The 144,179-nt window shown below is 39.8% G+C and overlaps 7 protein-coding genes across 16 annotated transcripts; 1 reads left to right on the top strand and 6 right to left on the bottom strand.

The window, feature by feature from the left end:
• Window positions 1-220: 220 nt before the first annotated feature.
• On the bottom strand, window positions 221-3,786 carry LOC306909004 (perforin-1-like). The gene is made up of 5 exons (XM_079482338.1): window positions 3,725-3,786; window positions 2,999-3,560; window positions 1,716-1,854; window positions 1,420-1,634; window positions 221-1,339 (listed from the first exon to the last, which is right to left on the bottom strand). The coding sequence occupies exons 2-5, from the start codon at window positions 3,526-3,528 to the stop codon at window positions 427-429; spliced, it is 1,797 nt and encodes a 598-aa protein (XP_079338464.1). The 5' UTR covers window positions 3,529-3,560; window positions 3,725-3,786; the 3' UTR covers window positions 221-426.
• Window positions 3,787-12,643: 8,857 nt separating this feature from the next.
• LOC306908780 (E3 ubiquitin-protein ligase TRIM50-like) lies at window positions 12,644-19,253 on the bottom strand (the record flags this gene model as incomplete). Its single annotated transcript, XM_079481967.1, has 6 exons — window positions 12,644-13,203; window positions 16,777-16,907; window positions 17,076-17,098; window positions 17,905-18,135; window positions 18,348-18,443; window positions 18,846-19,253. The coding sequence occupies 6 exons, from the start codon at window positions 19,251-19,253 to the stop codon at window positions 12,644-12,646; spliced, it is 1,449 nt and encodes a 482-aa protein (XP_079338093.1).
• A 2,792-nt stretch (window positions 19,254-22,045) lies between these two features.
• Window positions 22,046-53,106, bottom strand: atp1b3b (ATPase Na+/K+ transporting subunit beta 3b). Its single transcript, XM_079480866.1, has 7 exons — window positions 52,807-53,106; window positions 36,223-36,351; window positions 31,929-32,027; window positions 31,306-31,493; window positions 29,241-29,291; window positions 25,825-25,911; window positions 22,046-23,039 (listed from the first exon to the last, which is right to left on the bottom strand). Exons 1-7 carry the CDS (start codon window positions 52,910-52,912, stop codon window positions 22,872-22,874), a joined length of 828 nt encoding a protein of 275 aa, XP_079336992.1. The 5' UTR covers window positions 52,913-53,106; the 3' UTR covers window positions 22,046-22,871.
• Window positions 53,107-53,952: 846 nt separating this feature from the next.
• On the bottom strand, window positions 53,953-83,739 carry tfdp2 (transcription factor Dp-2). Of its 6 annotated transcripts, none has more exons than XM_079481677.1 (14): window positions 83,470-83,739; window positions 75,335-75,412; window positions 72,460-72,520; window positions 67,754-67,842; window positions 64,871-65,001; window positions 63,880-63,927; window positions 63,740-63,772; window positions 60,132-60,294; window positions 58,395-58,541; window positions 57,432-57,500; window positions 56,707-56,858; window positions 56,205-56,371; window positions 55,299-55,341; window positions 53,953-55,095 (listed from the first exon to the last, which is right to left on the bottom strand). In XM_079481677.1, the coding sequence occupies exons 2-14, from the start codon at window positions 75,347-75,349 to the stop codon at window positions 54,984-54,986; spliced, it is 1,230 nt and encodes a 409-aa protein (XP_079337803.1). In that variant the 5' UTR covers window positions 75,350-75,412; window positions 83,470-83,739; the 3' UTR covers window positions 53,953-54,983. The 6 variants fall into 6 exon arrangements, with proteins under 6 accessions (XP_079337803.1, XP_079337805.1, XP_079337806.1 ...); XM_079481679.1 differs by having other exon boundaries at window positions 58,395-58,538; window positions 83,470-83,613; XM_079481680.1 differs by having other exon boundaries at window positions 58,395-58,538; window positions 82,682-83,585.
• A 3,687-nt stretch (window positions 83,740-87,426) lies between these two features.
• On the bottom strand, window positions 87,427-101,253 carry rffl (ring finger and FYVE-like domain containing E3 ubiquitin protein ligase). 4 transcript variants are annotated; one of them, XM_079481254.1, is made up of 8 exons: window positions 100,750-101,253; window positions 100,043-100,115; window positions 95,791-95,979; window positions 94,790-95,173; window positions 91,678-91,749; window positions 89,639-89,849; window positions 89,269-89,292; window positions 87,427-89,183 (listed from the first exon to the last, which is right to left on the bottom strand). In XM_079481254.1, exons 3-8 carry the CDS (start codon window positions 95,965-95,967, stop codon window positions 89,002-89,004), a joined length of 1,050 nt encoding a protein of 349 aa, XP_079337380.1. In that variant the 5' UTR covers window positions 95,968-95,979; window positions 100,043-100,115; window positions 100,750-101,253; the 3' UTR covers window positions 87,427-89,001. The 4 variants fall into 4 exon arrangements, with proteins under 4 accessions (XP_079337380.1, XP_079337381.1, XP_079337382.1 ...); XM_079481255.1 differs by having other exon boundaries at window positions 95,791-95,976; window positions 100,750-100,933; XM_079481256.1 differs by lacking the exon at window positions 91,678-91,749 and having other exon boundaries at window positions 100,750-101,206.
• A 696-nt stretch (window positions 101,254-101,949) lies between these two features.
• On the bottom strand, window positions 101,950-111,097 carry eif4h (eukaryotic translation initiation factor 4h). Of its 2 annotated transcripts, XM_079481869.1 has the most exons (9): window positions 111,037-111,097; window positions 110,726-110,895; window positions 107,722-107,909; window positions 107,580-107,644; window positions 106,646-106,739; window positions 105,351-105,422; window positions 104,599-104,799; window positions 104,214-104,329; window positions 101,950-103,350 (listed from the first exon to the last, which is right to left on the bottom strand). In XM_079481869.1, the coding sequence occupies exons 2-9, from the start codon at window positions 110,788-110,790 to the stop codon at window positions 103,345-103,347; spliced, it is 807 nt and encodes a 268-aa protein (XP_079337995.1). In that variant the 5' UTR covers window positions 110,791-110,895; window positions 111,037-111,097; the 3' UTR covers window positions 101,950-103,344. The 2 variants fall into 2 exon arrangements, with proteins under 2 accessions (XP_079337995.1, XP_079337994.1); XM_079481868.1 differs by lacking the exon at window positions 111,037-111,097 and having other exon boundaries at window positions 101,986-103,350; window positions 105,333-105,422; window positions 110,726-110,847.
• Window positions 111,098-116,686: 5,589 nt separating this feature from the next.
• LOC306908316 (uncharacterized protein C11orf87 homolog) lies at window positions 116,687-118,515 on the top strand (the record flags this gene model as incomplete). Its single annotated transcript, XM_079481076.1, has 1 exon — window positions 116,687-118,515. The coding sequence occupies one exon, from the start codon at window positions 116,687-116,689 to the stop codon at window positions 117,134-117,136; it is 450 nt and encodes a 149-aa protein (XP_079337202.1). The 3' UTR covers window positions 117,137-118,515.
• Between the last annotated feature and the right edge of the window lie 25,664 nt (window positions 118,516-144,179).

Genomic DNA, 144,179 nt, shown 5'->3' on the forward strand with positions numbered 1-144,179 from the left:
TGTACTGCAAAGAAAATGATTCAAGCATACTTGACAATAAAGCCAATTTAACACCTTTACAAAAAGACATGTTAAGTATTTTATATAAAGTTACTTGAATTATTGAAAAAAATGTAATACGGAAAGTAATTTTATATAAAATTATCTTCAAACATTAAAATAACAGTTGCTGTCAGACGTTTCCTCCCTATTAACAAACAAGAATGACGCACAATTATTTGCATTGCTGTTTTTGTTCTTTTATTAACTGCAAAGCAATGGCATGAATATAATGGTAAAAAACATTCATTTGATTATAACTTAAGCCCACATGTTTTATAGAAGTGTAAGGAAACACAGAATAAACAAGTTAATTATTGCTTATTAGAAGATGCAAATGCTGATGCAATACATATAAATGCTTTTTTTATTCCCCATGGACGTGCATTATTTCAGGTTTTCATACTTTTTGTGCTTTTCTCCTGGGCCTTCAAAAATCGGGGTAACATTCCTAAGAGGATGACCGATCAAAAGAAGGCGCTCATCCAACAGCACCCCCATTTTCAGAAGCATATCTTTAGGAATAGGCTGTGCGTGTCGTGACACGTACATCTTCTCCAAAGATGAGGACATTGGAGAGCCAGCATAATCAGAACATGAGGTGCCAGTTAAACCAGGAGCACACTTTACTTCGCTGCTGAAGTACAGCACACCATGGTTAAGTGAACAGAAGGTAGGTTTTTTGCCAGCTTCAGGCGTTAGCGAACACGTCCCCAGTAGATCATCGTCCCACCCGCCGTCCTCATCCCATACCTCTAGTTTCAGGTTACGGACTGTAGACAAAATTTGCTCTCCAAGACGAAAGGAATGTTTCCAAGTAGGAGAGTTATTATGCGAAATCACTCGTGTTTTCCCTAGAGTTCTTTTGTCATTTTTAAGAATCACATAGCCATCAGTCTTGCTCCAATGATCTCCATATAGATCTGATGCCCTATCCACAACCACAGTTACCTGAGCAAATCCACGCTGTGCAGGGCAACACTTCGGTGTCACCGCTGGGTTGTTATGGCAGCTGCAAGAACAGGGTTCCTTTGAGTTTCTTGCGATTCCGATTGTGCACTTGGTAGAGCATTTCTTCAAAAGGGCCCTCTGAAGTATGTAGTCACTGATGGCCCTGCTTAACTGTTTTTGCTTTGGGTTTCGGGACGGCAGCAATTGATGAAGGGGCGCCAATGAATAGGAAATAATGTCTGGTTTTTCTGGTAGAGACGAGAGCCACTGTTTGTAAGCGCCGGGGTCGTTACGAGATGAGAAGAGAAAAGAAGGGTCTACGGTTTGACCACCGGCGATCGTCATTAACCTTTTTGAAAGAAAAAGGAAGAGATTACTTTTTATTATGACCTACTGTATTGCATTTCAAATTGCTGACAAAGCACAAACCTGTCACTAAATTCATGAGCGAAAGTGTGGTGGTTGAGCTTTTTGTCTGTCATCTTTTTACACTGACGGACTCCACCTGTTACACTAACCGGCCCCATACTTACAGAAGCCTCCACACCCAGACACGTGTTGACGTCGTCTGCAGTAATGTCCTGTAGACTAGCCTTGCATTCTATCACACTGGTAACGGATTGTACAGCTCCGCCCAGTTTGACCTACGGAGAAAAGTGACATACAGTTTGACAAATGCAAAAATAATGTCCGGGGTCTTTCGATGGATTGCTTTTTTGTGCTACCTTTGTAATATAATGAGTGCCAAACTTTTCAACAAGCGACCAGTAGTTTGTTTTGGTTTCCTCATTATACATCTCTGGAAGGCTCGAAAATTCATGACTTAATTCTTGATGAACAGCAGAGTTGACGGCGGTGCCATAGCTGTGGATCATAGTGTATAGTGGTAAAGACTCAAAACACACATACAGTCAGTATATGAATGGTTTGTCTGCTAATTATTATTATTATTATACAGTATATTATTATATTGTATTATATACTGTACATATATTGGAACCGAGTGCTCATATGTTTCAATACAGTCAATAAAAAGCAGCAATTCCTTATGTATTATATATATATATATATTAAAATATATTAAATTATTTAACATAATATAGAGTAAAATACATGGAAAAATATAGCCACAGAAATAAAATATTTAATCAGCATTTCTAGATGTAGTATCTTTGTTGAATTTCAACAAAATCAAACCTCACGTGCAGCGATTTGAAAGATGGACAGCATGACAAAACACATGAAAACTGTATTAAAAGTCAAGGTTATGACATACAATAATTTAGGAAATTAGGAGATTTTTCCTAAACACATCTAGAAATGTTACTGTTGTTTTGCTTAAAAGTGATTATGAACTGTTTTCTTTGCAGTATTTGATGTCTGAAAAAATACAGAGCATATTTTCTGTTATTTTGACCTGTTTCTCGAGTTTTCATTTTCTGCAAATAAATGCAAACAGATAAAATATTTTTATTTCAAATTCGGGAGAAATATTATTAGTAGGCTTGTTCACTGAATAGCACAAAAATGATCACTTTACCTAAACACGTACCCATAAATAAGTACATTTAGAAAAAAGATTTGTAAATAATATTTTCCATATATATTTTGTGTAAGAGATGTTTTAAAATGGCATCTCTACAATAGAATTAGTCCCCGCCTCCATTCAGTCTCACCAGTTAATAATATATGATCTATTTGGTAAACTGTGCAATGTGACAAGTTACAAGATGTTTGTGTTTTCAAACTTTAAAAAACATAGTTATATATTAACTGTTTTCTGCGTAGACTGTGTACTGTGTATAATGTGAATGTCATGCGTTATGTGTATAGGGAGTACATATCTCTTTCATTTTGTACATCGTTTCTATATCTTTTACTGGCAATACATGATTACCTTGTTATATTAGTGTAGTGACACATAAATGTAGGCCTGTTCAATTTGTTTTTGACAGTTGCCAGAATCATGACATGCATCACATAGCCAATTACAAAAATGTTGTCCTACCGGTAGTAGTCACAGGACACTGACTGTTTAATGAAGCTGAACTTGTCCTTCTTGGTCTTCGCCATGGAATACTCAGCAAGTTTGGAGTTTGTGCCTGTCACCATCACCGATGCTTTCTTCGAAAAGTCACCTACTGACAGGCCAGCCTTCCAGTCGTTCTCTACAGCAGAAGAGCTAGAACTCACAAGGGACTCACTGGACTCATAAATAGAGCTGGACAATGACATATCGCACCTCTGGATGGCCCGCCAGTTAACCACCGCCATTGGAAGCTTCTGCTTTTTGCCCTGCATGAACGGGTTTTCGCACAGTAAACACGTGTTGTTCTCGCGCTCCCATTTGCTCATGTCAATGGCATAAGTCCCAAGACGTTGCATTTTAGTAATGTCAAAGCCTTCCCCACCCAAGTCAGACCCTGGTACAAAATCTGCATCTTGACATTCGGTTGCTTTGGCCAGAAAGCATGCTGGGCTGGTCAAAGAAGGAAGGGACAGTAGAAGACAGACGCACAGGGGGACTGCGGGGATCATTGTGAGTTTGGAATTGTGGTAGAACTATTCAACTGTGATAAACAGAAATATAAGAAAAGACAAGAAACAAAGTTACTGTTACTTTGCCGAATTAACAGCACTTTGGCACCATGAAATACTCAAAAAAGGTTTTTAATGCTTTGATAGGTCACATATTCACGATGTAATGAATTGAAGATTTTAATTTTTTACTTACCTGGAAGAGATTTTCAGAATGTCTATTACAACGTAAGAGCCTCGTGAATGCAGCATGCAGATAGAGAGATGTTGTGTGCTGTGTCCCTATTTATAGGTACCGTACATGTCCAACCAATGCAACAGATAAACAAACATTGACACTATAGAAATCTTTGATGCATTTTGTGTGAACAAAAGGTGTTAAAGGCAAAAAGGTGTGATCAGCTCTAACACACATTAAAAGATGTTGTGTCAAACAAAACAAGGTTAAAATGTTCATACTTTATGCAAAGCGCTTTCATAAACATAACAGTTTTGTCTTTGTTATTGTTTAATCTTTTAATATTTTGCTAAATAAATGGTTCTCATTGAAAAAATTCAATTGCAAAAACAACACAGTTTTATCAAAAACAAATCCTGTTTATGTGTGCACCCCAATTGGCACCCCTATGAATTCATGTGAGCATAATATTTTTGAAGGACACCTTGGTGACTGGAAATTGTTCAACCACTTCCTGTTTCATAGGATTATAAATATGAGCTTACACATAGGCCAAACTCTAGGTAAAGTTTACGATAGATGAACTGTGACATGCAACAAAATGTTGTTGAGCAAGGGTGCCAATATTAATGGAGGGCACTGGTGCGATAATGAGTCATTATTAGACAGGTCTTTCGAAAAATATGATATCTGGTATGGACAAGAGTCACTGTTTGTAAGCAGTGGTGTCATAGCAAGATGAGAATAGAAAAAACGACTACTTGGCAGAATAACTATCAATTCGTCTGCATCGTAAAAACGCTGTCAAAAACATTGTAAGATATGTGTGTTTTAATGTAAGTGGATTTAAGATTTTTTTCAGTTACTGTAAAACACTTTTAAAATGCTCTCTCAATAAAGATCAACAAATGTATTAGGAGGAAGAATATTTGTGCATATTCAACATTTTGAAACACAGAAATGACAAAGATGATGCCAATCTGACAGATCATAGACCGCGGAACTGGGGGGGCCAGGGGGGCCACGGCCCGGGCAACTTTTTTACTCTGACAAACTATCTGATATGAATAAAAGCCTAAGTTGTATGCATGTTTTTACGAGCCAAACAATACTAGTCACCACACAGCTTCACTCACTCTCACCAACTGCTGCGATAAAAAAAACTCACACTGACTGCTGCATTTTGATTTGAAATTAGTGTGCATTGTTTATCAACTACGACGTTACGTCGACGTAGTTACTAGGTCTGTCATGTGAGAGCATCATCGCGAGCTAACAGCGGGCACCTGTTTAACCGCTGGCGGCATTACCAGGCTGCGACAATGAAGGGACAGAAGTCAATGTCAGATTTTTAACAAATAAACTGGCAAAACAAAATGAGCAAACTACTCCAGCTTCCACTGTCGCCTCAACAACAGACCCGGAGCGTCCATCTCCACCACAGACTCAGACGAGCCCGCTAGCTGCTCTCCTCCGGCTTCAAGCCAAGCTACCGACAGCCACTGTACAAGTGAGTGCTGCGGGGGATCTCACAAAACCCTGCTGTTCTTATGAAGACCAAAAAGGTACAGGGGACTGGGTCTTCACAACAAGCAAGATCAGTTCAATATCAGTGGTTCAAAGATTTTAACTGGCTGACATTTTGTGACACGAGCGGAAAACTTTACTTGTTTTGTGGGTGTGAGTGTGTGTCTGTGCGGCTCTGCACATCAATCTGATAATAATGTCTTGACTTGTGATGATAATGACTATGATGTTGATTTAGATTCAAGGCAGCAAGATGAGTTGTGGTTGTGGACTGGATGTACTTTATGTGTTTGCTATAGTTTCATCTGTGCGTTTATGTGTAAATAGGCCTGGCCTGTTGTGTGTGAATGTAAGTGGGATCAGAGGGGTTAATCTGAGGAAACATGTGTGCGTGTTCATCATGTGTGTACAGTAGATGTGACTGTGTGGTGTCGGAATAAAATAAAGTGCTCCGCAACGTTATTTAATATATCAGTAATATTGTCTGTTTCAATGCATTTGCGCTCCACCCCCTCCGCGTGACTTGAAATTATGGCCCCCCCCTTGTTCAGATGCGTTCCGCGGTCCATGTGACAGATAGATGTGTTTGTTAAAAAGGTGTCAATATTCTGAACAAACTAGTTTACAATCAAGGGTTTACATAGCAGTAGCTATTAAAAGCATTGCAGAAAATGTAATTATGTGTTTCATATTTTACATATTCTCTATAATAATCTAAGAGCCCCATGAATGCAACATGGAGAAAAAAGATTTTTATGGTTAACGTATGTGTGAAGAATAACTGTGTGAAAATGTAAAAGTGTGTGAAAGGCTCCACGGTGTGAAAAATACACCCTGATGTGATAAATGTGGTGTCAAATAAAACAAGGACTGAAATTTTATACTCAACAAAGCAAAGACATCTACAGAATTATATGCTGATTGTAATGAGTTAAGAAATTCATTCATGAAAAACATTTAATTCACACTAAACATAACTTATTTTCTATTTGTTGTGTTTTTTTAAATCTTTGAATAACCTTGGCAGGTGACGTGGATAATTAGTTAACCTAATAGTTTAACTAAAGAGTGTTACCAAAGAGTGTAACTAAAGAATTTAACTTAAGAGTTTTACTAAGAGTTTAACTGAACAGTTCAAATAAGTAATGTCTTGTTCAGAGCAGAGATGTCTGCCTCCTTGTGGGTCAGGCTGGTGCTGCCCTGCACACCATGGCGGTTTTGCAGGCGTACCAAGCTGACCTGCTGGATGATGTTAGCGCAGACGGGGTGATTGATGAGGCAGTGTTTCGGAACTACGCCGGGCCACAGATTTGTCTCTCCGTGCGACCAAGCAGTTCTATGGCTTCTTTGGTCCCCACGGAGAGACACCTGTGCTCACGGGCATCAAGGACAGGGACCGGGCGTTCCTCCTTGATGCCCTAATCTCACCTTCCAGACTCTTTGGTGAAGCAGTTAGCACCGTTGTCACCAGGTTTCGGGAGGAGAAGCACCATGAGGAGGCGTTCCCCCGCAGTGCTCAAACTTCTGGAGTGTCGGCCACCCACTCCGGACCAGTTCCCCAGTCCCCTGATATTTGAGTGCCCAGGACTGAGGGGGTGTGACCTTAATTAAAGGCTCCTCTCCGGCACCCTCACAGGGCCACTTTGCAATCTCTGCCGCTTCCAGCGTTTCGGGGATTAGTAGCCTAAAAAAAAGCTAAATATTCGTTCGTCTCCGGCCACGAATCAGGACGCCGAATGTCTGGCATCCTCCCAACTAGACAAAGTGTCGATGTGATACCCCTTTCAGAGAAGCTTGCAGCGTGCAAACTATTGCCAGGTATCTCTCCATGGGTAGAAAGGACTGTATGGATTCAATTTGCATATCCACTTCCGTGCAACCGCAGCGAGCACATCTGTTGATACAAGAATTACAAGCTCTGCTGGGGCCATAGAACGTGTTCCCCTATCAGACAGAATGTCAGGCTACTACAGCCGGTAATTTCTAGTTCCCAAGAAGGATGGGGGGTTGCAATTTTAAACATTTGCGGATTGAACCGCTTACCTAAAGACACGCAAGTTCAATGTTGACAAGATGATTGTGTCTCATGATTGTATCATGACTGGTTTGTGACAATCGATCTCAAGACGGATACTTTCACATAGAGATCTTGCCACAACACCGGAAATTCCTGAGGTTCGTTTTTGGGGGCAAAACGTACCAGTATCGGGTGAAGCCTTGTCACCTCGCACAAACACAAAGTGCATGGATGCAGCTCTGGCTCCTCTGCGAGTCTAGGGCATCCGCATTTTGACTTACATAGACAACTGGCTGATTTTAGTCTCGGGAGCTAGCACTTCGACATCGTGATGTCGTCCTTGTTCATCTCGAAGCTCTCGGGTTGAGACTCAACGTCAAAAAGAGCGCTCTTTCCCCTATGCAGAATACAACGTATCTGGGGTTTTATGAGACTCAATCGCAATGCAAGCACAACTGTCACCTGCTTGTGTCGAATCCATCCAGGGTACCCTGAGGAGCATCAGGTTAGGCCAGAAAGTGACAAATCATCACTATCAAAGAATTCTAGGTCTTATGGCGACAGTTTCTACAGTAATACCTTTGGGACTCCTCCATATGAGACCATTTCAGTTGTGACTCAGAGCCACAGGGTTTCATCCAAGGGCCAACCCCCAGAGGCATATAATGATGAGGCGCCTGGGGCTTCGCACCCTTTCTATGTGGTTCAGACCTCGGTTTCTGACGGTCCCACTCTCAATCTGTGTTGTTGTCGTGAGATGCTAATGAGAGAGGCATCCCTCACTGGTTGGGGTGGGTGGACCTCTTTTCTACACAGGAGACAGCACAATGTCCCCTATACTTCTCTCTGAGTCATCCAGCTCCCCTGGGTCTGGACGCAATGGTCCATACGTGGCCCAGACTGCGTCTTTAAATAGCTCTGCTACCGGGAATCCTAGCGAAGGTCCGTCAACGGGGGTCTAGCCTCTTATTGACAGCTCCCCGTTGGCCAACCAGAATCTGTTTTTTGGACCTAGTATCCCTCCTCGACGAGACGCCATGGGTGATCCCAGAAAGGGAGGGATCTACTGTCTCAAGCACAAGGGGCGATACCTCACCCCTGTCCAGAGCTTTTGAATCTCTATGCCTGGTCCACTGAAGGACCAGCTGAGTAGTAGAGTAGTAGAGACTATTCTAAGTGTTAGGGCTCCCTCCACTAGAAGGAGCTTAGATGGAGCGTTTTTGACAGATGGTGCATGGTACACCATGCAGACCCAATTCACTGCCAGATTGTTTCAGGGTTGGAATTTCTGCAAGATAAACTGTCCTCAGGGACAAGCCCCGGTACTCTCAGGGCTTATGTGGCCATCATTTCGGCTTGCCATGCCCTGATTGATGGGGTTTCTGTTGGAAAACACCCTTTAGTCGCCTGTTTTATTCGTGGAGCGAGGCAGCTAATGCCTCCTTCTAGACAGACTGTTCCTTCATGGGACTTAGCATTAGTGCTCGAGGGTCTGGTTAGCGCCCCTTTTGAACCTATGGGGTCAGCACCTATCAGGCTTCTGACCTTTGAAATGTTTTTTCTAATGGCAATCACCTCTCTTAAGACAATTGTAGCTTTGCAGGCACTCTTGACCTCGCCGTCCTGTTTAATTTTTGCCCCTGGGGTGGTCAAAGCTATTCTGCATCCTCACCCAAGTTACCTGCTTAAAGTTCAATTCTCCACCGTGCATCCAGTTGTTCTTGCCATTCACGACGTCGGAGCAGTAATGATTACACTTACTGTGTCCAGTACGTGCTCTTCAGAATTACGTCCACCACACCAGCCAGTGTGAAAATCGGAGCAGCTTTTCATATGTTATGGAAGCCGCAACAAAGGGGCGGCTGCCACCAGGCAAACAATGTCAAATTGGGTGAGGAATGCTATTGCTCTGGCCTATGAGGCCCGCGGTCAAGCTTCACCTCTAGGAGTCAGAGCTCATTCAACAAGGGGGGTTTCATCTTCTATGGCCTTAGCAAGAGGTGTCCTCTTGCAGCAAGTGTGTGATGTGGTGGGCTGGTCCTCTCGGCACACATTTGTCCGATTTTATAGTCTGGATGTCTATGCTACTCCAGGCTCACGCCTCCTGGAGTCTACATCCCAGAGTCACATCTGATGCCTCCTCTTGGCTTGTGCACACATACCACACAACTTTGGGGGTACAGACAACTCCAGAGCGGCGGCGTTGGTATTCTAGTTCCCATTGCGTTTGTAACGCAGCATCAAGAGTAGTTTTGATAGAGAACGTCTCGGGTTACTTGGCTGTAACCCTGTTCTCTGAAAAAGCGGGAACGACATGCTGCGCCTCAATGCCGCACTGTAGGCGTGCCGGACATCCTTTCAGACAAAGTTGGAACCTGAAGACGTGTTCGCACCATGCGTATTTATAACCTGTAGGTGCTGGTGTAATTAGCCATGTCACCTGCCGAGGTTATTTAAAGCAAAAAAATTTGCCGTGTTTGACACACGTGCTTCACAACCAGTCAAACAAAGACTGTTCTACCAAAGTGTTTGAAACGCAGCATCCCGTTCCCGCTTTTTCTGGTAACTTTTGAGTATTGGAACCGGACTTTGATGGTTATTGATGATGTAGAGAACATATTGAGGAAACTAACTCCACCACTTTAATCAAAAGGAGGTGCTACCACGCCCATATGTAAGCTTTTGGTCACACTAAATAGTCAACTGTTACCTGTGGCAGCTAGTGTTTACTTGATTTGTGAATTAATGGAACCCATAAGAACTCCAATGATCTTTCCTTCCCCAGGCCCATCATAAATGTAATGTTTTAGCATCACAGGGCATTAACACCAGCAGAATACCCTATACTCCTCTCTGTGGTTTTTAGCCTTGTAAATATCCTCAAGGTGAAACATGTCTTTGCATTGGCCTGATGTCAAAAACATGTGACAGTGTGCAGACCTTCATTGTTGTTTCGGATTCCTGCCTCCGCTCGCTATGTCATAATCACGTCCCTACTAGAGCAAGCTCCTGGTTCGTAAACGCGGCGTGAATTTTCGCCAAAGTTCAGATTTTTCAACTCGCGCGAACTATGGGAAGCCAAATAATCCAAAAGTTGGATGAGACAACGGGTATTACAGAGCTCGCGCCGCGCTGACATGTCATCTGCGTGATTCAATCGCCCAGCCAGCCGACTCCTCGTCAGCGCACACGTTATTTAAACAGCGCAAACCGTACACTCAAATGTACAATAAAGAAACCCCTCATTCCTTAAAAACATTTACATTTCTTTACATTTACACATTATTATCTTTAATAGTGTACAAGTAAACGGTAGTGTTTTGCATCGATACTTTGAAGAACTGCACATATGTATAGACTCTATACTATAGAGGCTAAGGAAAGACCTGTACAAAGCAGAAACTTCAATGACTTCCAAAACCGTAGTCTTGAGGAGCACGCCAACCTCCTGAAAATTATATAGGACAGTTTACATGTTCAGGTAATTTATTTTATTATTGTAGTACGTTTTGCGCCTAGCCATTTTACCTCTACTATTTATGTTAATAAAAGTTTATGGGTAAAATGTAAATGAGTGGCGCAAAATGAACATTGTATATGTTTTAATTGGTCAGTGCAGCGGATTGGTTGGTGCCACGCTGCCCATCGGTTGGCGATAGGAAATTGAATCGCGCAGATGACATGTCAGCGCGGCACGAGCTCTGTAATACCCTGCTGTCTCATCCCACTATTGGATTGTTTGGCTTCCCTTACTAACGCTCAATTTGCGCGAATCACACCACAAGTAGGTATAGGTCTATCACCAGGGAGTCAGTCAAGAGAGAGTGAGTACACAGGTCCACTTGCACTGGTACACTGGTCCATGGCACTTAGTTCTCAGCTTTGTAGGTTTTTGGGGGAATGGAACAGTAGATATGCAAATCTACAGGGACCGCAAGGATGGTGTACTGGTTGGTCTGAGTAAAAATGCCAGGGCCCTTTTTTTGTCTCAGTCCAGCTCTGTCGTAGCCACAGCTTGAAGAACGTCTGTTTATGCAAATCAATGGAGAGACGTGTATAACAAATTTTCTGTCAAGAATTTATGAGTTTTAAAGTGTCCCTCTCTATTAAATAATAAAGGACTATAACATAACTATTTTAAACAACTCTATGTCTACCTGCTAAAACATCACCACCTTGTGGTAACTAGAGTGAGAGATGTCACAAACCTTCCACAGTAAACTAAAAATATGTGTGATATTGCTCCGAACGCTTCAGATTTAGTCTTTAAGGAATATTTAAACTGAAAAGCAATATTTGATTGAAAAACACCTGAAAACGGCTGGATGACATGGCGTTGAAACCATAGTATTTGGGTGGGGTGGGACAGGACCCAACCACTTTTTAAGGCAAGTGATATTGGACCCATTCACTTTTACTGTCTCTTATTTAGCGCACATCTCATACACTTTGTCAGTCAAATCCATTTCACTTGAAAAATGCCTAATTAATGAAACTCCTTTCCGTGTTTAAGCTACAGCATTGACTTCCACACTGCTGCTTCCTAAAATCCATTCCACTTGATTAATTTGGAGTCCATATAAATTTAACTCCAAGGAAAACAAAGTAATGTTGTACAGTATACATTATACAATTATAATAGAGTGTTATTATTATATTTATTAAAATTATTAAATGGATGCAAACTAATTGGGAAAATAATGATCTCCCTACTAGCCTACCCCTAACCTTACCATATACTTTATAATTAAACGCCATTTATTTATTTATATATATTGTATGTGATGTGAAATGTGGAATCCGGCAAAAAGAAGAATCAAACTTGCGTTGTTAAATTACATGTCGTGCGTCTTTCTCACTACACCACTGAAGATACTGGTAAAGTGGTATTGTTTATGCGTTTTTTGTGCTTCCGACGCCTATAGTGGAGGAAAAGCATTTTAAAACTCGGAACGAAAACGTATAAGATGAGCCATGAATTGGCATACCCAAAAAAACTTGTGCTTACAGACCTGTATTTAAAGGTCCAGTGTATGAAATTTAGCAATATCCAGCGGTCAGGTTGCGAATTGCAACCAACAGCTTACTCCACCCCCTCACTTTCGAATCACAACGGTGGCAGACATAGGACTAAGATGTCGTCATGTTTTCGCTTGGAGATACGTATTTACAAATGCGCTCTTGTGGAGCAGTTTGTCCGTTTAGGGCTACTGTAGAAACAACATGGAGAATTCCATGTAAGTGGACCCGCGGTGTATGTAGATAGAAACAGCTCATTCTAAGATAATAAAAACATAACGCTTCATTATGTAAGGTCTTTATTTTTAAATTATAGTTAAATTACACACTGGACCTTTAAGAACATAACTTGAAAGGACTTTAAGTGGAAAACTTTATCTGTGAGTGAGTGATTGTGGCAGGGTGAGGGGCAGCTTGTTGGCTCCACGCTCATGCCAGCACACATCAAACAGCGGGAACACTTTGCCCTGCAGCTCAGCTTGATACGAGTATATAAATCCAAGCTCATCCTCGCTGTCCGCATTATAGAAAGTGATCTGTCCGCTCTCGTAGTCCAGAAAAACTCCTAAACGCTGCAGGTGGGTGTTGAGGGGCAGCACTACCCGTGGAGTGGTGAAAGCCTCGTACAAGCGGCCTCCCCTCAGGCCCATCATCCACACTCCGTTCTCTGGGCTTTTGAAGACTTTGCCTTTACGTGACGCATTTCCTTTGATCAGTCCGATCCGCCATTTGGGTTTGGCGCCCACCTGGATTTCCCAGTAGTGTTTGCCGGAGGAGAAGCCCCGAGAGGCGAGCACGCAGTAGCTGTAGCTGAAACGCTCAGGGTTATTGGGCAGGCGATTGAGGAGGACGCCACACTCAACCTTGGTGCTGTCTTTACTGAGATGCAGCATGGGGTGGGCTGTCAAGGGGTCGAACTTCAAGTGCTCTGGAGCTATAGGAACAGACTATATATGAATACAGGATAAATATATAATAATGGTTATGCAGTGCTTAACAAATTTATGGGACCAGCACGGCTGACGTAAACTTAATAGTATTGGTGATTAACAAATCATTTTTGATGTCCAGTGTATACAATTTAGCGGCATCTAGGGTTGAGGTTGCAAATTGCAATCAAATCCTCACTCCACAGCTCACACCTCCCCTTTGAAGCACAACGGTGGCTGACACAGGACTAAGATGTCCTCATGTTTTTGCTTTATTGCCGAAGGAGATAACTTATATACGAATACGCTCTGTAGAGCAGTTTGTCTGTTTAGGGCTACTGTAAAAACAACATGTAAGGGACCCCGCAGTTTATGTAGATAGAAATAACTCATTCTAAGGTAATAAAAACATAACACTTCATTATGTAAGCTCTGTATACACCTCTGAGGACATAGTTATGTATATTATATTGCATTTTTGTTGTTAGATCCTCCAAAAAATGACACATCGGACCTTTAAATTGCTTGGTATTAAATGTCAGTGTGTTGAACTGATGCACTTGCATTATTATTCAGTCGTCCAGTTTCTTATTCTAGGTCCTGAGACAAACGATATTTGTCATTGCGATCTGGGAACACCCAACATATGGTGAAAATGTAGGCCTACATATTACAGTTTTTGATACGAGACCAGCTTTGCCACTATTTTCAGAAATGATAGACAAGAGGATATAGAATAATTATTTAATGAAAAACCAATTTTGGCAAAAAGATGACTTTCAATCTTTTTTTATATTCTTGAAAACATCCCGACAGATCAGATCACATTTAGTAAAGTCACTTTTTTGAAAAGCACTAGTTAATATACAATGCTATTGTGTTGGTTTTCTGAACCAAAATAACAGAGTGAATATACACTCACCTAAAGGATTATTAGGAACACCTGTTCAATTTCTCATTAATGCAATTATCTAATCAACCAATCACATGGCAGTTGCTTCAATGCATATAGGGGTGTGGTCCTGGTCAAGACAATCTCCTGAACTCCAAACTGAATGTCAGAATGGGAAAGAAAGGGTGAATCAAGCCATTTTGAGCGTGGCATGGTTGTTAGTGCCAGACGGGCCGGTCTGAGTATTTCACAATCTGCTCAGTTACTGGGATTTTCACGCAGAACCATTTCTAGGGTTTACAAAGAATGGTGTGAAAAGGGAAAAACATCCAGTGGCAGTCCTGTGGGCGAAAATGCCTTGTTGATGCTAGAGGTCAGAGGAGAATGGGCCGACTGATTCAAGCTGATAGAAGAGCAACTTTGTCCACTCGTTACAACCGAGGTATGCAGCAAAGCATTTGTGAAGCCACAACATGCACAAGCTTGAGGTGGATGGGCTACAACAGCAGAAGAACCCACCGGGTACCACTCATCTCCACTACAAATAGGAAAAAGAGGCTACAATTTGCACGAGCTCACCAAAATTGGACAGTTGAAGACTGGAAAAATGTTGCCTGGTCTGATGAGTCTCGATTTCTGTTGAGACATTCAGATGGTAGAGTTAGAATTTGGCGTTAACAGAATGAGAACATAGATCCATCATGCCTTGTTACCACTGTGCAGGCTGGTGGTGGTGTAATGGTGTGGGGGATGTTTTCTTGGCACACTTTAGGCCCCTTAGTGCCAATTGGGCATCGTTTAAATGCCACGGCCTACCTGAGCATTGTTTCTGACCATGTCCATCCCTTTCTGACCTCCACGTACCCATCAACTGATGGCTACTTCCAGCAGGATAATGCAGCATGTCACAAAGCTCGAATCATTTCAAATTGGTTTCTTGAACATGACAATGCGTTCACTGTAATAAAATGGCCCCCACAGTCACCAGATCTCAACCCAATAGAGCATCTTTGGGATGTGGTGGAACGGGAGCTTCGTGCCCTGGTTGTGCATCCCACAAATCTCCATCAACTGCAAGATGCTATCCTATCTATATCGGCCAACATTTCTAAAGAATGCTTTCAGCACCTTGTTGAATCAATGCCACATAGATTTAAGGTAGTTCTGAAGGGGAAAGGGGGTCAAACACCGTATTAGTATGGTGTTCCTAATAATCCTTTAGGTGAGTGTATAGTGTCTGTTACCCCTTGTGTTTATTATATATGACTCCTGACATTGTAAATTCTGTACACATCCAGGATATGATGTGTATACTGAAGGTCTGTTTGCCCTTCTATCAATAAATATTAAAATGGTTTCATTCTTTATTTTGCTTATTTCTTTGTGTGTACAAGAAACATCGATTGGCCTGCCAAGTGAAATGAAACTCCATTCTAAATATTTTATATAGCATTCTCCTCAGGCAATAGTTCAGTGGAAGCACTTTTAGTCTACCATTTAGATTGAATTAAACGCTTCCCACTGATGTAGCTGTCACAGCAGCATGTACTCTACAGCCACCCTGCAAACACATGAGCTTTTCTCCAAACCTCACTGTGCTTAAAGCCACAATATGGAAGAATTATGTTGTGAAATATCCAAAAATCACTTGCACAGTCTGATATATTTTACGCAGTTGTGTACTTACATTATCCGAAACATTGCCAAGACTGTGCAAATCCAGAGAAATTCCTTTTAAAAACAATGGCCCGTCCCTTGTCTCCTTTGTATTTGTTGCATACCAGTGACTTAATATCCGCTGCTCTGCACTACCCTCAGTTTACGGTTGCAGAAACTATGGCTATGTTGGAGAAACTACAGTATCTAGGTTCATCTCGCTCCAAATCGTGATCCGCTGACAGCATGGCCCCATGCGGCGCTCTCAGTCCATGCATGTTTATAGGACTATACAGCATCTGTATAACCCCCGTGTACAGCATACTGTATGTAGCGTTACACGTTTCTTGCAAGCGAATTCATTATGATGACATAAAATAAAATTCATTCATTACCTTGTCGGATGGTGAAAACGACATGTCCCATAATTCCACTCTCCTACATAACGTCATTTAGCTTTTTGTTGTTGTTTTGAAAGTGTGCCATCTAGCAGTCCAAATTTACATATTGTGGCTTTAAGCTCAACAACTACATTTGCACATTTCGTCGCTTTCCTTCTGAAACCTCGAATGTGCAAATTCACTTTTTTTCAGGAAATGGAAAAAACATTTCAATTATTTTTTAATTATCACATGTTGCCAAAGTTGACAAGCACGTTTCAATGCTTTTATTGTTTAGTTATTTGCAAAGCTCAGTGACAAACATAAAGAGTGAGTTACTAATAATAATGATTTATGACAAAAATAAACATCACGAAATATGGAAATATGACGTTTCAGAATGACAGAAGCGATATACCGTACATTTTACCACAGAATAGTACTGCTTTTAAGGTCTGGTTAATGTTAAAGATAATATGAGTTAGCGATGGTATTACCTTACATAACCATATATTAATATTGCTATATTGCTCATTGTTTTAGTTCAAATTAGCTAATATATTTATTTACTAATGTTGTATTTATATATTCAATCTAATTGTAACAAACATACTCAGCACAGTGTTATCAGTATGTAAGAAAAGTTTTACCGGGCAGGACTCTCCTGTGAAGTCTTTTCCACACATACATTTTAATATCATTGTGGCTGAATCCAGGATTAAATTGGATGGAGCTGTATATTTTCTCATCTCGTTGCTCTCTCTGCTGGCCTTCACGCAATCTGCACAGCAATAGAAACTGATAAAGCCAAATCCAATAAAATCAGACATTTCGTTGTCGGAAAATGATTTCGCACACTGCATTTAACTCTAACAACACGAAATCAAGAACAGTCAACATCCACTTTATATTCATTTAAATAGAGATCTTTCAAAAAATTGTTTCTTACTTTGGAGCAATGGATCCATATTTCTGTAAGGAAATAAACTTCAATTGAGGCAAAGATTCTGCTATGTTTAATACAATGCAACTATTATTATTTTAAAAACATTACTTACTAAGTACATACAGCCGTGGACAAATTAAGAGACCCTTTCAAAATAATTTTCTTTGTTTCTGAATTGACTATGAAATGATCATTTTTGTTTCATACTGTGAGCAATATTTCTCCCAAATTTAAAATACAAATTTTGTTTCTGTTTACATTTGAGGTACTTGCAGGAAATTAAAACTGGAGAAACAGGTGAAAATAACAGAAAAGATGCTTTGTATTTTTTCAGACCTCAAACACTGCAAAGAAAACAAGTTCACTTTTAAGCAATTTATACAACAGCAACATTTCTACATGTAAACAATTTTTTACATGTTAACCTGGATCTGTTTTTCAGTTTTCATGTGTGTTGTCATGTTGTCTGTCTTTGACAAAATGCTGTTTGATGACTATGTCACTCCTGGGGTTTGATTTTGTGGAAACTCAACAGACTGGACTGGAATGGACACTAGAAATGCTAAATAAAACACAATTTTTTTTTTGCGTCTTTGACAAACTTTTATATACAATATGCATGACTATGTAACTTATCTTTTTTTAAGGTTTTGCCTTCCATTGTTTTCACAAAAGGTTGTACGTTTTAAACTATTTTCTTGGAAATTATATATATATACATTTTGAAACCTTTTTTGTGTAAAGATTATAGGTAAAGTATGTGTCTACAGACATTGATTTGTAAATATAACTCAACCCTGAGAAACAGTGGCTGTAGTAAAGTCTGACTCACAGCGATGAACTCCAGATGGCTATCATTGCTCAGAGCATCCAGTGTGGCCTCAGCAGACTGGACCTTGACCAGCAGTTGTGTCATGTGTTCAGCCTGTCTCTGGATGGAGGAGATAAGAGTGGAGGCTGCGTTTTCCACCTTCTCCATGAAACCTGCCTCCTCCAGCTCCAAACAGCGGCGTAGCTCTCCAAACTCCTTCCGCACCACCCACTTCAACACATCTGATTCATTCTACACAATGACAATGGCTTTTATAATGTCATGTGGTTAAAGGTACAAATCTTATGGGAAGTTGAATCCTAACCACCACAACAGACTTATATATGCATACTTTGTATAAAACGATCCAGAACACATGAAAAGTGACTTTAACGGTTTTAAAGATAAATAACAAGAATAGTTTAAATCAGGATGCATGTCGAGGTTCAACGGTGACGACTCACAGTGATGCGAGATTTATTAAAGTCCATTTTACAGATCTGCTCCTCAAGCTTCCTCCTCTGAGTCTGAAACTCTGTCATCAAACATGAGATGTCCTCCTGACAAAAAATAACCACAGTATAGTATAGCTAGTATACTTTATGGCATTTGTAATAAAACTATAGTAGTCAAAAATGTAGCCATAGGTAAAAAACTATACAAATGGTAATCCATCCATGAAAAACAGGATTACTTTTACTGTAATAAACCATCATTCATTTAAAAATCTGGCTTGATGAAATGCCAATACCATTTCTGCGAATTCAATCAAATGTGACTGAAGACTGATCCTATAGAAATATAACAAGCTTTTGATTTATTTCAGATTTTTCCAGTCAAGTCCCAAAAGTTACATTCCCAAAACTACATTGTTGTTCAGCAATAGTGTTGAGATTTCTATACTTTACAGCGCTTTAGTATAAACGACACTATATTTATGTGAGTTGCACCTCTATTCTCACCTTCATCCTGCTGTAAACGCTGTTAATCGGCGTGACCTTGTGCGCCCGGTGCGCCCCGATACTCCCGCATAGCCCGCAGATGAGCGCCCGGTCCTCCTCGCAGTAAAGACTGAGCGGATTGTTGTGTTGAGCGCAGATCTCCGACGGGCTCTTATCGGGCGCGTTCAGGGCCCGGACGGCGTCTACGATACGAGCCAGCGCTACGTTGGGCGGAGGACAGTCTGCGTCCACTGCGCAGCGGCACACGGGACACTGCAGCTGCCCGAGCGGATTCACGCTTATGGCGCGCACGCACCCGCGGCAGTACGAGTGACCGCACTGGAGGATCAGAGGCTCGGTAAAGACCTCCAGACACACGGGGCAACGAAGCTGATCTTCCAGAGACTCCGCACTCCAGCGCCGGTCCATGTACGCAGAAGAAAAAAGCCTAGTTCATTTCTAAACACTATAAAGTATAGAATCATTTAATGTAAAAGTTGATCAAATACACAAAAACAACAAACTTATAAAAAAGTTGATCAAATACATACAAAAAATAATAGTAGTTTCTATTTTGAATTTAAACACAAAATGATTTTTCTGATTAAAGTGACTTTATGATATAATATTTAATGATATAAAAGCTCAATGCCTCAATCTGTGTTTGTAACAAAAATATTAACACTGTAAAAAACTGTTGGTTCAAATAAAATAAGTGTCCTGGTTGTCTTCAAATTTGAGTTAATTCAACTTAATTCATTGAGTTAACTAATACTTATAAGTTGAACTAACTTGTTACCATTTACAAAAAACGATAGTTTAAAGATCTAAGCATAAATGTTACCTTCTGAAGATTCTTGTCGTTCAATTCAGTTAATAATGATCTTACAACTCAATGGCTTGTCGTTGTAACAATGCGAGTGTTTGTTCTTGGCACAGAAGTTTTACCTGTGAAACAGGTGTGTCCGAATTCACTCGGTTTGACTCTGTGTTCAGAGTATTTTATAACTAGCCACAGTTTTCCATTTGAAAAAAAAAAACATTACAGAAATTATAATGTACTTAATAGTTGAAATGCCAATTGTATTGGTTTTAATGGAAACTATAAGGGTGTCTGATGGTTTCTACTGGTAATGTGTTGACTTCTATTAGTGGGATGACTTCTATTGGCCAATGGGAGCCAGTGGAACACCAAAAAGTCCCAAAGGAATTTTGTATTGGTAAACAGCTAATGGTTCATAATGGTACTTTCATCAGCTTTATTGTAAAACCTCACAAAATAGATGAATGCAGCGGCGGACACAGCTTTGAAAAACATCTCCATGGCTTCATGTAGCAGGTCTGAGATCAGTTATCAGAGGTCACCTTCAGTGAAAAAGTTTGTTTATCAACACACTCTCTAAAGGCACTTGATCAGGCCACTTCTCTCTCACAAGGTCTGACCTCAGGCGTTAATGCTTCTGTTATCAAGAGCAGATGAGATAACAGTCCACGTGAAAGCAAATCAAAAGTCACAAGAATCTCTGAATGATATCACGTGTTGCTTGTTTGCACCTTGTTGAGTGTGATGTGGTTTCTCTCGCTAATAGGCTCTTGGTAAAAACACAAAAGTGTGTTACTGTTGGTTCGTGCTGTCAGTTATACAAACATATATGAATCTTTCATTATTATTACTCTACTGAACTAGACGTTGAGTCAAATGAATAGGTTTGTAAGTCTTGATTCATAAACATGGTCTTGGTCTGAATGGTTCTTGGTCAGTTCACGGTTTCGTTGTTCAACCTCCAGCATGTTTTGGTGATTTATCCAAGAATACATTTTAAATGAGACAAGTGAAGACAAGGTGAAAATCTGAATCCAATTTTTGTCTTTAAAATGAAAATCCTGTTCCTCTTGCAGTAGTGACCTAAACAGATTTCCAACACTTCAAAAATGAAGCGGGGATCAACCAAACAAAACCGATTAAATTGTCAATATAGCCTTTATTTCTTGTAAGCATCTTGCTTTCTATATTAAAATTCATTCTCTGATATGCTGTAATTTGTCTCCTTGCCAAAAAACGTCTTATTTTGTTCTCTTTGTAAATAGTTGTTTCCTTATTTGGTACCATACACCTCACATTTTGATGGGTCAATCTAACCTCAGGGGGTATTAAAAGCAAATACGCTCTCTAGACTTCATTTTCGGCTGGGGTTTAGCCTGAAAAGCATTTTAACAATCCAAAAGTCCCGGTCATTTAGACTAGATCCACTAGAGGGCAATACCAGCACGACTTTCTGTCAGTAGGCCTATAACATGACCTAGTAATGCACAATGCAGTCAAAACAAATTACTAAAAACTATACAGTGTTACATTGCTATTATGTAATGTTTGATTACACGTAATTTATGATCAATTCTAGTTCATAAATGTGACCCTGGATCACAAAGCCAGTCTTAAGTAGCACGGGAAGATTTTTAGTAAAAGCCAAAAATACATTGTGTGGGTCAAAATGATAGATTTTTCTTTTATGCCAAAAATCATTATGATATTAAGTAAAGATCATGTTCCATAAAGATATTTTGTAAATTTTCAACCCAAAAATATATAAAAACTTTATTTTTGTGAGTGGATGGCCTGCTACAGTGCCTCAGATTAACAACTTCAAAGGCGATTTTCTCAATATTTAGATTTTTTGCTCCCTTTATTTCCAGAGTTTTACACTCTTGTATCTCCACCAGATATTGTCCCATCTTAACATCCCATATATCAATAAAAAGCTTAACAAGCTTTCAGTTGATGTAAAAATCTCAATTTCGAAAAATTGACCCATAAGACTGGTTTTGTTGTCCGAGTCACAAATGTAAAAAAATGTGGTCCTCTGGCGCCATCTAGCGGCATGCAGTTTGACAACCACTTCCAAATACAGTAGTTGCAATAATGTGCAAACAAATTGCATTACAACAAATATTTTGTTGTATAGAATTATCATTAATATGGTAAAATATTTGTATTGTTACAGCAGATTTTAGTCATAAAGTGTCGTTTGAATATTGTTTTCTATATTTCCATTTCTGTGGTCACTCAACAAAAAACAATTGAGATGCAGTTGTTCTTGTGAGAATACACAAATAATCGCTTAGCATTGTAAACTAAAATGTAACAATTGAATTCAATGTACATGTTAACAGTCTCCTGCTAATCTGACGGGTATAAAGGAAGCACACTCCACAAAACGAAGCTGTGTTTAAAACCACTTTTATTTCAAGATTTTTCAACTCATACAGAGCGTAAGGCATCTGCACAAATAACAGTTTCTGCAGAGGTTTAAAAAATCACTTCCTTCAGATGGTCGACAGGCTTCAAACAAGGATCAATATAGATGTTTTTGGTGTTTTCCCTTTCCCCCTCCTTAAACTTTTCAATAATCTTAAATTACAACTATTATATAATTTCATTCTCTTGCTCACTCTTGATTTCTTACAGCAGTCAGACGCAGTGAGAGCAACGACAGAGAAAGAGTGTTTAAATCCATTAAATATGTACATAGAGGCTTCACGTCACACGCACATACACACGGCAGGCTATACTATACTATGAGGGGGAGCAGACCACATCCACATGATGGGCTGATGCATCTATTTACAGGTCCCTATACTTACTACACGATGACACTCTTGTTCTCTCTTAAGGGTAGACGTCAGTTTAGAATTGATGTACAGTATGTGTGTATGTGTTGTCTTATCCGTTCGGTTTTTATTTTCAGTAGGTGAGCTAGGCGTTTATGATAACAAATGAATAACCTTCAGACACACTTCTCCAGCACTGACCCCATCCAAAGCACAGGACAAATGAGTGTTTTTATGCATCGGACTTCACTGTAATCCTGCACGAGGTTTAACCATAACCTTGGATTAGCATTTGTGCTGTGCTTAATGCATTAGGGCCGGAACGAACTTCAGGATGGATTTATGGGTACGGGGCTGTGACAGGTAAACGTGTGATGAGAAGGGGCGGGGCTTGAGAGAGAGGAACTGACATCGTGCGTCTCCGGTGAATGATCCACACTACTTGGACACGTTCACCCGGAAGGTGACGCGGCCTAAGAACTTGTCACGGTCATCGTTGTTACGGAGGTCCGAGCCTTCCACCTTGCACTCGATGATGAGCTCAGAGTTATAATCTTCCTCAGCCAGCAGCAGCTTCACGGCTACAACCGGCTGGACATATTCTGGCTGCAGAGAAAACAAAAACAGAATGGTTATGGTTAAAAAAAAAGAGATTAAACTACCTATGGTCAGTAATAATAATAATAATATGAAATGCCTGCATATTATTTGTGTATGTCCAAATATAATGTTTTTATGTACTGTAACAGTTTACTTTTAGAAGAAACATTATGAGATCGTATGTTGGTTATACCAGTATATTATTCAGTGTTTAAGTACTTTTTATTATAACTATAATTAACATTTTTACAAATTTTAATTATGAAAATATTTAACATAAACCAAATTACACTTTTATGCCTGGTTTCACAGACAAAATGAAGGTTTGCGCTATCCTAACTGAAAATAAATTGCCCTGACATCTCAAAATATGTCATTGCCATTGTTTTGTCTCAAGATGCTTACCAGTAATGTTTTCATGTAGGCAATTTAATAAAAGCAACTGAAATATTTGTATTTAACCAAGGCGTAGTCCTGGATTAAGATTAATCTCATCTGTAAAGCAGCCTTGCTTAAAGTCCCAGTGAAATCAAAATAGTTTTCAATAGAAACATTGCAGAGTTTCTTGTAAATAGTTTATCAATGTGGCCCTTCTCTTTTTACAATTTTGTGTTCCCTCATAATCTTTAGTTAAATCTGAAAATGCACTTCCTTCCTGTAATTACCATCCATCACAAATGACGTATGTAAGACGTCTTGGGCGGAGCATCCGTTCACTCCTCCCCTTCAACTGTCAATCTTCTGCCATTTCCATTTTAAAAAATGGATTGTTCCACTTGATGCCACAAGATCCAACAGGTGGATGACATCAAAGTACTGCGAGAGCGATTCGAAAAACCATAAAAAGTTTCCATAGCTTTTTCGCCACTATGTGGCCTGTTTGTGTAGCTGCAATAGCTCTGGCCACCATTTTGACGGGGCATTACTGTCTGAAAAATTCTCGCGCTGTGATTGATCGTGCACACTTAGGAAGGTTCATTGGGATCTATTGTTATATTCCAGCACGTCATTGCGTCTCGCAATAGCGTCACTCTATCACGTGCAGTCTGAAGGGTTCTTTAGAGTTATGTACACGTAATCTGCGTCAACATAAATAATGTTTCAATTATTTATCTTGGTTAATTTGTTGAGATTACGATTTTAAGATTTTAGTCAGTGTTTCTAGGGACCACAAGAAGACGAAATGATGTAGGTTCATTTACAAATAAACCATAAATGTGTCCTATGGTGTGACAGCAAAATTAAAGTGTTAATAATATATTTTTTTAGATTTTTAATATTAATATTTATAATATAAAATGGAATGGAATAAGAGTGATTTATCTTCAATGTTAGTTTTTTCTTTCTAAATTGTTGATGTCACACAATAGGAAACATTTGCATATAAGTTTATAAACTTCCAATTAAGATATATAAAAACAAGCATTAAATTAAGCCAAAACAATTCAAATAAAAAGATTGCCTTTAGGGTTTTACACCCGTCTAATTTTTATTTTTCAGAGAAAGATCTATTCAATTTGTATTAATTTAGAGCTGGGCAAGTTAACGTGTTATTATAGCGCATTAATTAATTAGCGCAGACAATTATTGTATCGTGCATTAACGTAGTATTTTTTAAGTATTATTTAAGTAAGTCCATTGCTCACTGGCTCTGAAACGTACAGACAAACCATAGGTCACAGAAGGGGTGGGATATTGATCGGTACTGGCTTGGGATGGGCGTCACCACACATCTCAACCAATAAGAGCGCTCGGGGTTGGCCTAAGACTTCCGAATGTCGCACATGTCATGAACCAGGAACACCAGAACTGAATGGAAAGGCCCCAAACTCTTACATGGAAATTTAGTTTTAAATCTCATCCAGACGGCAGAGTTGATGGAACAAACCACTCCATTTCATCTCTCCTCCTTCAGCCAGGTGCTTATCTATATCAGTTCCCCTCGCCCCGCAAAGAAGTAATATGCGCGGATGTAAGAGGCTTATTTAATGCTATTGATGAAAAAGCGGAAGGAAATCAATAGCCTGCAGAATACAAACATTTCCCCGGCAGCAAAACAGCAACGATAACGAATTGTGTTTCGTGTTTTGTTTGCAGTGTAAGGCTAAAAACATGTTTAAACATGCATGCCTAGAAAGTCACACAAAATTACGTCAAAATTCCCATATTAGCAAGGGTCTATGTAAAAGTAGTCACAGTATATCTGTGTAGCGTGCTCTTAAAGAGGCAGCAGCATAAAAAAGTAGCATACAATTATTTAGTTGTCAAAAATGTGTTTTAAATACGGTACACTTTACTGTTGAAAGAGAGTTTATGTATATGTAATAAAATCAATCATGATTAAAATAATACTTTTTCTAAATCAAACTAGATAAAGATAATGCCCTGGCAGTGGGAGATAGCTTTGGTGTTGTAGGCTTTATAATTTGATTACATTCATGTTTAGGTTGTTGTAAAAAAGCACATTATTTGTTTAAAGTGTTTGCAAACCAAATCCTATTGAACTTTTGTTCATATAGCAGTACTTTTAAAATAAAAGTTCATTATTGAATTTTAAGCTTAAAAATGTGATTAATCACAGAAAAGTCATGCGATAAAAAAAAATTAATCGTTGCCCAGTACTTATTCATTTACATACAGAAGGTTCAAGTAAATCTTCTCAATTCTATAACAAAGCAAATTTTATTGAAAAATTCTACTGCTTTGGAATTAAACAGAACGATACGTTAAAATTAGTTCAAAACAATACATTACATCAGAGCACAAGAGAAAATGTGTGTATTGTACTCACTTGTAATTTCTTGCCATAATACGGGAAGTAACTCTTGTCCAGCCTGCCCTCTGTGGGGAAATACTGCATATGCAGGGGAATTTCTCTCTGTATCAAGAGAGAGAGACGATGACAAAAGGTGAGATCACACCGATACACTGTAAAGATAATGTGTCATGTGACACATCTGCAGTTGTCAATAGCAACAGACTGCCCTCACATCACTCGAACCCATGACACAAAGAAAAATAGAAATCAAATGTGAAATACTGAAATCTCCGATCGTCATCGAATACAAACACTATCTGTCATCATAACTTCCTGCTCACTGCAGTCATATATATCGAGCAAAAGCATGAAGCATCAAACTGTGTCCACAGGTCCTGGAACAGTTGCGGGGGTCCGATCCTTGTGTGCATTCAATAACCGGTTCATCTTTTTTAAGTGAACCACGATGAGATGGTTTGCTGTAAGCTTTGAAAATGACTGTGTGTCCAGGGACAGGTCACAGTTATGCATGCTTGTATTCTAATGAAAAGAAAGAGTCAAAATGCTAAAAGAAAGGAGTTTTGAAGTCAGTCATTTATAGCCAATAGCCTGAGAACATAATAAATGATTTTATAATCAAATTATGTTATATTTAAGCATCAGCACAGAAGCAATGTGCAGTGAGTCATTAGGCGCTTTCACACATGTACTTTATATACAGTATATTAAATACTTTGACCTCTTTAGTCGTCGTGCGAAAAACATCCAAATTGTTGAAAGGTTGACAGGGAAATAAAAACGCTGCTATGACGTATCAATTGGCGTTGAGATGAAAATACCCAAGTAACAAATAATTGTTTTGTGTTGCAGCTGATGTTAAATAATTGTAGGTGCGACATATAGAAAAAAAATAGGGCAAATAATGCGAGAATGTTTTTAGAAAAAATGTGTTTCGTACAGTCGTGAAAAAGTTGCTTCTGCATTTGAATTGTGTGAAAGTCACCTTTGAAGCACTGCAAGATCTCTATTAGTATCAAGTGAGAGGCCGTTTACACAATACCGCTTTCAACTAAAAACGGAAAACGTTTTATGCGTCTTTGGCTGTTTATTTACACGAAAACTGCGTTTTGGGGTACTGAAACGCAAATATTTGAAAACGGGTCTCAAAGTGTATCATATAAAGTCATTCCGTGTAACAATTTCCGTTTCCAAAAACGATGACGTTATACGTATGCTTATTAAGCGTTCAGTCTGTAGGCATGCACGAGGATTCCCCAAACAATAATGGCGGCCTCCGTGCTGCATGTTAGTGCATTGTGACACACTTATTATCATTTCTCAAGTAAAAAGTCGATTTACTCCATCACTACAACCAGCGGAGACATAGTAATTATATACACACTACTATAAACACACATACACGCCGGAAAAGTGTACTAAAAGTGCTTTTAAGATTAAACAGTGTATGCGGATGTGTGCAAGCACGTAGGTTTTCTTAATAGCGCAACAGCGCCATCCACTGTCCTGGCATGCATAATGCATCGTTCTTTTCGTTTTCCATATCCATGTAAATGCGGATCGTTTTGGTAACGCTGTCGTGTTGACGTGAAACTTTTCAAAAACGCAAAGGAAAAACTTTTCAGTTTTTTATCGTGTAAACGTACTCTGAGAAATGGCAAGATTAAAACAGCAAGAACCATCTGCACAGTTCGAGAACAAAAGCATGAAAGACATAGATCCTAAGGAGCAAAGGGCACTTTTTCGTGTCTGCTGTATACCTTCAAGGGTCAGACATGGGTGGAAGGTCACAGAGAGTTCGTGAGGTAAGACGTGACGAAATAATGACTAAAAGAGGTAAACGGGACTGGTCTGATATGAACGTCTCACATCTGCAGCATAGAAGGTTTAAAAACAGGTCCAACATTGCTCAATCTAGCCCTGATATTGGATCAGTCTCTGTAGACACGTTACGGAAATTCTTGTCTTTTTGACCTCAATGTTATGCAATGAAACATGTTATACTACAAAAATGAATTGACCTAGCTGAACCACAAATATAATGTTTTATTTGGTAATGCTTGGGACAAGGAATAGCTATTACAGTAGGCCTCATTTACACATGAAGTCTAGCGTGATGTTAAAGCAGGTCGACAGGCACCTTACAGAGGTGCACGTTGGACAACATCAGTGGACATCAAAGTCATGTTTTAACAACTGAGTGATACAATGAACAGTTGTGAGGAAGACTGGATTTGCCAAGTTTAGTGACATTCAATTGAAATTTGTAAAAAAGAATTGTAAAAAGTACACGTAGTAAAGTCAAGAAAGTAAACTGTAAAAATCACATCTAGAATATCAAGCATATCCAGAATATACTAGTTAGTGATTTCACAGATAGTTAGCATTAATATGAACATTGTGGAAGTCTGAAGATATAATTTTTACAAAAATATCAGCTTGTGTGTGGTTTTTCAATAGTTGTGTATCCGCTTGTAAAAGTAGGATGTACAAGTCAGTATGTATTAGTCACGCCCCCTAACACTGTCATTGGGGAAAAAGGCGTCCCTTATGGATCTAAAGTTCCCAGTATGGGATAAAGCACCGGCTGCTGGCGTTTTGAAAAATGTGACCCTTTCATTGCAAACAACTGTAAAAAATATCATGACCTTAGAAAAATGCTTTGGTGGACACATGGCCAATTGTGGTTTCATCTACTCTGTATCCTTTGAAGATTGATGGCAAGAACAAACAAAACAAACCACAGTTGGTTGCTGTCAATCGGATGGTGCTTCTGGACTAAGGGGGTGGATCTCAACCAAAATAAACTGAATTTTGTTCATAGTGCTTGTTTATGCAAAACCAGCTTCAAAAATACACTATAATGTATAGATTTGTGCCTAAGTCTTTTTTCCTTTTTAGTATACAGTATCTTTCATTGCCATTCAACAATGTATATAGTGTAAAAACTATTTTTACACTACACATAACACTTTTCCAATTCAAAGGTCACATAACACACACCAGGTGTAAATGACAATTTGTCTTGAGTGACAGATGTTTATATCAGGTGTACAAAAGGTTTAGGGCATCGCCGTGGATATCGTACTGTACATACTCCGCACTTCTCTCTATGGCTGGGGGTTTGAAGGTATACATCATGTCTAGATTGAGGGCAGATTTAAGCACAAAGCAGTACAGTAAAGAGAGAGCAAAGAGATTGAAAAGGCACGGGGCAAGGACCCTGGTGACCCAATGGGGTGCTGGGGCCTGACATCTTACCCACCATTGAAACAGCTGGCCCTATAGGCAGCGTGGAGAGAGACCAGATACAAACAGATGTGTGAAAACGGGAGATGGAAACACACAATCACTCGCTTAAACTTTGACTGATACCACCACTTCATACTCATCCTAACACCCACGTGAAGCTGGAGTGTAGAATGTGTTACCTTGGCAAAGCAGGTGATGTGAGGGTCTCCTCGTGGTCTCAGCCCGATAACCTGCAGGTGATAGGAAACATATACACTGAACAAACATCCTTAGATAAAGACAACATTGGACATTTCACAACGTGGGCTAAAATGTTTGACTGTCTCAAGGGTGAAACATGTAGTTTAACAATTCGTTAGAGAAATGCAGAAATCTGTGAACACAGGCCGAAGCTTTAAAGGTGTGTACTTTCTATGCAGTACTCTTTTTGCACTATTTATGGCAATGGAGGAATGGCATGAGAGAGATGTTTTATATAGCAAGAGAGTCAAAGAGAGTGAAAGAGAAACATATAGAGAGGAAGAATAGAATGACAGAGACATAATAAGATAGAAATACAGAGATATAGTGGCAGTGTAAGAGAGAGAGAGAGGGAGAGCCACAGAGAGTGTAACAATAAGTGAGAGAGGGTAAAATTTATGGACCGAGTTATGATGGAGTTAGATAGACTGATAGATGAAATGACAGACAGAAACAGACAGACAGATAGAAAGAGGGACAGACAAATAGAGAGAAAGATAGATAGACAGACAGACAGAAAGGATGACCGACTGATAGACAAATAGAGCGAAAAAAGAGAGATAGATTGAATGACAGATAGAGCAACAGACAGACAGAAAGGAAGAGGGACAGACAAATAGAGAGAAAGATAGACAGACAGAAAGACAGACAGACAGAATGACCGACTGATAGACAAATAGAGCGAAAAAAGAGAGATAGATTGAATGACAGATAGAGCAACAGACAGACAGAAAGGAAGAGGGACAGACAAATAGAGAGAAAGATAGATAGACAGACAGACAGACAGAAAGGATGACCGACTGATAGACAAATAGAGAAAAAAGAGAGATAGATTGAATGACAGATAGAGCAACAGACAGACAGAAAGGAAGAGGTACAGACAAATAGAGAGAAAGATAGACAGACAGAAAGACAGACAGACAGAATGACCGACTGATAGACAAATAGAGCGAAAAAAGAGAGATAGATTGAATGACAGATAGAGCAACAGACAGACAGAAAGGAAGAGGTACAGACAAATAGAGAGAAAGATAGACAGACAGAAAGACAGACAGACAGAATGACCGACTGATAGACAAATAGAGAAAAAAGAGAGATAGATTGAATGACAGATAGAGCAACAGACAGACAGAAAGGAAGAGGGACAGACAAATAGAGAGAAAGATAGATAGACAGACAGACAGAAAGGATGACCGACTGATAGACAAATAGAGAAAAAAGAGAGATAGATTGAATGACAGATAGAGCAACAGACAGACAAAAAGGAAGAGGGACAGACAAATAGAGAGAAAGATAGAAAGACAGAAAGACAGACAGACAGAATGACCGACTGATAGACAAATAGAGAAAAAAGAGAGATAGATTGAATGACAGATAGAGCAACAGACAGACAGAAAGGAAGAGGGACAGACAAATAGAGAGAAAGATAGACAGACAGAAAGACAGACAGACAGAATGACCGACTGATAGACAAATAGAGCGAAAAAAGAGAGATAGATTGAATGACAGATAGAGCAACAGACAGACAGAAAGGAAGAGGGACAGACAAATAGAGAGAAAGATAGACAGACAGAAAGACAGACAGACAGAATGACCGACTGATAGACAAATAGAGCGAAAAAAGAGAGATAGATTGAATGACAGATAGAGCAACAGACAGACAGAAAGGAAGAAGGACATATAGATAGAAAGAGGGACAGACAAATAGAGAGAAAGATAGATAGACAGACAGACAGAAAGAATGACCGACTGACAGACAAATAGAGAAAAAAGAGAGATAGATTGAATGACAGATAGAGCAACAGACAGACAGAAAAAGAGAAAGACACAGAGATCAATAGAATGACAGACAGCCAGATACATGGATGAATAGATAGAGAGAAAGAGGGACTGACAGACAGAAAAATAGAAAGAAAGTCTGTATGTCACTCTCTGTCGTTTTATGACAGACAGACAGACAAGTATATGTGACAGTGGTGGTGAGCATAAGAACACACAACTCACTCGATTCATTTTGACCAGGATGCACGGCTGACCCTCAGAGTAGCCAAACGTAGTATCAGCCAGTCCAGAGCACTGTCGCAGCAGACTTCTCTTAAAACTGCACACCTTCTTATCCGGAGCATTGTCCTGCTCAAAGTACATGCCCTCAAGACAGAACGCGTTCCCGTCCTGCACAGAGTCATTGTACCCTGAAGTGACAGAGAGAGACAATGGAGACGCGAGTCACAAACATGACTCATCCCACAATACAACAGCTTAAAGACCTCATGACACTTGGCTTTCCTGTACTGACTGACGTATTTTCAACTGTAACATGAAGTTCATTCTAGAGTTATTATTATTGGACAAAACATTCCTGACGATGCCTCCTGGTCCATTTATGAGAGGAAGTCACATTAATGGCATTCAAATGTTTTTCTTATGTTCTTATCTGTATGTCTTGCATTTACATGCAGCTCATTTGCGCTATTTTGTCATCACTTCAAGGGATGATCTTTGAACTACATGTTTTTAAGAAGCTTCACATGTTAAACAGTGCTAAAAGGAAAGAAACTTAGCTATAGTGTCATATAGCATAGCTGGAAAGCAAATGTAAAGAGAGATGAAGAGTGATGTATACTCACGCTTAAGGAAGGACTCCAGGTGCGACACGTACTCGTTGTATTGCTGGGGAACGGAGCGGTTGAACTTGATTTCCATGGACAGCGGCCTGATCACCAGCCCTGAAGACGCAACACCAATGCATAATATACAGTGCCCTCCACTATTGTGGGTTCCCCTTGGTAAATACGAGCAAAGGCGGCGGTAAATATAAATCTCCTTTGTTGCTCCCTTTGATCTTTTTTCAAAAAATCTACAATATTCCAACATTTCATTAAAGTAAAGCAATTTGTAGTGGGGGGAATATTACATTGTGAAAAATATTTTCTTCCTCTAATACACCCTGGTTACAATTATTGTCACCATTGTATTCAAAAATTTCTGCAACCCCCATTTGCAAGAAAAACAGCTCCAGGTCTTCTATGTCTGAGGAGGTTTGAGAATATATGGAAAGTCATCCGAGTCCATTCTTTCATACAGAATCTCTTAAGATCCTTCGGATGTTGGTGCTCTCTTATCTTCAGTTCATCCCACTCATTTTCTATAGTGTTCAGATCAGGGAACTGGGATGACTACTGCAGGATCTTCATTTTGCGTTCAGTGACAAATATTCTGTTGATTTTGATGTTTATTTTGAACCCGTGTTCTGATGGAAGATCTGACCACGACCCATTATAATATTTCGAGCAGAGCAATTCAGGTTTAGACGTTTTATTTGTGGGTCTTTGATATAAAACATGATGCCATGTCTCTGATCAAGAATGAAGATCTGGTGACATATTTAATGGTGGACGTGGGACATTTTTTTATCTTGTGTTATTGCTGCAAATTCATTTCATATGGCCATAGACCCCAGTCCTGCTTGAAGTTCCAGTATGGCAGATTAATATGGTGGAGTTTGTTTTTGCACAAGAGCAGAAGATGTGTTCCTTAAACAGTGTCCCAAACAACTTGTGGTGATGGAGGTGCAGTTTTCCTTCATTATTATTCAATGCTTTATGACCCCAAATTTCAACTGATTACTGCGATTTTCCATCTGTGCTCTTTGGCCACTCAAATTCTCCTCCTCGCTATGCAATGAGACAATATAGACACACATACTGTTTAAAGCAGATTTTCAATATCTCCATTCAATTAAAACGTCTTGACCGTTGTATTTCGTGTAGCTCAACACAACTATATCGCACATCAGAACTATATTCTTTGGTTTTATCCAATGTGATGAATGATTGAGGGGGTTTGGGCTTTGTGTTTTTAATATTTTTTCTCCTGCGAAAGAAGTCATGACTGGACAATTTCATGTTTCTAGTCACCTAGGTGTGCTAAGAAAATGTAAATATCGATGGGAATATACTTGGGAGATATTTTACACATAAGAAAGGTTAACAATAATTGTGACCAGCGTGTAAAATACCACTGCAAATTGTTTTACTGTAATGAAATGTTGTAGATTTTGTGAATAAATGATCAAAAGGAAAATTGGAGATTTATTTTTACAGCCGCCTTTGCTCATATTTACCAAGGGTGCCTATTATAGTGGAGGACACTGTATATAACACAGATCTAATGTCACCAACAAGACATGTAAAAATACAGTTTCTCAGATATTTTGGTCATTTGCAGTACAGGTATGTTAGAAAATTGTATACATTGAGATGCTATTAAAACGGTTTGTTAAATGTGGGTCTATCTTTTAGTCTGATAAATGACAGATGGGCTCATATGCATCATACGTTTGATCATATCCTGATGTTTTGGCAACGTATAAACACTTATTCCATGACCTTTGGATCTCTACTGACATCTCGGTTTGAAACGCAGCATTCTTAAAACTCAAATAACATTTTCAGCTAAATCCAACCCTGATAAATCATAAATCACCATTATAACCGCTGATCTTTTAAGCACTTGCTCTATAACTGTTGCTTTGTTCAACAATACGGTTACAGAGTGCAGTTTTTTAAACCATTCAGGTTGGAATAAGTGTGCCAGAATGAGCGCTCATTAATACATGCCTAAAAACAAGCTGGGTACATTGACTGTTCTGATAATTGGACCACATCTTGTCTGAAATGATGTCCAACTGTGACTGTACTGAGAACATTTTGTTACTGAAAGATGTGAGGGAGAGGGGCTTGAGGAGGGGACTAGTGGGAGGAATAAACTGACACTTGGAGAAGGATGAATGAGAGAGCGAGAGAGTCTCACATTGGCTGGTTTAACAGCGCTAGAGGACAGAATTGGAGCACTCTCATGGTAAACACTCTACTCGAGTGAGTGGGTTGCCGAGTGTGATTGTGTGTGTGTGTGGGAGGTTAATGGATGATGTGTAACACTGCTGAGACTGCTGTTGCGTTCTGATGGCAACATGGGTAACTGTAAAAATAGAGCAGAATAAATCACATCCGCTCTTTGGAACATCTGAGTGGGGGTGAATTGTAGATTTTGTGGTGGGAAATTGTTTTATAAATATGTCCATCTATGCATTTTTTAACCTAAATAAATACTTGATCCAAAAATGAAAGTTCTGTCATCATTTACTCACCTTCGAGTTCTTCCAAATCTGTATACATTTCTTTGTCCTGATGAACACAGAGAAAGATATTTGGAAGAATGTAGGACATTTAACAGTTCTGGGGCACTTTTGACCACCATTGTATTTAGGGGTTGATCCCGAATAGTCGGAGATTCGATAGGAGGAGCCTGATTTGACTGCCAATCTCGGAGTTGAATCTTCGCAGAGATGTTATGCAATGGTGATCATGCCGTTTTGGTTTATATGGTCACTGGCGTAGCAGACACACTGCGTCGCTAAAAATATTATTTATGATGTAAAGAAATGTGACATTTTCAGGGTTGGTAACTGAAACCCCCTGCGCATGTGAGCGCAAGGTCTGGCTTTGTGTTGTGTAAAGGGAAGCAGCACGATCCGCACGCACCTGCAGATGACTCGAAAATGAATGTGGCACAACTTCCAAACATTTGTCACGTAATGTTTGGGCAAATAAATATGAATTAACACTTCGTCTGTTAATGCACGTAGTTCGTTACTTAGACTGAATTTTGTGTTGCATGCTACAAAAAATGTTTTGAATAATAAATAACCGTAATATTATCCAAAAAAGTGCCCACTTGAGGTTGATGTGAGTGCTATTGTCTTCTTTTAAGTGACGTTTAAGAAAAATGTCCATTCAGTTGACAATTTGTGACTTGTGTTTTAAATACATGTTCCCCTTCATTTCAGACATTTAACCTGAACAGATTTATTTAGCACATTGCGATTTGAATCCGGTTTATTTAGTTTTAAATTTTTATTTATACAAAAGGTATATTCTGTTCTTAACAAATTTTTTATTTTTGGTGCATCAATGTTGGGCTGTACCCTTGTCCCCACAGGCACACCACACACACACGCATGACAATAGGCAAGACATGACAATTCTGACTTGACTATGTAAATCCTAAATCGAGAAAACCCCTAACAGTATTTCTTCCTACTTTGGGAGTCAATTGGGGGCAAAATCTGTTTGGTTACAAGCATTCTTCCAATATATTTCTCTTTGTTCATCAGAACAAAGAAATGTGTACAGATTTGGAACAACTCCAAGGTGAGTAAATGATGACAGAATTTTGGGGTGAAATATCCCTTTAAATGACTTTAAACAAGTATGCGTTTAATACACAATGTTCAGAAATGATTGATTTCTGAATCATTGATCTCAACTGGTCAGGGTCCCACCAAACAAAACAATTTTATTGAAGCACTGTTAAAGTCCCTGTGAACCGGAACCATTTTTACTTCCGTATTCTGAAGCATTTCCGAGTGAAACGGCATTTCAAATTAGCAACAGTTGTAGGTGTGGATTTACTGCGATTTGATTGGACGTATATAAACAGCCATTGCAAAATTTAAATGGAACTGGCAGCAGACTGACAGTTGAAAGGGAGGAGTTAAAAGATGCACCGCCCAAGCCACCTAAATTGATGTTAAGAAACTAGAGAGCGGAAGTGAATTTTAACTCAAGATTAAGAGGTTAAAAAAAAGAGAATGACCCACATGGTAAGATATGTAAATATACACTGCAATACTTCGTGAAAAATAGGAAGTGTAATTTTTTTATTTCACTGGGACTTTAAACTTGGGAGTCTTCACCTCACCAGAGTGCACATTTAATATGTATTCCACTTTAAAAATGCAATCAACACAATAAAAAGCAATGGCATTTGAAATATTTTTTTAATAAGAGCAAAAATGCTGCATCACAATTTTTTATAATGCATCTATAACAACGTAATGCATCGCTGCGGGATTGTTACCTGGATTGGCCACTCGGTCCCTGTACTTGGGAGTGTAATCGTCCAGAGTCTGTAGCATCACCCACATGGTGAGAGTGAACATGCCCGCCAGGAATCCATAGAAGACCAGATAAAAGAGGAAAATAAGAGCTGTGGAAAGAAAGAGAAAGAAAAATGTTATTCTATAGTTCAATTACCCATGCTGGTTGACTTTTATTTTGATGTCAGACAATATGTAGGTCCAACACAGAAGAAAATCACACTTAAGGGCTATTGACCAATCAGAATCTAAGACTCGAACTAATCATTTTTAATAGGGAATAACCTTGGAATGCAACAACTGGCCAATCAGAATCTAGTATTCCTGAGCGCCGTGTAATAAAGCATGATCATTTTCTTTACTTTGGAGACTCCCCTGGGAATACAATTATATTCTCATGAGACATGTTTTAAAACTACTGGAAAGACTAAGAATATAATATAAATAGAAGCAGAAAATCATTAAAAGAGTGGAAAGTAAAGGACTTTGTGTGTTGAAAAAGCATGAGATCCATCGCGAGCAGTGGTGGTGCTGGTGGGTGCAGGGGGGGGGGGGGGATTCTTGGTTTAATTATAGACGCATTTCTCCTTTGCTGTGATGTCTCTGAGGTAGACTTACACTATAAATAGCATCTGGGGGTAGATGCTTCGGATGGCAAAGCACGGGCCTTAGGAAATGTGTGCCTCTGTTCTCTGTCATAATATTCTTCTTGTAAGTGGGTACTCTCGCGCTAGACGTGCAAATGAACAGCCGTCAGGTCATCTCTCCCAATCATTGCCATGCAGCGCAAATTGAAATGAATGCAAATTGAAATGAATGGCATCATTATCTTTCCCTCGGGTCGATAGGAACACGTATGACAAAAGATTGATGTTGTTTTGTAGAATGAGCAAGCTACTTATTTTCAAAGAACTACGGAAGCCGTAAAGTGCCAAACAAAACAACAAATCGCAAAACGCAACACCAAATCTGAAAACACATTAACAAACCATAAAGCACAACAACAATTCCGGAAACACAATGACAAATCCGGAAACAAAATAACAAATCAGAAAACACAACGACAAGTCAGAAAACACAATGTGATTAACAAATACACATGTAACGCATTTGAAATGTTCAGATTCTATAGCTTTGAATGAGCAATCGAGGTCCTAGACAACATGTTTAATACGCTTTCAATTTTAAGATCATTTAAAGGGATAGTTCACCAAAAAAGAAAATTCTGTAATTTACTCAACCTCAAGTTGGGTATATAAAACTATATAAAATGATTGGTTCTGTTGAACACAAAAAGATATGAAGAGTTTTGCTCCAAATGAGAACTCAAAAAACATGTTTTTCTTGTGTTTTATTGTATTAGTTAGCTTTATTTTGTAGTTATTGTGACTTAAATCAAAGCAAACAACCTGCAGTTTGATTGATATTAATTGGAATGCACAAGAAAAGAAAACCTGAGTTCTCCTTTTGGAACCAAACTCTTCATATTCTGAGGGATGTGGGAAACTAAACAGTTCTGGGGACTATTACTTTAACTACCATTGTTGGTTTTTCCTATACCATAGAAGTTAATGGTGTATCGGAACTGTGTGGTTACAACCATTCTTACAAATATCTTTCTTGTGTTTAAAAGAACAACAAAATGTATAAAGGTTTGGACTGGAGCAACTTGAGGGTGAGTAAATGAAGACAGAATTGTCCATTTTGGGTGAAGTATCCCTTTAACATTTTGTTTCATCAAAGGGAGGCAACAACACAAGAAGTGTAACCATGTTTCAAAAGTGTTAGACGATACCTTTTAAAGAAGAGAGAGAAGGGTTAAAGTATGCAGCATTTAACATGTTGCTGTCAAGTATGTCAGATGTATAAGTTTCAGCTGTAATAATTGAGAGAGAAAATATGTGTTCCCTTTCGAGAGCGGTCACTTCGACATTGCGGAGACCGCATATGAAACTCCTCCTCTTTTTCACTTTTCCTGAAGTCCTATAGCATAAACGCCAGTAAAAAAACTGGCCAATTGTCGCAAGACATGCACAGTATGCAAATACTGACGAGTCTAGACAGTATAATTACAGTGCATGTGACGACAATCCTCAGAATCTTCTTTTTCACGCTGCCATAGTTGAAAACGCAACTGGATACTTCTTCACCGCATCCGATGGCTTCTTTCTGTCGTCTCTGCGCGGGCCCCATTGGCCCGCAGGATACTCACGAGCACTGCATTGCCTGCCTGGGCCTTGCCCATGCGGAGGATGCACTCTGCGAGTCTGATTGCGCGCACTGTGCGGACCTGCCGGCGCGTGTTTTGAGGACTCGCAGGAACATCGCTCGTGGACTCATAGGGTCGAGGCTCACCGCCGCCAACGAGCCGCTGGTGAGTCCACCCATTCCACGAGGTGGCGGCGACGACCCGGCTCGGGGCCCCCGTCCTCTGCCGTCACCTCATTCCCCAGTCCTCTACGTCGACGAGGGCCTTCGTCCTCCGCCTTCCATCGCGGACGCCGTTTCCTTCGGCGTCGAGGAGGACGATGACTCCATGTCCATATCAGCTTCGGACAAGGACTGGGCAGGATCGGAGCGAGATCGTCCCGATCCGGAGAGCACCCCGGACCTCCACGAGGAGTTCGTCAGGGTTCTCGAGAAAGCTGTAAGCGAGCTCGACATCACCTGGGATCCACCTGAGATGCCGGCAAAGAGTAAGCTCGACTCCTGGTACTTTCAGGCGAGTCGCCGCCAGAACGCGTCGAAAAGGAGTTCGCCGTTCTTCCCAGATGTCCACGAGCACGTGGTGAAGACGTGGTCAGCACCTCAGTCGGCGCGCGTCCACGCTGCTACGCCGGCCATGTTTGCCCACGTGGTCGGGGCCGAGGCCCACGGTTACGTGCGCATGCCACCCGTCGAGGAGACCCTCGCCGCTCATTTGTGCCCTTCCGCCACCTCGTTGGGCTCGGACCCAGGCCTGCCCTCGAAGCCGTGCAGGTTTACCGCCCATCTCGCCGGTAAGGCATACGCGTCCGCTGGTGAGGCCGCCTCCGCCTTGCACACTATGGCGGTGCTGCAGGTGTTCCAGGCAAAGATCCTCCAGTCACTGGATAGCGGCAGCCTGGAGGCGGACGCTACGCGGGATCTGAGGGCGGCGACCGACTTCGCGCTGATGGCTACGAAACGCACCGCTCAGGCTATCGGCAGGTCTATGGGGTTTATGGTCGTCCTCCACCGTCATCTGTGGCTTACGCTGGCGGATCTAAAAGACGCCGATCGTAAGTCCCTGCTCAACGCACCGATCACTCCCTCCGGCCTCTTTGGTGACGTCGTGGAGTCTGTAGTAGAGCGTTTTGGTGAGGCGCAAAAGCGCGCCAAGGCAATGAGTCACGTGCTGCCTCGACGCTCTTACCAACCATCTCCGAGAGCCCGCTCTTCATCCGCGCCTCACTCCTCGCAGAGACCCGCCAAACAGCACGCGGCTCCCGCACCGGCTAGTCGAGGTCGCGAGCCGGAAAGTCCGTCCTAAACAATGGTCGGGCCCAGCAAAGAAGAGGTTCGGGCCGAAGAGAGGTCCACGCCACGACGGCGGAGCGTCATCGGCTGCCAAGCCGTCGTCCTGACGGACCTGGGAAGAGGAGGAAAGAGTCTGTGAGCGTGCCGGCGGCCCCCAAACGCCGCTGTTTGCAACAGTTTTACCCCCCGGTTGCGGGCGATTATTGCAATGTTGTAAGTGTTGTTTGTGTGAATGCAATAAAAACACATACCTGTTCACAGGAAGAGCTCTTTCCCCCTCACCCACACAATGCTGCGTCCCTTGCCCTGCCACGGTGCAGCGCGAAGCCGCAGCTAGTCACAACTATAACCAGCATTCCCTCGTCCACGGACGCTCCCGTGGACGAGAGACCGCTGGAGTCTCACGCGCGAGCTATTTTCCCGCCAGTGCATTTAGCCTCGCTGGGCCAGCGCGCTACCCTAAACGGTCCGATGACGGTAACCCCCGATCAGATTCGGCTGTTATGTCTGTTTCTGGACGCGTGGAAAGCCATCCCAGGCATCTCTCTTTGGCTGCTAAACGTGATAGAACACGGGTACTCCCTGCAGTTCAGGCGCAGACCTCCCCGCTTCAGCGGTGTGGTCCCGTCGCTTACGTCAGCGCAAAACGCGCCTGTGTTGAGGCAGGAAATCTGCAGCCTGCTCGCAAAAGGAGCGATCGAGCGTGTCCCCCCGAACGAGCTGGAAGGCGAGCTGGAAAACTGTTTAGTGCCCAAGAGAGATGGTGGTCTGCGTCCGATTCTGGACTTGAGACCCGTCAACCGAGCGCTTCACAAGCGAGCGTTCAGAATGACAACTCTAAAACAGATCATGGCACAAGTGCGTCCCGGGGACTTGTTTGTTTCCGTAGATCTGAAGGATGCGTCATTTCATGTTCAGATAGCCAAGCGCCACCGAAGGTTCCTGCGATTCGCATTCGAGGATTCAGCGTACCAATTCGCCATCCTCCCATTCGGGCTGGCATTAGCTCCGCGCAGATTCTCGAAGTGCGTGGACGCGGCGCTTTCCCCTCTCAGAGCGAGCGGAATGCGCATTCTCAATTATCTGGACGATTGGCTGATTTTAGCCCACTCTCGGAAGGCGGTAATCGGTCACACGCAGAAGCTGCTTTGTCACTTGACATCCCTGGGGCTGCGCGTGAACATGCAGAAGAGCAAACTCACGCCGAGTCAGTCCATAACGTATCTGGGGGTATGTTTCGACTCAGTGGAGATGCGCGCTCGCCTCTCCCCAGAGCGGACGGAGTCCATCTCTTCAGCTCTACATTTGCTCAGGCCGGGCCGGTCTGTTCCCCTGAGGGAGTTCCAGAGGCTTTTGGGTCTCATGGCATCGGCGTCGGCGGTCTGCCACCTAGGTCTTCTGCACATGCGACCACTTCAGTTCTGGCTGAAGGATCGGGTTCCATGGAGAGCATGGTCCTCGGGTCGGGCGCGAGTCCCGGTTACACGCGGCTGCCTCGGCGCCCTGAGTCCGTGGCGCGACCCGAGCATGTTCAGTCGGGGAGTTCCCCTGGGGCTGGTGACGAGACGCACAGTCGTAACGACGGATTTTACCCCTAGTGCTGTGCAAAGTCAGAGAGGAGACGGCGTCGGTGATTCTCGTCGCTCCGTTCTGGCCGAATCAACCATGGTTCCCGGACCCGAGGGAGTTGTTGACGGCACCGCCGTGGCGGATTCCCCTCAGGAGAGACCTGCTGTCCCAAGTGAACGGCACGATTTGGCACCCCAGCCCAGAGTTGTGGAACCTCCATGCCTGGCCGCTTCGGGGGTTTTAACTGCACTCCCTCAGCGTGTACTGGATACTATTTCGGAGTCTCGTGCGCCGTCTACCAGACGTTTATACGCTCTAAAATGGGGGGTGTTTGCTAAATGGTGCAGCAGCAACAATATCGACCCGGCGTCTTGCCCCGTGTCTGATATTTTATCTTTCCTGCAGCACAGGCTGGACAACGGCGGCCTCCAGTCAACGCTGAAGGTTTACGTAGCGGCTATCGCCTCGTTTCGTTCCCCGGTTGATGGGCAATCGATTGGTAGGCACATGCTGGTGGTCAGATTCCTCAGAGGAGCGAGGAGACTTTTCCCCCCGCAAACCCCTTAAGGTACCGCCTTGGGACTTAGCGCTGGTGTTGAAGGCTCTCTCTTCTCCCCCTTTTGAGCCTTTGGACGCGGCTTCTTTAAGAGAGCTCACTCTAAAAAACGTTCTCCTTCTCGCCCTTGCTTCGGCTAAGCGCATAGGGGATTTACAAGCGCTCTCAGTCGGCGCTGATTTCATTCGTTTTGGACCAGGCGACTGCAGCGTCACTCTCCGGCCAAAATCGGGTTATGTGCCAAAGTCCATGTCTACCCCTTTTAGAGCACAGGTCATTTCTTTGCCCGCCTTGTCTTCCGAGTCATCAGACTCGCAGGATGCTAACGCTCAGAGAGCGGTCTGCCCGGTAAGGGTCTTGCGGGCTTACATAGATCGCACGGCCGGGTTCCGGCAGTCGGGGCAGCTCTTTATTTGTTTTGGTGGGGGTACTAAAGGCCGGGCTGTCTCAAAACAGAGGCTCTCTCACTGGGTAGTGGACGCTATTACCTTGGCGTACGAAAGCCAGGGTCAGAACTGCCCCTTCGGTATCAGAGCTCATTCGACTAGGGCTATCGCCTCTTCGTGGGCCTGGTCTAAGGGCACATCTATTCAGGACATATGCTGTGCAGCTGGCTGGTCTTCACAGAACACCTTCGCCAGGTTCTACAGATTGGATGTGTCCTCGTTGGCTTCTCAAGTCCTCTCGGTGAGTGCTGATCAAGCTTTATCTTCTACCTTGTAATGTATTGGGCTACACAGTTGTTGCCGCATTGCTGTTTACACTGTGCTTGGTGTACTTATGTTCGCTATTATATCGCCCGGGTTTCCGTGCTGGTTCTACTGCTGTGGTGTCTGCCCTGTTCAGCGCAGCCCGCTGCATTCGTTGGGTTTGGATATGCAAATTCGACGAAAGACCAATCTAGCAGTTCATTGGCGTGCTCAGTGATCTGGCAGTTCATAGGCCGGTTTCAGCCAATCAGCTGTTAACGCTTGGGGCAACCTCGCGAATGGTTGATTTGTCTGCTCCGCATACTGTGTGCGTGTTATCCCAGTTGTCAGGCTGTTTTTGCCGGCTCTCACGGCGGGATTGTACTACCGTTCCATATGCGGTCTCCGCAATGTCGAAGTGACCGCTCTCGAAAGGGAACGTCTCCGGTTACTTTCGTAACCTCGGTTCCCTGAGAAGCGGGAACGAGACATTGCATAGATCGCCGTGTTCGCCGCTTATCACCGGTCGGGCGTTCTATCGTAGATTCTGAGGATTGTCGTCACATGCACTGTAATTATACTGTCTAGACTCGTCAGTATTTGCATACTGTGCATGTCTTGCGACAATTGGCCAGTTTTTTTACTGGCGTTATCCTATAGGACTTCAGGAAAAGTGAAAAAGAGGAGGAGTTTCATATGCGGTCTCCGCAATGTCTCGTTCCCGCTTCTCAGGGAACCGAGGTTACGAAAGTAACCGGAGACGTTTTCAAATGTGAAAAAAGCCTGCAATTCCCATTTTTTGTCAAATCAAGCACAAATGTTATTGGTTCTCGTGCGTCTGATCATTGATGATGGCATGATGCATCTTGTTGTGGCACATTTCCATAAGATTTGAAAGCTAGGATGGAGATTTTCCAGTGACTTCTCAAATGGATCTGTTCTCACTGTTTATCTATTTATAACTTTAATTGACTGAAACCTGGCAAAAATCTCAAATTACCATGTAAACATGTGTTATTAATATGCATGTGTTAACATGTATCTTTCAGAAGCAGATTTTTGATAGATATCTGTTTATTTTGTGCATATAAATGCACTCATTGAGGAAACACTGGCCTTCTACTGAAGCTGATGTGGGAAGATGCAAACGTTAAGAAAAGACAACACGATGTAAAGACGAAGTCATGTAAGCTGCTTTTTAATGCGCTGGGTCCCAAAGCAGGGTTCACCATTCTGCACACCAAGCAGGTGACTTCTGTAGAAGTCCACTACACTTGTGGACACTATCAGATGATCCGTTTCCAGATAACATGAAAGTGCAGGTTAATTTCTGAACACTGATTATTGTACTTGATAAAAAATGTTATTATTTAAACTAATACAGGTAAGGAAGGCAGTAGTTACCATGTGAAGCACACTAAGCAGGGCACTATCAGAGGTTCAAGATGTATTCAAAAAGCAATTGAGATGGGATATCAATACTGTGAAGTAGCTGGCCATTCCTATCAGGAAGCTTTCAAAATCATCATCACTCCTTCCTCTCTCTCTCTCTCTCTCTCTCGCTCTCATCCCATCCATTAGTCTGTCCATCTCACTCGATCTATCTTCATCGCTGCTCTTGCTAATGGCTCTTAAGTTGTGTTCTGATGTTAAAGGGTCAATACCAACAACAATTTAATAATTCAACATTTACAATATAAGACAACAACAGAATTATAATTTTTTACACGCAACATGTATCAGTAGCTAATATGTATTAATAAAGATTTTATTATCTATAAAATTATAGGTTTATTTTGATTATAGGTTCACAAAATCTACTAACAAATCTTGTCAATGCAAAAGCACTTATTAACATTAAATTTCTTTAAGTAAAATGTAAATGGTAGTGCAATTTATTAATGATTATTTTAGGTATTTTGTATACATTTGTCCCAGTATTACAACAGGTTCTAAATTGACGGCATGTGATTGGACATCATTTTATTTTTTTATTTTTTAAATAGTTCGTGTTCAACGTGTTTCATATTGTTTAACTGTTTTAATACCAGTTCATTTGCAGACATTGTTGCTCTTTGACTTAGAATTCTTGTTCAAATTTTTACAATTCCATTCGCCACTGCTGGTGGTGCAGAAATAACACTGCACTGAATGTTTTCAACTGTGGCAACTATGCTGCGGTACACTGCATAAAGTTCACAAACAGCAGCGTGCAATCATTTCCCCCATAAAATCCTTCTTGCGGAGATAAACATTGCTAATGAAAACATGGGGGTGGGTTAAATAGAAAAGTATAAGAAATGGCACAACACAAAATCTCATCCACAATAAAAGACCTCAGACAATAAAACTCCACAAGAAACATCTCAATCGGTCTCATGTGCTTCTCTCAGCTGTTCAGAAATCAATCCCCTCTGAGTCTGAACTACCAGATACTTGGGTTAAAAATACTTTCTCGCTGGCCGCAGGGGTTGGGGTGAGGATGGCGTCACACGGGGGTGCATTTCAGGGTGTTGTGGGGTAATTTAGGGTACCGCTGCGGAGAGCACCTTTCAACTGTTTTTCAGTAAGCAGATCTTCCTGAGCAACATCCTATACGGTTCACTACGACACGAGCAGGACTTCACATAAACAAGCACGTGTTACTGTAAGCAAAAGACGAACCATTTTACATTGCATTTAAGGTCACGTGTGCATAGAAAAACGAGTAGATGATTTGAAATTGAGCTGCAGGATTGAATATCACATAGGTTTTGGACCATTCCTTTTGTTGCTTTTTGCAGCACTTGTACATTGACAACAATTCCTTGCAAACATTATAAGTTTAATGCAGAGATACGATATATTCAACTGTACCGTCAGGCACTATTTAAGGTTTTCATTTATGCTTGTCTGGGAAAATATGTTGCATCCAGACAGGACATTACTGTATTAAAGAATTCAATCAAAACCAAGAAAAATAACTCATTTACAAATCTTCAGAATGAAGAAGAAATAATAATTATCTTAATCCAATCCCAAAATAGACTTCATTGTCTTCACTCCTGATGTCAAATCTGTATGTGTCGGAGTCTAAAACAGTTCATTCCATACTTGGAATCCAAATCTAGGGATGTAGGGTGTTATCGCAATAGCAAAATTTGCTCAATATTATCGTTGTCACATAACTGTATGAGAATGTTTTCTTTGGCGAGGTGCATCTGGTGCAATTATTTTATAAAAAGGATTTTTAGGTCATTTGACCCATCTCATACTATAATCATAACTGTTGCTTAGAGGTTTGAGTTAGAGGATAAAGAAAAGAGGATGCTTATGGCATGTTTCCAAGTCATCATTTGACATTTGAAATATTGCACAGTGACATTATACCAACTAGGTATTATCACACATTGAGATTTTGATATGGTTACATCCCTATGCAAATCTAAATATGGTTTATATGACGTTAACACAATGTCAAAGAGCAAAAAATGTTTGTGACTTTATATCTCAAAATTTAGTAATAATCCATCAAGTCTTTATATTTACATTACTCGCCATTTTTGTTGAGTTTTGGCGATCATTAAACTTGATTATTTGTCATGTCTTTGATTAAAAACTAACCTATAAGATGATTTGGAAATTTGCTCAACTAAAACACAACCTATCCCAGGGTCATAGCTGAGTCATTCATAGGCAGTCTCATTGAAGAGTCTTAACACTGCGAGTCTGTGGTGTTTTCAAACACTGCTCTGTTTGTTTCAGCATTCTGACACGTCGTTTACTGTCTCAAGCAATGACATGAGAGACTTGAGAGAATGTAAGTGACAGGGCTTTTCTACAGCAGTTTTAAAGGCAAAGAAGCAGCAAGTGTCATGCGTGTTACATCACAGATTCAGGATCTGCAAGTGCTAATGGGTCATTTCGTGTTTATTTTTACAGAACTAGGACCAATATTTATAATGCTATTCGATTATTCGTGTTTGTCATAAAGAAGACCCACGTTGTCACATCTTATTTAACGCTACTTCACGTCATCTGTAATGATATTATAATATACAGAAAATGTACAAAATCATCTGTTTGTGTTTCTAAGTCTTTGTTCACTCAGATCACAAACTAGTTTCAATATTTTAGGTTTACAAACCGATGCCCGGATCACGTTTTATGCTATACTAAAAATGTTCAATAGCGGTGAGCCAAAGAATGAGTTAACATTACTTACATTAGGTATAAAAATTGCATCATAATATTAAATGATTAAAATTGTTTTATTAAATGAAGTAATACTCATTTTGACTTGAAACATGAAAGTGTACATTTCACTGGAGCAAATGTTAATGAATTTGGCCTTAACATAAGACTGGTAAGACCTAAGTCCTGAAGTTTCCTTCAAAGTTCAAAAGGGTCGTCAGCTTCAAGTTACAGCCGGTAAAAGAATTCGCACGGATGCTTTTTTGTTTCTTTTAAAACACTCTGTGATTCCTTCGTTACCTAAATTGAAATACATTATTTATTGATGCAAATGCAAGAAAACAATATTTAAATGGGGTGCTGATCAGAAGAATGTTTTGCTCAGATGACGGTCACGTACAAAAAGGGAAACAAGCACTACAATGGCTCCGTCTTTGTTGCAGGGAATTTTTGAGGATCTTAACAGTCGGCATGGAGCGTTTCACCTGAAATTGTATTGGAGGGGGTAAAAAGAGAAATATGCCAGCATCCTAATTACATTTTTACACAGAGATTGGAATATTTGTTAATAAAATCTGTTGTCAATCCTTGATGCATTTTACTCCAATGGTGTCAGTCCAAAACTAAGAAAGGGCATTTTTTGTGTTCTTTTTATACATTTGCATGCCTGTAACTCCAGAACCGTTGGAGATACCTTAATGTCCTTTTAGATACTTGTACTCGACCAACTTTTCTTTTGGGAACTACATTTTAAAGCCCTATAGGGTTCAGTCCCAGAGATAAGGGATCTAAATATGGCTTCATGTTAAAATTTACACATGTTCAGTTATCAAAAACCAAATGTGAGCCTTTTTTTAGATCTGGTACTTTATTTTTTTTCAGACATTCCTCTTTAAAAGAAATGATGATGCCATTTGGGAGAAATATTGTTAGTAGTTCACAGAATGAAGCAAAAACGATGATTTTGCATAAACACATACCTCTAAATATTACATTTAATGAAAATAGTCTCATGAGTTTTTCCGCAGATGTTTTTCCAAAATATTAACAAACAAAACGCTTTTATGTACACACAACTTGTTAGAGCTGATAACAGACATGATTTACCTGAACCTTCTGTCTGGTCGGTCACTGAAAAATAAAACCTCTTACCATTAAGATCAAATTTTTACTCAGGTGAAACTTAGAAAAGGAATTGTAGCAAAGTTCGTTAGAAGGGAAGGAAGGAGGCGGGAACCGGCGAACATTCAAACACGAAAACTTTAATTAAATAAACAAACACTGAAGTAACTGACCGACAGCCACCTCACGGTAGACTGCCGGCCACAAAACATACACAAACTAAACACAGTTTCGGGCCCGGTCCTCTCTCGTCAACAGTCCTGCCGAACATCCATTTAAGCTCCCAATCTCCTCCGTGATAAGATGCGGGACCGGTGCGCGCACAGCTGCTTGCACTTATCACTCACGCCACCGGCCCCGCGTCACGGCTCTCGTCCCGCCTTCCTCACCACAGGAATTAACAAAGCTAAACCCTAAGAGAGAACATATTAAGCCGTAAAAAACCTTGTATGTCGATGCAGGTCACACGCTGGTAAATCAACCAATAGGATTAAGCAGGTGTCATAAAACGATCAACAAAGCTGTACAACACATACCTTTTATTGTATTGTGCCATATCGTGCCACAATATATTGTTAAACCCTTATCTGCACTGGCCATAAGCACTTTGTCCAATCACATTAATAGCTTGATCTGAGTTTGGATATTCGTCAATGAAATTATTTTTTGTGTGCTAAATACAGATTTCTTGGTGTTTGAATGGATAATCACAATACTTTTAAATAGAAAAAACCCAATCCTTAAATGTTACAACTGCCCCTTGCAGTCAAATCAGTGAACACGTAATCTGTTTGAAAAGGCAATTCTACGTTATGACAAAACTACAAACCTTGGCATTACAAAAGTTTCCTGCTTTCCCCAATTGCAAATCAATTTATAGTGATTTTTGTAGCAGCTCAGCGTGTGATCAGCAGGAGGTAAGGGTAACAGCTTGGTTCTGGATGTGGGGGGAGAGAGTGATGCAGGAACACCGGTGATGGTGTGAGGAGGAAGCGCTGGAGAACAGCTGAGACTCCCAGTATGACGTTCCTCACTGCCAAAATCTCTCCTGCATGCAAAACACGGAGAGCTCGAGTCCCTCATGCTACTGCTAATTCATTCACACGCTCATAATAGCCCCATCAGCTACACTTTCTCTGCTTCTATTGGATATAAATGTGCATGATAAACAAGAGACAAGATGATGTCCTGCACCTAAAAAATCTCCAATCGAATCTATAGGAAAGTTTTTGCTTTTAACGTCCCCAGTCCTTCCAACACTCTAGTGTCACCGAGGCTAAAACAGAGAACTTGAAGAGATTTACTCTACCAAGTTCCTCTAATGGGTTTCTGACATCATCCAATTAAATGTGGAAAGATACCAATTCCCACCTGCTGTTCCTGCGTGGAGGACAAATGTATTCAAGCCTGTTAATGTTGAGGGGATCCATCCCCAGGAACAGTTCACCCAAAATCTATATATCATTATTTTCTCATTCGCTTATGTCCATTCAGTGAACCTTCATGCTGTGTTAACAACGGTCTGACATACAGAGCACCTGTTTTTCAGCGATCTGAGGACGATTCCTGGTTTCCATGCCCCAGTCCTGTTTCCCTCTTTCGGTCCTATACTATACTAATACAATAATGTCCTCCTCAATATAAAGCAATACAAATATCAATGAATAATAGAGCTGTTCGATTATGACAGGATACAAATCAAAAAAATGTTGAGTTCACGATTATCTGGAAAAAGTCAATCGCTAGATAAATAATTTATTATCATATATTAAAGTAAATTTCTTGTCAATTTAACACTGGATTCAACAAAATAACAAAAACATTTTAAGAAATGGATCAAAATAAAATATAAAAGCAAACATTCAAATACATTAAATGACACAATCTTTGCAAAAAGGAATGTGACACAATAATTGTTTTACCTCGATTATAATTGTTAAAATTAAAATGGGAAATGAATTGCATAATCTTAATAAATAAAATATCACTTAAACAAAATGAATTAAACAATCTGTAATAGTGAATCATTTTTAATACAATCTGTGCGCTGATAATTTTCCTTAGAACACAAAAGTAAAAATAAAAACATAAACATTATTACAGCACTTTGTTCCTTTAATGGTGCTCTAAAGTCATGGTCAGTATAAATGCCCTTTGTATGAAAATTCAAATATGAGGAGAATTGAACTCAATAAAGTGAATAAACTCCAGACAGCATTCAGATTTGAAATGCACGTGGATGCGTACAGAAATACTATTCCAAAGTCAAAGAAAGGTTCAGGAAGTCCATTTAAAAGAAATTGTAAATGACAACCTCCGTTGAGAAGGCAAACGTGCTCGAATCGTTTCAAGTCCCTGTTAATGGTCCGAACACAAGTGAGAAGTTTTATTGATGAAACCCAGAAAATAGGGCATTGTTGAGCATATGAAAGCATCACTGCCACATGGCTGGTCTCCTATTGCAGAACAACGCTTCTTTTCATCCGTTTAAACCGTCCGTGGAAAACATGCGCTGAGATCTTACAAGCTGTCAGGGTTCACCTTCCCACCGCAAATTCAGTGTGGACTGTGGACGAATCAAATAATCTGGCTAAAATCAAGAGTGGATTTGGAAGCGTTAATCTGGGCTAATCCAAACGGACATGCATCAGGGTGCAGATGTCTCCAAGAGCCCGACCTGTCCATTAACTCTAGTCTGATCCTTTTATCTCTTCACAACCGTCCATCCATCACTCTCTGCATCCTCAACGCTCTCTCGGGAAAAGTAAGAGTGGAACCGACAGTATGACGGCCACTCTTATGGGTACAATTTTGTCATTGATTCTCTAATGTGTTAAAAGTAGGGCTGTCAAACGATGAATCGCAACCAGAATAAAAGATTGTGTTTACATTATACATACCAGTCAACGCAAGATTACGAGTCATCTGTACTTTCAGCCGGTTTTGACGGACTATGAATGTTATATCTGAACATATCTGCTGTAAATTATTCTGAGTTAAGCAATAAATGGTCTCAAAACTAACAGACTAAAAGCCATAAAATTCCCATTTGGTTGTTCATTCTTAGTGAAAGAATCACCGCCAGCACCGTACAGTCAACAGTTTAACACATACCATCAAGAAATGTAAAATAACATCACACTGCATTGACAAATGTCATGTAGATACAGACTAACTGATACACTGGCCAATATTTGGCCATTTAGAGATGATCCAAAAATCCAGATAAACATTGTCCAAATGGGTTCCAATGATGTTTTTGGTAACTTCATTGCAGTATTCAATTCAGATCAATAAGGTGTATTAAATATATTTGCATTACATGTATTAATATCGATCATCCACTAGTACATCAATGCTCGTGAAGAAACACAGGCCTAGAGGTGGACAAACGCAGGTTAACAGAATGTCAGACAAGGCCCTTATTTTGTAAAGCAAACACAAGCACCAATATATAAATGAATATATCATATTCCTCAAGGTGTGAGATTGTTTGCAACAGCATTGGCTTTCTTTCAAGAGGCCTCTGGCTACAGGAGCGTGCGGAGAACCCCTATGACCTTGAAAGAAGGAAGACAGGGAGGAGGGGAGGCGCGGAGCTCACGCATCAAGGAACACCCATCCCGTCGAGGAAGAGGTACTGCAGAGTTTAGCATTACGGATGCTGCCGGGCCAATGGTTTGACCGAGGCGCATAACTAATAGGGAATAGTTTCATGCCAGGCTGGTTACCAAGCAACGGGATATTTAAGAAATGGCTCCCAACCCCCACCAATAATAACGGCCCCTTTACAGGTTCTTTAAAAATGTGTCACATACTGAAGACATACAAATAACACTCTCAGAGAAGAGATGCACGTTTTGGCGAGCTTCTCCTCATCCCCCACCAGCCCCGTGAACCAATTGTCTAGGGATGTGGAAATTTCCTCTCATCCTCTAAAGCAAGCTTGTGAAGCACGGCAATGCTCATTTGCATATTCAATGAATGCGGATGCGACGTCACCGAGTCCGAGATTGACTGACAGCTGAGACATTCCGTTAGAACGCCCTCGCTGACACTTTCCCGGCGCGATTAACGGGAGCGACACCGCGCGCAAGCTTCACAAAACTGAGACAACGACACCACAGACTGTACACGACACGACACCTTTCAAACACGCGACTCTTTTTGTATTTAGCGAACGAATTCATTACCGCCACGCATCGTCTGACATCCGAGGGCCTCCGCAGCTATTCATAGACCCCAAGCCTCGCGTGTCATGTGTACAGCGACAAAAATCCAATCGAATATGATTAATAAAACGATTCATGCATGAATCCATCTCGCATATACAACCTGTTCAGATTTAGGTTCAACGTAACGGTGCGTTAAAGATTTCCCCTCATCTCCTAAATAGACGTTACTGCAGTATAGGGAACAGATGCATGCTGGTTTATAGACGTCAAGTCATAAAGCAATAATGACCTCTTTAAAATCGCGTGTGTGTGTGTATATATATATATATATATATATATATATAAAGCAGGTTCAGTTTGGCCGACTGTACATTTCTTCACAGAGAGACGCCCCGATACGCGATCGATCGGCAGGTATACCTGTAAATAACATATGGATATTGTCTAAATAAGCTGTTGACGTGATATGTATATGATCTAGGACGGACACCCGCAATGGTTGAATTGCACGTAGTGATACATTATATCAGATTGTTATCGACAGCACAGTGACTAAAATCCAGTGGCACTGATGCGTTTGCCTTCAGGTTGGAAGTATGCAACTTACTTGCTAATGCAAAGAAACTATCAATGTACTGAGATTGACGTTTATTTCAAAGCCACGAAACACACACACACACACACCGAGAGAGAGAGAGAGAACGTGTGTGTGCGTGCAGGTAACGTTAGTTTCTTGATTTTAGGGCGTGCTGCTGTGGCACTTGTCAAATAACGCCGACTTACCCCAACTACTCGCCGTGCGCCCGATGAATTCCCCCGTCCGCGGGTTGTATATACTATCTTTCCAGTTCGACTTTTTCTCGTCAGCTTTCTCCTCTTTGTTGGCCATGGTTTGACTAAGACGAATGAAGCAGTTTGAGGACGATGGACGGAGGCAAATCAAGACAGCGTTGAGTCGGGCTTGCCACCTTTGCTTTGGGAAATAAATGAGGTGTGCGGACCTTCCACGCGGCTCGAGACTGCAGCAGTCGTCCAGTCAGACTCTCTTCGCTAGCGGCGTTTCGTGCGCATGCGCAGTGCGGCGGAACGGCAATTCCAATAGCCGCATATAAATGATGAGCGTTCGACATCATTTATACAAAATGTTCCGAAGCCCTTCGTGGTTTGCTTTGAATTCGCATCTATATTAGCGGGGTTGGGGCCGACTGCTGTGTTTTTACTGTTATAAGGGACTCTCGTGGGTTTTGTTTCTTCGGAAAATTGATTTCTGCAGGCACATACCTTGAAGCGTTGAATACAAAAAAGCTATTGAGCATCCCCACCTACAGCAGGACATGCTGGCGCACTTTATGGGGCAACTTAGTAATCAAACAAGTTTCGTTCGTATTCTATTTAAGATCTTCCTAATCACGTGTGTATTTTAATCTTTTTTAACTAAATTTCAATTCACAGAATTAATAAAACTCAACCAATTGCATGAGGAATAGCAAAGAAAATGCCCAAAAGAAATTGTAATTCATAAATTGTAACGTGACAACTTCACCCAATCTCATATAACCTTGGTGCCATGGATTCATGTTTATAATTACAAACGTCTATATTTACAGAAAATTCTAGTCAGCAAAATGCACAAATACACAGGAATTGTATTAAATTGACTTTTGAGTCGAAACTAGTGATCCTTCAAACAAAGAAGATCATTTATAAAGAATCAAATGTTTTATATAAAGGCATCGAAGATGTGTGACATTTAATCAGGTTATTGCCTTTTTAGAATGTATTGTTCTACACGAGAACAGACCGGACCTCAGTAAGATGTTTCTTTTATAAAGCGCTTGGATTATTCTCACAATTGAACTATGATGCACTCCTCTTTCCATTACACATAACTTCATTTCTTCCGAACCGAAGAATTCATAAACAAATATTGATTTCATATCCAGCTTCAGGATCTCTGGTTTAATGCCATCGTGGAGGATCATACAGAAGGTTCATTTTATTTACACATGTCAAAGGTTATTGTTTTCACGTTTAAAATGTGTATACCGATATCAGAGTTTTCAAGGGTCATTGTTTTGTGAACCACACCACACCAGAGGTAACCAAAATTATATGTTTATATATGTATACATGTACATACAGTTACAGTTGCAAAACCAAAAGTCATTGTTATTCTGTTGATCGAAGTCAGTTTAAAATGCGACCTTAGTGGATCTGGGAATTTTCCCCTTTGTATTGGCCACTCTGAATTTCAACAAAAATGTTTTTATCATCACACTCACACAAGGACTACCAAAATCTCCTAACATGCAACATTCGGACAGCTTGAAGTAGAACGCTCCAAGCTTCATGAACCCAGAACAGCTGATGACAACCATCAATACGGTCCTTCAATCAAGACAGTGAGTAAACTATGTAATACAACAAAATCCACTTATAAAAAAAGAACAATTTTCCTATTTGAAAGCGGGTAGCTTCCAATCCAGGCTTCCAATACTTATCCGATCCCCACGGCGAAGAAAATAAAGTGGCACTAGCCCACTCATATATTGTCATATTCCAATATGACCGAAATAAATACGTTTTCGGAAGAATCTGAAAATCTTCAGGATAAGACGTGGAGAAAGTAAGAACAATGACATGAGGAAATGAAACTGAGGATCTTTAATGACAAATGTTAACCTTCACTTATTTCCCCTCCTCCACAGCCCGACCTGCAGCTCTCACATTAACTGCTATAGAAAAAGCACTTGAGAAACACATCCAACTGTTTCTCCCCGAGCCAAAGTCTTCTGCCGAAAACTGAGAAAGAGGACGTGACAGATTGCGAGGGAAGTTAAACATATTGTAATATAGCGAGGAGTGGCAGCTTATTTCCTGTGTGGCGTTCCTCCCCGGCACTGCTCGGGAATCCTGTCCTGGCGTAGACAGCGAGGGCTGAAGTCCCGCTGAGGTGATGCTCACTCTGGGGAAGAGGGATTGTCATCGTCTTCGTCGTCCTCTTCCTCGTTGAAGGAGCTGGGTGTTTGACCCCGAGACTCTGAGGTGTGTGACAGGGCAGTGATGCTGTGACTGTGAAGAGAGGTGGGGTTATCTAAACGTTAGTCCAAATGCTGATTGTAATTATAGTAAGTCTGTTATCTGGATATTTAGGCGGTGTGGGCTGCCCCGTCTTTCCAGCTTAGCAAGTACCGCATGTATTTACATACAAAAGGACATATATTTTTACGATGTTTAAATGTTGTGTATTTAACAGAAGCTTATGGTAAACATACTTTGTGTGGCTGAGAGGTGTTCTGTTGGAGTTTCTTGCCATTCCTGTTTGGACAAAATGACATGACGTTCAATGAAAATCCTGTGATACAATCAAGATCTCAAAAGAAACGATTTCTGTTGCTCTTGTCATTTCAAACCTGTATGACTTTTTTTCTTCTGCAGAACACAAAGAAGATATTTTGGAGAATGTTGGTAACAAAACAACATTGGCCTCCATTGACTTCCATTATATGAACACAAAACCACTGGGACATTTCTCAAAATTCCTTCTTTTGTTCAACAGAAGAAAAAGTAATATACAGGTTTGAACAACATGATGGTAAACAAAAGTTTTTTGGGGGAATGAACTAGCCCCTCTGAAGATCGCAAAAGAAGATATATTGGCCCTCAGGTACTTGCATTGTATAAACACAAACCATTTTTTTTTACCCGTCTTGATATTTTTATGTGGCAGCCATAATGCCAAGAATGTGCTTCCACAGAGTTTTAAACAACACTAAAACCCTTTGGCTTCCAATCTAAATACCTGATGCATGTCCCACATGATGACGCGGGTCTAGTTTGTCTCATTAAAGTAAATGTGTGGTCAGGTAGTGGTGAACCTGCAGTACAGTATAAATGCTTGAACTCAATATCAGCATGCCTCTTTTTAAGTGTGTATTTTTTCTAGTGAAAACAAAAGGCTTTTTAGATTGCATGCCTGTTGCGAATACAAAGTTGTGATGGTTAATTTGAGTCATGTAAAATAAAAATAGAAAAGAGAAGAAAAAAGCACTTGTGGTTTCAGGTGCCAGAATTTCGCACAAGATACAGCACGTGAAAGGAATCATGGAGTGCTAGTGTCAAAACAAAATGACCAAAAATGACTGAAAAAGAAACGTGTCACGAGTTTCTCATGTACCCACCAAGGACATACGCTTCCAGGGACTTGGGCACTAGAGATTTGGCCACGTTGAGGTTCTCTGAAGAGCATGTGCCGTTCTCAAGCCCCAGAGACATGCCCATTCGCTTCAGGATCTCGATGTCATCATGGATCTCAAATGTGTTGTCAAAGTTAAAGAGGTATTCACACCTGTTTGGAGGGATGAATGTGAGTGAATTTTAAAATTCTTCAATACAGGCTTTCAAAATCACAAAAGTGTTTTTTAATACATATTACCCCACTATTTAGCTTGGCTTTTGTTATATCAAAGAGATGATCACATTACCCATTTACATTCCATCTATATAAGTGGCCCAGAAGTCAAAATATTTAAATAACTGATATTACCTCTAATGTTTCAGTCTGTTTGTTTAAAAATGTCCATGGCTTTATTTAATCTGACATTGCTACAGCACTAAAAAGGCCGTAAAAACACGAACACTAATAAAAACAGATAGACAAAATGGTCGAGGGAAATCTCGTACTTATCACTAGAGATGGAGCAGTCGATGACGGTGCGGACGTCTGTGTTGAGGATGATAAAGGGTAGCTGAATGACAGATCCTGGAGGGGGAGGCGACTGTGCTGACGCTTCACTGGCCTGGTTCCTCTGTACCAGATTCTTAAAGGCGATCTGCTGCTCCGCGGCAAGAAACGCACAAATCAACATACATAAACCCAGAGCCATTCAGCAGTTTCATTGACTGTACATCAAAACAGAGCCCATAAACACATTCAATCAGACACTGTTGATCATTCAAGAGCTTTGCGTAACCGTAGCACAACATAGGCAGATGCATAGAGTTTTATTTAGCAGCACTCGGGACTCGAGCCCTGATCGATATCCTTGCACCCAACATCTATGACTTCATCTCTCAAATCAACTGCAGTACAATATGAAATCACGTGTAACGCAGACTTTTAGTGCTAATGTGCTAAAACGCAAGGGTCGAATGTCTTACAAACGGAATGTGGTGATTTTCTGTGATTGTATATGTGGGCTTCACAACAGGAGATGGATGGCGCTTGGGCGTTTTCAATATTTGGAGATTGCTGCTTGCCACAGCTGGCCCCAGTAAATATGACTCCTCCCTCTTCTCATCTGCTGTTTACTGCTCATCGTTTTATTCGTTGGAATGGAAGAGTGGATTGAAGCTAGATTGGGGTTTGATGCTAACTGACAAAAGATTTCAAATTGTGTAGTACAAACCTGTAATACCAGCTCCTCTAGCTGGGCTCTTTTCTGCCGGATTCTTTCCAAGCGCTTCTGTTTTTCCAACTGAAAGACAACCACACACACACAAAATTATGTCACTAGAAATGAAGAGTAAAATTATCTATAGGCCTTCTGTACATCTCCATAAAACGCTGAACTCAACTTTTGTACACTATATTTCTAAAAGTATAGAGGTGTGAGAATTCAGTAACACACAGACAACAGCTTTAGATGACACACATCATTGAGTAAAGGTGCGTGTGTGTGGGCTGCCCTCCCCACCACCCTTCCTCCTCTCCATCATCCTCCTCCATTCACCCTCTGTCTGTCGGACTACCACAGATGTGACACTAACAGATGGTGTCAGAGGGATCTTCAAACACACACACACTTACTTCTTCACACTAACAAATTACTATTTAATTTTTTTAAACATTTAAACATTTTAAAAAATGTGTGCACGTGTAAGTGTGCACATTGGATAAGACAGAATCATGATATACTATATGCAGTTTATTTACATGCTAAAATGAAATGTTGGTGTCAATCTAATCAATTAAGTTTTGTTTACATGATTTATGACTTATTTGCAATAAAATAAAAAACTCTCTATAGCCAAACCCCAATACAATAATAAAGAAATCTGAATTATAAATCTGGTGTTTGCATGCAATAAAATAGTTTGAGCCATGTCAAAATATTTTTTGGTATATATATCGATTTATACACATGTCCAAACTGAAGTACTTTAAGATGATACAGATACAGACGCATGGGGAAAATAAACCTGAAATGTCTATGCTAATTAGAATGTATATAAAAAATAAGCATAAAGCTGTGGTGCGTGTAAATGTCTTATTCTGATTAAATGCTCAACCAGAATAAGGATCTTAATTGGAACAGACCTCATTGTCATGTGAATCAGTCTCTCAAACACACACACATACACACACACACCTCTAGGTTGCGACACTCTTGGGCTGAGTTTGTTGGCAGGCCAATCCAGCGGATCTCCTTCTTTTCTTTAGAGATGATGTTCATGGCCATCAACACGTTGAGCGCATCATAAACGCGTCGACGGATGTTCTTCTGGTCGTACACCTGCTGTATGTGAAAATACACCTTAAATGACATCACATGCTAAATTTTTCCGTTTCTCTGGTTGAACCCCCGACCCTCCTAAATGTGCAGTAAAGTCTTGTTTAATAACACTTTTTGGCATTCCACTGTGTGTACTGTCAGAAAGAATCTTGTAAAATATTCACTACGAGCCGCTTTTATAAACTGATCTGAGGCCAGCGGTCCAAACACAACCCCAAACTCCCATTATAAGAAAGGTATAATCTGGGAGCAACAGAGAGTTGCTGTTTTTCCTCAGGTTTTTGGCGAGAGGCGGAAATTGTGCAGTGTTACAGGAAGTGTTCACTGCTCTTACATAACTCACAGACAGATAAATCACAGTTCACATTAACATGAGAGCTCTGCTGTTATTCTGCTGTGTAAACACACATTGACTAACTGATGGTCATTTTAGGTGAGGTGTAACGGTGACTGTATACATCTGTCATTTCTGAAAGATCAGCCTGGCAGAACGAAAGTCAACGGCAGTGTTTATTGTAAGATACGCATTAGGTATAAACCATTACGACCATTAACCGTCAAAAGTAACTTCTCAGAAGTGGCAATGAGAATATGCCAATGAAGCAGTTAGTGCACATTATCCGTCGTGGTGCTGATGGGGGACAGAGTTGAATTGTTCACAAACGTATATAAACAAACACTGGTTAATGTCTCGCAGATGTGTTATGAAGAAGTTTGCGTCCTTTTAAAGCTAGAAGAAAAGAATCCCACCTCTGGTGTGAAACCATTTCTTCATGCTGTGATGTTGTGGTTTAATACCGACACTAAAGGTATTTCTACAGTATTTCTAGCATCATGTAATCATTGAGACTGTGGACGAGTGAAGGATGTTAAACATTCGTAAGTGGGAACCTCATTCCTGCCTTCACAAAGGTATGTGTTAACATCACTACAGCTGAATATTTCGTTCTAAAAATGTTTGATGTACGAAAGTACCTCTTCAATGTTTACTGAAATATGACTTCTCTCAAGTACAACATCAGCCTAGGAATCCTGCAGGTTCAAAAGCCTGCGTTTTATTTCTCAAATATTTAGCTCCACTCTACACCAAGTTGAGCTCACTTTATACAGTCAGTACATACGTTTTCACTTTATTGGTATGAAAAACTTTCAATTTGTGACATGAAAGTGGATTCTTTACTTCCTAAGCTGCCGTTAACAGTATTCAGAGAATCTAAAAGACTGATAAACAGGTCTCGGTATTGAGCATTTCTTTCCAATCCAATCCAATCCAATTCTTTGCATTCATATAATAAAGGATCTCCGCTGAAAGCCTTTATATACTTAGTCTAGATCTTAAAGACCGTCTATCTCTGACTGACATGCTAACTTTACAGATCCAACCAGGACTTAAACAGGTGGACAAAAAAACAACAGCTTTGGCATGTGACGCAATAACATTTACATCTGCAATCTTAGTTTCCTTCATATACAATAAACTGTGTTTTAAAGAATTTCTTTATGAATTGTGGCACCTGCACTGTGTGACGTCATTACACAACCCTAAAAACGTCTCGCTATAACATCTTGAGTCTGTTGTTCACAGACACTCACCGAGTCAGTGGGCATCAGGCTGCTGGCGTGGGTGAATTCAGCGACCAGCTCGTCTGCCACCTCGTTGTAGGATGTGGTGCCTTTCTTCTGTACCTTCTCGCACACCTTCATGGAGAAATGCCTCAGACCTTTACCGTTCTTATCTGCTCTCTTCAATCTCTTACTGCGGAGAGACAAAACAAACATGTGATGTTTCATTTACAGACACTGTCAAAAACATAATCTGTGCAAATACAGATCATTTCACCCCACTCAACCTCTATTCACCCCATTCTGAAGAAAAATGAAGCCTATTTTATGATCGTTGTTGCATTATAGTCATGATAAATTAAGCTGATTTTGCCCCCCAAGTCTATTTATTCACGCAAATCAAATAAAGATCCTCACTGAAGACACTGAATTATAAAAAATTAAAACTTACTGAAAAAAGTTGCAATGCGACTGGTTGCCATCATGATGATTTCACACGCTTGCTGCTGCTCTGGCCTTACAGTGCAGCGGATTCTCAAGTCAGACATAACCAGACTGTGTTGTCAGTGACAAGCTCAAAGAAGCCGATCATTTTCTTCTACACGCAGACCTGTGTCGACGCTTTCTATTCAATTTTCCAGTTGATATTCTTAATTTGATGATTTCTGTGGGAGATCTTATAGACCGATGCATGCGTGTTTTGCATTTCACTGGGTCTTATGCCTGGGGTCTCGTCACAGAGTGTGCGTCATGTTCCCGACAGAAGTGGGAAAACAAGTATGCACACGATGTGTGTGAACGAGAGAGAAAACGTGTGACCAAGGCCACGTTTACATGATGAAAATGGAAAAGGTTTTCCTTCGCGTTTTTGAAAAGATTCACGTACACATGACTGCGTTATCAAAACGGTCTGCATTTACACGGATCTGGGAAAACTGATAAAAAAAAGGCTGTAGTATGCACGCCAGACGAGCGGATGACGATGTTGTTGTGTAAAGAAACAGGACATGTCTTGGCACATGCACATGCAGAGTTTAATGTCTGGCGAATGTAAATAGTGAGTCTCCGCCCGTCTTATTGGTGCAGCAAATCCACATTTTGCTGGGGAAACCTTAATACATAGCCGAGCAGCGAGAGTTCACAGTATGGGAAGCCGCCATATTGTTAGTTCCGTCTTGCAGTTTACATGGAAACGAAAACGGTGGCGTTTTGAAAAAGTTGCACTTTGAGACACGTTTTCAAAAGTTTGCATTTTCAGTCCCCTTGAACGCAGTTTCCGTGTAAACAGATAGCCAAAGCGCATACATTTTTTGCTTTTCAGTTGAAAACGGTCTTGCGTAAACGGCCTCTAAATCAACTTAATGACTCCACCACCGCATGGGTACAACACTTCATTAATTCATGCGTTCGACTGAAAGGAATGAAGAACAGAACAAACTGTTGCATGTGTAACACGAACCACATGAATGCTGGGTAACATTCACAAATCCTGGTGAGGTGCAGACAGTGCCATTAAAATAAAAAAGAAGGAAAAAATACAGAAACAGCAAAGGGCGAGAAGAGCAAAGAAATGGTAGCTTTTCTCTTACAGGTACCAGCAGGTTACATAATGGCTCTGTGCTGGTGAAGTGAGCGAACACCAGCGCTTCTCTATTGGTTAAGCATGCTGATGTCACGACGCATGCATGCCAGCATATTTATGTGTGCGGCTGTCTCACTTAAAACAAAAGGACGCCTCAGTTTTCCAAGGCTTGCTCAGATGAGAATGATCTGAAGGAAAATTCATTCATTCATGGGAGTATACAGATCATCTACACTGTGGGGTGAATTATGTAACCACTGCTCAATGGAGTCCAGAGATGCAGAGAAACATGAGAGGAAAAGGGGGAGGGTACAGTGGTAACAGTTGAAGGGTTTCAGTCGTCAGGACAAATTAGTTTCAGAACGAAATCTGCCCCTAATTGAGTGAAGCACTGCAGTGTTGTAGAAGGGACACACACACACACACACACAGACCCCTCTCTGTGCACATGTGAATGCCAGTGTGACATGCGTTTACACACGCAAGCGGTTCTCACGGGTGCCCGTGTGTGAAAGACATCCACGCATGCAGATTTCTGCATAGCAACAGTGTCGAGAAGTGCTCTCCTCCTGTGAAGACTGTTTCAGCACCACAGAAATGCAGTCTTAGTTCAGAGGAGAGAGCGAGAGGGAGGGGGAGAGATGGAGGGATGAAAAAGAGGAAGTGTAGGGGAATAGAGGGGGAGGGAGACTCGTCTGACCTTTTGCAGGAAAAGACACATCTGCCAGAATGCAGAAAATAAGATACTCAGGAGACATACAGGCTACCAGGTATGTCAAAGAAAACGAGATACGTTTGGTTCATTTTTGAAAACCATTCGATCATATCTGAAAGCATAATTCAAAGAATTTCTAATTAAGTTTTTAATAATATTAGCATGGAAAACAAAAAATAACTAAAAGGTAAAATTTTATGGCAATTATTTACTATTATACCATGGTCTGATTGAAAACTCGATTCGGTTTAATGCACGGGCAGTTCCAGTCAGCTAAATCAACGTTGCAAATGAACTGATGAAAAAAAAAGATAGTTTCACGCCTGATCAAAAATGACACTGTACACATCAATTCCAGCTTTAACTTGATAAATGACGATGGTATAATCCACAGCTAGCCGTGCATTAAGTAAGGGATAATGTACAGGCAGACGGTTGTTATCGCAGAAATAAGGCCGACAGTGTGATCAGGTCTTGTATCACACTGAAGGGGCTTATTTCGCGATAACAGCCAGCTGCTTGTACATTAAGTGAAATATTTGTTTAGCTCATTTTAAACATATTTATATTTAATTTGTCAAACAAAACCTGTCAAAATGATTTGCTGCATCCGAGTTAACCGGTGTTATTAATTTTGAACGCTTGTAATCTGGGAATAAGGAACCTGACCAATCAGAATCAAGCATTCCAACGAGCCGTTTAAAAGAACACTTCTTGGCCTCCCCGTACATATTAATTTAAATATAACCTTGAAAAAGCAAATATGTTAATCGTACTGTACTGTACAGTACATGTATATCATCTACTAATAAATAAAGGTGTATTGATAACTGTGAAAAAAAGCAAAAATACTATTTATTTCTAAATCATATTTTACTTTATTATTTTTAAAATCAAATTCTGAATATATAACAATATAGCTGCATATAAAGTAAATACAGAAATGATGAATAGGTTCATAGCATAATGATAGTAATTAATTACTAAATTAAACTCTATTTATTTATTTGTTTGTGTATATTGATATTGACAAGTACTTCAGTCTTCCACACAAGAAGTTTTACTGTTTGAGCTCCTGCTTCTCCATTAACTGCGTCGTCGATACTAACGACAGAGTCTTATGTTGAAACTGAGGTGAAGGAGAGGTTGTGTGTGTTTGTATGTTACATGGAGAAACTCATTAGGGACACTGAAACACAGCTGGGGGTGCAGCTGCGATCCGCCACTGTCCCGCACAACATCTGAGCCTCGTAAATCCTACTGAGACACGAGCATTTGTCCCACAGGCAAGCCCATTTACAGAAATTGATCCCAGTGCGATTCCCAAATCTGCTCACTTACCTAGATGGGGAATCACTGGAACACAGTCCATCCCTGCAAAACACACATTTATATTTTTGAATTTCACACATTTAAATTTAACATAAATGCTTTAATGATTTTTATGATGAGTAAAATATCAGTGACAAGATGATGCCTACCTGTCTGAGTAATAGGAATCTATGTAGTCATGTGTCCGTTTTTTGTTCCTACAGGAAACGGCAAGAAAAAGAAATGTGAGTTTGTCTCATGAGTTAACATCGACACCAAGGGCCCTGTGTACACCTGCTGTTAACATTTGTCTCGGGTGATCCTGACACGAGTGGACAGGCGAGGCAGAGAGACGTTTATCTCTAGTATTAACAGGATTCTCGAGCGTGTCTCCTGTGAGCACTTGGGATCATGAGATTTCATCGAGAGCGTGTCTGATTTCGGAGCTGCATGTACGTCAAATGTTGATAAGGCCAAAAACGACGGTACACACATATGCTCCCATACAAAATGATTTTTAATCCGCATAAAATATGTATTCATTGAACTTTTTAAAACACTGGTGTTTTAAAGGAATTGCATCTTTTTAAAAGGAGGAAAACTCCAATCCTCCAAACCGACATTTTTCACCCAAAAAATAACATCTGTCATCATTTACTCACCTTTGAGTTGTTCTAAATCTGTATAAATGTCTTTGTTCTGATGAACATAGAGAAAGGTCATTTTTTTCCAATTAAAATCAATCAAGCTGCAGTTGGTTTGTTTTGATTTAAGCCATAATAACAAAAACACAACTTAACTAACACATTAAAACACAATAAAAACATGATAACATAATAAAATTGATGATTTTTGTGTTATTAAACATTTTGTGATCTCACTTTGGAACCAAACTCTTAATTTGTTCCTACTATGGGAGTCAACGGGGGCAGAATCTGTTCGGTTAAATACATTCTTCCAAATATCTTTCTCTGTGTTCATCTGAACAAAGAAATGTATACAGATTGGAAAGAACTCGAAGGTGAGTAAATGATGACAGATTTGTCATTTTTTTGGTTGAAGTACCCCTTTCATTTCAAACACCCATACAGTCAAAGAACAGTCAGTGGGGGGGTCAAGTATTCACATTAAAATCTGTGTTATAATTGTATGTTGGCTCACCCCGGGGTCCACTCATTGCCGTCGGGAAGTTGTGCCTGAGTAACCATGGCAACCGGTGTCGTGTGCGGTGTGAACGGGCTGCCAATGAGGATATTTCCAGGGTGACACGCTCTCTGTGGTGTGCTTAAAATCTATCGAGAGAAAAGAAAAGAGAGAAAATGTGATTGAGTAAATGCAAATTGAACATGCAGATTTTAACAGGTAGAGTTGTATCTCAAGATCACTTTTCATAGGAGTTCTAATGCACAGATCAGTCAGACCGCATTTACAACTCGGATGGCTCAATGGCAAAGCAACAATGAGATAAATCGCTGACAAATGGCTAGCGACATCTAGTCTAGTGCTGCCTGAAAAAGAGCTACGAATCGAAGTACAAATTCCACCTTGCGTCTTCCTGTTATACATTCATCGCTTTCTCAATGCTAACCTCAATCTCTCCACATACACTAGTGTGCTCCATCCTCTAGGGAGAGCAAACAGGGCCTACCAGAGACAGAGCCCTTATCTGTCATCGCTGCGTTTCAAGAGATTAATCTTCCTCGCTATTTCTGGAACGACCCACTAGCCTACTATTGCATGCATGATGCATCACGCGTTTTGTGCATAGTGTGTACATTTTCTGTATGCCTAGAATATAGATCACCTACTGCAGGACACTGCACAGAACACGATATCCCACAATGCAATGCTCAACCCCAATTTCTAGCGTGATGAATGAAACAATATATATGACACGATGTTTCTCTTTTTATAAAAGAGATCATAAAATATCCAATAATAACTAAATCAAATAGCTAAAAATGTATGATAAAAATGTATTCTATATTGTTTCAAATATTATTTGCACAATACCAGGCAAAATGCAGTAAGCTAGTAGATCATGCCGATTCATCTCCATATTCCCGCATACCATAATTTCTCTGGCACCCTGTTATCGATACGCAGGTGACATTGTATGTGGAGGATGTGATTTGCTTGAATATGCGTGGAAGACTGTCGAAAAGGAATCTGTATGCAAGCGTGTGCTTGAGGTACACATCGGTGTAATGAGTGCACGAGGGTCTTAATGAGGGTAATAAGCTCATTAGCAGAGGTGCTGGCACACAACACACTTGTGTTCTCCAACAAAACCACAGAAAGCCTCTTCGTTCAAACCCGGCCCTTCTGCTTCACCTTAACAGTAACAGAATGTTGATGGCAAAGTGTGTCATATCACACAAAACAAAATGCAAAAACAAGAAAACAAGATATCCCATCACTCCTACTGCCCTTTCCACCCTGCCATCCTCTAGTGTTGGGCCAAACAGGTTAAACCGCACTAAACTCATGGCATGGCACTGTGGGAGCCAGATTTGAATAAACCCTGACAACCTTTCGCTTTCATTGTTTGGTCATTTCTTACTTTAGTCTGTTTCCTTCATCACTGCAGCCGTACATACCCACACACACCCTCCTCTTTCCATCCCCCCCATGTTTAATCTACTGTCCATGTACAGCAGACACAAGCACATGATGTTGTAGTCTATCTATATACAACTGAATGTCTCAGTTCTCTAAGGACACAACTGCCCTCTTCAGTCCACAGTGTGAACTGCAGAATAATATCTCGCCACAAAAGCAGTGATTAGAAAATTATTAAAAGAATAATAGAGGCTTTTTGATTTTGTGCACAGTGTTGTAATATTTTGATACAAGTAAGCTTGGCAAATATTTGATTGTCACAAATTATACCCTGTTTTCTGCAGACAATATAAAAAGCACCAAGACAGCGAAAGTGATTGTTGTTAGGATTCTACTGCACTTTCTATTAAAAAAAGTTTTAGTCCAAATCTTGAAAGCAAAGATGGCAGTAGAGAACTTTAACAAATATATTCTTTCCGTACGTTTTGGTATTACTGCAATTTTAAGCTCCCATTCCTGAAAACATAAATAAATAATAATATACCTAAATTAAATCTACTTCAATTGAATAATTGATGGTCTTCCATAGCAAATAGTAGGCGAAAAAAAGCATGAGTCACGAATAGTATGTCTGATATCCTCAGCATGCAAAAAACAGTAGGGGAGATTTGTAGCCGAGATTTGTGAGCGTGGATCAGATGGACACTACTCTATCCCATGATGCCACAGGAGCAACGGTCAAATTTCAAAATATCAATCAAAGAAAATTCCGCAAAACTTTGTTCGTTTTTAATGTAAGTGCCAATAAATTAATTTCTCGTGACCAAATTATGTTTTTATCAGCGCCTACGTACAGGTTGTTGTTAGTACGTCAAAGAGCATTCGGGTCACATGATCACATGAAGGGGTCAGCTGTGGCCTAATGGTTAGAGCGTTGGGCTTGTGATCAGAAGGTTGCCGGTTCTAATCTCAGTGCCAGCAGGTCATGACTGAAGGGCCCTTGAGCAAGGCACCTTACCCCTGATTGCTCTGCAGTAATGTTCCACTGTATAAAACTACTTGTAAGTCGCTTTGGATAAAAGCGTCTGCCAAATGAATAAATGTAAATGTAAATGTAAATGTATGATAAACATGGCGGACGCAGTATGTCAGAAATGTGTTCATACTACTTCCACTCAATCTACATTGAACGTACTGTTTTCACGGTGGAAAGGTAGGTACTAATTCAAATCCAGAATGTACTATCACAGTATGCAATTTCGGACGTAGCGACTGTGTAACCAACCCTAAAGCCGTTTTAAAGAAACACAAATATTGAGAAAAAGCTCTCAAACAGCACTAAAAAGTTATGTTTAGCTATACTGTCCAGGCCCAGTTATATACCTTGTGTTTGTGAGGATATGCACTTGCTTTCTGTGGATGTCTGGTTGCATGTGTTTAAATACTTTTTGCACAGTAAGCTTGTGTTGGTGTGACACTAACCATCTGGGCTCCCACATTGGAATTGACCGTTCCTAGTGTGATCTTGGTGCCTGGGCTGTAACTGGACGGTGTTACCAGGGAAATGTTGCCTGCAAACACATAAACACAGTCAGCTTTGTGTGTAAAAACAGAGCCGTGAGGAAAGCCTCTACATAGAAGAGCAATAGATTATGGATAAGGATCAATGATAGTCAACTGTTTGCTTTCCTACTTACAGACATTTATAAAGAAAATGTTCCTTCTATGGTAACTTGGTGGAACATGTCCATAGCCGAGAAAAAGCTGACTTCAAACATTCAATAGAATTCAGACATTTGGTTTTACATTTTGTTACGTAATGCAATGACATTTCTAAGTTTCTAAGCTTGGCTATGTCTCTGCAAATGTCTCTGAACAATAAGTGTCTGTTGTCGTGTAGTAAGAATATGTATGATGGAAGGTTACAGTAAAGTCACAAAAGGCGAGGCATATTTGAAAAGATCCTGAAACACACAAATTCTGTAGTGTCTTTTAAATGAAGATGCAAATCACTGAAAGATAGTGGCTCATGGAAATGCAAAGTCATGCAAATGAGCTCTCCAATTGCGCACAACCGCACATTCACGCACAAGGTTGAACACACCCTGTACTGTCTGAATGAGACAACGCATGCAAAGACTCCCACTCAATGCATGCCTGCAAACTTACAAACAAAAACTCTCCATTTTGAGTAAAACCTCTTAGTCACTGCAGACTTGACCAATGTAAAGGAGCAGATAAGACTGTGTACGGTGTTAACCATGTCAGGCCAGTCACTAGAGATTTTAAACATATAAATTCATTCTGAATCCAAACCTGCAACACATATGATATGCGACCAGGCTCTAATGGCTTCTGTTTTGATCAAAGACTTAATATAAAAAATAAAAAATGTTTTTGCTGCGTCCTGTGACAAGACTCCATCCTACAACTTTTGCCTCTATATCGCCATCTATGTTGGAAACAGAAAATAGCAGGTTACTTGATGTAAATGAGTAGTTGTAGGATTGTGTTTTACTGTCAAACTATAGAAAAAATGTGTATATTAGTCTGTCAACTACCCAAATATCTTTACTTTTTACGTACAAAAGTACAGATTGCAGCTTTAAGTTTGCATTTGCTTCTTCCATGTTTAACTCTCAGCAAAGACGTTTAGACCAGTAACCTATTTCACTTTGAGAGCTCAGAGGTCACCATACATTTGCTTTCTACTCAGTGAAAGACAAAAAAAATCAACACATATGCTTGCGTTCCCGCTCTGCCGACAGGAAATGAGAGGAACACAAAGTCTAGTGTGACCACTGGCTTGCAATAACATTACCTACCAACCATCAATGTGAAACAGATTTCTTACTTTGACAAAATACAACGGCAGAATTGACCGTCACTCTAACAAACCAGTCAATGAGCAACGCATGCTTGAAATAGAGAATATTACTGAAAATCACCAATCGTACCGAAACAAAGATTGTCACTAACAGTTTTGAGTTCAATATGCTCTTTATATGACTGGCTAATACTATACTGACCTGGACCCAAACAGAATGAGGACAGCAACTAGGGTTACAAAATACCCACAGTAATAAACCTATCCCATGATATCGGCTACGAAAATGTCATAGCTGGTGTAATGAATGAGTCTATGGCAGCAGGTCTGCAGTGTCTGAAGGGCCTCAGTGTGAGAATGCGTCAGTGCCGCATGCTCTTTAAAGCAACAATGACCAAAGCCACATTAGAATACAGCTGAGCAGCAGTCTAGCTCGCGCGCGCGCGCACGCGCACACACACACACACACACACACACACACACACACACACACACACACACACACACACACAATGTGCTCGGTGTTTGTTTGACATTATAATCTTAGTAATACCAACACAATACACAAGACATCAAGAAGAATGACTTCTGTACATTGGAACAAGCAAGAGGAGACGCACACATGAGAAAAACACACAATAACTTTTTGGGGGCTGCCCATACAGATGCCAGCACACGCACTAGCAAACATCAACACGACTCAAAACCACATCAGTGCCAGAGAAACATCTCACCAATCGGCAAAAAACTGATCTGCAGCTACAATAAACCCACTTCATCACATAACACCGCTGTGACAGACACCTTAGAAATAAAGTAATGGACAGCTTGAAATAAAAGGCATTCCAAATATAGCTACCAGACCTAAATCAAAAACCACATGTACCTGTTTGTTTCTGATGGGGGAGAACGAGCACTTCCATACTTCTCACCTTAAACAATTTTTCTTATGATCTGATGAAAAGTCCAAGTTCGAGCCCCATGCACAGACTGGGACGCCCCCACTACCCCTCCCCCTAAACAGAGCCGTGGAGGAACTTCCACAGTGACCCAAAAACAGAGAGAGAGAGAGAGAGAGAGAGAGGGGCCGAGACTTCCCCTCTGCGTGCCATCCAGAAGCACGTGCAGGTTTCCCAGCTGCTCCTACACAACCTCTGAATGCAACGAATAAAGAAGGGGAGAAATAAAACAGACACGCAGGATTTACCTGAAGAGGAGTGGAGAGCATGTTTCAAAGCCGCCTAGCAGGCTGGGATCTGCTGTCCCTCTTTCTCTCCCTCAGTCCCCTTTTGTTACCATTCATTGGAAACTTGAGAGGCTCGCCAGGCATTGCCGAGCGAGCGCAGATGGAGTCCACCCGTCCACACGTGGACTTTCACCCATGCAGAGTGTGAAACGTGCCGACGGCGGACGCGTTCACTGAGAGCGTGTCTCGGCCTGCGACAGGACTTCCTCTTTCCAAACACACACGCTGTTGGCTGCGTTCTTTCTGCTCGTGCCAGTCGCTCAGGGGATTGGCACTCGCTTGCTCTAGCCTGGACTGATCTGAGAGCAGTGGAAAGCCCCAGAGAGCAGAAAAACTGAATAGATGTGTGGCTGCACAATGGAACGGCCTGAACACATGTTCTCACACTGAGCAAACACTGTAATAGTGCTTTGAGCTTTGATCAGAACTTACATGACTCTGGCTGCACAGTATGCACGGATGGTGGAAAAATCACAACTGGATGAGTGCTATCGGAAACTGAGCGAGAGTTTAATTGATAACCAAACTAAGGACAAAGTGCGTAATTCATGCGCCACTAATGATGGCCAACAAAAGATGCTTCCAGACCAGGTTTACAACATAGCTAGCAGTTTTTCCGAGCACTTTTGCTCACTGAAGTGGGACATGAGAAAGCAATGCTAATATATTATGCTGGTTGATGCATACACAGTCTGTCTATGGGGTACATTAAGACCTGGGATGCCTGATATTATCGGCACACAGATATTATCGGCCGACATTGGCTTATAAATTAAATATCAGTATCGGCCTGAAATGAAAAATTACGCCGATATGCTTTGCCGGTAGAAAAGACGTGTTGATTATGTGTAGGCGGTCTGACATATGAGTGTGCACTCTCCAAGACACCAGCTGTCACATAGCACACGAGTTTGTTCATTTTCGTGTCTTGCATCTGAACTGTCATAAAAGCACAGGGTTTTAGGTTAAGCCGGTGTTCTGACATTTTGTGCTTCCATTAAGAGCCCTACGTATTTTTGTTTCTCAACTTTTTACTTTACAAAGTATTTTTGTTCAATGACTGTAATAAACAGCACATACTGTTTCACATTGATATCCGAACACAGTTTTATAAAAAGATGATCTTAATAATTTGCATGAGGAGTGAAAATCAGATCATACATTATTATGATTTATTATGATACTGCACATCACTGAGAAATCCAGATGAGCCCACACTTCTAAATCCCCCATAAACAGCATTCAAAATATAACATCCATAACGCTATAGCATAGTACTCCTGTCGTGTCCATCCACATCCGCTATATCAGTGAGCCATAATCAGTCAGCACAGAGTCTGCAGGTATTTATGAATGTATATTATGAGGACAAAAGCTCGTTGTTTATGGTAGATTGCTGTGTGAAGGCTTTCCGTGTCACCCATCACTGTAAATACAGCAGTAGTTTACACTGATGCTAAGCTACAACTAAAGCATTTAAAACGAGTGATTTATTTTCATCATTTCTCAACGATTCTAAAAATGTCTGTATGTAAAACACTTGGTATCTACTTGTTAAATAGTTAGCCGTTTTATTGCTGTCAAACAGTAAAACCTCCCTTTACAAACTTATGTAAAATTTAAGTTTTGCAGATATTTACATAAGGGGACAAATAAAAGAGAAACCATTGCTTTTTTATAACAGAATAACAATTTGGGGTAATAAGTGGTTTTGAAGCACCCTAGTGGCCACTTTTGGAAAGGCCATGATAGAAAAAAACTTAAGAGATGCACCTTTTGTTCTAACATCATCATCAAAAAAGACTATATAAACTTACAGAACCGGCTAAAAAAACTTAAAAATATTGGCAAAAAATAAATATTGTGCATCACTACTTTAAACCCACTTTATTCACTTTGAACAGCTATACCAAAAAAAACAGTAGTTCATAAAAGTTTACGGCCTTCTTGTAACTGCATGTGATTTATTTTATTGCCTGTGCATGACTGAAAATAAAAACATAGGGAAAGAGCTCAATCAAACGTTCTTCAAGCTTATAAATTAATATAAAGTATTTATTTTAAGGCAATGTTAAGCTATGACGCTTATGCAATGTTTCAAAGTTTGGCTTTTACCTTTGGTCAGGTTTTGGTTCAGAAAGGCCTTGAGATCTCCGCACAGAGCTGCAGCGCCAACCTGAGATGAGGAGAAAATTTGAAAAGTGAATCAGTTTTACAACCAGTGTTGGGTAAGTTACTCTGAAAAAGTAATTAATTACCAGTTACTAATGACATATTCAACAGTGTAATTAGATTACTGTATAAATTGCTCTCTCCAAAATTATTTAATTACTTATCAAGGTTGATATAGGATTTAGAAAAGAATAAGTAAATGAAGGACAGACATGAAACGGCCCTTTTAATTCATTCAAATAAATAATATAAAACTACATAAAGTAGTATTATTAACTGACCAAAGTATTACAAAGGTGAGAATTATACATTAAAGCACAGATTTTAAAGTTAGACTTTAATGGAAACAATTCCACTATAACACACATTTATAGCATATATATTAAGTTATAAATAAGTATTTAATTTGATTACTTCAGAAGTAACTGTAATTAAATTACAGACAAAATGAGAGTAATGAGAGTTGATACTGTGTTATCTAATACAATGATATTAAGCCAATACTTCACTTTAAGGTCCAGTGTGTCATTTTTTTGAGGATCTGTTTACAGAAATGCACTAAAATATACGTAACCATGTGTTCAGTAAGGGCTAATGTACAGGCAGCCGGTTGTAAGACAGTGTGATCACACTGAAGGGGCTTATTTCGTGATAACAGCTGGCTGTTTTTACATTATCCCACTTATTACACGGCCACTTGCCACATGAGAGAAAAACTTGACATGAAATGTGAATTTGAAATATTTTATTAGCACATTTTTACTGAATGCAGACCTTCAGTGAGGAAAAGCTCTTTACTTTCGGTTTTAAGGTAAGAAACGACATTCAAATGTCATGAACAGGCAATTTGGATTAATTATTTGTAAATATAATGTCATAATGTATATATTTTATTAAAAGACATATTTATATTTAATTTGTCAAAAAAACCTGCCAAAATGATTTGCTGCTTCCGGGTTACCGTGTGTTATAAGTTTTGAGAGGTTGTTATCTGGGAATTACGAACCTGCAAATGTTGTGAATGGCCAATCAGAAGCAAGCATTCCAACGAGCCGTGTAATAAGAGGTGTTTAAAGAGCATACATAATGAAGCGTTATGTTTTTATCATCTTAAAATGAGCTAATTCTATTTACATACACCACGGGTCCACTTAAATGAAATTCGCCATGTTGTTTCTACAGTGCTTCAAAAAGCCATTGATTGCAATTTGCAACCTCACCGCTAGATGCTGCTAAATATCATACAATTCAATTCAATTGAATTCAATTTTATTTATATAGCGCTTTACACAATTTGCATTGTTCCAAAGCAGCTTTACAGGGGGAAAACGAAAAACCCAAGAAAGGGTAAAACACACTACATGGCATTTTATATAATGGTTTTATATATTTTATACACTGGACCTTTAAATGTTCATATTTACTTGTTTGAAACCATTGTATTATAATTAAAATAAAAGCATGCACAAAACTGCACTCTTTTGTCATCAATTATTTCATAGTTTGTTCAATCACAAATTATTAGCATCCAAATGTATGTTAACGGCAACATTTCAAAGTCTTCAATACCTAGAAGCAAGAAAGAGTGTATTGAATTCTGTTCTCATGGCTGTTTAATGTGAACATTTGTTCTAAACTGACAGCAATGTGTCCCACATGGTTTAGATAATTGAATCCATAACAGCTGTCCAGACTAGAGGATAGAGGTCTGTCTCTGTACTGATAGCAAAATATCTCAACGCATCAGAGTATCAAGGAGCTACTGCTGTGGTAGTTCATAACACAGTAAAATGGGCAGTGTTAAAACATGACAAATTAACACTCACAGTGTATATAAATATTCTACACTCTCAAAGTGTCAACTGTGAGAGTTGATTTGACCTTTCTTGACACTGGCCGTTTTGCTGTGAAGGAAATAAGTTCTATACACTATTTTCCTTGAGCGCTGCTATTTTTAGCACAAAACATACAAGCAAATGTCTTGCTCGAGAAATGATTCCCTCACCCTCTATGAACGAGTTAAAATGAGCATACGAACTCTCGATCAGAGGGCTGAATCTGTGGTGTTAGCCACTGAAGGACGGAGTAAATCTATAGCATTCAGGGCTTTAAACGGATGAGTAAACATATGTCCGCAGAGTTTACAGAGACAACGCCATTCTATTCAGAATGGCTGGAGGTCGCAGACCGTGTCACTATGATTTCATCAACATGACATCACAGGGGATGATTTAAAGGGACACTTCACCCAAGAATTCTGTCATCATTTACTCACCTTCTAAAGAAGAAGAATGCTTATAACCAGACAGATTTTGCCCCCCATTGACTACCATAGTAGGAAAAATTACTTTTTGAAAATTGTAGTCAAAAGTGCCCCAGAACTGGATGTTGTCCAACATTCTTCAAAATGTCTTAGGTATTATGGCAGTCAATGGGGGGCAAGATCTGTTTGGTTATAAGAACACATAGAAAATGTATACAGATTTGAAACAACTTGAAGGTGAGTAAATTATGTCGCTCTCTTCTTAACACTAACTTTGAATTATTTCAGGAAATCATTATATCATAAGGTTAGTGTCACATTACAAAGATAAAAGCTAGATTTTAGCATGAAACAACACCAAAACTTCACCTTCAAAGACTTTGTTATCGCTGTTGTTTTCGAAAACAAAAGCAAAATAAAGTGCTTTTAACATGCTAAAACTTGTACCGTAAGTGACTTGACAAAACCCTGAACCATCCCTTTAATTAAACTGCAAAACTTGATCTTTACACATTTCAAACGTCATTAACACAAGACACACACGTTGAAACTCACCGCGTTGGCCATCATATTAACGATGACGGGGCACCTTCTCCTGATCAGATCCCCTGATGCTCAGCGCTGCACAGTCCCCTGTAGAAACACACACAGATATAAAGGTGAGCAGGTGAACGTGTTATGACCTAATGCTCAACAAGAAGGTCGCTAGAGGAAAAAATCCCAGATAACACTGATGACCAGAGATGACAAAGGAAAGCGAGAGCAGGAGACATCCCACCCCTTTTTAAACCCCTGCTGCATTCAAAATCCAAACTTTCTCCCCCGTTGGGTGATGTGTTCGCATGTGTGTGTGAGAAAGAGAAATTTGGGTTCTTTGTATCCAAAACTCTCAGTTACACGGAACTGGTTTTCCACTGCATAGTACAGCACGGTACAGCTCACTTTTGGGGGGTTTTCCCACTTTGTTTAGTGCCACCTCGGTTGAGGTTCCAATGCGAACCGTAACGATACCAAAATGTGACATGTTTTCACACAGATCACTGATTGATAAAAGACTCGTCCCTTAGAGCATCACTAGATTTCAAAGACAGGGATACACATTTTAATGTGTAATATTGGCAGTTTATTATATGCTTCGTGACAGTTATATAGCGATTAAAACCCTTAACGCAATGCTACATGGAAGATTTAGCTTTTAGTTGTAAGAGTTCCCAAACTCTGTTATTTTAAGCAGTATTTTGTTTTGCTGCCCTCCACCACAAATAAGCTCCATTGGCGCAACTGATGATACATTCATAATCCCACCCACTTTGAAGCGGTTCTAAACTGCAGTGGAAAAGCAAACTGAGCCGAAGTGAAGTGAGCTGTACCGATTGTAACCGGCACATTTTGTGATTCACAATATTGGGCTACCATCTAGTTAAACTTAAGCAAAACTTGAATTAATACATGAAACACATAGAACTCTTTTGATGGTATTTTCCATCATGTATAACACAATACAGTATTTTTTCCATACTTTTATACACTACTAGGTAGCGAATTTGACATATTGGGGTGGTTTCCCCTACAGGGCTTAATACTAGTCCTAGACTAAAATAAATGTTATATCTGTCTTAACTGAAAACTGCTTGCACTGACATTATTGTAAAATAAAGCAGTGCCATTGTTTTGTCTTAAGATGCACAACTATAATGGTTGTAATAATAATTTGCATGTTCTAATTTAGCTAAGCCCTAGTCCTGGCTTCAACTCATTGGTATACCTTGAAATAGGTAATTGGCCCATGCCTATTGTGTGTGTTTATGTAGAAGAAATTATTAATCAAATTTGGTGAAAATAATTAAATATGTTTACGCTGACTGGCAAAGTTTAAAGTGGTTTTATTGTAAAGAGGCAGACAGTTAACAACATTGCTTCATGTGGTATTATACATGTATATAAATGCATTTCAAAATGCAACAATTTGCAAGTTTATATACGTGCACTGTGAGGTTAGGACCTAACACAACTTTAGAGTGGCATTCTCAGCATTCGTTGAGCAATATGGGAATCACAACTACTGGGGATTTGCTAACACTTCTATTAAAAAGTATTTTAATCATTGTTTGTAGGTCAACAACTGCACTCACATTACAAGATAACTCTTTTGTCACCTTGAGTCTCAAGTTTGTTGTTACAACATTAATGCAAGAACACAGGTTATGAATGTACAACAGGGTCGCAATTGCTTTGCAAAGCATCGCTGTATACGCATAGAGTACATTTCTTGTCCAAAACATTGGCAACACTACAACAGCATTGAACCAACCCACCGGGAGTATCACATTTACGGCAGCTTCTGTCTACTCCACAAGGTATTTTAAATACTGCCGAGTGTACAAGTGACATTTGTGACAGTCTTTGATTTGTACGGCCTCATCAAATAAACTTTAACCCAACTTAGATGATTGTGATGAATTTCTATGTAAGCTGCATTGGTAAACTGTATTGGTGTGGTTGAACCAACGTATGCAACATGTGACCTTTACACACCACAAATTAGGTCATCCGCTTGGACAGCATTGAACATCCATCCACCTGATCAACAACAACGTGCAAACACTTTCATACATTCTAGTGTATGGCTATATGTTTGTGAAGTTTCTTCACCATTATTTTTGAAGTCCAATAAATATGCTAATGCTTGAATCCATATGATCCGCTGTGTGTGTGTCTTTGTGGCTTACTGGGAGAGGCGTAGAGCAGACAGCTGGTAAGCCTGGCTGTGGTGGAGGGGGTGAGGCAGAATGGACGGAGCAGATCAATAGACGGGGGATCTAGCCCTGCCGCCCACCGCTCCAGTCCCACAATACCCCCTGCAGCCCCCTGCCTGAGGTTCACATAATGGCCTTTTGTCCCACGGGGGAGAAGCTCGACACAGGAACCAGAAAGAAGCTTCAAAGTGGCTGGAGGTCTCTCCTTCACTTTTCTCTTTCCTTTTCTATGTCATTTGCCCTCCCCCCAATTTCTGTTTCTCTGATTTCCTGGGTGAAGGAGAGGCCACCCAGTATATGCAAGGCAACTTGGCATGTCGTGGGTTGACACGATGTTCTGGTGACATGACACTAAAGAGAACTTGCTGCTGAGTAAGAGTATAGACAGGGTGGACCAGGACAGTGCAGTGACCGAATAATGACTGCATTTACACACTGTAAGTCAAGCCTGTTGTTGTGTTTTGTTTCCCCATTCACAAGAAAGTCCTTTGAAAAGGACTCTTGAGATCAGAGGCGATTTATTGAGGACCTTTTTTCAATAGGATATGTTGACCATTTATTGAAACCCTTGAGCTTGCTCTCAATCACAACAAAAAGTTGGTTTGTCTAATTTCTGGTGTTTGCTGAAGCCAGTTCAACTTCCCATACTTAAGGTTAGGCCTTAGTTCATGTCATTAAGCATCAAATATGTGCACTGCATCAAGTGATCAAACTTTGCTTTTAAAAAAACATGCCTGGAGACCAAAAGCAATAATTCAATATAAATCTATAGACAATAAGCCAATAACTAAGTGAGATTAGTCTATTGTCTTTTGTAAATGGAAGTTAACTGTCATAATCATTTCAGCACAGTCATGTTGTGGTTTTCACATGCCTGAATGCTCAGCAGAAATGGTTAGAACGCCAGCCACTGTGATGCATTCAAAGCACAAAACGAAAAAAAATGTGATGCTTTAAATGCAAACATGAGTATGCCTACTAGATGAATTGCAAAATCCACCATGAAAAATATGGTATGGTTATGAAAGCGTGGATGGCCATTAAAGAAGTTTGAAAAATGTATTCTTCTGCACCCTTTGACATTAATCTCATAACCACAATGATATGCAACCTTAAGACATAACCTCCTTACCATAAGCCCCCAACACCCCCGTATTCTTATCTATTGTCCTTGTCTTCCGTCCTGCCATAAATCCCCAAGCTCTTCGTCTGTCAGCCTGACCTCTCTTTCTATCCCCCATCGTTGTTTCTTTTATCCTTCTATCTTTCTTTTCAACACTGTCCTCTCTTCCTTCTCTCCATCTTCATCATTAATGGAGCGAAGACCACTGACCTGGAAGAGGCGATTCTGCCCCAGTCTGAGACTGACACAGCCCTGGAGGGGGCCCAAATAGACGGACCAGCATTGATAGTTTTAGGATAGTTTAGGGGAGTGGGGTCATTGATCTAGACTGTGGGGTAATGAAGTAGAATGCCTGACGGTTCTGGTGTACTTCACCTTTCATGCTAAACCAGTTGTTGACCCAAGATCAATACGACTCAACAAACAAACTGTTTGGGATTCAAATTATAGGTATTCTATGTTTAAATTTAGAAATATATTTTCATCCTTCAGAGCAAGTGACAATCTAGTCAACTCACTTAAGGAGGGTTGGGTCACTGGGATGCACTTGTCAGCTTTTTCAACAGTGCAGTGGGGGTGTTGCGTCCTCGAAGACAGACCACTCCCTCTACTCTCCGTATCCCTCTCCATCTGTCACTTGTATGGCTCAGCTCATTTCCATGACAACAGCGTGGTCATCTACCATTTAGTGAGGGACATATAGTAAGACATGCGGCACAAAGTCTGATGATATTCACATGCAAGGCATAAAATAAGTTTGACACAGCAGATCAGAGTCTTTGGAGCAGCATCCCATTTCACTCCTTCTGTCAAAGCTATAAGGAGCCGCAGCTCTGCGGGAGGCCTCTGCTACTATAGGCGTCCTGATTAGCGTGGGCTACACAGAGGACAACAGAAGGAGGAGGGTGACATTTGGTCTTCTGAGGGAGCGTGTGCGTGTTTGAAATACAAACAGCTAAGCAACAAGGTCATGTAGGGTCACTGGGAAAAGGAAGCGCAAAGCCCCATGGAACAGGGTGACACCGCAGTGTTTTACAGAAGACCCTACACTACACTACACTACACCTGCCCAAACTCCACTCGTGCATGTACATTATCAAAAACACAGGTCGTAGAACCACAAACGTAGTCTTAGCAAGTATGAAACGATAGGTCTTCCGGGCCTATCATAGAGAATGTTAGAAAAAATAATAGATGTTTACCTTTGGCAAGGTCCATCTGGTGCAATTATTTAGGTATAGGTCATTTGACCCATCTCATACTATTATCATAACTGTTGTTTAGAGGTTTGAGTTAGAGGATAAAGAAAAGAGGAAGTTTATGACATGTTTCCAAGTCATCATTAGTGATTTAAAATATTGCAATAAATATTGAATATACCGAGGTATTGTTGTCATTAGATTTTTGAGTTAGATTTTGATATTTTACAAACCTAGTCCTTAAACAGGTTGTTATCTACATAGATTACGGAGCAGGGATTTTTCAGTAAAAATGTACAACAGATCACATCATCAAACTTATTCCATTACAGTAAATATAATCACAAGGGTTCATAAGGGCTTTATTTAAATTCTCAGCTTGTCAAACGTTCCATAATTCAGATGTCAGAAAAATATTGGATATTATCATTTACACAACCTCTTTCTAACCCCAAATAAGTTATTTTCTCCAACTGAAGACAAATGATATCCTTTGCAAAAACTGTAAGGCATACAATATTGTGATTTTAATATTTTGAGAAACTAGTACTGAAAAATGCTATAGCCTGCTATACAATTTCTCTAGAATGAATAAGGTAAACTAACACCTAAGGTTATGATGACAAAATTTACAACAGGTTGAGGAACACAACAATAGGACTAGGTTTTAAATAAGCTGAAAACATTTTCATTTAAATCAGCATTTCTAGCTGTACACTCTTAAAAATAAAGCGGCTTAAAAAGTTCTTCACAGTGATGCAATAGAAGAAACATTTTTGGTTCTTCAAAGAACCATTCTGTCAAAGGTTCTTCAAAGAACCATTCTGTCAAAGGTTCTTCAAAGAACCATTCTGTCAAAGGATCTTCAAAGAACCATTCTGTCAAAGGTTCATCAAAGAACCATTCTGTCAAAGGTTCATCAAAGAACCATCTCATTCTTACCTTATTATAATCTTAAGATGTTAAAGGTTCTTTATGAAACCATTTAGACAAAACGGTTCTTCTAAGGCATAGTGAAGCAACCTTTAATTTTAAGACTGTATGTCCATTCCAGTCCAGTTTCTGTTGATTTCAACAAAATCAAACCCCAGGACTGTCAAAGTCATCCAACTGCAATGTTAATGACTGACAGCATTAACCTTCCCTGAATAAAGATCAATACTTCTGTTGTATTGCTTAAAAGTGAATATGAAGTTTTCTTTGCAGCATTTGAGGTCTGAAAAAGACAGAGCATCTGTAAATGCATACAAAAACACTATTTTTAATTGACATTTGGGAGAAATTGAACGGAGAAGGTAAAGTTTAGTCTCCCAGGAGGACGAAGCCTACATAAACACAGCGAGATGCACAAACACACACCTACATTCTGTTAACACATGCAGCCATCGGAGCGCTAACTGTATGCGAGCATGTCCCACGGGGCATGTTACAGTGACACTAGAGTACACACGACCGAGTAAGACAGCTGGGAAATGGCGCCAAAAAAACGTCTGTGGTGCGTTTTCTCAGTCCATTCACTCTCTTTTGTGCGTGTGCAAATACAAACACACAAAGCCAGACTCTCACGTGACAGCTGTATCACAACAATGCAATATTGGGACAACAGATCAACACATTTGAGCTTTGCATTCAATGTGTTCGGCTGTTAACTAGCTGACACAACCTTTCTCCGCAAAATATGCAACCCACAGATACAAAACTAAACAGATAAAGGTGTCTAAAGAGCCACCGGGGTTCAAATACATGCACACAAGCAGGAGAACTTGCTAAAGGTGCTCAATGGCAGGGGGACACCTGTCACACACACTGTGAGGGTCTCATTCACCCTCCTCCTCTCCACTGCAGGGATTAAATATCCAGACCGTTTGTGCGGGGCCAACAGATGTCTGCCTCAAATCTGACACAGCCTTGCCTGCAATCTCAGTCTCACAACTCTAAGCCTAGAAAAAACCCCATGACCCCACACACCAGAGCTTTCTTTTCCAATTACCACACTCTATTAATACTCAATGTCTATCTAACACCTGCTGAAGCCTCTTTATATTTTTCTTGAATGTTTACTTCACAGCCTAGTGAACAAGCTCGAGCAACAAGGATCAGGTGTTTCATCACTAAAAGGTGCAAAACACCACAAAAACAGACAGTCTCTATGGGAATAGAAACCACAGACAAACACAATTCACATCAGAAACGTGCCCGATCATACTGTAAACTCTCAAATAAATCACAGTGACATTAACTAACAAAAAGTTATCGTCGTAATACCTTGTGATGATAGAGCTGGACAAAGGTTTTTTTTCTTCTCCAATGGAGTTTTGGGTTCCTCGCCACTGTTTGCATACTGTTTTGCACTGTGTGCCTGGCCGGGGGCTGCTAGAGTTGTATAGTTTTATTTAATTAACACTGCATATAGGAATTTATAGTCTGTCTGATATTGGACCTGCATTTTGACTTGCATAACCTTATATGTTTCGCTTACAGTCAATATGTTTTCTTGTACAGCTGCTTTATAGCAATGAAAATTGTAAAAAGCGCGATATAAATAAAGCTGACTTGACCTTATTTTTGAACATGAGTAATGTACCTTAAAAAAAGTTTTTGGTCCACTACGCTGTTGTTTTTGTACATGGTAATAGCATGGTTTAGTGGACACGCAACACCATGTAAACACCTCGGTTGTCAAAATAATAATTGAACAGTTTGGTTCCAAAATGAAACACAATAAAAACATGTTAACATTATAAAAAACATTTCAATTATTCACATCCCCATCAAAGTGCCACTGGTATTATCATCTGTTAACATCACTGTATCATATCCTCACCATCACTGCTTTCAACACCAGGGTCACTGACAGATGAGGATTAAGTGGATGTGTGATGATTCTGTCAAAAATCGTTGAGTTTCATCCTTTGATGCATGAAAATACACTCCAAACTGGCCGAAAAACTGCACCATTGCGTCTCGACAGCAATTCAACTCAGATATACGGAGACTTCAAACTTTTACGAATGAATCGACAACGAATCGTACGGCCAGTCCAAAACAACTCTCCCAAAGCAAGGAAAGGCAAGAACCGAGTGAACGCGAGGGACTTCTCTCCGAGAGCTCGTCGGAACCGAGTCCTCGAGCAGCGGAAATGTGCAAAAGTTGCAGAACAAACCGACGGAGCAACGCCCGTAGCTCGAGCTCTGCGCGTAACGTTACTCGCCCACTGACAGCTCGAGCGCTCTCCACAGTTTATATGTCATAGTCTCCCACTGTGTGTTTTATCACCGCACATAAAGCCACCATTAGAAATAAAGTGTAACGTGAACGTAAGACCACTTTGAAGAATCTATAAGCGACGAGGTGAGACGGTATCGAAACCGAACGGCACCGTTTAGACCGTCGTTCGCATCGCTTCCAGCTAGCTGCCTGCTAATAACAAATGAACCGAACGCTGTTGTTTTTGTCAACTGTCCCGTTTTGAAGCGCGCTGTTTAATTCGTTCCTGTTACTTTGCGCAACTTAACAAACGCCGCTGTCAAAGTGACACATTTGTCCACAACACACGTCAAGTTCAACGTCCGTCCACATTTCCCCACGTCGTGTTTGTTAAACGTGCCTTACCTCGCAGTTCGAGCTCAAATGAATTGAAATGATCTGTCAGTCGGACACCAAACGACTTCTGTGTAAGAGTGAAAGCGGAGAGACTGCGGTGCCCAGCGCGCACTTCCTGCGTGACTGCCGAACTCCGCACACAAGATTGGCGGTGGCAGTCAGCCGCGTCTTCTGATTGGTTACACCTGCCCGTGACGCCAACGCCAGGTGGAAGGTGATTGGCTATCGCTCGCGGAATACAAAACTGGCGTGCCTTTCGACGTAAATCGCGCGTGCTACGCCAGTGTAAACAGACGAAAAGCTTTTATGGTGATTTTGATGCAGACAAAAGGAAAGCGATGGGAGGTACCGCGTTATTTTGGCTCGGCGCGGTCCCATCTGGTGGTAGTTGCCATATGACGTGATAAAACGACGAACCATTATAAACGTTTGTTTTGTTGAAACTGTTGTAGAGGTTGTTTTAAAAACACAGCGGTGCCGTTGCCTAATTTGATTGCATAATATGATTTCTCGGTTATTGAAACAAGCACGGAGCAATTTCCTGCGGAAAGTTTTCGCCCGTCATCTCCTGTCGACAGCCCAGCGACGCGTTTACATCCCCAATACATGACTTTTCACACAACCACATATGTCCGATGCCCTTATTGATTATTTGCGTGAAATACAAAGCAAACTCTATTGTCAAAATACGTCTCAATGGCAGTTGCTCATTTGAATGAGCAAGAACTAGATTATGGGTGCAGACGGGCATTTGACAAAGAAAGACGCGAGACCACAACACCCAGGTGCTCACCTGCTGCACGTTTGTTTTAAACAACCACCGTACATGCACAAGGCAACCAAAAACAACCATCTCTCCACTTTTTAGGGTTAATTGGTGTGCACTTAGGTGCAATGAAAGTGGAGATCTCGCGTCTGTCCTGATTCTACCTGTTGTGTTTCACAAAAGAAAAGACATACAGGATGTTGACACATATTTCATGTGTTGATAAACATTTGTTTTGAGGTTTTGCATTCGGTTTGTTTTGGCTTTGAAGCGACATGGGAAAGCTAACAGTGCATCATCTCTCTGCAGGGCTGACCCGTACTTTGATTGAGAAGAGGATTTCCTGTGAAGACGGTCGCAACGCCAAACCCCGACCTAACAACAAGATGAGTTAGCTAAAGAGTTCTTTGCTTTTTCAGCAACTTTTGCCTTGTCTGGTGCTGAGATCCATCTCTTCATGCCAAGGACAACTGAAACACTAACACTATGACCAAACGCTAGGAAAATTGATGTTAAATAGTGTTTTGTCTTTTGTGAACCATCCCGTTTATACAAATGTAATGTCTGGCAGTTGCTCAGCTACCTTATCACTTTTTGCTACATGATTTGTAAGTGTCATGTATGCAGCGTTGCTGTCTGCAAGATAAGTAACATGTGCTCTCAATATGAAACACACATCTTAAGTGTTTCTTTGCAGGTGCAGTTGCTTTACAGTTAACGCTACTGTAACCCAGAGTTGAGTTGCCACTCCGGGTGGACTCGTGCACAAACAAAACTTCAGAATGTGCATTCAAATATTACTGAAGTTATGGCATCATCGCCCACTGTTACTTCACTACAGTAGATCCTAAAGCAGAATGAATCGTGTATTTGAAGTATTTTGGTTGATAATGTGACATGTCTATAGCACTTACTGCACATGTTTGTCAAATTGCATGAATTATCAGAAAGCAAGAAATATATAGACAAGAAAAATAATATAAACTGTTTAAAGTATGAACATGAAACAAAATAAATGTACAGATCTTAAGTTGAGGAGAAGTGACTTTCATCTATCCACTTAAAAACACTTCCAAAATGCAGCTGGCTTAAAGCTGATTTGGTGCAAATAAAAGTGACAACAGGTACACTGGAGAGGCAACAACAAGGGTGGTCTGGGGAGGACCGTTCTCGGAGGGTCTTACAGACCTCCAGGTGTTATGAAGAATTGGGATGAAATCCTCAACTGTCAGATCTTGTGCTGGTGCAGTGCCCTCCTGGTGCATGGTAATACCCGACCTTACGTGGCCAGAGTCTCTAGGCTGTTCCTGGATGATGAAGGCATTGTGACTGGCCTCTCACGTTCCCCAGACCTGAATCCAGTTGAGAACCTCTGGGATCTCATGTATCCAAAGCCATTAAGTAGCACCAAAGACTGCCCAAGAGCTCACCTATGCTTTGATCCAGGACTGAGAGGAGATTCCACAGGAGACCATGCCATCTCATCAGTAGTACGCCCAGACATTGCGGGGAGTTCATACGGGCACGTAAATGTAACTGATGATCTTACTAATAAAATTAAGTGAACATAACTTATTTGGAATAGGTTTGCTGACCTTACTAAGTTTAATAAAATAAGTACAACTTTTTAGCACGTAAAGTTAATAAACTCAAAATATTCAATTACCCTCTACTTATTATTTTAAGTATTTTGAAAATGTTCGAGTGGTCATGCACAGTTCTACCAGTAGGAGGAGCCAATTTGAAACGCAATACCCAAGTAATTTTAATGTAACATTAACAAAAAACTGTTTCATATTTAGGAGTGTTTAAATGATTGTTTGGTACACTGTATTTTACAATTGATAATAAATGATGTTTTTTACCCTTAGTTCAGGTGTTGATTTTTGACTTATTTTTTTAGTGCGGTTTACTTAAAAATGTTAAGGCAATCGGTTTCCAAAGTTTTTCCTAGTAATGTGAACTCTAATAAGAAGTTAACACAACTAATGATTTTGAGTCAGCTTTACTTGAATATACTTGATTAACAAGTTTACTATACAAATGTTATTAAGTTTTATTTTATAATAGTAAAATTTATAAAATACTTGACTTAAAAACATTTTGGAAACAGATTGCCTTTAAATTTCCAAGTAAAGTCAACTAATTACATTTTACAGTGTAGGGCCATGCGCATTACTGACTAACATTATGAGTTACTGTGGTAAAACTTTTAAAAGTTGAATGAGCCAATATTTCCATTTTATTACAGTGCTGCAAAGTATGTAAGTGAAGAGATTTAACCTGGATATTTTGTTCATTGAGATCTAATGTAGTGTGATTTAGGTGTTTCCTTTAATTTTACACTGCTCAAAAAAATAAAGGCTTTTTACTGAAAGACCAAATATCCATGAATAATATTTACGAAGTAAGTACCTAAGTAATTTTCTTTTACAAGAACGATTTTTTGTAACATAGACCGAATTAATAAAATGACACAAATGCACTGCGACTTTTATCCACCAGGGTTCGCTATTGAATAAAACTAGGAAGCTTGCTCTGAAGCAGTTTATGATTCAGATTTACACTCATTTAAAGGTCCAGTGTGTAATTTTCGCCACCTTGCCGCTAGATATTACTGACTGGACCTTTAATCTCATCTACATTGATACAAATGTATTCACTAATGCTTGATCCCATTAGAAATGTTATTTTAAGAAACCCCAAAGCTAACGTTCAAACTTGTTTGCCTAAGCAAACAGAACCCTGAAAAGTATTGTAAAGTGGTATTTAATTGGATATAAAAAGTAGCACATTTCACAATAAGCACCAATGTTACATTATACGACTATTTCGAATTTAGATAATGTCTCTTGTTAATAATTTAATGACACAACCGCCACTGTCAAAAAGCATCGTTATGACATGTAGGCCTATGCTTTATTACGCAAAGGGAGTTTGAACCCATGGGGGGATGGCCAACTATCTGAGCTAACAATAACCTGTACAGTAACTCAATAACAATCCTCCACCCTCGGGAGGATACTTTGCTCTTTACATCCATGAAAATCTGATTCGTTTACTCTGTGACAGTGCAGAAAACCAGGAACTAACTAACATGCGCATAAACCGGAAAAACACGTTCCACCTCCTCACGGATGACACGAGACGAGTATCCATTAATGTTTCTTTTCTTGAGAAACAACACAACCGGACACAAGCATTGGAAATATTTTATTACAAAACCCTTTAAACAACGATACGCACATATCTAGTTAGGTGGTTTAGTAGGTTTTTAGAAAGAATGCATTATCTACAATTTCACAGTTGTATTAAATCAAGTTTTTAATTTAAGAAACTTTCTTGCACCCACCAAGCATTGAAAATGTGAATGTTGAGTTCGGCTTTTTCTTTGGAAAAAAATAGTTGTTATTGGTTGGCCAGGCTAAGATATAGAAAGACACTTGTAATAACTAAAAGAAAACTGCACTCATAACTCACCATATCAAAATTTTCACTTTCATTTTGTATCATTGAACTTTATGTTAGTTCACCCTAACCGAACCTTATTTTATTCATCAGAGTTCCTCTTTTTTTACAAATCTGTTTTGTTTTATACACTAAAGCGCAAGAAAGAATAAAAATAACGTTGTTAGCTGACGATCTTCTTAAATCTCAATTTTGGTGGTATCCACATTCCCTTTACGTTTTATTTATGTGTGACCTGAAGATTCATTTTCAAAATATTAATCTCCACTTGTTACAAACAGAATCCCACAGTCATGCTTTCCGTATACACATCTCCACCGCTCTCTGATAGTTTGCAGCTAGTCAATTGTAACCAAGTTGCTAAGCCTAGAGGGAAGGGAGGCACTCCGGAATATTAGCAGGTTTTCACTTGTTCTACGATCTCCAAGGCACCACTGAAACCCGTAGCATGAGTGTTAAGGCATGTTCACCTGATATTTCCTGGCTAAAGTGGTTGATGGCTAAAGTGGTGTTAATGTGATTCCTGCAGATCTACCACAGGCCGTATTGAAACAACATCTTCAAACTGCTTACTGGCGACAGTATGTGAACCTTGAAAGGTAAATCAAGTACTGCAGTGCAAAACGCCGCGTTGCAGCACTGTGAATGACTGTCATACCAGAGAGGCTTCTCTCCACAAACACAACACGTGTCACTGCATAACAATATGCGATAACTGATAGCAGACAATAAAGGATGTGAGAAAAGACATGAGAGTATTGTTTCCAAAAGAAACCTGTCAAGTTGTGAGCAGTTGAGACTTTTTGCAGATGTTCTTATGAGATGAATCGACTGATTTAACCAACTAGACTTGCATGACTAGTCTGATTCCCAGTAAGTTTTCTTTGTAGTCAGTGTGGTAACGGAAGATTCGATTTGAGATCCCATTAAAAAAGATAACATGATAAAGATCAAGTTTGTAGGAAAAACATGAGGCTGTGACAATATAAGCACACTTGTGTACCTTCAGAAGAGCAATTGTTTACTAAACTACACACAGCATGTGTGAGTTCATACGATCCTCCTCTGGTCAGCTCAAAGTTTACATCCAACGGATTTAGAAGGCACACCAAACCAGTCAATACTGGTTATTGCTTCGAGATGGAGCATCTTTCACAACTTGTTTAAAGTGCCTCAAGATAATTGTGCAAGGATTAGAGACCCGTTTCAGTTTCTACTGTAAATTTTAATTCCATTGTTCAAAAGAACGGCTGAGATATATGGGGAACGCTGGTGGTCTCAAGTGTTTTGTAGATGGACAACGGGGTTCAGGACCTGAACACGTGCACTGCCCGCACCACATACTGCCGGCACATGGGGCATTCGTTCATGCGCTTGCCGCACTTGGTGCATGTGACCATGTGTCCGCACTCCAAAAGAACACAGTCAATGGGTGAGTCCATACAGATCTTACAAATGTTCTCCTCACCGGCCGTCCCGGTCCCTGTGTCTGCATGAAAGAAACAGAAAGACACATCTTAGATGTCAATAAATCACACAGTCATATTTTTTAAAGTCATAAGCACCAAACCCACCTGTACCTTCCATGGCATTTGATACTGTAAAAAGAAAAATGCAAGTTAATAAATATTACAAATATAAATTTCTTTGCTTATGCAAAATATGCTGACATGATGTAAGGGTGGTGCCCGTGTTTCTGCATGATGTTAGCAATGTGCCACTAATAATGCTCATCATTCACAAGCATGAGATCTATTTCCCACATTTTACACCACAGTCAAAATCTCATTTACAAAAGTAAAAAAAAGAGAAGCCGGCTAAACAAACAGAGAAAGCCCCACTTAGATCAAAATTACGGTCATCTTAACTGAACCACTGCAAACAGAGGTCCGTGTTAAACTGCTTAAGTGAAAGTAAAAACACCAGCCGACAAAAATGCTTTACTTATAGTTTGCAGGTCTTTCTGGTCTTGGAAGAGACGCTTGACTCTCTCCATCAGCTCCCACTTCTCGCAGCATCCTTTGTAGTCCACAAAATTTCTCGCCAGAATCTCCTTCAACTGACGGACACTCAGAGCCTCGATATCCTCCGCTGACCTGAGGTCTGACAGGGACGCTCGTCGCCCAGGGGCAAACACCTCCTCAGAGTCTGAAGACTAACATTGAGACAGACAGAATGCAAACAAATGTTTATATAGAGCACTTATTCCCTCCTGTCTGCAATCAGCGGGGCATGCAGGACATTTGCCATGCAAATAAAGGAAGATCCTGTTCCATTGAGAGTGAAGGTAAAGCAGGTGGTTTCCAAACGCTTGCGCAAAGGAATTGACATGGACATTTAAGTTGCCTGTGATGAGTAGATATTAATATTTAAGATTTTCTAAAATAATTCTTAATATGCCAGTTTGTGTCGATGTTGCTAATATGTTACTATAAAGCGTGTTCTAGGGGGTTGCCTACAGAGTCGACCTCATGTCTCATATTCAAATTTTTAGATATGAATGTAACATTTTTACCCATTTTATTGTTCACCTGAACAAAGTAATTTTTCACTCACAGCAAGTCATACAACTTGTGGTATAATTTATGTCTGACTTTTTAAAGGGTTAGTTAACCCTAAAATGTAAATTCTGCCCTCATTTACTCACCTTCGAGTTCTTCCAAATCTGTATAAATGTCTTTGTTCTGATGAACACAGAGAAATATATTTGTAAGAATGTATATAACCAAACAGATCTTGACCCCCATTGTTTTGTTCTGTTGAACACAAAATAAGACATTTTGAAGAATGTAGGACAGCAAACAGTTCTGGCACTTTCGACTACCTTTGTATTTTTTCCTACTATGGTAGTCAATGGGTGTCGAGATCTGTGTTTATAAGCATTCTTCCAAATATCTTTCTCTGCGTTCATCAGAACAAAGACATTTATACAGATTTGGAACAACCCGAACGCGAGTAAATGACAGGATATTCATTTTTGGGTGAAGATTTTTGGTAACACTTTACAATAAGGTGCTATTAGTTAACATTAGCTAACAATTAACAATTTAGTTTATTAATCCTTGTCAATGTTGGTTCATGTCAATACAGTTATTCATGTTATTTCATGTTGCATTAACTAATGTTAACAGTGACAACTTTTGATTTTAATAATGTGCCAGTAAATGCTGAAATTAACATGAATTAATATTAATAGTATTGTTCGTGTAAGCTAAAGCATTAATTAATTGTTAACAAATAGCACCTTATTGTAAAGTGTTACCGATTTTTTACACCGTTTCCCACTGACCTAAAATGCTTTTAAATTATTTAGATAGCACATTTCAGCATACATGCTCCATTGTGTGACAAACTTGTATAAATGAAAGAGACAGATCAGTATATCACAGTGGTGGGTAAATAAAGAAAGAAACTTCAGATCTTGATTCACTTTGTGCTCTGACTGATTCTGAGGATTCGGTCACTAACAGATCCATCTTGTTCGCCAATCAGACTGGAAGTGCTCAGTTTGTTATTGCTTGTAGGATTCGCTTTGCATTGACGCTACAGATTTAGCACTGAAAAGTAGTAAGAAAACCAACAGAAATGACACCACAAATAATTTTTTGCTGGTATATAACTCACACCATTAACTATGAATAACTCACCAGAAAAACCAGATTAAACTACACCGTTAACATGCAAGATTTCCAATTTAATGTAAGTGCAGCCTAACTATAAAAGATAAATTCATGAAGATTTGAAGTCAAGAATAAGTTTGGAAAGACATATTTCAAGCAGCAGTACTTCATGAAAGCCTTTCTGCCCATTGCAAGCTGATCCTACTGGAAAACGAATCAAATCCAGGGAGAGAAAACCTTAATTTCAACAGAGCCTGACAGGTGGAGTCATTGTAACTTTGCTATCTTCTCCCGGTTTACACTCCAGACAGAGTGATAGTGATAGTAAATATAAGAGGAGAGGAAAGGAGCTTCAGGAGGTACCTGCAACTCCTGCTCCACATGCAGATCTGCGTCCATGTCACTTTCAGTTGTCACCTCTGCCACTGACAAGCTCTAAGGGTCAAAGTTCACACAGCCAAAGTAAGTTTAACCCAGCCGTGGTCCCTGCCTCACACATTCCTTGAGTCTAGACCTGTCGCAATAGTCAATTTATCAACTTATCGCACGATACATAAACTTGACGTCGGTAGTTTTTGGTGATGCAATATATCGCCATTGTGTTTATACATGTATTGTTTATATAAAAACATTTTAACATTGTATCCGATCGCGCTGTCCCCGTTAGAGCTGCCCTGTGTCTGTGTGTCAAACGCGGGGCTTGGGTGCCCACAGTCGCACACACGGGGCGGGCAGCAGCACGTGAACAGACTCGAGGAGTCATACTGTGATAACCTTATGAATAAAGCAAGTTCGGAATTGTAATCGACTGGTGTCAAAGCCGCAGACCTGCCACCCCGATATGAAAACAATGGAGCACTTGAACAAGTAGCTCTACATTATGGCCATACAATCGTGCTGCCCTCTCCATGGTTCCCATATCAACTTCCTCATAACAGCTTGTAACGTAAATCAACCAACTATAATTGAGGAGTGTCTGGAAGTGTCTGCTTTATTGACTTTAAATATTTACACCCCAGTTATTATTTGCATTCCAATGTCAATGTCCAAATATTATATTAAAAGGTATTTGTTCTGGAAAAGGGTGTTCTTGCAATATTATATCATTACTTTATCAGTGGCATAAAATATTTATAACATGACAATTATTTCTGATGCAGTAAATCGCCAAAGCAAAAGTTATCGCGACAGGCCTACGTCGAGTCCTCCATAGGGGTTTTCGTATTTTCCTATTGGCAGAAGTGTTTTTGGTGTTTGCACCTCAGGAGCTGGGAATGATTTTTTATCGGAACGCCTTTTGGTGAGAGTATATTAGCTTCTGCGGCAGGGTCTAACAAAGAACAACAGGAACTACCAGGGACACAAGTGTATAATGACTGGACAAACGAACGGCACATAATAGTATGTTACAAGAGAACCAGGAAGCTAAGGTTAACCGCATTTACTTGTCGCGTTTGTCTGAGCGCTGTTGCAACATGCAGTCTCTTGGTCCTTTCAACTGCAACTCCTTTATAGTTCATTGCCTGTATTATGAAACCCACGACAGACGACAACACCACAGCTTCAATCAAAGTCTGTAACATTTTGGAATGCCGCACTTTACACAACTGTCAGCCGGTTTACATCGCTTCAGAGTTCCTCCAGCTGATGCAAATACAGGTGCATCTCAATGAATTAGAATATTGTGAAAAAGGTCAATTTTATTTTGTCAATCATTTCAGAAAGTAAAAACAATATATTATATAGATTCATTACACAAAGTGAAATATTTCAAACTTTTTTATTTTGATGATAATGGCTTACAGATAATGATGACCCAAAATTCAGTGCCTCAGAGAATTGTTATATTACATAAGATGAATCAAAAAATATTTTAAACAGAAATGTCAGGCTTCTGAAAAGTATGTTCCTTTCTATGCACTCAATACCTTTGCATGAATTACTGCAGTAATGTGGCATGGCATGCATTAGGGATGGGCCGGTATGAGATTTTGACGGTATGATAACCTTGCACAAACCTATCACGGTTTCACGGTATTACTATAACATCTCTTAAATGTGTTATTTTTTCAAGAAAAACTACTTTTACTGAACTACCACTGAACATAATACATTTTATTTTGAAGAAACCTTTACAACATTTTGGAACAGTAAACATGTCAGGTTAAATAATTTAAATGAATATGTGAGTTCTTCTAAATTAAATGTGTCATCACAATAATGCTCTGAAACCCATTATTGTTATTTCAGTGTTGATGCGCACACAAACATATAGAGTGCGAGATTGCTAGTGTGTTGCTTACACACAAACGGGCTCTTTCTGTACATTACCAGCAGTTTGCGTTTTTAAATTTGGTTATTGTTAACAGATGTAACGTTACACAAATTACGGGAGCCTTAAAAGTATAAGTGTGAACGGGATATCAGCTAAATTGATTTATTAGACTCGTCCCCGCTCTGTGAAGTAACGTGAGGGAAGAAACTAGTTCATGTTCGGCTAGTTGATTAGCGATGTTATGTGTGTAACCGGTCCCGCTCACGCGGGCTTCTATGACAGCATTACAACGCCGAATGGGAGACGGGCGATCTAACGAGGAGGCTAAAGACCGCAGTCGCGTCTCTGTTGGTCGGGGAGTGAGGTATTACACACTGCACAGCTCTTCACTAGATGGCCTCCGTTACATTTGCTTGGGGTAGAAAGCAGAATAGTATTTATTTTAACAGTGCTAAACACGCAAACTCTCTTAGATGGTTGCAAATGTTTATTTAAAGACCGCATTGCCTTGAATTTAGCGAAGAGTGATGGGTGGTGCTCCCGTAGATGGGCTATCATATTTGACGTATTGCCTCCCCGAGCAGCCACTCTAAAAAATTACAAGTTGGATGTCCTTCCTCCTACAAGCCGCTGCCGTATGAACTTTTTCGGTACCCAAAAAAATCCCACTCGACAGACTTCGTCTTTTTTGACGGGGGAAAAAGTTCCAAAGATTCACCTCCTTCGGCCATCCTCCATACACGTGACTCACTGCCTCTGACTGCGTGTACCAACCGGAGAGGGAGGGGTCATGTACCTCGTTACGTACGCACACAACCTGAGGGATTCCTGTAACTTACTTTTCGTCTATGAGGACGAGAAAAAGCTGCGCATACCGCAGAGACGGTATAGCGGACATTTTTAGTGGTTTTGAAACCACTAAAACCTTTGTAAACCTTGAAACCGGTTATCGGCCCATGCCTAGCATGCATGCATGCATTCAGTCTGTGGCAATGCTGAGGTGTAATGGAAGCTAATTAATTGATGCACCTGTATAAACAGGATAACGTCCCCAACAAAAAAATGTTCACTCTGGATCCTATAACTATGCAATTACATACTTCACATTTCCGAAAACTCTACGTAAATGAAAGCGTGTTTATGTACACAAACTCAATCTTACGCAAGCAAGCTTACAGAATCCTCAACTTTCATGCTTACCTGTTCATCTTCAGTTGCTTGATCCTGGGGTCCCAATTCTGTGACACCATTGTTCCCTGATGGGCTTGCTGTAATGACTGGAATATCAGGGGTCTGCTGTTGATCCAAGTGTATGTATGTAGGGAGTGGAATGTGCGTCTCGGACGTGGGCGTGTGCTGGCCGAGAACCAGCTCGACCAGCTCCTCCTTCTCCCGGCACATCTGCGTGGCGACTCCGTGCAGGTGCAGGTAGTCTCTCAGATCCTTGACTTTAAGCTTCATCAACTCGGCTCGCTCGAACAGGATGCCGTGAAAACGCTGACAGGTGTGGCAGAGCCACGGCTGGAGTTCCAGCTGAGCGGAGCAGTGGCTGCAGTAACTTTTCTTGCAGTCCATGCATGTGTGCTGCAAAGCATGATGGTAGAGTTTAAAGCCAGGAACACAATGTCTAATCTGGCTAGTCAAGTTACTTACGGTGCGTGTAAAACCATTAAGAAACGGGACATTTTGGAGATAGGGTCTAAAGTTAGAAAACTTATCTAGATGTAAACTTTGAATCCGAACATAAAATGGCAATCGTTTAAAGCTGCGGACGTACAAAGGCAAATGAAGTGATGAAAGGGGTGTGTTAGGTGTCAAAGGTGAGGCTTTAAAACGTCAGTGTATGACTAAGCTCGTTCTGTTTAGTGTTTATTAGACATAAGGATATGTAGACACCATTTCTTCTGAAGGTGTGTTAACCTAGAGAAGCCCGAGACACGTCATGGAGCTGGAAATCGGCATTACATTTCTCGTTATGACTGTAATGACACCTATTGCATTTTAGTTGCATTTCAAGCCGGCTATAAAAAAATATTGAATATTAATGAGCTGTATATGAACGCATATCACATGACTGGGGAAAAACAATGACGTCCAATGAGGTATTGGTCAATGTTTTACATAACAACATCATACTGCTGTTAAGCTAAACATTACCCAACTGCTTTGTAATGAGCCATGTCAGACATCAATTAGCCTACCTTCCTGGCGAGGTTGTCAAATTGACCTCCGCATGCCTTGCATGTGGGTTCAGGTGCGGGAGGAGACGGGGAACTGCTGAAGCCTGAGTTGGAGAAGACCTGGTGACGTGTGCTATTTCTGGTATGCTCCACTGTGGAATCATCCAGGCAGAGCCAGCCGCAGCAACTGGCCCACATGCTCCACACCTACTGCCGGTGCGAGAAAGAGATACGCACGATACAAGCCATTAGTGGTGAAATAACAAGTACCAATCGTGCTCTACTGTTCGAAACGCATGTGACCACTAGATTTTCTGTAAATGCATTCATCAGATAGTTTTAACATGCAGGCGCTCTCGCGCTCCTTTATCTGGAGGAGTACAATATTAAAGCACATTCTCGCATTTATCTTAACTTTAACTGCTGTGTAATGCATTTGATCCACAGATTAACAGCAAGCACCCTCTCTCCAGTTTAAGCGTGAACGTGGTCTCGAGCTCTCTCCTGTCTCTTGAGGAGTACAATATTAAAGCACATTCTCGCGTATATCTTAACTTAAACTGCTGCATAAGCATCAATTTTCTGTTACGTCAAAGGTTCAGCAATTTTGACACTCCACCCACCCATGATGAGTAACGCATTTAAGAGAACGAGAAAAAGTCGACCTCATAACTACCGTCACATTTATAATCTGATTTCTAGAGATCCAGCCGTTTACTCCAAATGCACCTTTATATCATGTTTCACACACACACACACGCACGCACGCACGCATGCACACACACACACTTTTCGTATGCATATGACTGTATGACATAGCCTAGAATATACATAACAATGTTAAATAATCTGTTAAATTAATCAATTGATATCTCCAGGGTACTGGAGGTTTGGGAGATGACATACTTTGCTGGATTTCTGTGAATTAAAATGTACGAACCTGAAGCAATAATACCCAACAAATAGAGAAGAGATGCATCTTCATATAACAAAATAGTTACTTTGTTTTAATTTACATGTGTCCATTCATGAGGAATATGTACTGTTATGGATGTGACAGTCCTGAAAATGGCAACTACCTGCCTATGAATAATCAGGCACTAAAAATAAAACAAATGCTTGAAAAACCTGAAGACCTCACATGGTTATTAGAAACACTAAATTTTGATCTCTGTGCTGTTAACATTGTAAAAAACGTTCCCAGAAACTTTTCATGGTAAGGTTGACGTTTCCACGGAATTGCCCAAATTCCTTATTTACATATAAGCGCCCCATATTTTTGAGCATTTTATTGATTGCAAAAATTTAGTTATTATAATAATCATATATAATAATATATTACGATGAGCATTTACATCAGCCGATCCGAAAAATGATCCGATCTGTGAGCCAACATCCGTAAATTGATCCGAACCGTGATTTTTGTGATCCGTTGCACCACTACAAGCCATCAAACCATAAAAATGAATTAGCAGTCTAATAATAGCCAAACCACCATAGTCCTAGAAGCCAAAGATACGCTTTCCTAAAAATAGGTTCTCCGCCGATTAATGGACCTTGAATTGAATTAGCGACATGACAAAGTTCTTTCGACATCAGTCAAGTGGCTGATGAGCTCTCAGCGGGAATCACCTGGCAGAAGAAGTGGAACGACCATCATTTATTCAAAGGCTATGTGCCATCTAATCCACAAAGGCTACTAGGATGACACCGTATCCTTAACCCCCACACACACTCCCTTTCTAACTCACAGCCAAACAAAACCTGTCTGATCCTGTAGAGCTGCCATGGTTACACCTCTCCGTGTTCAGGAAGGGAGTTTGAATAAACTGATAAGATGAATTCAGGAAAGGTTACCGCAGTCAAAACATCCAGACTTGGGTAATTCCCTCCGCTGCAGTATGACGATCTTAACTTTTTGATCAGATGTTGCGAGATAGCACTTAGAGTTCAACAAAAGACTTATAAAGGATTGTAGTCATGGCCGTAGCAGTTTGACTCATCAACCACAAGAACAAACAAAAAAGCACACATGACATTCCAATGTACGCCCGTATGATCAGACATGATGTCACAGTTTAGGTCAACACAATCAGAATACTTGTGCACAATAGCGACTGGAACAGTTATTATGTTTAAAATAGTGCACATAAGATTATTTTTAACATTCACCTTACTTCACCTTCCAGCAGACTCTTTTATCCAAAGCAACCTACAGTTAAGAAACAGAAAAAGCGATTCCTCTTTGTGCAATTCATGTTCATTTTAGTTCATTTCTGTCTGCAGATGTTCTAACAAAGAACTCCAGAGGTCACGTAAACCGAATATTCTCCATCACTGATGGATTTTTTTTACCACTGATGGAAAAATCTGAAGGCTATCTGTCATTTTGATAGATTACAATAAAGTCAATTTGTAATCCCCTGTTTTGTAGTTTCCTTTCATCATTAAAGCCTGATCGTAGGCTACTACCCCTGCCCTGAACAAGATCGAGAAGGGACTTGTGTTTCCCATTCATTTGGTTACAATGCCTGGTCCATTTTGGATTAAAACACGCGGTGAGCGGAGACTCGCGGTGCAAACCTGTCACAGATGCGTGGCATCAGCATTCAAGGCAATGACCTTTACAAAGGGCCACCTTCACCTGACTCAAACCCACTTCAAAACATGTGGGCCTGTCTCAAGCGTGAGATTTACAGTCAAGAGATGGTGCAACAGATCTAAAACTCTTACTAATAGTGTGGATGAGCAGCTCGTGAAAGAATATTTTAAAATGTTTCTTCCAAACTTCACTTTATTATTTATTTTCTTAGTCCATTTTTGTGTAGCATTAGATAAAGCATGGACAAGTATTCAAGAAAATTATGATAATTACCAATGAGATACAAATCTCACTGATTGCTTCAAAAGTAAAGTGAATGACCCATTGCATAATAATGCACACAGGGTAGTTAAACACGACCCTTTGTGTCGTTTCAATTGTTTCTCAGTGTAATCATCATATTATACAGGGTCTTAAAGATAAAGCTTATACTTTCCAATGCTCCTGACTTTAAAACCTCTCTAGAAGAACCTCAAATTATGTGCCAACATTCATCATGTTCGTGTATTGGTTTGGCAAATCTTACAATAGGAGGATGGATTGTGGTCTAGCCATAGCAGGGATGCAAAAACATCGGGGTGAAATAAGGTGAAAAAGATGCGAGACCTCCAATGCATATAAATCAAATAGATTTATATATAATATTGATTCGTGAGTTGAGTACGTGCGCTCAATCGGCGCAGCATTCAAAACCTAACTGGCTAGTGATTTGACTTCATTACCACAACATCTGCTTATGATTCTCAATTTCATTCACCGCTACCCCGTCCAAATACATAATCACAATAATGACCCATTCTCGATGCAAAACGGCTAATTTCGCAGAAAGGTGACAAGTTGGCATGCCTGCGTAGTCTGATTAGACATTGCAAAGCAACTTCTTGAAAGATGGTATTGGACGGCAAACCTATAAGTTACCAAATTCATACTTTGCGCAGTCCTATAATATTCATGGCTTGGGAATTGTTCCTTCAGTAATGCACTTGTATTAGTTTCACATGTGCATTCTTGTGTGCTGTACTCTTCAGATCGGAGATCAGACTATTGTTCCAACACACACGACCATTCCACCAGCTGCCGTTATTTACTAGGCGGTATTTTGAAAACATCTCTGCGCGTGTATTACAACGTTTTTCCAGATCTGATATTTCACGCGTGTCAAATGCAAAGTTATTGTCAAAATTGAGGCTAACAGTAAACAACATGCTTTTCCACCATTTAAAAACAAAATTGGTGCAAAGTCCAAATCAACGACTGGTCCAACAGGCCCCTCTCTCCAACTGACAGGACATTGTCATCACAGGGCTGTCATCGAATCCCCCCAACACCCCACAGTGCCATTCCAAACAGTAACAGGCCAACAATGCCTGCACTGTGACTAGACAACATATTGTACACATAGAGGAGACTCTCGCCAGCAGGAAGACACTTGTGTCATACAGTAAGAAACAGAGTCGGATGATAAATTGTTCAATAGGATTGCCACGTTTCTCTACAAAATGCAAGATTTAAAGTACATAAGCAACTGTTAGGTTAGAGTATAGACATATATAACTTAAACCCTTGAAACGTTTAATTGGAATAAAATGCATTGAGTAAAAATAACCCCCCACAAACAGTACGAGATCACAATTCACTACTATAAATTGTATGTTTTACAGTCGTTCTTACCTTGAAATGAAGTGACTGTAAACTGGTGTTCAGAGACCGATTGCCCAGGATATCAAATTCAAGCCATTGACATCTATAAAGACAAAAACATCGTGGCAACACGTTTACGAGTAACATTTACTGCGGCTGCTGACTCACAAGCTAGCATCTTACACTAAACTAAACTGAACACGACCGGATTTAACGATTTTAAACACACTACGGGTTTACTTTCGTCCCTGTCTGCAGATGAACAGATTCAAAGCTCAACCCCAAACTTCCGTGCGCAACTTTGCAAACTTCCTTTTAACGGAGGCACGTTATGTCGTATTATTAGGTCCGTTCATGTCGCACACGTCACCGTCACTAACTATGTGTTTCAGACACATTATAAAAGCACAACACGGTGAAAAAGAACCAGCACGATGATTACTCGCTTTTCGCGATATCACGTTTAAACGACATCTGTCGCATATCGGAAAAAGGTCACTTGACCTAATAGGACAGACAGTATCTGGATTATAACCAGACTTCGGAGTATCACGCGACAAACTTAAAGATAAAAGTCGCGAGGCAAACAAACTTTAACATAAGTTACGCGACAAAAGACTCGTCAAGAAAACACACTTTAAAGTCAAGCGGGGAACTGTATGCAGCTACACATTAGCGTTAGTAAAGGGAACACGTTTGTTAGATGTAGACTTCACTCGAGACGCTGTTAAACTTACCTCAGTTTAAACGAAGAGAAGCGCGTAAAGCTGTTGAAAACTCTTGACGTTACCAGCAGACGTTAGCAGACATAACGACTCCCTACAGACCCTCCGTTTGTCGTATTGTACTTGATCTGGACAAACGGACACTTCTGCTGCGCTGAATTGCGAAGTTCATTGATGACGCGCTGGTCGGTAAGGTAGAGTCGTTAGCCGTGGCTCGAGCACGTCGGCGCTTTCAAACCTCGAGAACGCGCACGTCGGATGTATCACGCTTTTGTTGAATTGTGAACGATTTGCTGTTATATACTAAACGACTATGAAGAAAAGGTGAAATTACACAATTGTCTAAAAACTAATTAGAAGTCATTTGATAGAACTTTGAAAATAACTTGATCATCGTGTCATGATCGGTCTTCCATAAATGAGAAAATTGACACAGCTTGCCATGGATGTGCGTTTTAGTTTCATTTCTAAAATGCCCGATTTTTCATCTTTTCCATTTGTATTCTTTACTAAGCTATTAAACAAGCACAATGGTGGCAATGTATAACAATAGCACCCCCTGTTGAAGAACCGGAGCGTGTGCACCAGTTGTGAACTCGTATGCACATGCATAATCCCGAAAAAAACTGAAATTTTAGAAAATCTGATTTTCTTTTGTCGTCTTTTCTAAAGGGGTAATTTATTTCTTAACCCATATTTATCAATTAGGTTAACTGCGGCAATTTAAAGAGTTGAACAATACATTTAATTTATGTCCTGTTATAAAGAAATGCTCGTGTTTCTTGTTAATTTAAAGCTTAAGAACAAAGCCTTGTTGGTTCATTATAAATCATGATTAATTTAAGCGAATAGATGACTAAAACCATGGACATATTTTCTAATCCCCACAACAGAAATGCAGACTAAAACTAGAAAAGAGGCGTAAATTCAGATACACTGCCAAGGTTTATCTGCAGAATAAGTATAAGCTATGCGAGTATCAACTAAGCGAGTATCACAAGAACCATCAAATCGCTTTTCCATTTTAAAAAGCAGTTTGTTTCCAGAAATGATTGAAAACTTATATTTTAACCGGTTTCCATATCGTGACAGTATTTGGTGAGAATTGTTTTTACTGTTTTGAAGTAACAAGAATTTGGAAAGGAAACTGAGAAATCCTTTCACAACTTTTGTTAGAGATTCACACCCAAACTACCTGTTCCTCTCATATCTGCATCTAGATCATTCGACATCCCCAAGCCAGGGTTTCCTCTTTAAATGCTTTATTCTGTACATGTGTAGGACAATCACCCATCGTGTTTTTCCAGTAATGATGATGATAAAGACGTCCTGTGTGTGGCTCAGTTAGTTGCCCAAAGAAGATAAGACTGTGTACAACATTGGAGTTCAATCACCTTGTTCTTAAGAAGCTTGTAATACAATTTCTGAAATGTAACAAAGGTACCAACGGCAAGAACTCAGAGGGAAAGTGTTGATAAAACATTTTTTTAAATGACTGGTAAACATATAGCTTCACAGGAGTCATAGAATTAATCCAATTCCTGTTTTCCTGTGTCAACACATTCATTTCAAACACTGTAAGATGATACAATTTATTGCCATAAACAGTGTAGGAAAATGACAAAAAAAGAATAAAAACAGCCAACCTCTATATAATAGTACAGTAAGAAAAAAACGGAACTTCCTCAAATGTATATCCAGTAAAATTCAACAAATAAAAGGGCCACAACATGGATTTTCCATGAAGAACTACACTCGGACCACTAGGAGACAAAACTACAGTGCCTAGTGTCACCCTGCTTGAAAATGTGAGAGCAGTTAACTTTTGTTCAATAAGCTTCATATGGAAAGGTAGTACAACTGGTGTTAAAGAATGGATCATTGTTTACATAACCATCTTTTTTCTCTTGTAATACTTTGCTGTAAAGCTGTGAAGGCTGCCGTCGACTGTAGACCCATGTGTCACCAACCAAATCTATCATGCATACGTGTTGCTCTTCTAAGTGAATGAAATGATGTGGCATATTGTTCCTGAAAGCTCTGGATAAGCCAGACGAGCTGCAAAATCTTTCCTAAAGACACTGCCACCAATTAAAACAAATTCAAAATGCTCTTCTCTTTGAAATCGTTTAATTAAGACAAGCTCAACGTTTTAATTTTTCAAACACAGTCAAGAAATTTAAAGAGCAAAATATAAAATGACACGGCAGGTTTTGCTCCTGCGTGCCTACAAACTTGACACGTCTGGTATCAACACAAAGATACTTTAGAAAGGGGGAGAGAGAGAGAGTGTGAGATTGTGAAGTCCTTAAACAGAATGGAATCGACCTGGAGATGTCGTCCTCCAAGTTTTGGGTCTTTGCGGTGTGTGGGCGGAGTCTGAGAGAGGGGCAGACAGGGGCAGAGTTAAGACTACGCTCCACCCCCTTTCTAGAGGCCCTACACCTCTGTGCTTTTAAGCCAATCAGAAGAGGGCTTGTTTAGGATTCGAGAGGAGACCGGCACCTCGTGCCCCTGCCTGCGTGGGAGAAGTCTTTTGAAAGATTTTTGGTGATCAAAGCCGGTCCAGTATAGCCTTCCGGAATAATGCAGCCACACTGACACACATTAATTCTTAGAGAACGGAAACAAAAAACAAGAACAAAATGGTTACACAGGGTCAGTTCGAGGAGATGTTAACATTTGTACATGAACAAAGGCAATATTAGAACCCGTTCAAGAGGCGGCATTATAACCCAACATTGACTGTGCTACTATGTGCTTTGACACACCGATATACAGACACCATAAGCACTAAAAATAAGCATCACGTGTGCAATTCTGCGTGCGTCGTTTACGCGTATAGATACAGAAAATTAGAGCTCGCCGTTGAAACTTCGCAGGTGCAGTCCATCGAAAACCCAGAGAAGAGAACAATCGGCAGTATTAGTCAACCCAAACAAACCTCAAACATCGCTTTCCGCAAAAGCATCAAAACATCTGTTTGCTGCCCGCGATAATAATTTGCGTTCTAATCGGCGCAACAAAAGGTCTCGACCGGCATACTTCAATCTACTTTAACGTTTAAAATCAGTTTACATTCCATTTAAGAGAGCAGCTCACACCTAACAACCTTTCCGATCGTCCGTGGATGTGAACTCTTCCCCTGACGAAAACTACAGTACATAGCAGGCACTAAATACAGTGAAGCGAAGGTGGACATAAAACCATCGTGAAACAGTTTGCCATGCATTCACGGGCTGCTCGCTGGTATGTGCAGGTGTCACGACGATCGATGTGGGCGTGGTCTGTTTTCCTTGAATAAATATATACTCGTGCGGTCTGAATTCGGGACACCGTTCTTCTCTAATTTCTCTAATTTTTTTGTCATGTGTCATCCCGAAATCTCCCACCCCCGTACATCCCTCCCTCTCTTCCTTCCCGCTGAAGCGCAGAGGGAGCCTGCGGTCTCTTAGTGTTCAGTCTTCAGGAATTACCTCCTCCCTGGGTTTGGCACCCCCGAAAATGGCTGAGTTGGGGTTGGCCACTTGGTTGAGGGGACCTGCCACAGTACGGGGCTTCAGCTGTAGCCTTGGTCTTTGTGCTCGTTCCTCTGCAAAATATGGAAGCAAGAGTTATTGAGGAGTAGGTTTTATACGCGAGAACTGTAAAAACGTAACTCAAGTCAACATGACACTGCGTTTGCAACTCCAATCTACCCAAAAATGAACCAGGAAGTTAAGTGAACGTATCCATTGGGAACTGCTTAATATTGCTTTTCCACACACAGAAATGCAGAAAGCGGTTAAAATGAGAAATTTGAATATCATGTTGACTTTTATATTATGTATTTATGGTTTGTGAAAGATAAAGCTGTGACACCGTCAGAGGGTTCTCTGAAGTCTGTCTGGCCTGCACGAGGAGGTCCATCTTTGTAGCGCCCCATGCCTCCAGCTCCACCCATGCCTCCGGCTCCGCCCATGCCTCCACCCATTCCTCCACCCATGCCTCCGCCCCCTCTTCTTTCACCAGGACGACCGCCTCCTCGACTCCTCCCACCCATGAAGTCATCATCTCTAGATCCTGCAGAAAAAAAAAGAGCGTTAAGAAACTGGTCCATCGCTTAGCAAAACTGTAGCGAAATACTGATCCAGGATAAGCAAAGTGTCTGTGTTTCATAGCGATTACGGTGAGACTGATCCCAGACCAGTATTTCCAGACAACTTGAATGGGCTTGAACAGTGTTGACAATGTGACGGATGAAAATGAGATGGAGTCCTTTGAAGATCATGAATGATTCAAATTAACTTGAAACTATGAACAAAATACACAAAAAGTACACCGTTTAAATCAGTTACAAGGGATTTAACAGAGTTTAAAGCGCATCTGTGACAAGCAGTCATTACCACTGATATTTGTTGCCTCTCAGTTTGTAAAAACAAAGTTTGTAAACCACTTAAGAACGAACGGTTCGTTGACACGAAGCGAGAAAACACATGGCAATATTCTGCGGTACTTCAGCAGCATGGCACATATACGTGAATATACACTTTATTGTATCTTCAAGTTATTAGTGGATCATCTACAGCTAAGACCCCAAGGGTTTATGTTCTTGCCCAATTCGCCAGTCGCACCTCCTCCAGACTGGTCGTAGTCGTCTCTGGAGTCACGTCCCCCTCCTCTGGGCCCCTGTGAACCACCGCGGCCTGAAAGGGACAGTAGGGCACGGTTTAATGGGACGGCCATTGAAAGCTGAGTTCAGGGTGAAGGAGAGCCACCCAGAAAATGGTTCGACTGAACCAATCGCAACACTTCTAAGAGGCACTGCAGTTGTTAGTGGGGTAGGAAAAAGTGCTAAACGTTGTGTCTATAGAGGAAAGTGGTTTAAAAAAATAAAGTTGAAAAATGTGCACATGAAAAATGATTGTGAAAACTCACACAAAATTATTTTACTATGGATGCGATGTTAAGAAAAGTCCCATTATCCCATACTCTGTTCAGCAAAATATATGCAAGCAGAAAGATACAGAATGAGAAACAGAGGACACAAAGTTCACAAATGAAGCTTCACTTAAGCGTTAGCGGCATGACCATCGTAGGGTATTTTATATTCCGGCCAGGCAGAAAACGTATCCGGAATTACAGAATCCAGCCATAAAAAGGGTGTCTCAGGGTGGTGTGGCCATTAGCGAAACACAATCGAGCTATAAATAACATCAATTATTATTTTGCTGCGGTTTAATTATGCAATCTGCATTTTCTGGATGTCCCAGAGTGAAAAAACGGCACAGTTTCATGTATTATATTCGTGCCGCTCGAGTCTTCAGTGTCTGTTTTGCTCTATTGGGACGTGAACACATGAACAGGTTAACTATAACAAATTAGGACAGACCAAGATGAAAAAACTGTAGCATGCTATATTATTTATTTAAATGTGCTAGTAAAAAAGTGCAATAATAATTTAATAGTTTAAGCGCAAATAGTATAGTTTAATAAAGTACTTTTTGATGTGGCCAAATGTGTTACTTTTGTACAGCAAAACACAGAATGTAGAAAAATGTAAATTGAAAAGCAGAATTTGGGAAAAAACAATACAGATTTCATCGGGCACGCTTATAGTTTACCATCCGCTAAAATGCAATAAACATGTTAACTTTGGTGTTTCTTTTGTATTCCCATAGGTTTCTCTGTCTGTATTTATGGTCATACCGCCCTGCGCTATAGCATTGCTCAATAGCTTAAGAAGTCGTCACTTAAAGGCTGAAACCATTATAAGGCCGTTTAAAGAAATGAAACAAGCAAATGTACCAAAACAAATCAAGTGTTATTAAATAAAGTATATTAGCACAAAACAATGAAAAACAACAAGAAGCATAAATGACATGGAAACAATGTCTCGACAAGACCAATATGTGAACTAATTCAATACCTCTGTCGTCTTTCCGGAAGCCAAAGCCTCCGGCGCCACGTTCTTGCTTTCGGCCCTCTGCGATGTCCACCCTCAAAGACCGATCTCCTAGTATCTGTGTTACAAACATAATAAACTACATTTACCACCAGTATATCTACACCGCTCAAGTGATCCTAAATACAGGTGCAACAGACAATATTCATTTGTTTTGTTTTACGCAAAACTTGATTTAACGCATCACTAGCTGTAATAATAATAAATAATAATAAACACATAATAATAATAAAAAAAAGCAACATCATAACATTTATGCATTTGGTTTAATATGAAAGTTTAAGAAAATCCCACATGGGGATGAAACATTTCATTGTGAGCCAGTTAAAGATCGATTAGAGGATGTGACGATTCAAATCGGTTGAGATGTTAAATTAATCCTGATACATGTTTTATTGCTGCAAACTTGGAAAACGTGGATATGCATAAGTTAGGGAAGCACAGCCAAAGTCTTTGCTTATTTATATTAAAAATACTTTTGAGGGCCCGACATAAAGGACTGCCCGATCGTCCCGGGCCAGTTGAGCACAGAGAACATTAGACCAGTTCATTCAGTCTCATTTGGTCTCAATCGACTCATTCGTTCAGTGAAGGGCGTATCCATTCAGTAAAGTCAACCAATGAAACATTCTGACAGACTCAATCGTAACATTTTTGCATCGCGAAATATCGTTACACCCCGACATAAAATATTTTTTTATTTTACAGAGAAATGTGCAGCATTTAAGAATTACTAAAAAGGGCTCTTGTTCATTTCTAATTCTTTTTTATTGTACAGCGAGATCAGCATCGTAAATCGCATTGCATCGTTTGCTAAGTGAATCGTTACGTCCATAAATACCCCTTATTTTAGACCTTGTCAAGACAAGAACCATGTAAACAAATGAAATTTACTTACAGCACCATCATACGCCAAAGCCTCTTTTAGAGATTCCAAGTCTTCAAACTCTACATAACAGAAACCTGGAGCGGGAAGAAGCAAAACAGAGTTACAAACACAAAAATGATGACCATTAAATATTACTGTTATTGTAGCTTACCTTTGAACTTGTCTGTCTCTTTGTCTCTGACTAGCCGAACACTCCTGATGCCGAGGTCTTTGAAAATGGCATCTATGTCTCCTTGCACTGTGTTGAAGGGAAGGTTGCCAACGTATGCCGTGTAGGGCGGCTCTGTGGGGAGTTCCTTCTGCTTTCGGGGTCCGCTTGGTCCACCACCACCTCGGGGTCTGCGGTCCAAAACAATAAACACCTTAATTTGCCTTTCAAACTCACTAACTACCCATCTTTGCAAGCAGTAAATGAATATGGTAAACAATCAGTTTCATGGTACCACCTAGATAGCAAAGAATATGTGTTTGTACTGTTGTACAGCAGGTGGCGCTGTTTTACACATATGGAAAAAGTACAATATCTCTGAACCTAGAACATATATATTTGATCTGTTTTTAATGATTGTTCTGAGTCTAATCTGGGTGGAGTCTTTGCCCAAAAATTTTCATCATCTCAGCTGTTTCATCAAAGTGATGCATTTTGAAGAAACCTAACCACAGCTAAGGGGTGATAAAAAAAGAACAATTGAAGATAGAAGAATACAGTTTCATTTGTTTAAAGGCAGAGACTCTGTTCTTTCATTTGATATATTGTTCGTACAAAAATTAATCCAAATCAAAATTGAGTGAAAATGTTAAAAAACGCTGGCTGGCAACTTTACAAAAAAAAGAAAGTTCTATCATAATTTAGTCACCTTGTCTTGTTCTGATGAACACAGAAAGATATTTGAAAGAATGCTTATAACCAGACAGATCTTGCCCCCATTGACTCCCATAGTAGGAAAAATACAAAAGTGTCCCAGAACTGTTTGCCGTCCTCCATTCTTCAAAAATGTATTTTGTGTTCAACGGAAGAAAAAACATGATCAAGTAATTTTTCCTACTATGGGAGTCAATGGGGGGCAAGATCTGTGTTTATAAGCATTCTTCCAAATATCTTTCTCTGTGTTCATCTGAACAAAGACATTTATACAGATTTGGAACAACTCAAAGGTGAGAGTAAATTATGACAAAGTATCCCTTTAAGGTTTAAAAAAATAGGAATCCAATACGTGAAGCCCAGCGACAAGGAAATACAAATGGTTGAAAACAAGCGAAAATCTGTTTTTGATTTTTGTTCTTAATCTAATCTGAACATAGTCTTTGACAAAAACTCTTGTGTTCAGAATGTTATATTAAAATATTTAATGTTTGCATATTAAAACGCCGACAGCGAAAGAGTTAAGCAGGATTTCTGTCAGTCTACATGATATTTATTTTCATTTGTGGCCTCAGCCTTTATGTAGATTAGTGTGAATCTACTTGACATAGCAAAATGTTAGTTGTTTGAAGAGCAATGCTGACAAAAGTGTGATTTCAGCACATCCCATTCTTCACTGAAGTCATTGCAAAGCAAGGTTAAAAGATTCTGATTGGAAAGGTCAGAGACATTCCTCTAGTGTCACACTGAAATGAAGCCGTGTGTAGACCATCACTGGCTGTATAGCATTACATCTTTATTTGACCTCAGCCTGCAAGTCTTCAGACTGAATGATAAACTCTTGATACAGGCAACTCAAGAAATCAGATCAACTGACAAAAATAATGTGGCATGGTGTGACAACAACATTTATGAATGAAATGTATTGAAAAGTATAATAGTCGCTTTAGAAAGTAGTCAAATAATTTTTTTTGAAGTCAAAACATACAATATATTTAAAAATGTTCTTAAAAGATAAAACACTTTACTGCAGAAAAAAACCAATTAAAAAGAGAAGGGCAAAATAAAGCCCAGCAAACATTCATTTTAGTTTCAGAAGCCGTTTACACACGGATATACACGTCACGAAATGGAAAAGATGTCATTTGCAATTTCCATTTCATGTGGACTTTAAATTTGGATTCATAATTATTCAAACATATTGGTTTCTTTAATTACAAAGCTAAAATCAGATAATGTTTTTGTAGACCTCAAGGTTGGCTGATGAAATCCAAATGCACAAATTCTAGGTACAGTAACAACTCAAAAATAAATTAAGATAACTTTATAGTTGATTATTTAGTCCCAACATATGCCATAGCTTATGTGCATAATCTAAAATCCTAAAAAAATATTAAGTGAAGTAGTAAGTGACCCAAAACTTCTAAATGATGTTTAAACAATACCTAGAAACATGCCACCCATCAGCATTTGTTTAAAATGTACAGTGTTCTTATTCTAGTAAAGATGTAATAACTAATACCAACAAATACCAAGGTTAAACATTTCACAACTACTTGACTTTTAGTACAACCATGACTGATTTCCATAAGTGATTGTTTAAAGCATATAACATCAACTTTACATTAATGTTTTACATTGGACTTTTGTAAGCTAAATGTACAATTCTGCTGTATGATAAAACCATGAGAACTTCTTTGACACGTTTACTTTCTGTTTCTATACTCAATAACTGATAAATGCCACACATGCATGTGAGAGGCAGTGTGCACTTAGGCACACAAAGCCATCTGTAACATCTGGGGGGGTGAATTTCAGACCATAAGTGCATAGCAGCAGGTTCATTTGTTGCGAAACATGCAAATGAATTCTTGAGACAAGTCAACTAGAGACCAGTTATGAAGTCAAAACACTACTGGAAGAATAGGTCCAAAACAAGTTTAAGGCCCAATGCATCGTTTTGTGGTTTCTGATCGTTATCGATTTCTAAACCCTACCAGCAAACCACTCACACTTATAAAATAACAAGTGTCCTATTAATAATCATATAAGCTACAATTACACGGCGGGTGTGTTACACGGGCGCGCAAAACGCTGACTCGGCCGTCAGACGTGCAGCCCATGTGGGTTGAGTTTCATGCCCGGCCTTCCATTCATCATAGCGGGAGTGCGCGCAGCTGCTGCGCGGCCTACAGCCGCTCGATCTCCCGCACCGTGCACGCAAACGCACCGGCCGTTCGTCACATACGGTCGCATGGGCGCTCTATCGAATCTCTGAGACGCGATTTCTTACCCTCTTCCTCCACCGAAGCTCCCGTAAGCCCGATCCCGGTCTTCGTAGTTATCGTAATCCGCCATTGCCGAAGATGCTGTCCAGAGAAAGCAGCAGTCTGACGCTTAAGGACCCCACAATATACGGCGCTGAAGTGAAGCTGTCCTTTGACTGCCTGAAGCGCGATACTTCTGGAATTAAACATTAGGTGTATTTAATCATATTTTAGACCGACTCGAGACATCATATCTTGGCTGGTGTATGTTATAAATTCAGTTTAGATGATAATACATATTTTAAAGGTAACTGTGATGTTTTTTTATATCAGGGACCTGCGTGTGAAGTCGATGCGAGCTAACGTGATGTTCTAACGTTGCCGGTTATTTTTTGAGTGGAGTGCGTGATGCGTCTATACACATTGGATGTATTTAGACTTATTTAGCCTAGTACATGGGAATGTAGATTTTTAAAATATATTTATTTTTTGCAAATAACTGCAGTGATTGAAATTAGCAAGATGTGAAATGCAAAAACACGTTTATAAGTTTAGTTCATAAAGCATCATGGCTCACCAAACATTAAACTTTGGCATAAAATGACTCAATTTGATGTCCTTGACAAAAATATTGATGGAGTCATTAATGTATAAATTATCAACAAAACATAATAAAAACCGTAGCTAATATATTATTTGATATATACGTCAATATCATCACGTTTTCATTATCTGTGGAATTCCTTTATATGTACTGTATACTCTACTATAGTATCAAGTTTATACACTGGTCACTGAACAAAACCTATTGTCTAAGACAGCTAAATGTTAAACATGTTGGCTAAAAATGGTCCTATATTTATTTTGTTGAGTAATGCTGACAATATAACCAGTTGCTATATCATTTGTCGCAAGACCAAACCAATGAACGTGTTGCTTTTGTGTATGAATGTGTCATTACATAAACCATCCACTGAACGGAGACAGAGTCCACTGAGATATTCGCCTAAAACAGACACATAAGCATGCTGTTGTTTGGAATAGCAAACTATAGCAAACCATTACTCATTGTGCAGTAGTAGTTTTGTATGCAAAGGATACCTGTACACTAACATGTATAGTAGCCGACTACTTACACCGAGTAAACTTGAAGTTGGCAAAGTACTGGATGGAACAATGTATCCCACAATCCAGCATCAACTTGACAATTTCTAGTTTTCTAAATGAAAGTTATGATAAAATGTATATTTTGACTTATTGATCATGCTGATATTTCGACAGACTTCATTCCCATACAACTTGTTAAGGTAATGTGCCAACAACTTTCACTAGTGTTACTGTTTTTCCGCTATCTTTAATATAAAACACTAGACCAGGGGTCTCCAACCTTTTTGTAAGCGGCTACTTGTTGATAACATTCATTCAAACTTTAAACATGCGATGCCTTATTTTTATGCTCACAGAACCAAATTCGGGTTTTCTTTCAGATATTTTTGCACTTGAATATATTAAAGCTTATAACACTTTCTAATAATAAACTTTCATGATGATGTAGCACTTGGCTGATCGGTATAGTCACAGATTTGTCAACTGTCTTGAGCATTTTTGGTGAGCCCTGTGTTAGGGGGCACCTTACAGAGTTCATGTGGGATACCGGGTGCCCAGGGGCACCACGTTGGAGACCACTGCAATAGACAGTGTATGTATGAATGAATGAATGAGGCATTTATATAGCGTTTCATTGCGTATTGCTGTACACCTAAAGCGCTTTACAATAATATGAGGAGGGTCTCTCCACAACCACCACCAGTGTGCAGCATCCACTTGATGATGTAACGGCATCCACAGTACAACGGTGCCTGTGCGCACACCACACATATAGAGATAGAGCCAATTTAGAGGGTGGAACATTATTAGGAGGCCTAATAATCTGGCCAGGACACCGGTGCTTCACCCCTACTCTTTACGAGAAGTGCCATGGGATCTTTAATGCCGGCAGGTTGATGCGTGGCCATTCTCTGTGTGCTCTACCGCTCGCTGGATGACACGTGGGCATGCTTTTCCCGGAGAATTGTCCAATAAGGGACTAAGAACCCTTGTCAAACAAGAACATCCCACATGATGGCTTCTTGTAACTTTAGTTCGCTTTGACAGTTTTGAATCACAACCTATATCTACTATTAGTACTATTTATTGCATCAACAATTCATTTCATGTAAAAGACTACGGTACATGTCTACCAGCATCATGGCAGATATTCTGCAAATCCATTTGAATAATTGCAATGCTCTCATGTCCTTGACATCTGATAATTATTTCTTTTGGGCTGAAGGCCCAGGATCGATCTGATGTTTGTTTAGGTCAATGGTGACTTTGTGCAGAATGGATGTACTCCTGGCTGTCCTGACAAAATATTAGTCAGATGGTTTCAGTGTGCCGCACTTGCAACTGATGCCAAAATGTTGTTAAAATAGTAAGTGACCCATTAAATGCAAGGACACCAAAACAAAAATCAAAGGGAACTTTTACTAATTGGCACTAGTTGGCACTTTACAGGGTTCTGGCTGTCAAAAGAGCCCATGATAGGCAGGTCCCTAGATATGGCCGAGCTGATCCTTAAATGTAAGATTTTTACTCATTTCATCACTACAAGGAAAAAATGTCAAATTAGAGTCACGGTATTTCTCCTCAATATATCATTTATAGTGCAGCTGTTGTTAAAATCTCCAACCAAGGCATAGTGATGTCTGCTTCAAGCACCGCCAATTTGATCCATTTATTGACCACATCTTTCAAAATGCATCAAGACGTATGTAGAAAAATTATAACATTTCTTATTTCAATAAAATGCAAATGTATAGAGTTTTTGAGAAGTGAATTGAGTGTTATAAAAACACATTGGTATGTCCAAAGACACCTGCATTAGAGGCTTTTTTTTGTTTTAATGCTACTGACTCTGTCTAACGAGACTCATTGACCATAAAAGCCTGCACAATCAAATGTTATAAATGCATGGCCACCAAACCTACTAAACCCTCCAAGTAGTTAATGAGTGGTTCTTGAATTAGACATGTGTATTTTATTGATCCCAGGGTGGAAATTCGATATTGTTATAGGCCTAATGATAGCCTCTATTTAGGCACTGAGGAACATTGAGAAGTTTTATACAGAAACCACCATTTTGATGGCATTGCCCCTACTTCCCATATTGACCAGTGATATGAAGTTATCAGAGCTGGAACTGAAAAATGTATAGTTACAAATTGTTGGAGTGGTTGAAGCGATAATGGAGGCCACTTGCACATTTAGTGAGCGTAGTACAAATGATGTTGTAATTAATCTCTGTGGGGATCGGTGAGGTAGCCTAAAGCATAGATTAGCAGCACAATAATGTTCTGTATCTTTGGTGGTAGTACATGAGGGACGGCTGTGTATTACATTGTGTTTCAATAGCAAACTTTAAGGTGAATGGTACAATATCAGTATCCCTTGTATCTCAGCACATGGCCAGAAACGTGAGCCTCTAAAGGCCCGACACAGTTTCTTAGTATACAATCGAAGGGGAAATATTTCATTTAACTTTAATATAATGCATTGCAGAACCTTTGTCATTGTGTTGTCACCATTTCACCTATTCTTCCCATGATGACTATGAAACCCTGAGGATGTCATACTAAACAGTTCATACCACACACGATGGCTGGTCCAAAAATGTAAATGAAATCAGGACTCCAGAAATGTTAACACAACACATCAGCTGACCATGTTATAATGATCTCATGCCTGTACATTGAGAATAAATGCAGCCGCACCATGTCCCGAGCAATAACACACACAAATAGCCTAATGCTGCTACAGAGAATCATGTAAGTTTGAGCCCAAAACGAAATGCTAAACAAACAGCAGGGGTAAAATACCAGACTGAAAAAATACCAGTGGCCAGACACAGCCAATACAAGTTTCTTCTTGTTCATGACATGGACATAGTTTCTAAACTGTAAACAAATGCTCACGATTGGTCCACTGTTACATAATCGGCATCTTATAAACATCTTCTAAAGGGGTAGTCCACCCCCATTTCTTTATTCAACTACCCCAATGTCATGCCAAACTTCCATGAACAAAAGAAAAGAGATTTGGAAAAATGTCTGAGTAGTTTTTTGTTGTATTAAACAGAAGTGAGTTTTGCTGGCTATAATGACTGCTGCTGTTTGGGAAAATCATTATTAAAATGATTCATAATTTAATGTATTCTAAAAATACAAGACATTCTTCTGTTGTCTACCACAGAAGAAAGGAAGATTTGACTTTTCACCAACATGGGGGTAAATGATGGCAAGAGTTTGATTTCTGAGCGAGTCACTGGCACTACGACCAAAGATGTAAGGTTTACATTGCAAAACTGAAAATTGAGAAGCAGTGGAGTTTAATGCAAAGTCAGTTTACTCAGCAAAAAGTCTGCATGTGCAGTAGCTGGACCTGTCAGTGGACTATTACCTTTGCTAACAATCAATCAAATTTACCTTAACAAAAATCCATTGTATAATAAAGGCTCAATATATTTGATTCAATCTGTATATATCAATATAATGTTTTATGTAAATGTAACATACTGCAAAATGTCCAATAAAAATGATGGTTGTTTCTTCAACAGACTTTTATGTTCCAGTGTATGGCTTTTTTAAACAAACATATTTATGAATTAAATTGCATGCAAAGATTGAATTTACAAACCTAAATTTAATTGTGAATGGTGCCCAATACTAAAAGCTGCTACCACACACTGCATGTCTTTGTGTTCTGAATCATGTGTTCATATCTTGGAGAAGAAAGGGGATGTTTATATATATTCATATGCATGCGAGGTTATTTTCAGGTGACAAAAAATATATAGTTTTAAATCAAGCAGTGGTGTGAGGATGTATCCATGACAATGGGCCGATCAAGCCTTGTTTCGTGCACATTAACTACGCTAGACACTTCGTTTATCCAATGAAAAGAATCTATTCAAACCTCCGAAACTCATTGATTCTCCTTTTTAACCCTAGTTAGGCACATAAAGTTGTCGCATCCCATCCCCCTTGCTTGTGCGTAAAGTTATCACAAGGAGATATGTGTGCAGCGCACAAAGACATGGGAGGAGACGTTTGTTGACATCATTCCATGTTAGGTACCCTGATTTCACCCTCATTTACCGACAAACCTCCAATTGTCATCGAGAAATCTGTCTGAATGAGATGAGCCGAATCGTTCGTGTGATCAAATGCGATACGTCATTTAGAGCTGCAGCCATTGGATGAATTCTTCTCCTTGTTCTCCAGAATTTGCAAACACGACCGGTCTTCGGCTCCGGAGCAGCGAGATCCCTACAGTAGAGGCAGGTAAACCACCGCTTTTAATGTAGATCTGTGCGCATTCATTTAATCGATGCAGCAAGAGATCGTAGTATCCATCACGGTATAATTTATTGGCTACTTTACGGTTTTCTTAGGACAGAAATTGATGAACAGCCTTCGCTTGTGGCTGCACTGAAGGAATGCCGCATTTGAGAAGTGAACGTTGAGCCAAACTCAATTTTCGTCATCGCAAGAGATTAGCTTCGCAAAAACTGAATTTTACGCGGTGTTATTTGCGCTCATACGCGCCCCAAACAAGATCTTTCTTTTGTCTCAAACAGCAGCATAGACCGTGAATGCGTCAAATGTGGGGATTTGAAAGTATTGAAAAGGACATCATATGCGTTTTCATCTTTCAAACTGTAACGTGACTAGAAATGTAGTATGCCCTTTTTGCGCAAAAGCCCGCCTGCTTTTGTCTTAACGCTGGATTCTTGATTGGATCTATTTCAGGTGGACTCCCTTGGGACCCAATCCACTCCAGAGAAATGAATGCAATATAGCGCACACGTTCGCAGGGGTGGAAATTTATATTCGCTTTCATTTCCTCAATTCTTCCTTGCAATATAGACCCTAACCGAACCGGACTAAATGAGTGCCCGGACCTTGGAGAGACCGGCGCTTTCCATTCCCCATTGTGCCTTAAACGGAACCGATCGGACCAACAATGGCACCTGCTTTGACCGCGTGGATCAGTTATTCCAGGCGTTTTCCTCCACGGTCGTGCTTTTCGTGCTCGTCGCGTTGATCATTGGGATAATATTCGTCTCCATCACGACCTTTCACTTCCACAAAAGCAAGATGAAGAAACGCAAGATACAGAAAGCCCAGGAGGAGTTCGAGCGCGACAACTGCAGTCCTAAAGCGGCCAAAGGCAAGCCGGTAGTCAGGCAGTGCGTAATGGTGAGACCCCCCACGGCAGTGCGCAAAAGTGATCCGAACAACGAAGATCCTGCCGTGACGCCTCAGATGCCAGAGGATACGAGGCACACGGGACAAGTAAAGGATGAGAACTTGTTGGAATCGGTGGCTGTATCTTGATAACGCAGTGGCAGATTTCCTGAACGCTGTAAATACAACCTCTGTATTCATATGATATGATCTACGGAATATAGAAATCATTTGTATAACCTTTCATCGTAGGGTTTGGCAGGAGCCTCTGAAGGAAATTGTCTTCAGGTTTCAATGGTTTCGGAGAAGAAAAGACTTCAGAAAACCCTAAAATACTTTAAATTTGACTGCGATCATTATTTGGAAATCCTACTGGGATAGAAAGAGAATCCCTTCAAATTAAAATCCTACTGGAGAAAGTGTAGTTTGTGGGAAAAGGCAGGGATCAGTTAATCCATAAAAATGGAATTGAATGATAAGAGGAATAGTTTTGTCCTATTTTGTGTTTAATCCTCATGGTATTCAAGGAGAATCTATTAAGCATCACATATGTGATTAACATCAAGGTACCCCATTTTATATTTAATTTCATAACATTTTTCTGTTAATCCAGTAGGATCTCATTTGATGCTTGTTTATTTTATGCATTCAATAAACCCTCCTTTTGGATTTTTTTGACATATGCCCGTATCTGTACATGTGAATTAACTCCTTCACTCTTCTTATGTCGTTGTAAATTGCAGGGTTGTTCTTGCGGAATTGTTAAATGTAAACAGACAAATTATGGACCTATTGACAAAGTATGGTTATTGAACAACATGCTGTAAGATATTTCTAATATAAAGGAAAGTGACGTTCACAGATACAGACGTGGCTCTTTTGTATAAAGCTTGTACAGGCGCTGTCCAATGCTTTGGTGCTGAAGCAGGGTCCCAAACATTGGTCTTGTGTAGACTCTCAAGGTACAACAATTTCCATTTGTTTTGAGAACATTTTTAGATGTTTAACTAAGGCAACATTGTTGGGATTTTTCGTTTGTTTATCTCAGTGGCATTTTTCAAGATAGTTGCTCAGTTCGTGCCATTCTGTCTTGGCATGAATAGATTAAGTGTTTTAACCCTTTTATCCCCAAACTATTATAATGTGCAATTGCGGCTGCTAGTGGTAGTATAGCCTATACTTGTTTTGTTCATGGCACTGTGTAATCATAGTAAAACTTATGTAACCTGAGGCATTTTGTGTTACAGCTCTGTATTGATGCTCTCCTTTTGCCTTTTTGCTCTAGAGTAATATACTGAACAAGTAATATATTTTTATCTTAGGATTCTAAAATAGTATATCAGTCAAGCTACAATAGCCTAAATAAGAGAACATTTTAAAAGTCATTTCATGCATTTCCTTGACGTTGTGTTGAACCAGATATGGACGTTATGGACAGCTATTACGTATTTGAACAGATATTGGAGTTTGAACTTTGGTTTTAATTTATTCCATGCATATGATTTTGAATTAACAATAAAGTATTGTGGAAAAGGAAAGCATGTCTTCGATTATTTTATTGATTTTATTATTACAAATGAATTTAGGCTACTTTATATTTAAAATGTATTATAATTTTTGTTTGAATTTATTCCATGCATATGCTTTTGAATTACCAATAAAATATTGTGGAAATGGGTGTGTTTTTTATTTATTTTTTCCTTTACGTTTATTAATTTATTAACATTTTATTTACTTTATTCATTATTATTTTTATATGTTTTTTAAGTTTGGCTTTCATTTATTCCATGCATATGATTTCGGATTACCAGTAAAGTATTGTGGAAATGTTATTACTAATTAATTTACTTTCCCTAAATGGTAACCCCAACTTGTACATTTATTAATACATTTAATAATTTCTTAATATTTCAAGTTTGAAGCTATACATAACAAGTCTTTATTTACTAATAACCTTTCCCTGTCATTACTGCCAAATACCATAGAAGAACCATTTTTTGCCTTAACATGCACAATACTGTTCTGTTTCGCACAAGGTTCTTTGTAACTGAATAGGGTTCTTTAGACTATGAAACAGTAAGAAATAAACCATTATTTTAAGAAAGATTGTTCTTTGGGGAAGCAGGAATTATTATTCTATGGCATCGCTGTGAAGAACCTGTAGCACCTTTGTTTTTAAGAGTGCATCATCTTTTTATTCAAAAATGGCACCATTGGACATACTGCTCTAGGTGTGATGTCTCTGAAGCCAACAGCCATTGGTTCTCATGAGTCATGTGACACAAGACATATTTGAGTTTGCTCATAAACGCCATTGGTTCTTGCAAGTCACATGAGCAATCTTGACCAGTTCAAAACACATGCACCACAGATTTCCAGCAGTCATTACTACATTGCACACTCCAGTCATATAGAAACACATGAGAGATAAATTCTGTCAGTTGTCTAAACTGAATCAGATCACCCTTCGCAAATAAAATAATTATCAAATGTCCATCTGTGTCAAAAGGTTAATGGCTTGACTGCTGTAAAACCCACACTGAATGGAATATGAGCAAGGATGTGAAAGAATACCACCTCTCACCAATGCTTACTGTTTCCTTTTTAATCAAACGCCAGAGCACAAACAAAGCAAGTAGGAGATCTTTGCCTCTCATCTCCAGCCAATCAGAGACCGTTTGAGCTGGATACACCTGTGTGTTCCCACACTGTACGCTGTGCCAAACTTGTGCCCACTGCACAGCCCACTCACTTCTCTATGTCTCATTGTGTGTGGGCTGCCACAGCCATCGGCAGCGTATTCTACACGTAACAGCTCTGTCTGCCCACATCATATCAATTTGTAATATTATTAAGTGTGAATAAGAATATTAAGGCTGAATGGGTGTAATTAATATGGAGATAGAAGAAATGTGTTGTTGTCCCTAAATCCATATGTCTTAATCCACATTTAATCCCAAACTAGGGAACTGTGTTGTGATGTATCGCATTTAACATCAAAACATCATAAAAAGTTATTCTATAGGCATCGGCATCAAAATGTCAAGGTCAGTAAACATTTCATCTAAAACAATCCATCACCAACAGCTGGCCTTGTATGGAGTGATGATGTGAATCATGGATTGAATATTAATATAGCTTTCAGGCTATATTATTAATCAATAAAGTTTTTTCTTCTACCATTTATTGCACACCACAGAACCCACGGAATATGTAAATATAAGATTTTCTGCATCTATGGTGTAAAAATATTATATTTTCCTCCAAAAAGACTATCCAAGGAATCTCGGCCATTATCACCACTGGTTATGGGGCTTCATAAAAAGCTCCAGTCCCTGTTCAATATAATTGTATCGAAAAAAAGAGCATCCTTTTTACAATTGTATGGCGTTCATGTAATTAATTCAGCCAGTGTTTGGGATATAGACATTATTCGTACTTTATTAATACATCTATGAAAATGCATGTAAAATGCTACACAGATACTTTACAGTTTACTTCATCTCAACAAGCAACATAGACAATATGTGAGAGTAATATTTGAAATGTGCACCAAAAATCAGGTGCTTTTTCTTTTTTCTCTTAAATTCTGAGATTGAAATGAGAATGAACCACATCATTTTTAGTAAACATTCAAATAGGCTCACGCCCCATAAGAAAGAATAAGCACAGATGAGAAATCTAGTATAACACACCACTTCAACTATGTTCTCTTCACCACATATCTGAAACTGACGGCAGAGATGCTGACTGCCCATCCGCAGGATAAACTCCTGGATCTACATCCTCAGTGGCCCTGCATTGATCTTCATGTGGCTAAATTTAGATCTCTTTCACTAGCTGCACAGTGGGTTATCGCATCTAACAACGCTTTTACATCCACAGTGCTTTTTTCTTAACATACAGTGAACACTGCTGTTCTTTTACGAGAAATGTATCTCAAGTGCTATATTTCAGCATCTATAAGATTAGAGACGTTTATGAAATTTAATGGAAAGCAAATGTTTTCATTTGCATTTGTTCTGTTGAACACAATATATATGTATATACAAATATATGAAGAGTTTGGTGGAAAAATGAGATACAGGTTTTTTATTTAAATCATGTTTTTATTGTGTTTTATTGTGTTAGCTAGCTGTGTTTTTTGTGTTATTATGGCTTAAATCAAAACAAACCAACTGCAGTTTGATTGATATGAATTGGAATGCACAATAAAAAAACATGATCTTTGAGTTTTAACACTTTTGGTTGAACTATCCCTTTAACAGCATCTGAAATATTTCCATTAGAAATCTTAACAATGTCACAAACTGAGCTCATATTTCCAGGTTTGCAAACAAAAGTTCATTTTATGGAGGATCTCAATATAAACGCAAACATTTCTCAACAAATTTAGCCAAATCCAGATTTTCTTTCCTGTACAATCTACATTCATATTAATACTCAATACTCTTCATGGAAGAGTTTTAGGAATTGTCACAACTGAGAACTCCATCAAATCTCAAATGAGCCATGAAAGAGAAACCTCTGAGCAACACAATTTTCCTCAGGGAGAGACCTGAACACCACACAAGGGTTAAAGCGAAATCTTCCCTCAGGTTCCGGGAAAGAGAGAAAAGGGTTTGAAACTCGAGAGTGTATAAATAATGGGCAATTTTTCATTCTCGGGTGAACTGCCCCTATTAACAAAGACGCCATACATACTGCTTGGCCGCAGGATGAACAATAAACATAAAAAATCGATGCTCCTTGGAGTGATGATGTAACATGACGTGATGAACTCATCCCTCAGTGCTGACAGTCATGAGTGATGTCAGTTCATATGGCTCTCTGCACCTCCCAAACACATTTAGTCTTGCTGGAGGGAAGCTAAATGAGAGAAAGCATAATTACCCAGCAAGACAAGGCAGCACGTCTTCTGACTGCTGTGGCAATCTATCAGCGTCAACGCTATTGCTGTTGTCCTCTCTCCGTTGCTCTGGGAATACTTTCTGCACTGAGCTCAATTACAATTTCAAAGCAGCCTAATGGAGCCACGTAAGGGTAACAAGTACACGACCACTTGAATGTTATAGCTCATTTAGCATTGTGTAACTGCAACTTACATTCCACCCCATGACAATTTTCAAAATTATTAACAGTACATCATTCTCCATTCGGTATATTCAAACTTTACTGCATCACAATATCATGTTATCATTTCAATGGCATTTAGTTAGAATTTTAATTTTACGTTGTTTTATTTCTTATATGTTTATGCAATGGAAACTCCTCTCTATAAAAACACCAGTATATACAAGCCAAGGCACAGATGCTCAACGGCAAAAGGTATGGTTGCATCACACCACATCAACTATGTTCTCTTCACCACATATCTGAAACACCAGACATTATTGCTGACGGCAGAGATGCTGACTGCCCATCCGCAGGATAAACTCCTGGATCTACATCCTCAGTGGCCCTGCATTGATCTTCCTGTGGCTAAATTTAGATCTCTTTCACTAGCTGCACAGTGGGTTATCGCATCTAACAACGCTTTTACATCCACGTTGCCTTTTTCTTAACATACAGTGAACACTGCTGTTCATTCTTACGAGAAATTCTATTTATGTACACGGAAATGGAATTCTCCATGTTGTTTCTACAGTAGCCCTAAACAGATAAACTTCTCAAAAGAGCGCGTTTTGTAAATACGATATATCCTTCGGCAAAGAAGCACAACGTGATGACATCTTAGCTGGGTCAGCAACCGTGGTGCTTCGAAAGGGAGGGGTGGAGTGAGCCGTTGGTCGCATTTTCGAAACATCACCACTAGATGCCGCTAAAGTTCATACACTGGACCTTTAAAGAAGTAGTTCATCCCACAACTCACCCCATGCCATGTCAGGTGTACATGACTTCCTCAGCACCTAAACTCTGGAATAGCCTTCCTGATATTATTCGAGGATCAGACACACTCGCCCAATTTAAATCTAGATTAAAAACGCATCTTTTCAGCCAAGCATTCAATTAATGCAAATATGCTAAATAAATCAGATTTACATAGATATTATTTACTAGAATAATTGGATTTTTATAAAACACCATGTAGCGTGTTTTACCCTTTCTTGGATTTTTCGTTTTTCCCCTGTAAAGCTGCTTTGGAACAATGCAAATTGTGAAAAGCGCTATATAAATAAAATTGAATTGAATTGAATTGAATTCCTTTCTACAGATGAACGCAAATTGAGTTGTATTAGGTGATACTGGCTCTGCTTGGCCTTGCAGTGGCACTGTATGGGGATTTTCGTAGCTCCCCAAATCATAAAAATCTACATTCATCCATCATAGCCAAGTAAAACGTTCAGAATACCTTTTTTCAATAGTTTTAATGCAGACTTCATTTAACCACACTTTTATGACAGATGTATACATGCTTTGCTATTCCAAATGTTGAACCCCATTCAATGGTATTACTGATCAAAGATGAGGCAGGGTTTTATTTAATATTACTCCGAATGTGTTCGCATTTGTAATACGTCTGCCAGTACGCCCCTGATCACGGCCGTAGCCCGTCAGTGGGACGGGCGTTCCGGTCTTTGACAGAATATCCTATTGGTCAGTTCGGGCAAGCGTCCTTTCCATATACAGCATATATACAGTATATACATAACAGTCACGTTCAATAGAATTTGCTGTCGAGACATCTCATCTAGACATGGTAGACAGAAAATGGACCTTAATAGAGTAAAACCTAAATGGTCACTACTAATGTCAACACCATTAAATCCACCACAAAGCTTAATTGCAATTAATTGAAATGATGTATTTTTTAAAAAGTGCTTATCTGAGCATTAATGCAGGAGTAAAGAAACTATTGTCTTTACATTTAACTTTTATTTATCTCTATGATTTCTCGAAGTAACTTAGCAACTTTCCCGACCCTTTGCAAATCTTCAAAAATGAATGGCACTTTTACATCCGTTTTTATATACCTTAAATATATACAAAAAGCACTAAAAAGCTCAACGGCAGTTCAATGTGAATGAGAACAGGACAGGTTGTAATTTCTGTCTCTTGCAAAGCGCTGCTTTAAGTGCTTCACAGAATTCATTACGAGGCAGGTTTTATATTCATAGGTGCAGCAGTAAAGATCCTCTATATGGTCATGGCTGTCTGTAAGAGCTGTTAAGAGTGAATAAAGCAGAGGACGGGGGCGTTTGAAGGTTGAGAAGCCAGTATTTATCTCTAAGCCTCAACTACTAAAAGAAAAAGTAAGAGAGATGATTGCTTTCCATTAAATGAGTAAGTTTATAAAAGCAATTATTGAAAAGTGTCGACTGGTTGATAAAGTTTCCTACACTTGCTCTTCTTACATTATCTTCCCGACTAGCCATAAAAAGACTTTATATACAAACAGTACTAAAGAACATACCGTATTGCAAATGGCATATTCTTCCTTTTAGGATTAACTACAGTTCTACAAGAAGTATCCTTTCAGGATTGGGATCAAATGATGACACTATTAGCATTCCATCAGTATTCCTTTTCCCAATGGACTTTTCACTTTTTGGATGCAAAAACGCATGATAATTTGCATATCTGTCCTCCATTTGGAACCACTTGGAAATAACTCAATCAGGTCTGATTAGAGCGAGTCGTGTCATTTGACGTCACGTCAAAGATGCATCTAGTAAAACGAAAATATAATACAAAAATGTGCGATTGATTTGAATGGACAGAGGCCGAAAGTGACACATTTCAGTGCAAACATACCCACTTCCGAGTTCGTCATCTTGAATCCGGTTAAAGATGCCAGCCTGAATTAGAAAATCTGACAATCAATATAGGCTATCTATAAATTCCATTGTGTGTTGAAATGAAGAATTACATCCCATGGACTTTATCTGTAGGAAGCTGTTTAAATGACTTAAATGATTTTAATAAAAAGATCGCTCTGCGGGGCTGTTCTTTTATAAATATTTATCATCTTTCAAAATGCCTTTCCCACTAAATCAACCTCTAATGAGAAATGATCAGGGGTTCACAGGCAAAGTGGTGTCATCGCACCGCGATTATTAATCTTCATCAATAGTCTAAAAGATGAAATCCTATTATGTGTGGATGGCTTCGGTTTCGCGTGCAAGCAGCGAAAATCTATTTCAACGGTAATTACAATGAAAGCACCAACAAGAAGCAAACATGTCTTCTCCACTCCTCTGCAGAGAACCTATTTAAAAGAGGGAGAGCTGGTTATTTCATCAGTCCAGGAAAGAGATTGGACGAAGCAGGACGAGAGCTTTCAGATACAATTTAAAGTGATTCCCGGAGCACTGCACTGAATCGAGAAATCCTCCAAATGCCTTTGGAGGATTTTAGTGAGCTTAAAGAGGAACAGTGTCAAGCAGTGACTCACACCTGTTATTTGCTCATGCGTTGGAATGAAAAGCATTCCGCGTTGGAATGAAGAGCATGATCTCACAGGAATTCAGGAATTCATAAATTCATACAATGTAAATCATACAAAAAGCATATGACTAGTTAAAAAATAAGAATAAATGAAACTCCAACCTAAATTCAACCCGTAAACCCTCTTGACTGGCACAAAAGCAGATTAAAACGTATATAATGAGCAAAAAATTGAAAACGATTTCGCAGGGTGTCTTATTTTTCTGTAGGCTCATACAGTATATACAGTATGCTGTTCGGATGAAAGCAAAGCAGGGAGAGAGATCAGTTTGCCTGGAACCAGAAGCGTGTTGTTTTTTCGGTATAGGCAGAGGAATTGTGTAATTTTGCCTGCAGCAGAGAGTGCGTTTGGAAGTCATAATGTCTGTCATTTATCTTGCATCACCAAACAGAGATCACGCACAAACACACACGTTGTTGTCAATGTTGGTTTCAGCAAGATGCTGTAAAACTTTCTCATGGTGTTTCAAAAGATCAACGAGCGGCCAATTTCTTAAAAAAAGGCAAAATACTCAACAGTTAAAGAAAATAGTTCATTCTGTTTTTTGCTTAGTGTACCAGCTCTCTGATCTTGTCATCAATCTTGGCCACTGCCTCCTGCCCCGGTCGTGACCAGTCTCTCCAAATCCAGGTTCTATTTCTGCAGTCCTTTCCCTCGGCTTTACAAAGTATTTAAACAAAGTATTTCAACCTTACAATGGCTGACTTTAATGAACATCTCAGTTTTTTCCCACACACTAACAAGCATTTTTGTTGTTGAATGATCTATCCACTTTGGTGTGTGATTCTGAACCGTCTGGCCTCAAAACTAGTTGTCTTTATTGTAACAACCTACTCCTGCTGTCACGAAAGAGCCCCTTATTTCCATAGAAACAGACCAAATTAGTAGTCTTTCTTTGTTCCCCGGTATCTAAAATAAATAGACACCAACACAAAAATCTGCAACCTTTAAGCACAACTGACAGAAATGAAATGACAACAGATGTCTACATAAACGTTTTATTGCTTTTTATGCTTCATGTGGTTGTCAGTGGTTTACAGTGTAAGAGAATTACATCTTAAGAAAAAAAATGATATTAATCACAGCTCTTCAGACACTCAATAATGAAGGTGGATCTTTAGAGATGCTCCACCCCAAACATTACCTGCTCATATCTCAGCCCAAAATCCGCTCAGAAGCGTAATTCAAGATAGTGTGGGTTTAGTGTGCATTAAGGGCACTGTACTTTGGCTTTTTTAGGACAATGGACAGACTTGCGCACTTCCTGTCGCGTGCACATGCTCTCAAGTGGCCAAGGCCGCATGTATTTGTAAGCATTTGTATCATGTGAAGATCAACACAATGGAATATTGTATTAGACAATATACGGTTTCTTTGGACACGCGACGCCAACCACAATTTTCCGGTCATGGTTTATCGGTCTGGGCTGCTGGGAAGCCGACGAGAGAATACTGGCCAGGAAGGGGACAAACTAACACGAACTAATGCACTGAAGTAGCAGAAACAAAGAAAGGTCAACAAGGCAAGGCTGTGAAAACTCAGGCAAGGCTGATTATCAAGACTATGGCAATCTATAATAAGACTAGGAAAAATCACTGTGGCAAGGGCAGTCAGTACAGGCGAAACGCAACGGACTGACACAGGACAGGAAAACAGAAGGGAATAAATGGGGAACCTGAGATGAGGAGAGTGGCTACGGGTGCAAGGGTGATGAAGTGATGAGAGACCCGTGAGAGAGAGAAGGATGAATGGGAAGACACGGGGCGGGGTGAGTCACACAGACGCCGAAACGCATGGCGAACTGTCAAAACAATACGCCATGCATCCGACAGAACAAAACACACGCTCGCACGAGACAGCGAAACCCCAGAAGTGATCGGGATCATGAAACGGCATGACCTTCTCAGAAAATGTAACATGGAGGAAACACTGAAGATAGCAACATTGCACAGTTCGATATATTCCGGGTATAATTCGAAATGATGTGGCAATTTTGAAGATCTAATTGGAAATGATCATTGTCAATGACAAGAAGAAATTCTGGAGCACAAACGTGACCTGATCATGGTTTTCTGTTTTGGTTAAGTTCTGCAAACAGCATTGAGTACATTCAAGATATTGCATAAGCAAATACTATTTAGGAATCATTTAGTTATAATGATCAAGAGTGAGGATTTGACTCTTATGCTCCATGTCATCTTTATTTCTCCCTGATGAATTAGGTCTGCATGCATGATTTATAAATCAACCCTTTGGTTCACTTTTGTGGAGAGGCTTTTGTGGGGGATTGGTTTAGGCAAGTTGCTTTATATGAACACCTAATCAGCGATAATTATTTTATGTAGTGTTCAGCCAATGCATCATTGGCAGCTTGGAAGCAACAACCCCTCAGACACACTTCATTACCACATGGAATATACACGATTCGAGAATTTCATAAATTGAACAACGCAATTTGCTTCATGACTTACAGTTTGCGTTTCTTCAAAGCAAACTGACTGACTTTTATCAGAAAAAGTTCCAAAAGTTTTGCATTCCCTTGAAGCTCTCTAGATTACATTTCAAATCAATACACAGTGTTGAATGTCTGTATGTGTGAAGTGAGTCTTTGTGTATCACAATGATCCTCCTCTGACGGTCTTCTGTCTCTCGAAACAATACTGCAGCCAATTACTTTTTTCATTTTGCTTCAAATTACTTTTCCGGAATAAAAATGGCGCAATCACAGTTTATAAATAAAATTGACACTTGTCACAGACTCCCCTTACACATATTGTTTCAGTATTACATCATAAATGATCGTCCCAGCCCTGATCCGCTCCAGTGGGATGTGTTTGGGCGTTAATGCTTGACAGTAAGAAAACAACATACAGTATGGATCCAACACTCATTATCAGAGCATTACATGAGCTCATGTTGTGTAACAGTCATTTCTGTAAAGTGTGGCCAATGTGGGCAATCCAGACTGGGGTACAGGGCTGTAGGTGAAAAAAAGTCATACAACTTTTGCATAATTTTTTTCTCATTCTACACCCACATTTACAGTGTGGGTGTGTGTTGAGTGAGTGGTTCATTTTGTGGAAATGTTTCCAGTAAATAACACATCACATTAGTCTCTGGATTCCATAGTTGACTGGTCTTTTTCCACCATCAGACAGCTCTCTAACGGCAGACACATGTGGTGTCATATCTCATGCAGTGCAGTGGAGGATGACCCATCAAGATGTTCCCACCATATGAGTGCTAATGTGTGGCAGCGTGATCCTAATTCGCTGCAAAACACAACCAATTAAACCTCAAGATTTCACAGATTTGGATTTCGCCATCTCACACTTGCTAAGAGTGGTTTCATTGTATTCTAGTTGGGAAATAGGGAAGTCATCTTTATGTGGATTTTAGGTGTTATGTAAAGATTGTGTTAGTAGCTATTTCAAATCTGTATAAATGTATTTCTTGTGATGAACACAGAGAAAGATATTTGGAAGAATACTTAGAACACATAATCTACATAATTTTTTTGTGGTCTGTTGAACACACCAATTTAATTTTTTTGAAAAAAGTAGCAAACAGTTCTGGGGCACTTTTGACTAGCATTGTATTTTTTATGGTAGTCCATGGGGGCAAAATCTGTCCGGTAGGTCCAAGGAACTCGATGGTGAGTAAATGATGACAAAACTCGAATTTTTGGGGTGAAGTATCCCTTTATAAGAAATCCATCAAATCATGTTTAAAATAGTATCATAGTACATCTCAAATGGAAATATTGTGCCCTTAATTTTTCAGTCCATGTAAGAATTTCTGACTGTCAAGGGACTTACAGATCGATTCAATCAGCGTCTTGTTCTGCCAGTGAACCAGTGTAAAACGGTCCTGTCAGATCTCCAGGTGCTCCTTTCTGCACCATTATGAGTCTGTGACTTCCCAATTCCCTTCTTTTCCGTTGTGTCTGCAAATGCTTTACAGACCCTGCGTGTTGCCAGTGATTTCAGAGAATTGTATTACCTCTGAGCACCGATGCCCACCGCAGGAGAGAAATTGGATTGCCTGAATGCAGGATTAGATCACAGGACTCGAGGGAGAGACACAGTCACGGTAATTTACTGCAACTGGACAGCGAGAAAGAATGAGCGTTATGTACATACACAGAACACTGAAGTCTAGACTCAACTCTTGCTTTGTAGATGTTATATATGATATCATGACAGGAACGATAACTACTTGGATGCCCTGATGCAATGTCAATATATCTGCACAGAGCTAAAAGAGAGGTAGAGGGATGTCTCAGGGACCATTTGTACAACAATGTTTTCAACTCAAAAAATGGTCGTCTCTGTGTAACTGTGAAAATGCTGACATCATGCGTATGCATATTACGTGTTCAGTCTTCAGGCAAGCACGAGTACACCCAAAACCAACAATGGTGAATCTAAATACACATATATTTTCCGACGAAGGGTATTAAAAAGCACTTTTATGCATTTGTCACCAGGTGTGTAGTGTTTCTTTACCATTGGCATTGCCAAGTACTGGCAGTTAATGTTTACTGTAGATTTACAACAACATTCTAAAAAATGCGGGGTTGTTTTAACCCAACGCTAGGTTGTAACTTAACCCATGCTGGATTGTTGTAACTTAATGAGCAGGATAAGGTAGTTCTACACCATTTTATAAACTGTAGCTTTCATTGTCTTTCTGATTTTCTAAAGTTATGGCTAGCAATTGGGTCGGGTTTACAGAAATGTTGACCAGATCTCTCATCTGGCAAAATCAGGTCGAGCAAGGTTTATACCTCTCAAATTTACCATAACTCCAAAAGAGATATTTAGTGGTTTTTGCAAACCCGATCTCACAGAAAAACATAACTATTTGACAAGATTTCCTATACATTCATACGTGAGTCATTAAAAAATTTACTAAAATATACAGGCACCTTGCAAAACTGTTATGAATTGCCATGTGTTTTTGTTGTTTTTGATGTGTTCACTTAAAAAAGCAGCTGTGGCTCCAGTAAAATACTGTAAAATAGCAGGTTTGTCTGCTTTGTAAAGTTTTCTGGTGATTTTGCAGACATTTTTTACTTATTTCAAAAATACAGTTTACATTTTTATAGTACACATGAAAAATCTAAAATTACAGATTGACTACAGTTTTGCTATTTGGTTGCTAGGGTGTTTTACAAAATGTCTAGGGTGTTGAGTGGTTTTTAACTGGCAAACTCATACAAAACCTTAATTATATTTAGCTTCCTATAGCTTGTCCATTCATAGTCCATTCTTCTGTGCCTGGCCATACAAAACATGTCTGTCACAGTGCTACTGTATTGTGGGTGGTTGCCAAGGTACGGTTGTTTTGTTCTGAGACATGTTTAGTGTGTTGTTAAGCGGTTGCTATGGTGTTATGGGTAGTTACCATAAAGCCGAAACCTGAAAAATAAGTTCACACTCTGAACGATAGTGACACCTATAAAGATATAGTTTTAAAACTATAAAGTTTAGAGTAGTTTAAGCAATCTGGCAAGATATATGATTTACATCCTGACCACAAGCTCGCCTTCAGAAAAAGGATTCAGCCTTTGCAGTAAGATTTTGAAGTGTAAAAATGTAAAAGCCATCCATATTCATTTTCAAAATGTTCATTATCGATAATCGTTTTTGTCCATTGGTGAGGACTCTAACAGAGTTAAAGTCTAACAAGCAATAGTTACAGTCCTACTGTGAACGGCATTGCATCTGCCACCTCTTCTCAAACAGTGGCAGATGCAGTGAATTTACAGCCAGCTGGGAGGGCCGGCGGAGAGAGTCACTAGAGGTTTTCCAAGAGGAAGGCCTCAATGGCTGAATGGGGTTAGCCAGGTTACAGCTGTTTGGATGCTTGTTAATGGCACAGACAGCCCATTAGTACTGGAGGGAGAATTGGCTAATGATGGATGCGGCAGGACTGCTAATGAAAACCACGACTCACGACTGGGATCACACTGCCATGTATCGCAACAGAGTTGTAAAATGAATGCATTTTCATATAAATTTATAATCTTCTTTGTGAGTCCTTTGAAGGATCTTGCTACTTTTTTGCAAATATACATACAGTAATGCTGAGATATTTGTTACATTGCTGTTAAATTCCCCAAAAAGTAAACACGGTACCATTAAAACCACAATGATATTATTCAACAAACAATCAATACATTTATCATTTGGCTTTGGAAGACTTTTTTTGTTGATGGTTGACCTTCTGAATTTGACAGCCAAGTTGACCATCCACTCAGGGAGCTATTTTTGCTAGATAACTCTTAAGTTGAACAAAATTTCCTTCACATTAGGAACCTGAGGTACAAAATGAGGGGAAAAACAAGAATGAGAACGAGACAGAAAGAAACCCTCAATAATATAATGTTCATCTGTCAGTCACATACGTCTGAGGCCTTAGCAAATGAACCAATCATTCCATCACCTCTCATGACCTTCACAATCTCTATCACATTACTGTATTCATGAAGGCATCAAATTACCCAGGATGACAAAAATATGGAGAACAGAATACATCAGAGAACAATGCCTTTGTTTCTAACCTGTGAACAAGGCAGACGGCACAGGAGCTGCGCTGAAAACAGAATAGGACATTTTGTAAAACAGCAATAGGATTCTGAAATCACTGGGGCATTACTTTGGGCAGAATCAGCGAGAAAATAACTAGACATTGAAATTGGGTTTTGTATCCAAGTTAGCGCAAATACTGTACAGACAGGCATGGCATTATGGACTGGAAAGCAATATTTGTCAACAATGCATCCTAAAAGCAATGAGTTTAGAAGATTATAATTGAAACAGTGAAATAGACAAAAATGGCATGGTTCAAAAATTACCCCTCTAACATCGTTTGGGAAATTGCTAGGGTATTATATTAGAAGTGATACATGGAAATACAGTTGGTTTGATACTGGTGCAATTTACTGGTGAAATTGTAGTATACTGTAGTGCATCATCACTGTCCTAACGCAATCTGAGATGCGTAAATTCACTGTTTTTCAGGAAATGGAAAAATTCTACGAAGTAAATTTTACACTTTGACGCAAATTGTAGGTAATCTCACATCGTTGTTTTTTACAGCGAATACTATAATAGTTTTCTTGTGGGATATTTTTAATGACCGTAGACACGGCTCTGGATGAAACAGAATAAACACCAGACCAAAAACAAACTAAAATGATGCAAAAGCCACTTTGAAAGAAATGAAGTAAAAATCACAAAAGGCAAAAAAAGCAATAGAAAACAACGACAGAAATGGCATGGAACACAAACCTCGCCTTGAATGCCAGACATGTCATATTGAAATAAGTTTCTCATATCATAGCAACAGTAATGAAATTGCAGACGCTTCAGTCTGGTCTATGTAGTCATTAGCTTGAGAGAACACAAACTCTCTTCATTACTACCAGGTGGCGGCTGGAGAACATGCTACCTCAAGCTTGCATCTGTAACACTTTACAAAAACATTAGTAAATGCAATTTACATGATCTTACAACGAGCAAACTGGTACTTAGTTTTCAGCATATACTAATCCCTAATGTTGAGGTTTTATCTGTTTCGGTTGCTGTTATGATGTTGTGAAGCTAAAGACACATGCTGCGATGAGGATAATGAAGTGCTCACAAGAGATAAATTGAAGAGCAGACACACCTCACAGCAATGTTTATCCAAACTAGATGCTAGTCAGAGATCTATGGAGAAATAACATCACACACCTCCACTCAACAAACACACACATCATTTGGTCTCATTGTGGGTACAGTCCATAGAGTGAATTATGTTTTCCCTCGATTCCATTTCTAAAATCTAATACAGTATTACAATACAATGTACATTTTCAATAAAATAAAAAACTATTTTCTTGTAGGACCATTTCTTACCGTGATCACACATGATGATGGATCATCGCTTCAAGCAAAGAGTGAGGTCCCTACCAACGTCCCTCAAAGGTTCTCATTCAGTATAACCATATTTGAATTTAACATTTCAACAATTCAACTCAACAAGTCTCTCAGATATACGATTGTGCCGTTTTAACTACAAACACACAGATATACAGTGTAATTCCCTCCATAGGATACCCATGAACCTTCACTTCCAGTGTCACAACAGTATGGCAGCATTCTGGAAATTAATCCGGATTATGACAGGATTAAACAGGGAATGCACAGTGAAGATTCAGCTGTGTTTAGCATTTTCTCTTTGAACTGAAACACTTTTTCTTTCCTTCACATTGGGCATTATGTTTGACGCAGAGTTTGTAGAGGATCTAAAATATGTACTTGAACAAAGTGTTTGCAACTGGATTCATGCACTTGCAACTGGATTCATGCACACGGAAACAAGACACAAAAGCTTTTACGGGGTTGGTACCCTTTCAAAAAGTACAATTTTGCACCTAAAAAGTGCATATTTGTAACCCAAATGTATCACACCAGTACCAAATGAATACATATCTGTACCTTAATGTTATAATAATAATACATTTATTTTATAGAGCGCCATTAAAAGTTTCTTTCTCAAAGCGCTGCACAAAAATCTAAATAAAACAGCACAATAAAATACTATATAAAACAAAACAGAAGATCCAGTCAAGTAAAAGCAGTCCTGAAATAAAATGTTTTAAGAAGAGATTTGAAAGTGTCTAGTGAGTTTGCCTCCCTGATGTTTATTGAGAGAGAGTATCAGATCTTACGAGCATTAGCAGAAAATGCTCTATCACCCATGGAGCGGAGTCTAAAAGACAATACTGAGAAGAGCGTAGATTTCGATATGGTTTGTAAGGAATTAATAGATCAGACAGCTATTGAGGATCCAGGTCACATATGGTAATATACATTTTTTCTTTGTTTAGTATTTATTGCTTTTGCTTTGTGTACTACGTGTTAGCTAATGCACAATATTTGTCCACATGGGATCAATACAATTATTAATAATCATTTTAAGTAACTTTTAAATACTAAATAGCTACATATTGAATAGTTGCCATTTTATTTCCCTGGCTGGTTTGGTTAAGAAACATTCCAGGCGATTTCTCATAGTTTTCTTTTCTCTAATTGAAATGTTGAAAACAAAGCCATTTTCTTGGAAATATTGTTTCAACAGTTATACACTTTTTTTTTAGATTACTTTCTCATATTACAACACAAACACATTCTCTTTGTTAAGTTTAGAAAAATACAATGTAACACGAATGATCAATTCTCAGCCTGGCTTTGATTTTATCTACTTCTATTGTGGTTCTCCATCGAATGACAGATGCGGTGTTGCAGTGGTTTGAGAGTGTTAATGAGGAAATAAAAGCTGAGCGTTTAACCACGGCGCATGCAGCAGAAGGGGTCATTTGGTGGGACCTCTTGCTGTCTGCGAGATTTCCATGCATGCAAAACCCAGCCTCATTAAAAACAGCCAGTTTTAAATTCTTTAGGACAGACTGTCCATGCACTGGCAAATGATATGTCTTTTGTTAGAAATCAGCACATAAGCTCTCTTTCCTTTCATATCACAGATATTTTCATAGCCCAACGAATTATTTGCAGTTAAGTGCGAGCATTGCCACACGGCTTTGACTAGTTAATTAAAATGCTTATTATCCCAAGAGAGATGCTTCTGTATTTGCACGACAAACAGGCACACGACCGCAAACCACCCATCAGTCGGCCACAGAGATAAGGCGAGAAGTTATTATTAACGAGACTTAGAACAGGCATCGATGTGCTAAGCCACTGGGAAGACTGAAGAGACAGATGATAGGAACAGACTGACCCCTGTTTTTAGCACAAATCCACTCACAGTTACATAATTACCATCGTTTCAATCTCTTGGAAATGGGGTACAAAGATAGAAAAAGTATTTTATCAAACAAGTTTTATAAAATTGTTGTAAGGTGTACACCTGTATGGTTTCACCGGTTTAAACAATAAACATTTAAACTTTGTATGTTTATACATACAAAGATCGTTTTACACATACAAGTCTTATCTTTGGCAGGTTTTGACAGGAAAACCACAGTTTGTAGTTCACACTTGTGAATTGAGATTTTCCTGGGCTGTACTTATTGTTCCAATAAAGATACAGACATTATAAACTAAGTCTATTGGCAACAAAGTTAAGAAACAATACCTTTGACAATGAAACAAAGCATCTTTAAAAAATGGACGCTGGAGTTAAAAATAATTACGATTCTAAAGATAAACCATGACAATGTCCTTAAAACTACACTTCATGCAGTGTGTAATGTTGCTGTGTGTGCCCTCCTACGTTGCATTTGCGACAATGTGACGCTGTACACGGTAGACCAATCACAGCAGACTAGACCATCTGACCAATTAGATCAGAGTAGGTTGACAGAAAGGAGGGGATTAGACAGATGAAACGCTGAACGAATCATTTGAGTAAGGTAAAAATAACTGCCTATTATTAGAAAATGTAAGTGTTTTTACACATCAAATGTATGTAAACTTGTTGTGGGACACTCTGTAGACCAAAGTAGGACCTTCAAAAAAATGTATTACTCTTTATGAGATTAATTAAAATTCATGATCAAACTCAATGTGAGCTGTTGTTAAGCCACATTGGATCTGTTGTGAATTGGTTTCTTCAGTCTTCTTCATCTAATGAATCTTCATAGACCAATGGAGTACATTTTATTCTTCAATGGTGGCATGACCTAGAGGTACAGATGTTTAAATGATTACACAGTGTGAGTTGGAAGAAGATAACTTATCACACCAGCTAGGCCGGTTGGAGTATCATTACATACTGCACATCATACCAATCAAACTGCCAGCCCTCACCTTCAAATGACACCTGCGGAAACCAAAAGTGTCATGGACAGGGGTGGTGAGAAGGGTTAGAACCCATGCGTAGCCAGCAGTGCAATAATACATAACTTTAATAATACAGAACCAACCCACAATTGGGTTGACAGGAATGTTACTAAAATATAAACATGAAACCAAAGACTTCACAAGAAAACAGATTAACTGGACTTGATAGCGACAAGACTAACACCAGAATCTAGCAAGGTAAATAACTCCAACGTGACAGGGTAGCAGGTGACAGGGCCACGAGCTTGAATGCAAGTGATGCTAACAGAAACAAAGCATCCGGACCACGACGGCACGGTAAGGCAGTGTAAACATACACTGAAGGAACAATGAGAACTGGTGCTAAATAAAGCGAAACACTAACGAGGGATGATTACACAGGGAGTGTGACTGGGATGAAACACTAAGGGGAAGCTAACAGAAGGATTACACGGTGCAGGTGAGGGGAATGAAACACTAAGAAGAAGAAACTAGGGGCCGGAAATAGAGTGTTGCATGACAAGACCAAAAAATGCCATGTCCTTTCTCCACATAAAACAGGAGAGGCAGGATAATGATAAACAGAAGGAATCACATAGCTGCTGTTTAGATCTTGGTTTTATTGGTCTGTGTCTTGGTTTGGGTCTCAAAACTTGAATCCTTGGATTGGATTTCAGTTTCAGATATGCTCTGAATGGCTATATACTAATTAATTGTTCAATTGGTCTTGGGTAAGATCTTAGGGAGTCTGGTCTCCATTTGATTTGTGTGATTTCCTCATCCCATTCCCCTTTTTTCTCCCCTCAATTCATCCATATGTCTATGGATGGAAGTAATTTGCAAACAGTCAGACAAAACAAGAGCTTAATCCATCAAGCAACTGCATTTTCCTTTAACAGTCCAACAAAATGACACAGAGCAAATCTCTTCAGCTCCCACTTGATGGAAGCGAGATGTTCTTTGAGATTTCGGCAGGGTTTGGGGAGATTAACTGTTCTCTCACCAGCTCTCTTGATATTTTTGAGGGAGTCAGATGCATTTTTTTCGCCTGGCTCATTCACTTGATTTAAGTTAAGGGGAACTGAAGCTTCTTCAGTGTTTATGCAGTTGCATTTCCTAGTGTCCCATTAAATGAGGCTGAATGCAGCAGCATGATAAATGATTTAGATTTACTTTCCTCTCCGTATCCAGCTGGCTGCTTTTGTAGAATATGTGAAGGGCAACTCATGATTAGTTTACATAATAGCATAATCCCTTAAAATCTCCCCGAAACCTTCACCTAGAACTTCCTGTCATTGAAGTGAGTTCAAACACAGTACAGCTTTGAATATATAAATATATATATTGACCATGTTATCAGTTTGCTCTCAGTTTCAAATGACCTCCAAATCCATCGTAATATCCACCATTTATATAACATCCATCACTGAAATGCAGTGAAAAAACAAACAAACCTCCACTTTTCTCACTATACCAAGGATATACTCAGAAACAAATATATAGTATAATGCAATGTAAGTTGCTTCGGATAAATGCATAAAAGTAAACGTAAGAGTTGCGAGCTGCAGCTGCAGGCCCACAGCGCAGCCAATCTTGATGCAGTGCAGCCAATCTTGATGCGATGCGGGCCTTCCTATCTCTTGTTGGTTGCCTTGTAAGGGACTAAGAAAAGTTGTTATGTAACGTTTTTTTATGTTTAAAAAAAACTTTCCGAAACCTATACGAATCTTGGTGGAGTGTATCGAGGACAGAAATAGTATGTAATACGTCCAACAAGTTGACCATGTTAAGCATGAGAGGCCAGCACGTTAAACCTTGAAACAGCGTTAAACCCCTGCTTTAACAGAAGACTCAGTATACAAACATTTTATTTGGAGACCCCGTGTTGACGTCCTGCTCCGGCTCTGACCAAGGTTACGCCAGATGAGAAGTCTCTCCAGCATTCAGCAGGTGGTGAGCATCTTTAAAGATTCATCTCTATCCACCCACAGTTTGCTCTGGTCCAGCTCACACTGTCTCTGAGGAAGGCTTTAATCACTGGAGAGCACATACCGTGGAGTGAGGCCAAAAGTGACAGCAGAGGGTTAAACAACAGTTGTTAGGTGACAGGAAGAGGGGGATACAGAGGCGATGAACAGCTAGAGGCCTAAATAAATTAACGGCAGAGGAGAGGGTTGTCGAGGTTGCTCGTGGTCCGTAATAAAGCATCCGGGCGGAGAGGTCGGCAGTATATCTGTGAGGTAAGTGGATGCACCTTAGATTTACAGGATGGAGAGTTCATTGCGCATGCAGCATGTGTAGCGGTGCAGAGAGGGGTTGAGGGGGGAGACGCATAAATCAGAGAGGTGGCGCGGCGGGCGAGGACGAGGAAGAGCGCAGTCACCTCTCTGCCCAACCTAAACACTAACTCAATACAATACACATATACTGCACATTCACAGTGTAAGTAATACAGTAGCAAAAGTTATGCAAAATGTTAAATTCTGTCATTTTTAATCACTGCCATCTTGTACAAAATTAAAGCACAAACAGAGAGTTAGGCTGAACATTTCTTGTCCTTACAATACAAGTAAATGGGGAGTAAAAGTTGTATGTGCCAACATCTAAGCCACAGTGTTCAGTGGTTTTCAGCATGTCACCCAGATCCTCATGGTTCTATGCAAATGTGAATACATTTCAGACTAGAAATGACTCGTTTCAGCCCAGACGAGCCAAACAATTCATCTTTGTCTAGTGAATGGCAGTGATGAGTTGCACCAAACACACAAGCTTACATCTGATATATAAAATACCACAATATCTTTGTCTATTGTGCAAAACGCCTGCGATGATGAATAGTGATGTGATTTGACATTAACATGGGACACGTTTCTCATTTCTGGTAACTTATCGCAGTATAAAATGACCATAAATCTCCCCCGATAAGAAAGCGTTGGGAGAAAGATTTGGACGTGGGAATAATGTGCTTGTCAAAAGAGTCTGACACTCTGTCAGATATTATCGGGTATATAAAAATACATCGTCCAACCAATGTTTATTCTAAGTCACACTCAACAGGGACTTTACAAAAGAGCTTTCTAATTCTGTAATGGCTATCACATTGTTTGACCTTGATGTCAATCAGTACAACGTTTCTCAAGAATCTGACTGGAAATCGCAAGATTTTGCATATGTAGCAGTACCGTTCTCTGTCGTTGGGGTTATTAAATATGAAGGGGAAGTGCCCGTTAATTGCGTCCCTGGTGTTTATAAGGGTGTTGCTATGTGTGTGCGTCTCTCTGCGTCATTTGGGCGAGACGCCGTGTTTCTGTTTTACGGTAAGAGCTGTGGCGGTGACTATACTAGCATGGTTTGTCCGTGGACTTGCCTCACAGGGATTACATGATTTTATTTGCTAAAGGTTGGACAGAGGAACCTTGTGGGAGGCGGTCGATTCGATGCTTGTTTAAATACACAGCAGTTTTGGTGCCATGTGAATCGCACTACAGGTATGTTTTAACAGTTGACTAAAATGGGATTGCTGGGTTGGCCAAATTAATATTTTATTATATTCAAGGTGCGGGCCAACGTGCAAGGGACGTTACAGTGGGCTCTGGGTTCATCTAAGCTTCTGTGGGATGTTCCGTTTTTGCTGTCTGAATTGTTTTGCTGCCTGTTCCGTGATCATCTGATTGCCGAGATTAAGCTTCCGGTTTAAAGTGGGACGGGATTGTTCTGGCTGTGTCTGCTATATTGAACCCGGAGATATAAGTGTCATTAACTCCTCCAGTTTGCGCGTACATGCACTGTGCTTAGTCCCTCGTCTATCTATGGCGTTCACGGTGCTGAACGCGCTCCATCAGCTGGACCGACAATTACGGGCCTTCGGCGGAAAGCTTTGAGTGTCGATTAGGTATTGTGAGTTACCAATAGGAGTCCGATCAGCCACCCAGCGGTCACCAATCCTTTCTGTAGTTTTCTTTAAACATTATTTGATTTTCCTTGAGTTGATTTTCGTTGTGTGTTTTATATATTTTTCCTTATTTGACTTGAGTTGTGTATATTATCCATTACATATTTTGTGTGCGACTCAAGTCTTTTGTTTTATTTATTTTTTTGTGTGTGTGGGCGACTAAAGGGTAGCCTTTGGAAGGTGGTTCTCTTGTTCTTTTGTAATTTTGTTTGCCGTTTTACCCATTTCTGTCTATCCTGGCATTGTCGGGGTGACCGGACGCGGCACCTCTAGTTGATGAGCCAGAGTGATATGGTCAACTCTTTTAAAAGTGTCTCTTAAATTGTTTGTGGTTCTGTTTAATGTTTTTTGTGATAATTGGAATTTCGTGTTATTCACTTTCTTCTCTCTTCAGAATTGGGGCAGCCAGTTGCGGAAGATTAGCATCTCGTCCCGATTGTGGTGGTGGGTGCTTTTGCCTGAATGCTGTGCTCACGGTGAGGTGTGGTGTGAGAGTGCAGTGAGTGTGCACGTATGATTGCTGATCCCTTTCTGCCAAGGAGTGTGAATGCCCCATTCTGAAGTGAGCGTTTGTGGATTGTTTTGTGTATGGATCATTTTTCTTTGATCTATCTGTGTTGTCGCGCTAAATAAAATTATATATTTTTATTAATGAGAAAATAAAGTTTTGATTGTTTTATACCTAACCCATGTCTGATACCTGACTCTGATATAGTGAACCTCTGAGCCTTTCTCTTTGTATTCAGTGTATTTCCCCGGAGAGAGGTCCCGGGGTGGCGTAGTCGTTAATTTTCCTAAATCTTTAGTGTACCTCAAATCAAAGCCGCCACACATATGATTGAATTGAATTCAAAACAGCCATAAACACTTTAAAACAAAACAAGCTCTGGCTGGTTGATCAATCTTTTCATGTGGCCAGTTGTTGACCAGGAGAACAAAACAAGACCTTGTACATATAAACGTAAAAAAATTCGGAAACTTTCCAGCATCAACGCATAAACAATACATAAAATCAAGTACTTTGTACGAGTACATTGAGAATGAACTTAAGAAAGGGTGGCTGAAAACAGAAAACTCAGCTTGAGTTTTTGACAACTTGATCATTTTAAAGTATTATCTGACCAAAGTCTGATACTATATTTCAAGCAATAAAGACAATATATGTTTTTTCTTCACACACTGATGTATTTAAATTAGCTTTTGTAAATGAAATTGGATTGCTAATGGTATTAGTACTGTGAATTAATAATAGCTTCTAAAATCACTTATGTTTCCCATCTCTAGCAAGCCTTGGGGAAAAAGTAACCTAACAAAAACTTTGGTTTAGCTCTTAAAATGAAAAAATAGACTCTCCTTTGTCCTAATTAGATGAGCGTCATTCTCAAATTCAGGACAGGGTCATTGAGCTAGTAAGACTGACCTATATTAGGTGTTCCTTAATTGTGTAGTACATGCTGAGATGGGATTGTAAAATGCTAACCTTTATGATTTAACACTTAAAGGTCCAATGTGTATTTTTTTGGTGGATCTCTTGACAGACATGCAAAATAATATACATAATTATGTGTTTAAGAGGTATATTAAGACCTTACATAATGGAGAGTTATATTTGTATTACTTTAGAATGAGCTGTTTCTATCTACATACACCGCGGGTCCCCTACATGGAATTCACCACGTTGTTTCTACAGCCCTGAAAAAAGATTTTGGAATAAAAACAGGTATTGTGTTAAATAAAAATAAGAACCTGGGCATAATTATCATCTTGACAGAGTTAACCCTGCCAGCAAGCGATAACGGCAGTGTAGACCAACGGGAAAGGTCCTGTTTAGCCCTTTCTAGGGCTGGTTTAAAGTTATGCTTGAATAAATCCTTGTATTTGCTGGTTACTGAAATGCCAAGATATGTAAAAGTGTCGCGAGTTTCTTTCAGTTGATATGCCTCAAAAGACATCTGTCGCGCCTGGTCTTTAATAGGGAAGAGCAAACTCTTAGTAAGATTAATCTTGTAGCCTGAAATCTCTCCAAAATTTGATATAATTTCTAATGCTTTAGGAATAGAGGTGCAAGGATCGGACAGGTACAGTATCAGGTCGTCCGCATACAGAGACAGTTTATGATTTTGACCCCCCCTGACAACACCCGTGAGCCCCTCGGCGCCTCTAAGTGTAACCGCTAGTGGTTCAATGGCTAGGTCAAACAGAAGTGGGCTCAATGGACAGCCCTGTCTTGTCCCCCTCCCTATAGGAAAATAATTGGAGATTATTCTATTAGTACGGACGGAGGCCTGCGGGGTAGCATACAGGATCCTTATCCATGAACAAAAAGCCGGTCCAAATCCAAACCTACCCAGAGTTGCAAGAAGATACTCATACTCAATCCTGTCAAATGCCTTGTGAGCATCGAGAGAGAGCAAAACCTCTGCTGTAAGTGGAGTTTCCGGGGAATAAAGAATATTAAAAAGCCTTCTTATATTGCCAAAGAGCTGCCGCCCAGTAATAAAACCAGTCTGATCTGGATGTATCACTGTATGCATGACAGACTCCAATCTACTAGCCAGAACCTTGGTCAAGATTTTGTAATCGCAGCAGAGTAGGCTCACAGGCCGAAATGATCCACACTCCAGAGGGTCCTTTCCTTTCTTAAGAAGGACTGAGATGGTGGCCTGGGTCATTGTAGGAGGGAGAGTCTTACGTTCCAATGCCTCGGTATATACATTTTCTAAAAGAGGGGTTAGTTTCAATGAGAATTTTTTATAAAATTCAATAGGGAAGCCATCCGGCCCCGGAGCTTTACCACTCTTCATCTTTTTAATTGCCCGATCAATTTCGGCTGCTGACATGTTCCTATCAAGATCTGTCCTGTCTTGTTGGCCTACGGTTGGAATTTCTAGACCATTGAGAAACTGAGCCAACTTAGTGCTATCGCAATTTTCAGTGGCATAGAGGTCTTCATAAAATTTTCTGAATTGATTATTTATGCTTTTTTGATTTGTGGTTATCCCCTCTGGAGTGTTAATCTCTGCTATCCATCCAGCCTCTGCAGACTGTCTTAGTTGATGGTTTAGTAGTTTGCCGGCTCGTTCCCCATGCTCGTAAAATTCTTGGCGAGATTTAAGATAAAGCTCCTCAGCTACTCCAGACGAAAGAGTATCGAATTCTGTCTGCAAACCTACTCTCTCTTTACAAAGAGCCGCAGATGGAGCTACAGAATTTCTATGATCAACGTCCTCTATCAAAGAGATCAACTCATTAAGGCGTGCTGACCGTCTCCTATTCATGCTTACAGTATAAGATATTATCTGACCACGTAAATACGCTTTCATTGCCTCCCACAGGTTAGAGTGGCTCGTGTCTGGTGATTGGTTTGTTTCTAAAAAGAAGTCAATTTGGGCGGATATGAAGTTAACAAAATCTTCATCAGACAAAAGACGTGGGTTAAGTCTCCAGTTGCGTTGTGGAGGCTCGTTGTCTGGAAAGCAAAGCACCATTGTTACTGGGCTATGGTCAGAGATAACGATACCATCATATTCACTAGACCTCAACAGGGGGAGAAGTTTCTTGTCCAGCAAAAAATAGTCTATCCTGGAATACGAGTTATGTGCTGGAGAAAAGAAAGAATACTGTCTAGAAGCAGGGTTTCTATATCTCCACGCATCGATCACCCCATACGCTTGGAGAAAAGCATTAATGGTCTCTGCTGATTTACTAAGTGTTCTCGGTATGGCTCTAGAACGGTCCATAGTGGGATCTAGAACACAGTTTAAGTCTCCCCGAGGAGCAATTGGTGACTGTGTAATTCTGGAAGGAGTGAGAAAAAGTCAGTGAAAAATTTAGCATTATCCCAGTTCGGCGCATAGACGCAGGCCATTACTACCGGTAAATTAAATAAATGTCCTTGAACAATAATAAACCGACCATCTTTATCTTGGATCGTCTTTGTCTGTATAAAATGCACTT

Source organism: Barbatula barbatula (assembly GCF_947034865.1).
Source record: "Barbatula barbatula genome assembly, chromosome: 19".
Lineage (NCBI taxonomy): Eukaryota > Metazoa > Chordata > Actinopteri > Cypriniformes > Nemacheilidae > Barbatula > Barbatula barbatula.

Coding starts and splice junctions, on each gene's coding strand:
- LOC306909004 (XM_079482338.1), bottom strand. CDS start 3,528: ATGATCCCCGCAGTCCCCCTGTGCGTCTGTCTTCTACTGTCCCTTCCT. Junction 1,635..1,715: donor GCACTCATTATATTACAAAG/GTAGCACAAAAA, acceptor TTTTCTCCGTAG/GTCAAACTGGGCGGAGCTGT. Junction 1,340..1,419: donor GCTCATGAATTTAGTGACAG/GTTTGTGCTTTG, acceptor TCTTTCAAAAAG/GTTAATGACGATCGCCGGTG.
- atp1b3b (XM_079480866.1), bottom strand. CDS start 52,912: ATGGCCAACAAAGAGGAGAAAGCTGACGAGAAAAAGTCGAACTGGAAA. Junction 32,028..36,222: donor GGACCGAGTGGCCAATCCAG/GTAACAATCCCG, acceptor TTGCGTCTTCAG/GGCTGGTGATCAGGCCGCTG. Junction 29,292..31,305: donor TCCTGGTCAAAATGAATCGA/GTGAGTTGTGTG, acceptor TATCACCTGCAG/GTTATCGGGCTGAGACCACG.
- tfdp2 (XM_079481677.1), bottom strand. Junction 63,928..64,870: donor GGCAATGAGTGGACCCCGGG/GTGAGCCAACAT, acceptor CGTTTCCTGTAG/GAACAAAAAACGGACACATG. Junction 58,542..60,131: donor GCCTGATGCCCACTGACTCG/GTGAGTGTCTGT, acceptor TTTCACATACAG/CAGGTGTACGACCAGAAGAA.
- rffl (XM_079481254.1), bottom strand. CDS start 95,967: ATGTGGGCCAGTTGCTGCGGCTGGCTCTGCCTGGATGATTCCACAGTG. Junction 89,293..89,638: donor GAAAGACCTGCAAACTATAA/GTAAAGCATTTT, acceptor TTCTTTTTACAG/TATCAAATGCCATGGAAGGT. Junction 89,184..89,268: donor AAATGCCATGGAAGGTACAG/GTGGGTTTGGTG, acceptor TCTTTCATGCAG/ACACAGGGACCGGGACGGCC.
- eif4h (XM_079481868.1), bottom strand. CDS start 110,790: ATGGCGGATTACGATAACTACGAAGACCGGGATCGGGCTTACGGGAGC. Junction 105,423..106,645: donor CTTCCGGAAAGACGACAGAG/GTATTGAATTAG, acceptor TGTCCCTTTCAG/GCCGCGGTGGTTCACAGGGG. Junction 104,330..104,598: donor CTTCAGAGAACCCTCTGACG/GTGTCACAGCTT, acceptor CATATTTTGCAG/AGGAACGAGCACAAAGACCA.